Source organism: Nicotiana tabacum, chromosome 10 (assembly GCF_000715075.1).
Source record: "Nicotiana tabacum cultivar K326 chromosome 10, ASM71507v2, whole genome shotgun sequence".
Lineage (NCBI taxonomy): Eukaryota > Viridiplantae > Streptophyta > Magnoliopsida > Solanales > Solanaceae > Nicotiana > Nicotiana tabacum.
Window position 1 is genome coordinate 144,480,307 of NC_134089.1, and position 144,179 is coordinate 144,624,485.

The window sequence follows — 144,179 nt, forward strand, 5'->3', positions numbered from 1 at the left end:
TAGATAAATGCAGCAACATCAATACACTCAACACTCTACACTCAATACACTCAACACTCTACGCTCATTGGGGGTGTGTACAGACTCCGGAAGGGCTCCCAAAGCCCAAGCACTATGGTATAAATACCTGGACCTGCACGCACAACTCACACGCTACGCGGAAAACTCACGCGCTATGCGGATAACTCACGAGCTATGGTATTAATATCCTCACAACCAGACCCTCGGTCTTACTCAGTCATGTACCTCACTAGCCTCACCATCATCAACAAATAAGGGAACACGGCCCACATTAAGTATCACAACATATTAGCAAATAATAGAGGCTGAGGTAAACATATATAATAATTACTATGACTGAGTACAAATAATGTGAGCATTTAAAGCCTAAGCATGATCTTTAACATGAAGGTAGACAAGTTCAACAACAAATAACTACGTAAACATAGATGATGGCCATGAGGCCTCAGGGGATGGACCAAGTCTCCATCCTTCGAGGTATACACCCATACGCCCGTCACCTAGCGTGGGTATCACCTCCAAACAGTCACACGATATCAAATTCTCTAGGTTTATACCCTCAAAGCTAGAGTTAAAACAGTTACTTACCTCAACAACTTAAAATTCTACTCTGGGATGCCTTCGTCTCTGAACTCAGTCTCCAAAAGCTCCGAATCTAACCATAATCAGATTAATGCCATCATCTTGTGCTAAAGAATCGAATTCCACAATAAAAACTACATAAATATGCTAGAAATCCGAAATTGGCCAAAGTCTAGCCCCCAGGCCCACTTCTCAAATTCAATCAAAAATTGTAGAATAATAAACCTCGTCCTATCTCGAGTCTAACCATATAAAATTTATCAAAATCGGAGTCCGTTTGGTCCATCAAATCCTCACTTAAAACTCTCCAAAACTCAAACCCTAACTCCCTCAATTTCACTTTGAAATCATAAATCAAATCCCAAAAAACAAAGATGGCTTCATGAAATATAACAAAAACCGAGTAGAGAACACTTACCACAATCCCTTTGGTGAAAATCACCAAAATCCGAGCTCCCCGACTCAAAATATGACCGAATGAACAAATCCTTGTTTTATATATTTTCTGCCAGCTATTATGCCTCGTTTCTCATGCCAAACAATCCCGAAACTCGCTTTATATACCTCCAATGGATTCCTTGTAAACTTTTAGTCAAGTTAAGCTTTTGAATCACTCAATTTGACTTTATAATGAATGAGATATGTTAGTTTCAATATTTGCAAATAGTGCAGATTTTTAAATACGCCATCAGTGGCAATTTCGTAATTACTCTGAAAAAAAATATGGCAACCTAATTCATAGTAAAATGACCATAAAATCCTCATACGATGTCTAAATTTGACGATTCTTTTTGCTATGGGTCCGTAATTACGATACAGATCTAATGCTTCAATCAAAAAAGAAATCGGAGCTCATTTGTTCAATATGATATTATTTATGCTTGAAGAAACGGTGTCGGAACATAAGAAAAAATGAGCGCAACACAACCCTAACCTATCCGAAACTCACCCGACGCCCATGAGACCTCAACCAATAATTCCAGCAAGTCATATATCACTACTCGAACTTAGTTGAACATCCGTAACACCCAAAACAACATCAAAACACCAAATCAACCTCGAATTCAAGCCTAAAAATTTCGAAACTTTCAACTTTCACCAATTCAAGCCTAATTCTACCACGAACCCCCCAAATTATATTCCGGACACACTCCTAAGTCTAAAATCACCCAACGAAGCTAATCAAATCATAAAAATCCAAGTCCGAATTCATTTACTCATAAGTCAACTTCCGATTAACTTTTCTAACTTAGCTTTCTAACTAAGAGACTAAATGTTTATTTCACTCCAAAACTATTCCGAACCCAAACCTACCAACTCGATACAACTCAACACAACTGAACAATATATAAAGAAGCATAGATGGGGGAAATGGGACTATAACTCACAAAACGACAAGTCGGGTTGTTACAATTTCATTTGGACTAATAACTAAATTATTTGACTAATTAAATTCTATAATTTAATTATCAAATAGTAAAGTAATTAATACTTTAACAAAGATCAGAACACTCGTTAGTGTGCGACCCTATAAGTTCAATACTAAGCCGTTTGTAAATTAATTAGATCAATATACTAATCAAGGGTGGCGTCTAGCAACACTTCTTAACGACCTGATATAATGAAGTATGCAATTTACTCTTAAACCAGTAGAAGAATAATGTAGTAATTCCTTCTGTCCTTATAGCTCTGGATCACCCTAGGATATGGTTCAACTATCAAATCCTAATATGCGACCAACTATGTGTATGTTAAATATAATTGACCATTGAATGACATAAGAAACTCTTTTCTTTTTTTATTCAATTGCCCCGACAAGGTCTTAGTTTGGTCTTTTGTAATTCATGACAACATGGAGCTTAAACTCATTACCAAGAGTTGACAGATTCCTTCTTGATCAATCACTAATTCTACAAGCATTTAATCATACCCAACATCCTTTCAGGTGTCTGGTATCAAAGCACAATGAATAACTTGTCAATTACTATGACGATATCAGGTCAAAAGAAATTTTTACATCACATTCTTCAAGAGAATATCCTATTGACAGTTATGATAATTCTAACTATTAGGAATTATCCAATGAGTTGGTTCAATGATCATATCTCTATATGCATCATCTATCTATGTGATTTAGTTAATGAGATCAACTAATCTTTATCCAATAAAGACGATCACATAAATATTGATCTAACCGGATTACTAATGTCCAAATTAATAATCCTATGATCAAGAACAAATTTGGATTAAATTATAAGAAACTTCACTCTCATTATCATGATCTCCATCACAATGTCAAATCTCAAAATTTAATCAAGGACCTTATCACATTAATCAAACAATTAATAATAACTATGATAAGAATGCCATATATTTTTATATCAAATAACGTTCACAAAAATATGTTTAAATCATCAAATATGAGATTGGATCTAGGACATATCTACTATATCCATAATAGTGTAGTCCATGTGACTTGTGAGGGAAGGGTGATTGCAGTTCAGCCCACAAGAGTTTGCAGACACCACATTATATTTGTCGATAGATTATGTAACATAGTAGTGTTATGTACATGGATATCGTCGTTAATTATAATTATGTAAAATTGTTTTGCTTTATACTTAAATAAATGCTACTAGGTTATGAAATTTAGGACATGATAATTTACCGAGTTCGGGGTAGATAATTTATGCACATTAAATTTTTTATCCATAAATATAGGGTTTGAGCTACCATGTCGGCCATTGGGTAAGAGCATCTCCAACGCTACAACCATCCGAAGCAACAAAAACTCTCTCTAATGTAAACTCTCCAACATTTGCATCTTCATCTTCTATACCACCCAAACCACCTGATATCCACATTATTAAACCTCCACTAACCACCTCATCCATCATCTCAGATAACAATATGAATATTGACACAAATGATTTTGTATCAACTCCATCTTAATTTGTCCATAAACTATACCTCACTACACTAATTTCAAATAATATTACATCTTCATCGTCTACCCTAAATGATCCGCTAAACCTTCTTTTGGTGTTTACTGATGAAATAGAAGCACCCACAGACCCAAACATTTTCATCCCAGTATCTATTGAAGAAAAAATAGAATTTATAAACCATGGCAACATGCAGTTATTATAAAGTTGTATGGTCGAAAGATTAGGCATCAAGTACTTAGGCAAAAAATATATGCCTTATGGAAACCCACTGAAAATCTACCTCTTGTAGATTTGGGATCAGATTTTTTCCTTATTAAATTTCAAAAAGAGGAAAATAAGATTCATGCTTTTCAGGATGGACCTTGGTTTATATTAAATTATTTTCTTTTCGTTCGTCAATGGGAACTAAATATTATGGCTTCCGAAACAAAAATCACTTATTCTGCTATTTGGTTGCATTTACCTGAATTACCAACTAAATTTTATGATTTCCAGATACTTCAAAAACTGGGAAATAAAATTGGGAAATTATTAACTGTTGACACTTGTACCTCCTCAACAACAAGAAGAAGATACGCAAGATTATGTGTTGAAGTGCCGTTGAATCAACCATTACAGACACACATTTATATTGGAAATCATAAGCAAAATATCTTGTATGAAGGATTAAACTTGCTATGTATTAAGTGTGGTCAGATGGGGCATAATAAAAAAGTTTGTACTTGTCAAATCTAAGCAAGTAATCCTACTGATATCTCAACACTTAACCAAACTACCAATGCTAACCCTACTACTACTACCAGCACATTACTCACTGTTGAAGAATGAGAGACTGTTCAATTTCCCAATAAAGCAATCAGGAAAATGAACCACTACAAAGGAAATCAACTCCGAAAATGCCAGCTTCATTAGCTAATCCTACAAGACAATCAGGTATACATGTTGATGGTATAGACATGGTCACTACTCCTAACACTCTTCCTTTTACTAATTTATCTATTAATTATATTAACACTCCTATTAACCATAATATAAATTCTACAATATCACCAACACCTTCTTTTAATAATAATAAATTTGCTAAGCTATTTTCAAATGACTCCACTAGTGATAATTCCCTAACTAATCTACCAGGAAACAACATTTCAAACCCTATAATTTCCACTCAAGTACCACTAACTCACTCGGCCCAATTAGAAAATTATCAACCTCCAACACTTATCAAAACACATGCAAAAGGACACATTACCCCACCCCACATGCAAGACATACTACACTACTCAACTACACCTTACTCAACAACCCAAGAAACCTACTCCAATAAGCAAAAAACTATTTCGAATCTGCTTACCAATACACCATCAAGCTCTACAAACCCTACTATAACTCCCATGCAAATAGCTCATGATGATATTTCTACTTCCATTACTAAAACTCTATCTAATACACAACGTCCAAATCCATCAATCAAACCGCCCATATCTACCACTAAGATTGCTTCTTCTCTAGTTCATTGTTCAAATTCGGAACAAATTAATTCAATCAATCCTTCACCACTTCCTCTAAACTTAGAAGATGCTTTCACACAATGTCAATCACTTATGCAAACAACACAACAACCCAAACAGGCAGAACATTCATCGACTACAATACAATCAAACTCCGTACTCCCTTCCTCTCTCACATTTGATCATGGAGCCAAACACAATTATCTACACTGCTCAGACACTACAGGCACCACCACATCCAACATCTTGGCTCGAGACAGGACTTCAAAACCATGCTCTAACCTTCACAATGGAGGTCAACCACCAAGAGGTGACAATTCTAATCAACAATCTAAGGGATCTTACGCAAATAGTAGCGGAGGGAATGCAACTAGGGACAAATATATTTGCAAGATACCACTGGTCGATGATGCAAGCACCTTATCTTGCACAATATCACCCTCTACATATCCCAACACCATATTGGGATCCCACTCACCTTCACCCACATCTTCTTCAAATGCCATTCTATCCCACTCCAACTCTTGCCACACCTTGGATTCAACCATACATGGATCCACAACCACACATACCACTATTGGAACCACTAACACCTCCAAATCCAACTCTATCACCACTCCACCATCCCAATCCACTCGAATAAGACATGAATTTTCAGGCAGAACTCGAAGCAGCAGTCATTTACAATAGGGAAACACGTCCAATTCATACATGCTCGATGGAATCAAAGTATTTGTCCAGAAGGATAAATACTAAAGAAAAATATACATAAGGTGTCCTCCAAACCTAATGACAATATCCTTTCGACTAAGGCCCACAACAAATCCCGATGTGGGAAAGTATGCAATGCTTCTACTTCCTACATTACATCTACATCCAGGAGAAAGCAGAAGTAATATAAGGAACACAAGGTGCAGTCACATGCTCGATCCCATCAATAGCCATATGAATTTCATTATTTGGAATTGTAGAGGAGCTCAATCATCTAATTTTAGAAGAAACTTTAGTTCACTACTTGATTACAACCGGCCATCTTTGGTTGTTCTTTTAGAAACCCACTGTCAAAGCCACGAAACTTGAAGGAAGACTTCAATTTCACTGGTATGATTGAGGTAGCTGCTATAGGACAGTTTGGAGGAATCATCATCTTATGGCTTTCAAATGTTCTTAATGTTGAACTTGTGGCAACTAATGCACAAGAAATCCATTGTCACATTCAGGTGCACCCTTTTCCTTTTAAATTCTTATTTATTGCCATATATGCTAGTACTGATTTAGCAACTAGACATTCTTTATGGAAAAATATAATGTGTCTGTATGATAATTATAAAGGCCCTGTCACAACCCAAATTTTCCACACTCGGGAGTCGTGATGATGCCTACTAATGAAAGCTAGGCAACACAACTGTTTGAGCAAATTACCTTTTTTCTATTTTAATTCTTTAACAAGTGTGAAACAACAATTATAAACAACGGAAATTTAAAACAAGCGGAAGAAACAACTAACCCATTTAAATAGTTCCAACATGATTCTTAAACAAAATCTACCCAGAACTGGTGTCATGTTTCACATACAGTCTAGAATGGTACAAACAAGGTCTGAAAAATATATAATACACTGTTTCTGGAATATGTAAATGAAACAGGATGAAGGGATAAAGGGACACGCCAGGGCCTGCGGATGCCCGCAAGACTACCTCGGAATCTCCAACTGGACTGAAGGGAGCCACCCAAACTAAGGTCCGAATGTTGCTGCTCCGGGATCTGCACACAGTGCAGAGTGTAGTATCAGCACAACCGACCCCATGTGTTGGTAAGTTCCTAGCCTAACATCGGCGAAGTAGTGACGAAGCTAGGACCAGACTACCAAATAAATCTGTGCAGTTATATCATATAAAGCGGAAAATAAAACAGAAATATACAATTAAGGATGGGAGGGGGCATGCTGCGGGGAAATATCACTTATCAATAGTAACTCAGGAGAAGAGCATAAAGAACAATCTAAAATTTTTGGTAGAAGAATAAGGAAACTGTAACCAATCAATAACTACTTTTATTATTTATTGTTGCGGCGTGCAACAAGATCCAAATCATAAAAAAACACTGTTGCTGCATGCAACCCGATCCATATCATTTATCACTATTGTGGCGTGCAACCTGATCCAATTACAATATTGTTGCGGTGTGCAACCAAATCCAAATATAATATTGTTACGGCGTGCAACCCGATCCAAATATAATATTGTTGCGGTGTGCAACCCGATCCAAATATAATATTGTTGCAGCGTGCAACCCGATCCAAATATAATATTATTGCGGCGTGTAACCCGACCCCAATATACAATTCAACACCAATCACAAAAGGGTCCCGACAAGGGAACAATAAGGAAACAACACTATCCCGGCAAGGGAATTGACAATATAGGTAAATACGTCCCAGCAAGGGAGTTAGCTATAACCAAACTTGTTCCAACATTTAACTTCACAAAAGAAACCTTAACTAGCACCAATACTCAACTATAAGCAATTTCCACGAAATAATCATAATTGTTGCCCAACACAGAGAATCAACAACTTAGGCTTCTGTAGTACTTATTAAGAGCACAACGATTTCAATTTAAGGCTCATGGGCATGCATGCCACCAACGTATAGATACTCGTCACCATGCCTATACGTCGTACTCAACAAATAACACATAGTAAATAGGACACAACTCCTAATCCCTCAAGCTAAGGTTAGACCAAACACTTATCTCAAACTTCCACGGCCAACTCAAGCCTCAAACTGCGCTTTTCCTTTAGAATTCGCCTCCAAAAAACTAGTATCTAGTCCAAATTGATTTAACAACATCAACAAATGCTAAAGAATTCATACCGAATGCATAATTATAGGTTTTCTATCATTTTTCCCAAAAAGCCAAAAATCGACCCCGGGCCCGCTTGGTCAAAACATGAGGTTCGGACCAAAATCGGATCACCCATTCACCCACAAGCCCGAATATGTAATTAGTTTCGAAATCTGACCCCAAAACGAGTTCTAAATTCCAATTATTCAAAAAGCCCTAACTCTACCCAAGTTAGGCCTAGAAATCTAATGGGTATTAATGAAAATTGAAGAAAACGAGTTTAAAAATAGATACCTATGGTTTTATGGTGAAATCCCTCTTCAAAAATGGCCCAAGTTCGAGTTTAAGTGAAAGAGTTATGAAAATTTTGAAGAATCCCGTTGTTGCTACTGTTTTAAAAGACTGGGCAAAAATAGGCCATGCGATCGCGGCAAAGCCTATGCGATCGCATAGGTTTTCCCTCCCCTACCCATCACGTTCACATCACAACGGATGTGTTCGCATAGCGTTAAAACTACCCAGCCCCAGACCCATCTCCTATTTTATGCGTTCGCGACTAACCCGGTGCGTTCGCGTAGAGTAACTTTCCAAAGCTCCGTGTTCGCATGGTGCAAATTTGCTTCCTCCCAATTTGTGTTGTGTGTTCGCGTGGGTTACCACGCATTTGCATAGAGTAAATGCCTGGACACTAGAAGACCATAGACACACCAGATTTCGAAGTTGAAAAACACTCCGACGCCTATCTGAAACTCACCCGAGCCCTCAGGGCTCCAAACCAAACATGCACACCAACCTATAAACATCATATAGACTTACTCATATGATCAAATCGCCAAAATAACGTCAACAACTATGAATTTAGCATCAAAATCATGAAATCACTTAAGAACCTCAATTTTTCCAATTTTCTCAAATATGGTCCGATTCACGTCATTTCAAGTCCATTTCTTACCAAATTTCATAGACTCAACTTAAATCACATATAAGACCTGTACCGGGCTCCGAAACCAGAATACAGGCCCGATACAATAAAATTTTAAACACATTTCATTTCCAAAAACTCATAAATATAAATAATTTTCTTTAAAAATTTATTTCTCGGGCTTGGGACCTCGGAATTAGATTCCGAGCATACGCCCAAGTCCCATATTTTCCTACGGACCCTCAGGGATTGTCAAATCATGGGTACGGGTCTGTTTACCCAAAATATTGACCGAAATCAACCTAAATTCATTTTAAAGGCAAAATTCATCATTTTTCATAGATTTTTACATAATGGCTTTCTGGCTACGCGCCCGGACTATGCACACAAATCGAGGTGACACCGAAAGAGTTTTTAAGGCCTCAGAACATAGAATTTTATTTCTAAAACAAGTGATGACCTTTTGGGTCATCACATTCTCCACCTCTAAAACAACCGTTCGTCCTCGAACAGACATAAGAAGGAAGTACCTGAGTCAGGGAAAATATAGGGATAACGGCTCCGCATATTGGACTCGAACTCCCAGGTCGATGCCTTAGAAGGCTGACAACTCCACTGAACACGAACAGAAGGGAAACTCTTCGATATCAACTGACGAACCTGCCGGTCTAGAATAGCTACCGGCTCCTCCTCATAGGACAAGTCCTTGTCCAACTAGACAGTGCTGAAATCTAACACGTGGGATGGATTGCCGTGATACTTCCGAAGCATGGACATATGAAGCACTGGATGTACGGCTGATAAGCTCGGTGGAAACGCAAGTGTGTAAGCCACCTTTCCCACTCGATCAAGAATCTCAAACGAGCCAATGAACCTAGGGCTAAGATTTCCCTTCTTTCCAAATCTGATCACGCCCTTCATAGGTGATACCTGAAGCAATACCCGCTCACCGACCATGAATGCCAAATCACGAACCTTACATCGGCATAACTCTTTTGCCTGGACTGAGCTGTACGAGGCCTATCCTGTATGATCCTTACCTTGTCCAAGGCATCCTATACTAGATTTGTATCCAACAACCGAGCCTCTCCCGACTTAAACCATCCAACCGGCGATCGATACCGCCTACCATAGAAAGCCTCATAAGGAGCCATCTAGATACTCGACTGGTAGCTGTTGTTCTTGGAAAACTCTGCTAAAGGCAAAAACTGATCCCGCGAGCCTCCAAAGTCAATGACATAAGCTCGGAACATATCCTCCAAAATCTAAATGGACAACTCGGACTGCCCGTCCATCTGAGGATGAAACGCTGTTCTCAACTCAACCCGTGTGCCCAACTCTCGCTGAACTACACTCCAGCAATGTAAAGTAAACTGTGTACCTCGATCCGAAATGATAGACATGGGCACACCATGAAGACGAATAATCTCCCGGATATAGATCTTAGCTAACCTCTCAAAAGAATAGGAGACTGCCACAGGAATGAAATGTGCTGACTTGGTCAGCCTATCAACAATAACCTACACTACATCAAACTTCCTCTGAGTCTGTGGGAGTCCAACAACGAATTCCATAGTGATATGCTCCCACTTCCGCTTAGGAATCTCAATCTTCTGGAACAAACCACCGGGTCTTTGATGCTCGTACTTAACCTGCTGACAGTTCAAACACCGAGCTACATATGCAACGATATCCTTCTTCAATCTTCTCCACCAATAACGATAGACGGGATGCAATGATTCTTCTCCTCTAAAATCAACTCTCGAAGCCCATCCATATTTTGCACACAAACTCGACCCTGTAGCCTCAAAACTCCATCATCTCCTAAGGTAACCTGCTTGGCACCTCCGTGCTGCACCATGTCTCTAAGGACACAAAAATGAGGATCATCATACTACCAACCTCGGATACGCTCCAATAAAGAAGAACGAGCGACTGTGCAAGCTAACACCCGATTGGGCTCAGAAACATCCAACCTCATGAACTGATTAGCCAAAGCCTGAACATCCAAAGCAAGCGGTCTCTCACCGACCAGAATATAAGCAAGACTGACCGTACTGGCTGACTTCCTACACAAAGCATCGTCCACTAGATTGGCCTTCTCTAGATGATATAAGTTGGTGATATCATAGTCTTTCAACAGATCCAACCACCTTCTCTGCCTCAAATTTAGCTCCTTCTGCTTGAACAAGTACTGCAGACTCTTGTGAGCCGTGAACACCTCACATGCCACGTTATACAGATAATGCCTCCAAATCTTCAACGCATGAACAATGGCTGCTAACTCCAAATCATAAACCAGATAGTTCTTCTCATGAATCTTCAAATTCTGCGAAGCATAGGCAATGGCCTTGCCATCCTGCATCAACACCGCACCAAGTCCAATACGAAAGGCATCATAATAAACTGTATATGGCCCTGAACCTGTGGTAAAAACCAACACTAGTGCCGTAGTCAAAGCTGTCTTGAGCTTCTGAAAACTCACCTCACACTCGTCCGACCACCTGAACTGGGCACCCTTCTAGGTCAACTTGGTCATCGGGGCTGCAATAGTCAAAAAGCCCTCCACAAACCGACGATATAGCCTGCCAAACCTAAGAAACTCCGAATCTCTGTAGCTAATGCGGGTTTAGGCTAGTTCTCGACTGCCTCTATCTTCTTTGGATCAACCTAAATACCTCTGCTGATACAACATGACCCAGGAATGCAACTGAACTCAACCAGAACTCATGCTTCGAAAACTTAGCATACAACTTACTATCTCTCAAAGCCTGAAGAACCACTCTAAGATGCTGCTCATGCTCCTCCCGGCAACGCGAATAGATCAAAATATCATCAATGAAGACTATCACGAATGAATCCATGTAAGTCCTGAACACTTGGTTCATCAAATCCATAAAGGTTGCTGGGCATTTGTCAACCTGAATGACATCACTAAGAACTCATAATGTCCGTACCGAGTGCGGAAAGTTGTCTTAGTGACATCGAATGCCCTAATCCTCAACTGATGGTATCTAGATCTCAAGTCAATCTTCGAGAATACCTTGGCACCCTGAAGCTGATCAAACAAATCATCAATCCTCGGCAATGGATACTTATTCTTGATTGTAACTTTGTTCAACTATCGGTAATTAATACACATTCTCATCGATCCGTCCTTCTTTTTAACAAACAACACTGGTGCACCCCAAGGAGAGACACTAGGTCTAATGAAGCCTTTCTCAAGAAAGTCTTGAAACTGCTCCTTCAATTCTTTCAACTCAGGCGGGGCCATATGATACAGCAGAATAGAATTGGGTTAAGTTCCCGGAGCCAAATCAATACAGAAGTTAATATCCCTGTCGGGTGGCATACCCGGCAGGTCCGAAGGAAATTCCTCAGGAAACTCACGAATAACAGGCACAAAACCAATAGAAGGAAACTCGACATTAGGATCATGAACATATGCCAAATAGGCCAAACATCCCTTCTCGACCATATGCCGAGCCTTCATATATGAGATAACACTACGGGTAGAATGACCAGGAGTCCCTCTCCATTCTAAAAGAGGTAAACCCATCAAGGCTAAGGTCACAGTCTTGGCATGACAATCTAAGCTAGCATGGTAAGGTGATAACCAGTCCATCCATTATATGACATCAAAATCAACCATGTCCAAAAGTAACAAATCTACACGAGTCTCAAGACCCCCAATTGCAACTATACACGAACGATAGACTCGATCTACCACAATAGAATTACCCACCGGGGTAGACACATATACAGGAGCACTTAAAGAATCACTAGGCATGACCAGATATGATGAAAAATAAGATGACACATAGGAGTATGTAGACCCTAGATCAAATCAAACTGAAGCATCTCTACTACAAACCATAACAATACCTATGATAACTGCATCAGAAGATTCAACCTCAGGCCTGGACGGTATAGCATAACATCAGGGCTAGGCCCCACTACCCTGAACTACATCTCTGGGATGGCCTGCTGCTAGCTGGCCTCCACCTCTAGCGGCCTGACCTCTACCTCTAATACCTCTCATTCCTTCTCTAGCACCTCTACCTCCAACTTTAGCGCCTCTACCTCCACCTCTAGCTTGTTGTGGAACACTCGGTGCCTGAACTATAGCATGGGAACCCTGCTGCTACGATTGAATACCCACTAATCTCGGACAAGCCCTCCAGATATGACCATACTCACGACACTCAAAGCATCCACCTGAGAGTTGCGGCTGAGGAAACTAAGACTGACCCTAGCGACCTGAATGACCACCCCAAAAACTCTGGAGCGGTGGTGCACTGATAGGAGCTGGTGGTGCACTATAGGGCTGCTGATCAGAATACTGCATATGAGAACCACGTCCACCTGAAGCACCGTGAGAAACCTGAAGGGCTGATTGAAAAGGCCTAGGAGGATGGCCTCTACCATACAAATCCCTGCCTCCAGATGAGGCACCACTGAATCTACCTGAATGACGAGGCCTCTTGTCAGACCCCTGACCACCCCCTACGACAGAACCATCTCAACTCTCTTGGCCACATTGGCCGCCTCGTGAAAAGAAATCTCACTCCCCATCTCCTTAGCAATCTAAAGTCGAATAGGCTGAATGAGTCCCTCAATGAACCTCCTCACCCCCTCTCTCTCGGTGGGGAGTATGATAAGAGCATAACGGGCCAAGTCGATGAATCCGGTCTCATACTGAGTGACAGTTATAGAACCCTGCTAGAGATGCTCAAACTGCCTCCGATAGATCTCTGTCTGAGTGATAGGGAGAAACTTCTCCAAAAATAGTTGAGTAAACTGCTCCCAAGTCAAGGCTGGTGATCCGACTCGTTTAACCAAACAATATTTGGCAGATCCAGACAAGCGGAATATAGCAAAGTTGACCCCATTGGTCTCCAATATCCCCATGTTCTTGAGAACCTCATGACAGTTGTCTAGATAATCCTGGGATCCTCAGAAGATGAACCACTGAATGTAGTAGTGAAGAGCTTGGTGAACCTGTCCGACCTCCACAAAGCATCGGCAGACATAGCTGCTCTATCACCGGTCTGAGCTACCACACCCGGCTGAACTGCTCCAACTAGCTGAGATAGAGTCTGAAACTGGGGAGCCATCTGCTCTGGAGTGCGAGTAGCAGGAGTCTAGGCTCCTCCTCCAGCCTGAGAGACGGCTGGTGCTACAGGAAGCAAGCTTGTCCGGGTGACACTCTCCATAAGGCCCACTAGACTGACCAGAGTATCCTGGAGTACTGGGGTAGCAACAAACCCTTCTAGGACCTGAGTTGGGCCCACTAGAACTGTCTGGGCCGGAATCTCATCATCAAAGTCAACCTGAGGCTGCGCCGCTGGTGCTGCTGCTCTAGGCTGAGCTCTGCCCCTACCTCGGCCTCTAGCACGACCTCGGCCTCGCCCTTTGTTCCTTATGGGAGCTACTACTGGGGGCTCAGGCAGCTGATCGATGGATGAGGAAGTGCGTGTTCTCACCATCTGCGAAAGAACAAAGTAGAAATTCAATTAACATTGAGAAACCAAACACGATAGGAAAGAATAGATGTGAAGTTTTTCCTAACTTTGTAGCCCCTGGGGATAAATACAGACATCTCCGTACCTATCCTTCAGACTCTACTAAGCTTGTCTGTGAATTGTGAGACCCATGTAACCTAGAGCTCTGATACCAACTTCTCACGACCCAGATTTTCCACCCTAGAGAGTCTTGATGGCGCCAACTAATGAAAGCTAGGCAAGCCAACTGTTTGAGCAAATTACCTTTTCTCCCATTTTAATTCTTTAACAAGTGTGAAACAACAGTTATAAATAACGAAAATTTAAAATAAGCGGAAGAAACAACTAACCCATTTAAATAGTTCCAACATGATTCTTAAATAAAATCTACCCAAAACTGGTGTCACGCTTAACAGACTGTCTAGAATTACTACAAACAAGGTCTAAAAAATAAATAATACACTATTTTCTGGAATATGTAAATGAAACAGGATGAAGGGATAGATGGAGACGCCAGGGCCTGCGGACGCCTGCAGGACTACCTCGGAATCTCCAGCTAGACTGAAGGCAGCCACCCAAGCTAAGGTCCGAATGTTGCTGCTCCGGGATCCGCACACAGTGAAGAGTGTAGTATCAACACAACCGACCCTATATGCTGGTAAGTGCCTAGCCTAACCTCGACAAAGTAGTGACGAGACTAGGACCAGACTACCAAATAAACCTGTGCAGTTAAATCATATACAGCGGAAAATAAAATAGAAATATACAATTAAGGATGGGAGGGGGCATGTTGCGGGGAAATATCACTTATCAACAGTAACTCAGGAGAAGAGCATAAACAACAATCTAAAATTTGCCGCAGAATAATAAGGAAACTGTAACCAATCAATAACCACTTTTATCATTTATTATTGCGGCGCGCAATCCGATCCAAATCATAAAAAAATACTGTTGCAGCGTGCAACCCGATCCATATCATTTATCACTGTTGGGGCGTGGAAACCGATCAAATTATAATATTGTTGCGGCGTGCAACCCGATTCAAATATAATATTGTTGCGGCGTGTAACCCGATCCAAATATAATATTGTTTCGGCGTGCAACCTGATCCAAATATAATATTGTTGCGGCGTGCAACCCGATCCCAATATACAATTCAACCCCAATCACAAAAGAGTCCCGACAAGGGAACAATAAGGAAACAACACTATCCTGGCAAGGGAATCGATAATATAGGTAAATAAATCCCGGCAAGGGAGTCAGCTATAACCGAACTTGTTCCAACATTTAACTTCACAAAATAAAGCTCAACTAGAACCAATACTCAATCATAAGTAATTTCCACGAAATAATCATAATTCTTGCCCAACATAGAGAATCAACAACTTAAGCTTCCGTAGTACTTATTAAGAACACAACGATTTCAATTTAAGACTCACGGGCATGCATGACACCAATGTAGATACTCGTCACCATTCCTATACGTCGTACTCAATAAACACACATAGCAAATAGGACAACTCCTAATCCCTTAAGCTAAAGTTAGACCAAACACTTACCTCAAACTTCAACACCGCTTTTCCTTTAGAATTTGCCTCCAAACAACTCCTATCTAGTCCAAATTGATTTAACAATATCAATAAATACTAAAGAATTCATACCCAGTGCTTAATTATAGGTTTTCTATCTTTTTCCCAAAATTCAAAAATCGATTTTGGACCTGCTTGGTCAAAACAAGACGTTCGGACCAAAATCCGATCACCCATTCACCCACGATCCCGAATATGTAATTAGTTTTGGAATCCGACCCCAAAACGAGGTCCAAATTCCAATTATTCAAAAAGCCCTAACTCTACCCAAATTTTTAATTTTCTACCCTTAAGAAAATGATTTAGGCCTAGAAATCTAATGGGTGTTAATGAAAATTGAAGAAAACGAGTTTAAGAATACATACCTATGGTTTTGTGGTAAAATCCCTCTTGAAAAGTCGCCCAAGTTCGAGTTTAAGTGAAAGAGTTATGAAAATTTTGAAGAATCTCGTTCTTGCTACTGTTTTAAAAGACTGGGCAAAAATAGGTTATGCGAGCGTGACAAAGCCTATGTGATCGCATAGGTTTCCCCTCCCCCGCCCTTCGCGTTGGCATCACAAGGGATGCGTTCGCATAGAGTTAAAACTACCCAGACCCATCTCCTATTCTATACGTTTGTGACTGACCCGGTGCGTTCGCATAGAGTAACTTTCCAAAGCTCCGCGTTCGCACCCAGGTCTATGCGTTCGCATAGTACAAACCTGCTCCCTCCCAATTTGTGTTGTGCGTTCGCGTAGGTTACCATGCGTTCTCATAGAGTAAAAGCCTGGACACCAGAAGACAGCAGATACACCAGATTTCTAAATCCAAAAACACTCCGATGCCTATCCGAAACTCACTCGAGCCCTCGAGGCTCCAAACCAAACATGTACACCAACCTAAAAACATCATACGAACTTACTCGTACGATTAAATCGCCAAAATAACATCAACAACTATGAATTTCGCATCAAAATCATGAAATCACTTAAGAACCTCAATTTTTCCAATTTTCTCAAATACGGCCCGATTCACGTCATTTCAAGTCCGTTACTTACCACATTTCACCGACTCAACTTACATCACACATAAGACCTGTACTGGGCTCCGGTATCAGAATACGGGCCTGATACCATCAAATTTTAAACACATTTCATTTCCAAAAACTCATAAATATTCCAGAAAATAATTTTCTTTAAAAATTTATTTCTCGGGCTTGGGACCTCGGAATTTGATTCCGAGCATACGCCCAAGTCCCATATTTTCCTACGGACCCTCCAGGACCATCAAATCATGGGTCCTGATCCGTTTACCCAAAATATTGACCGAAATCAACTTAAATTTATTTTAAAGGCAAAATTCATCATTTTTCACAGATTTTCACATAATGGCTTTCCAGCTATGCGCTCGGACTGCGCATGCAAATCGAGGTGAGACCAAAAGAGGTTTTTAAGGCCTCAGAACACAGATTTTTATTTCTAAAATAAGTGATGACCTTTTGGGTCATCACAAGCCCATGGCTCATAAGGAGAGATTTTAATGATATAACATATGCCATTGACAAATTTGGAGGACTTCAAATTAATAATTCACGTTCGAACAAATTAATAGACTGTATAAATTATTGCCATCTAACTAATTTAGGTTATAAAGGAAGTCGTTATACCTGGACAAATAGCAGGCATAATAATTTTTAATATACTTGAACGTATTGATCGTATTATAGCCAATTATGATTGGCTAAATCAATACCCAGAGCCACTTGTGCTACACCTCCCACGTACCCATTCAGTTCATTGTCCCATTAAACTAGAACTACAATACTGCCCACTACCTCGTAAAAAGATTTTTAGATTTGAAACTATATGGACTACACACCCTTCCTTCCCGTCTATAGTTGAACACGCATGGACGGAAAACTTGCATTTATTACCATCTATAAATCAATTTACTGACCTAGTCCAAGAATGGAATAAATCAATTTTTGGTAATATTTTTAAAAGAAAAAATAAAATACTGGTTCGCTTAGGTGGCTTCAATCTTCTATCAATTATCCAACTAGCACCTTTTTGCATAATCTGGAATATACTTTAACAATGGAATATAATAAAATACTTAAACTTGAGGAGAACTTTTGAAAATTAAAGTCCCGTATTGATTGGTTAAATGATGGTGATGCAAATACAAAATTCTTCCATCTAATTGCTATAAATCGTAGGATACATAATCGAATAATTGCGATTCAAGATCAAGAGGGGAAACTGGATCACTGACCCTCATCACATTAAGGAGAATATTACAGAGTATTACCAAAATCTATTCACAACTCAAAAAACAGCTTCTTATTCAAAAAAAAAATATTTACAGCCTTTTAATGTCTTAACCCCAAATGATCAGTCCTTCCTAACAAAACCATTATAAGATTATGAAATTACAAATGCAATAAAATCCTTTAAACCTCTAAAGGCACCTGGACCAGATGGTCTTCACCCATTATTTTATCAAAAACATTGGGACATCATAGGTGACTCCGTTAAATATTTCTGTCATAAAGTTTTTCTTGACCATCAGATCGATCCTTCTATTAATACAACTTTCATTTGCCTAATTCCTAAAAATAATAATGCTTCAACAATATCACAATATAGACATATTAGTCTTTGTATTACTATGTACAAGATTATTACAAAAATAATTGTAAACATATTAAAACCTATTCTGGATCATATTATTCATCCCACACAATCTAGTTTTCAGAAAAACAAAAGAGCGGCTGATAATGCTCTAATTGTACAAGAAATCATTAACAAATTTTAAAAAATAAAGGGTAACAATTTAAATATGCTTCTCAAGCTGGATCTTGAAAAAGCCTTTGACAAATTAGAATGGTCTTTGATTTATAATACCTTAGTCACCTTAAATTTCCCTAAAAATATCACAAAATTAATTATGTCTTGCATTACAACTACTTCTATTTCAATTCTGATTAATGGCAATCCTACAAAATAAATAGAAATGTTGTTATTATAATGGGCGACCTTTATCACCTTTCAATTCTGTTTATTATATGCTTAGAAATGTTGTCAAGAAAAATAAATATAGCAGTTGATTATCAAGCATGGATACCAATTTCACTTGCTAAAAAAGGACCTCAACTATCTCATTTATTATTTATTGATGATATTATTCTCACATAAAAAATAACTACTACCACATGTCAATCCATTGTTAATACTATCGCTCATTTTACACATCACTCTGGCCAAACTATAAATTTTGAGAAATCAAAAATTTTCTTTTCAAAGAACTGCCCAACAAATACAAGACAGACTATTCTACAAATATTTCACATGAATGAAGGGAAAAGTTTTGGAAAATACTTAGGATTCCGTATCTTTATTAATAAACCTTCCAAAAGGGATTATCAATTCTTAATAGATAATTTCAAAAATAAATTGGAAGGTTGGAAAATAATGTTTTTATCAAAAGCAGGAAGGACTACTTTAATTAAGTCAACTTTAAACCACCTTCCAAATCACCTTATGTAATATATTAAAATCCCTAATTATATAATAACCTATCTCAATCGTTATCAATGCAATTTTCTCTGGGGAACAACACCACAGAAGAAAAAACTACATCTAATTAAGTGATCTGTAATTACACAGCCTTTAGACCAAAGGTCTTAGTAATACAAGATCTAAGTACTAAAATCCAAGCATTACATGCAAGTCTTGCATGGAGATTGTCACGACCCAATCCCGGACCCGGTCGTGATGGCGCCTCTCGTGAAGACAATGCCAGCCAATTAAACATAATTCACTTTTTAAGTAGTTAAACAGTAATAAACAGTCTAAGCATGAGTTAATAAACCAAAGTCTAAGTAAAAGATAGTATAATGTGCGGAATACAGCCCAAACACAGCCCGATACTGGGGTGTCACAAGTCATGAGCATCTATAAAACCTAATACAAGTCTGAAGAGTCTACAAAACTATTACAAATGTCTGATAAGAGATAGAAATGATAAAGAGGGAGAAACACGGGACTGCGGACGTCAAGCAGCTACCTCGGGGACTCCGATATCTGCCAGGAGCTCTCAACTTGCAGTAGCAGGATCTCCAACGCCTGAATCTGCACACGCAGTGTAGGGAGTAAAGTGAGTACTCTAACTCAGTGAGTAACAAATGTAAATAAAGACTGAAAGCAAGAAATCACGTAAGCACAAAGCATTCTATAATGAAGTAGTAAAATAATTAAAATAGTAAACCAGTGAAAGATAGGTAAAATTCTTTAACTCAACGTAGTTTCATGAAAAGCCTTTTTCAATAATTAAGCAAGTAATTGACAGTCAATTATGAAAAGTAAACACATAAAGGCTCGCCCCTCGGGCACAATATCAACAAATCCACCCCTCGGGCAACATCTTAGAACAGTACCTGTCCCTCAGGCAATCACATAGAACAGTACCAGCCGCTCGGGCTCAAACTCACATCAAATGGGTACCCGTGCTCACTGGGGATATACAAACTCCTGGAGGGGCCCCTTACGGCCCAGGTGCAATATCAAGCCACCTCGCGGCATCATCACTAGGCCCTCCACCTCATATCAATCAACCACCTCATGGCATACATATCTTTGGCCCTCGGCATCATAATCAGTATCAAATATTTCCTCACAACATAGGCCCATGGCCTTACTCAGTCAAAATCCTCACAAGCCACTCGGGCAGTAGTAAAACATGTTTCTCAGCCCAAAATATCATTTAAAAGATTATGTAAGTGTTAAAACAGAATAAGCATGGCTGAGTACAAAAAACATTGAAATATAATATGACTGAGTTCAACTATAAAGTTAAAAAAGTGAGGAAATACCACTAAAAATTCCTCGAAGGGTTCAAATAGTTGGCACGAAGCCCAAATATGGCATTCAACCCAAAAAATGATGATAGCAAATAGATTTCAGTCAAATATGCGGTAAAATCATCAATCGGGACGGACTAAGTCCCAATCCCCAATAGTGCACGATCCCACGCTCGTCATCAAGCATGTGTCTCACCTCAATATAGCACTACGATGTGCAATCCGGGGTTTCAAACCCTCAGAACATCACTTACAATTATTACTCACCTCGAATCGGCCTCCACTTGCAACGAATCTATCCAACATTAGAACAAGGACGTCAAAATATGCTAAGGGAACGAAGCCCAACCAAAAATAATCAAATTAACACACAAATCCCGAAATTACCAAAACCCGACCCCCTGGCCCACGTCTCGGAATTCAATAATTTTTACATCAATAGATTCCTTATCTCCTCACGAGTTTATACATATCAAAAGTTTAGAAATCCGACCCCAAGTGGTCCTACAAATCCTCAATTTAAGGCCTAAGTTCCCAAACCCTAGTTTCCCCAATTCTCACCCTAATTTCCATAATTTCTAGCTCTAATCCGTGAAATAATATCATAGGAATGAGTTTTAAGTCCAAATTCCTTACCTCAATGAAGTTCCCTTGAAATCCCTCTTTCAAATCGCCCAAAAAGCTCCAAAGTCAAGATAAAAATGGTGAAATAGCTCAAAATTCGCGAAGGCCACAATTTATATCTTCTGCCCGAGACATTTTCGCATCTACGGCTATATTTCCACTTCTGCGGTACCGCATTTACGGTTCTTCCTCTGCTTCTGCGAAAATCACTTATTCCCCTTAGTCCGCATCTACGATCCCCTACCCGCATCTGTGACATCGCAAATGCGGTTCTCTTAGCCGCTTCTGCGGTTTCCTGCTGCTCAAGCCATTTTCGCTTCTGCGAACAATCCCTCCGCTTATGCGGTGCCGCACCTGCGGTCCCCAATCTGCATGTGCGAAAATACCAGAAGTAGCAAATTCAGCAGCTGCAACAAAAATCCAAACTTCTCCGTTAACCATCTAAAATCACCCCGAGGCTCCCGGGACCTCAACCAAAAGCACAAACATATCCTAATACCTTATTTGAACTTGTACCAATCTTAAAAACACCTCAAACAACATTAAATCGACCAAAACACATCGGATTCAAGCAAACTTTCTAAAATCTTCCAAATTCCGCTTTTGATAAAAACCCCAACCAAACCACGTCCGAATGACCTAAAATTTTGCACACACATCCCAAATGACACCACGAAACTACTGCAACTCTCGAAATTCCATTACGACCCCTATATCAAAATCTCGCCTACCAACCGGAGGTTGCCAAAATATCAACTTCGCCAATTCAAGCATAAATCTACTACGAACCTCCAAAATTCATTCCGATCACGCTCCTAAGTCACAAATCATCTCTCGAAGATAACCGAAACACCAGAACTCATATCCAAGCCCTCTAACACATAAGTCAACACCCGATTGACTTTTCCAACTTAAACTTCCTTAAAAGAGACTAAGTGTCTCAAACCTTACCAAAATCATCCCGGATTCGATCCGACCAACCCGATACCACATAACACGGATTAACAAAGCAGAAAGAAGCAGAAATGGGGAGAAAGGAGCGGTAAATCATGAGACGACTGGCTTGCTCTTCAAATCCTCCCCAACTTAAACAAATGTTCGTCCACGAATCAAGAAATATATCTGAAGCCTCAAACATGTGAGGATATCTTCTTCGCATCTCCCGCTTGGTATCCCAGGTAGCCTCCTCCATAGGCCGACCTCTCCACTAAACTTTTACTGATGCTATATCCTTTGACCTCAACTTTCGAACCTGACGACCCAAAATAGCTACTGGCTCCACATCATCGGTCAAATCATCATCCAACTGAACCGTGTTGAAATCTAGAACATGAGACTGATCCCAATATACTTCTGGAGCATAGAAACATGAAATACCATATGCACGCTTGATAAGCTAGGTGGCAAAGCAAGCTCATATGCCACCTCCCCAATCCTTTGAAGCACCTTAAAAGGCCCAATGAACCACGGACTCAATTTCCCTTTCTTCCCAAATCTCATAACACCCTTCATGGGCGAAACCTTCAACAATACCTTTTCACCAACCATATAGGACACATCTCGATCCTTCCTGTCAGCATAACTCTTTTGCCTCGACTGCGCTGTATGAAGCCTCTCCTGAATCACCTTCACCTTTTCTAAGGCATCCTGCACCAAGTCTATCCCCAATAGCCTAGCCTCACCGGGCTTGAACCAACCAACTGAAGATTTACACCGCCTTCCATACAAAGCCTCATATGGAGCCATCTGGATACTCAACTGATAGTTGTTGTTATAAGCAAACTCTGCAAGTAGTAGAAACTGATCCCATGACCCTCCGAAATCAATGACACAAGCATGTAACATGTCCTCCAATATCTGAATAATGCACTCGGACTGCCCGTCCATTTGAGGGTGAATAGCTATGCTCAACTCACCCAAAGTACACAACTCTCGCTATACAGACCTCCAAAACTGCGATGTAAACTGAGTGCCCCTATCTGAAATGATGGAAACTAGGACACCATGAAAACGAACAATCTCCCGGATATAGATCTCTGCCAATCGCTCTGAAAAATAGGTAGTACACACAGGAATGAAGTGCACAGACTTGGTCAGCTGATCCACAATCACCCAAATAACATCGAACTTCCTCAAGGTCTGTGGATGTCAAACAACAATGTCTATAGTGATCCTCTCCCACTTCCACTCTGGAATATCCATCCGCTGAAGCAAGCCACCCAGTCTCTGATGCTCATATTTCACCTACTGACAATTGAGATACCGAGCTACAAATCCCACAATGTCTTTCTTTATTCTCCTCCACCAATAGTGCTGCCTCAAATCCTGATACATATTCACGGCACCCGGATGAATGGAATACCGCGAGCTATTGGCCTCTTCCAGAATCGACTCCCAAAGCCCATCCACATTGGGCATACAAATCCGGCCCTGCATCATCAACACCCCATCATCACCAATGGCCACATCTCTGGCATCGTCATGCTGAACTCTGTCCTTAAGGACAAGCAAATGCGGATCATCATATTGGCACTCTCTGATGCGATCATATAAGGAAGACCGAGAAACCACACAAGCCAACACCCGATTGGGCTCCAAAATATCTAATCTCACGAACCGATTAGCCAAGGCCTAAACATCAACTGCAAGAGGTGTCTCCTCAACTGGAATATATGCCAAACTCCCCAAACTCACCGCCTTTCGGCTCAAGGCATCGGCCACCACATTGGCCTTTCCCGGATGGTATAATATAGTGATATCATAATCCTTAAGCAACTCCAACCATCTCCGCTGCCTCAAATTAAGATCCTTCCATTTGAACAAGTGTTGGAGGCTACGATGATCAGTAATCATCTCACAAGACACACCATATAAGTAATGTCTCCAAATCTTTAACGCGTGAACTATGGCAGCCAATTCTAAATCATGAACGGGGTAGTTCTTGGGGCTTCAACTGATGAGAAGGATAAGCAATAACTCTACCCTCATGCATCAAAATACAACCAATGCCAACTCTCGAAGCATCGCAATACACGGTATATGAACCTGAAGATGATGGCAAAACTAACATTGGAGTTGTGGTCAAAGCTGTCTTAAGCTTCTGAAAGCTCTCCTCACACTCGTCCGACCATACAAATGAAGCACCCTTCTGAGTAAACTTGGTCAAGGGCAATGCGATAAATGAGAATCCATGAACAAACCGGCGATAATAGTCTGCCAAACCAAGAAAGTTGCGAATCTCCATGGCTGAGGACGGTCTGGGCCAACTCTGACCCGACTCTATCTTCTTCGGATCAACTTGAATACCCTCGCTGGGCACCATGTGCCCCAAAAAAGCCACTGAACCGAGCCAAAACTCACACTTGGATAATTTGGCATAAAGCTTCTCCTCTCTCAATCTCTACAACACAACTCTCAATTGTTTCGCATGCTCCTCCTGACTACGCGAATATACCAGAATATCATCAATGAAGACTATGACAAACGAGTCAAGATACGGCCGGAACATACTGTTCATCAAATGCATGAACGCTACTAGGGCATTGGTCAGCCCAAAAGACATCACCAAGAACTCATAATGACCATATCTGGTTCTGAAAGTTGTCTTAAGAATATCCGAGTCCCTAATCTTCAACTAGTGATAAACTGAATGGAGATCAATCTTGGAGAACACTCTCGCTCCCTGAAGCTGGTCGAATAAATCATCAATGCGAGGCAAATGATACTTGTTCTTAATTGTTACCTTGTTCAATTGCCTATAATCAATGCACATCCTCATAGTGTCATCTTTCTTCTTCACAAATAGAACCGGCGCACCCCAAAGTGACACACTAGGCCGAATGAACCCTTTATCAAGGAGTTCCTGAAGCTGCTCTTTTAACTCCTTCAACTCCGCTGGTGCCATACGATACGGCAGAATAGAAACGGGCTGAGTGCCCGGCACCTGGTCAATACCAAAATCAATATCCCTATCCGGTGGCATGCCCGACAGGTCTGCAGGAAACACATGAGGAAAATCCCTCACAACTGGAACAGGATCAATATTGGGAGTCTCAGCTCCGACATCCCTCACGAAGGCTAGATACGAAAGACAACCCTTCCCAACTAAATGCTGGGCTTTCAAGAATGAGATCACTCTGCACGGAACATAATCAGTCACATCTTGCCACTCAATCCGTGGCACACCCGGTATAGCCAGCGTGACTGTCTCAGCATGACCGTCCAGAATAGCACGACACGGAGATAGCCAATCCATGCCCAAAATGACATTGAAATCTACCTACACAATAATAAAAGATCCACACGGGGTCTCTAGACCTGCAATAGTCACCACACACGACCGGTACACACGGTCTATAATAATAGTATTGCCCACCGGGGTAGATACATGAACAGGTAAAGCAAGAAAATCATGGGGCGTACCCAAATAACGAGCAAAGTAGGATGACACATATGAAAAGGTGGAATCGGGATCAAATAATATAGAGGCATCTTTGTGGCAGGCTGAAACAATACCTGTAATAACAACATCTAAAGTAATAGCATCGGGTTGAAATGCATAGAAATGGGCCTGATCGCCACCTGATCAACCTCCCCCTCTGGGGCGATCCCTAGCTGACTGACCTCCACCCCTAGCTGGCTGGGTAGGTGGTGGTAAAGTAACTAGCATTGAAGTCGATGACTGATTCACCTGCACGCCTCAAACTGGAACCAACATAGCACATAACCGTGCAATCGACTAATTAATAGTGGACTCCCCCACTTGGCTCGAAGACATAGACCAAAACATACACAATAACTCATAATGCATATACTTTATTGCTGCCATAATACTATAGCGAGATTAAACTCAATCCTTTATAAGCTCGTGGAACACAGACCATCTGGTACTTTATATTTTCTGCAAATCTTACATTTACTCTCGTAGTAGTCAAGCCTACTCTCTTGAGCAACCCAAATTCAAGTTGTAAAACATATATTTCTCTGGTAACAGAGATCTTTTAATAAATGACACAAGGGATTACGCAAACTTTAGAACAATCCGCAGGAGATAACCCCTCCTGTCTTGCCTCAAACTAACATTTCTGTATACCTTCCACCATCATAAACATTACGCAGTCACTTAAGCTTCCTGAGTCTGAACTCAGACCGCAACATGAAATTTACTCCACTCCCAACTAGGAAACATGGAAAGATTCTTCACACACCCATAACTCGGGGCTATACCTCAAATCAAGACAAAAATCAAGTACCTAATAGTTCTTCTATCCTCCATCACACCCTTCTCGTCATTTCCAAATCATATGAATACACCTCGCAGTCACATCACAAATCGTGTAACTATCCAGTCATCACCTCCTTTAATAAGGACACAACAGAACATATGGATCCAGAAACACGCGCTCACGAAATCAACAGATCAGGGCTCAAGCTATAGGCAAAAATCCGGCCTCAAGTCATCCCGACTAGCCCAACATTAACACACAGAGATCACGTCTCGCCCCTTGATCGGGGAAATCACAAGACATCGACGCACAACGGATACTGAGCGCTCATTCGTGCATACGAACGCGTGGAAGGAATTCAAAGAGTTACATTTTAAGATGAATCAAGGACGCACGATGAGAATTCAAGAATGTGAAATTTTTCCTAAAGGTTTTGCAACCTCTCGAGGATAAATACAGAGGTCTCCGTACCAATCCGCGAGACTCTACTAAACCTGCTCATGACTCGTGAGACCTATGTAACATAGGCTTTGATACCAACCTATTGCGACCCAAATCCGGACCCGGTCGTGATGGCGTCTCTCGTGAAGACAAGGCCAGCCAATTAAACCTAATTCACTTTTAAAATAGTTAAACAATATAAAAGCAGTCTAGACATGATTTTAATGATAATAAGTAGCAGAAATACAACCCGACATAGCCCTAACCGGGGTGTCACAAGTCACGAGCATCTACTAGGGTATAAATACAACTAAAAGTCTGAAGTGTACAAATACAGACTAATGAAATGCAAAGAGAGAAGAGTAGTGCTGTGAACGCCGACAACTACCTTGCTAAGAAGTTAAACATTAATAAACAGTCTAAGCATGAGTTAATAAACCAAAGTCTAAGCAAAAGATAGTATAATGTGCAGAATACAGCCCAAACACAGCCCGATATCGAGGTGTCACAAGTAATGAGCATCTATAAAACCTAATACAAGTTTGAACAGTCTACAAACTATTATAAATGTCTCATAAGAGATAGAAATGATAAAGAGGGAGAAACGCGGGACTGCGGATGTAAAGCAGCTACCTCGTGGACTCCGATATCTGTTGGGAGCTCTCAACTCGCACTGGCAGGATCCGCAATGCCTGAATCTGCACACAGGGTGCAGGGAGTAAAGTGAGTACTCCAACTCAGTAAGTAACAAATGTAAATAAATACTGAAAGCAAGAAATCACGTAAAACACAAAGCATTCTATAATGAAGCAGTAAAACAATTAAAATAGTAAACCAGTGAAAGATAGGTAAAGTTCTTTAACTCAATGTAGTTTCGTGAAAAGCCTTTTTCAATTATTAAGCAAGTAATTGACAGTCAATTATGAAAAGTAAACACATAAAGGCTCACCCCTCGGGCACAATATCAATAGATCCGCCCCTCGGGCAATATCTGAGAACAGTACCAGCCCCTCGAGCAATCACATAGAATAGTACAAGCCCCTCGGGCTCAATCTCACATCACAACGGGTACCCACGCTCACTGGGGGTGTACAGACTCCTGGAGGGGGCCCTTACGGCCCAAAATCAATATCAAGCCACCTCGCGGCATCATCACTAGGCCCTCGGCCTCATATCAATCAAGCCACCTCATGGCATACATATCTCAGGTCCTCTGCCTCATAATCAGTATCAAATGTTTCCTCACAACATAGGCCCTCGGCCTTACTCAGTCAAAAATCCTCACAAGCCACTCGGGCAGTAGTAAAACATGTTTCTTAGCCCAAATTATCATTTAAAAGATCTTGTAAGTGTTAAAACAGAGTAAACGTGGCTGAGTACAAAATAAAACAGTGAATATAACATGACTGAGTTCAAGTATAAAGTCAAAATAGTGAGGAAATAGCAGTAAAAATCCCTCGAAGGGTTCAAATAGTTGGCATGAAGCCTAAATATAGCATTCAGACCAAATAATGATGATAGCAAATAGATTTTAGTCAAATACGCAGTAAAATCATCAATTGAGACGGATTAAGTCCCAATCCCCAATAGTGCACGACCCCATGCTCTTCATCAAGCGTGTGTCTCACCTCAATATAGCACTATGATGTGCAATCCGGGGTTTCAAACCCACAGAACATCATTTACAATTATTACTCACCTCGAACTGGTCAAATCTCTAGCTCGCGATGCCTTTGCCCCTCGAATCGGCCTCCACTCGCGTCGAATCTATCCAAAATCAGAACGAGGACGTTAAAATATGCTAAGGGAACGAAGTCCAAGCGAAAATAATCAAATTACCACACAAATCCCGGAATTACCAAAACCTGACCTCCGGGCCCACATCTCGGAATTTAATAATTTTTACATCAATAGATTCCTTATCTCCCCACGAGTTCATATATCATCAAAAGTTTAGAAATCTAACCCCAAATGGTCCTTCAAATCCTCAATTTAAGGCCTAAGTTCCTAAGCCCTAGTTTCCCCAATTCTCACCCTTAATTTCCATAATTTCTAGCTCTAATCCGTGAAATAATAGCATATGAACGAGTTTTAAGTCTAAATTCCTTACCTCAATCAAAAACCCTTGAAATCCCTCTTTCAAATCGCCTAAAAAGCTGCAACGCCGAGCTAAAAATGGTAAAATAACTCAAAATTCGCGAAGGCCACAATTTATACCTTCTGCCCAGACATTTTCGCATTTGCGGCTATATTTCCGCTTCTCCGGTACTGCATTTGCGCTTCTTCCTCAGCTTCTGCGGAAATCACTTATTCCCCTTAGTACACATCTGCGTTCCCGTACCCACATCTGCGACATCGCAGATGCGGTCCTCTTAGCCGCTTCTGTGGTTTCCTGCTCCTCAAGACATTTTCGCTTCTGCGATATCCAAACTTCTCCATTAACCATCTGAAATCACCCAGAGGCCCCCGGGACCTCAACCAAAAGTATAAACATATCCTAATACCTTATTTGAACTTGTACCAATCTTCAAAACACCTCAAACAACAATAAATCGACCAAAACACATCGGATTCAAGCCAAACTTTCTAAAATCTTTCAAATTACGCTTTTGATAAAAGCCCCAACCAAACCACGTCCGAATGACCTGAAATTTTGCACACACATCCCAAATGACATCATAAAACTACTGAAACTTTGGAATTCTATTTAGACCCCTATATCAAAATCTCGCCTACCAACAGGAAGTCGCCAAAATATCAACTTCGCCAATTCAAGTCTAAATCTACTACGAACCTCCAAAATTCATTCCGATCACGCTCCTAAGTTACAAATTATCTCCTGAAGCTAACCAAAACACCAGAACTCACATCCAAGCCCTCTAACACATAAGTCAATATCCAGTTGACTTTTCCAACTTAAACTTCCTTAAAAGAGACTAAGTATCTCAAACCTTACCAAAATCATTACGGATTCGATCCGATCAACCCAATACCACATAACACGGATTAAAAAAGCATAAAGAATCAGAAATGGAGAAAATGGAGCGGTAACTCATGAGACGACTGGCCGGGTCGTCACGGAGATTGTTTAAAAATCCACATCAGTTGTGGGCACAAGTGCTATTACATAATTATTTACGCCCACAAAATTTGATAAAAATAAAAGTTTCCTCCACTTGGCGTAATATTATGAAAGGATGTCGAATAGGGTATAAATGGAATCTTACAACGGGACAACATGTCAAGTTTTGGACTGATCCTTAGATCAACCATAATTACATAATTTGTAACTGCATACATGGACCTCTATCACAATATGAGGAAACAAAACTAGTTTCAAATTATTATTACAATCATAAATGACATTTAGACACATTACCATTCACGCTACCAACTCAACTACAATCCACAATCACAGACATTTATATGCCTATCGCGCCCACAACATATGATCAAATATATTGGGTTCTTACAGTAAATGGTATATTCCCTGTCAAATAAATGTACAATTCTCTAATAAATATCACAAATCCAACTACGCCAAATACAATATACTCCTATAAGTGGATTTGGAAACTTCACATCCCACCAAAAATTTCTTTTTTCTTATGGTTACTTTGTCACGACAGACTCCCAACGGCTGTGTATATTTACACGATTAGGTATCATCAATTCATCCATTTGTGCACAGTGTAATAGGGCCCCTTAAACAATAATCCATCTTTTTCAAGAATGTCCTAATGCAATTCTGCTTTGGACTGCCCTTAGGGTCTCTACTATAATTACTAATTCTTCTATATCTCAAAATGATAATATAAGTTCGTTATACCAACTTATATATACCCCTTTAATATCAACCCCTCACAAAATTCCTTCTACAATACTAATTCCTTTTGCATTACGGCAGCTTTGGATTATAAGAAATAAAAACACATTAGACCATCAAAAAACCACTCTAAATATACCTTTTATTGTACCTAAAGTTTATTTCATAACAAATCCTATATTAAAATATCATTCTCTGACACCCCATTACATAAAATGGCATCCACCAAACCATACAACTTACAAACTAAACATTGATGGGTCTTGCTCCTCTAATCAGCACAAAAATGGTATTGGTGGTGTTTTTCGTAATCACCAGGACAACTGGATTATAGGATTTGCAGGCAAAGCGAAAGAAGGAACAAGTGTTCAAACAGAACTTCTTGTACTCCTCATGGGGCTGAAAATTGTTGTACAATAGCATCTCAAACCAATCATCATTGAGATAGATGCGTATGCAATAACCGGTATGTTTAACTCACCTACAATGCAATACACTAATATTATTAATGATTGTAGGTTATTACTCCAACAGCTGGATAGTCCACCTCTATAAAACATCTATAGAGAGCAAAATTGTGTTGCAGATAGTTTAGCTAGATATGGAGCCATGCATGCACAAGAGCGATGCATACTTTTTGGGAGACCACCACCTTTTGATGTGCCTTCTTACCAACAGGATCGAAAGGGAACATTACAAAGAAGGCTATCTAAGACTGACTCTAGGACTTCGACACAATCACTCTCTATTTTAAATACTTTGTGTAATAGTAGTGTTTTACCTAGGACTGTACCAAGTATTAATAGTAGTGTTTTAGCTAGTTCTACCTCTAGTACTAGTAATGGTTCCCATACGGGAGACCTGGTTCCATGTTATAATCACTCTTTAATTTACTGTTTTAATACATCTTGCCGTTCTAGCCAAAAAAAAAGACCAAGACCATTCAGTAGTATATTTAGGCCATCTCCAACGCTGCTCCATTTTGCCAAAATGCAGTCAGTTTTTGGAGAAATTTGGCTCCAATGCTCCCCATTTTTGGCTGCAAAATGGGGGATGAATAGTGTTACTCCAAATTTGGAGTGATACTATTCATCTCATCCATTATTATTCATCCTTACTTTATTATTGTTTTTTTTATTTAACTTTTTTAATTTATTTCTTTATATATACCTAATTATATTTATGTAATATCTTTATAATATTAATTTTACAGCTTAACTTTGGCGTATAATTTTGATAAATTACTTTTCGTGCATTTATTATTTTTATGTTAAATTGTAAGTTAATTTTATTATAAGTTATAGTTGTATAAAAATATATATAATCATCTCAAAAAAAGAATGGTGCAAATATAAAATATTAGATATTTCTAAATTGAAAAGGGCGAATATAAAATATTATATGTTGCTAAAATTAAAAAGTAAAAATTGAAAATGCATTAAATTAAAATACATAAAAATTAAAACTACGGTAAATAGCATAATAACTTAGATGATTGGAAATGTCCACCTCCAACGATAGAAATAGTAGTAGATGAAAATCATCGATTTAAATAATTTTAGCTCGACACAAAATAATTAAAGACAATGATGCTCATTTTGCATTTCGTAATACATTAATAGATCATTTATTGGAGCATACTATAGGTGAAAGTTTATTATTTATGTAACATTTAATCTGAAATTTACCATAATATAATATATATTTAATTATCTTGTATCTCAATAATTTTAGTATTTCACTTTTATTTGAATTATCCGTCAATATATTTAATCTATAATATTTGCTTATGAATTATATTATTTAAAAATTTATGGTATAAAATAATTTTATATTAAATTATATGTGATGAATATGTAAAAAAGAAAAAAAGATAGAATTTCTTTAATAGAAATAAGAAAATAAAATTTGAATAAAAAATAATAATATAATATTGAAGAGAGAGAAGAATATAAAATGGAATATTCTTTTTTGGAGTAAAAAATGGAGTAATGGTTGGAGTAACTTTACTCCATTTTGGAGGAGAAAATGGAGGCAAGGGTTGGAGATGGCCTAACTACAAATAATTTAAATACTTAGATCCATTCTTTCAGGGGCCTCATTTTTACTAATAGTAGGTTTATAAATTAATTGTTTTCAAAAAATTAAGCATTTTAAATTTAAAAATTATATTTTTAATAAAATAAAAAGAATTTTTTATATATTTGAATAATTCAAAGCATATAAAAATATTTTTGATTTCCTATGTCACGACCCCAAAACCAACCCGGTCGTGATAGCGCCTATCGTGAAACTAGACCAGCCGACACAACCCCAAATCAACCAATATTCAAAATAAAGATGTTTTAAGCTGTTAATTTAAATAAAAATCAAATAACATGGGTTTAAATAACGAATGCGGAAAGAAACACAAGCCCGACATCGGGATGTCACAAGTTACGAGCATCTACTAAGGTCTAAATACAGCAAAGACTATCACAGTTTGGAAATATGCTAAAACAGCCTAAGAAAGATAAGAGGGAGAAAAGCAAGGCTGCGAACGCCATGCAACTACCTTGCTGACTCTGAAAGACCCGTTGGGTGAAGGATCAACGCTCACTATCACGATCCGCAACTCCTGGATCTGCACACAAGGTGCAGAGAGTAATCTGAGTACGCCAACTCAGTAAGTAATAAAAGTAAACAAAGACTGAGCAGTAAAAAATACATAATCCACGTCATAACACCACAGTAGATACAATATGTTTCCAAAACAGTATATAAGTCAAACCATTTCGTAAAAATCCAATTTCGTAAAAATCCAATTTCAGTAAAAATCCTTGAAAAATGTCTTCCTAACATTTTAACAGAGATTCAATGAAGATTAGGGTAAAAGATAAAAATCATAAATAGCTCCTCGAGCAAGACATGTATGATAAACCGCCCTTCGGGCATAACATCAATCAGAACCAGCCCCTCGGTCTACCTCATAGTCACTCGTAATCAGCCCCTAGGGCACGACATGAATCAAGAACAACCCCTCGGGCAATATCACATCATTCGCTCTGGGTACCCGCGTTCACTGGGGTGTATAGACTCCCGAGGGGCTCTTATAGCCCAAACACTATAACAAGCCATCTCATGGCATAAATCAGTCAGGCCCTTGGCGTCATAACAACAAGCCACCTCGTGGCATAAATCAATCAGGCCCTCGGCCTCATAATATCATAAATCAGTAACAACCTGTTGTGGTGTGCAATCTGATCCCATAATATCCTCACAATGCAGGCCCTCGGCCTTACTCAGTCAGAAACCTCTCAAGCCACTCGGGCTAGCAGTGAAAAGGGTGCTCCGCCTAAAATATTTTTTTTTAACAAACGGAGTAAATAAGACTGCGTTATGAAATTAGTAAAAGTATAGCATGATTGAGTACAAATATTAAATCAAAACAGTGAGGAGTACTAGTAAAAAGCCCTTAAGGGTCCAAACAGCTTGGCACGAGGCCCAAATATGGCATTCAGATCAAAATATTGTAATACTTTCCAAAGCATAATAGTATCAAATAAATTTCCAGTCAAATACGCGACTTAATAGCCGTACGGGATGGACCAAGTCACCATCCCCAATGGTGCACGCTCTCACGCTCGTCATCTAGTATGTGCATCATCTCAATTCTGACCTCGATATCAAGATTTCCACTGCCGACCGGAAACTCCAAATTTTTAATTTCGCCTATTAAAGCCTAATTCTACCACGGACCTCAGAATAACATTCCGAACGCGCCTCAAAGTCCAAAATCACCTAACGGAGCTAACCAAATCATAAAAATCAAAATGCGAGATCGAATACTAAAAAGTCAAAACTTGGTCAAACCTTTCAAATATAAAGCTTCAAGTTGAGAATCATTCTTCCATATCTGTTTTGATTGACCTGAAAACCAAAACCGACGATTTAAATAATTCATAATACATCATACAGGGATAGTCATGCCCGGGAACAGGCGAGCAAAGTGCAAATGATCAAAACGACCAATCGGGTCTTTAGATCCTCCCCCACTTAAACATACGTGCGTTCTCAAATGTGGCCAGAGTTGTTCCAAAAGCCATCAAATCGCCATGTATCCTCACTATGCACATATCCAGGGGTGATCCCACATCACCCTATTCCATATAGGCCCGACCGCAGAACATAACTGAAATTCCGCAATCCAACCAAACCCATAACCCTTCGAACCAAATCCCCACTTCCAAAATTATCTATAAGATCAGAATCTCACACCCATACAATGAATAAGTCCGAACAAGCTGTATCAAACCATATCTGTTTTATAGATGTGATCAAATGATGTACCACATAACTCAACCACTCGTAGCAATAACTTCTAATCACAACAGCTGCTCAAACAACCCAATACCAGTAATAAACCTCTTATCAAACAAGGCCTCATTCCAACACTTTCATGCTGCCAATAATGAATAAAACACGCAAAAAGTCATAACCATTACTCAGATCAACCAGTCATGGAGCTCCTTCTCCTCTGGCAAGAACCATAGTCAATTTCTAAGCTGAATCTCGATATTATCCTCCCCACATGCTGAAATTGAATCCGATAGTACTCATTCTAGATCCTAGTGACCTCATCTCATCCAACACGACTACTTTTGTGACATGACACATCAATACAATCTCAAGCCACAACCCGTGCACCAATAAGCAAAAGTCCAAATGTACTCAAATCATGAAAAATGACTCAAATGAGAGAGTAGTACCGCAAGCCCGCCAGTACCACCACAACACGATGCTAAGAACTCATCACACACCGTAGAACTAGAACACACAAATCTAACCCGGAGGATCATACCTCCACATAACTTCGCTGCAATGCGTGACCCTATCCAAACACTGGTCCACATGAGACACCTCAAGTCACCATGCTCAAACTCAACAACCACGCGCAATTTGATGTCTAGTACCAAAAGTGAATCACCATAACCACGGAGAAGCAAATGACGCAATGCCATACGGGCCCGAAAGAACATATCCAATGCGCAATAAATCATGCAACACCTAATTAACCATCTCACTCAATCTCCGCTATAATGCCCAATTAGAATCATATCATTTGTGCAAAAAATCAACGAATCACAACTCCTCCCAACACGGAAAGGTAACTCATAGATCACTCCAGAACACGAATAAGCTCAACAATAATCGAACGACACGTCCCTCAACAATACAAATTCAGAGTCAACAAACCGACTCAATGCAGAACACACATCCATATTGGCCTACCAATAAACCCCTTATCAAGAAGTTCCTAAATCTACTCCTTTCAACTCATTTAACTCCGCTGGTGCCATACGATACGGTGGAATAGAAATGGGCTGAGAGCCCGGCACCAAATCATTACTAAAGTCAATAACCCTGTCCGGCGGCATGCACGGTAGCAGGAAACACATCCGAAAAATCCCTCACCACCGGGACTAAATCAATTGTAGGAGTCTCTACTCTGACATCCCTCACGAAGGCCAAATAAGAAAGACCACCCTTTCCCAACCATCCGCTGGGCCTTCAAAAGTTAAATCACTCTACTGGAAACATAATTCGTCAAATCTCGCCACTCAATCTGTGGCACCCCCGGCATAGCCAACATCACCATCTTAGCATAACAGTCCAGAATAGTTCAACACGGAGAAAACCAATCCATACCTAATATCACATCAAAATCTACCATACCAACAATAAAAGATCCACTCGGGTCTCAAAACCCCCAATAGATAGATAACTCTCCGAAAGTTCACAATGACTAAATCATGGCACATACTAACATATGACTAGCTTTGCTCGCATCTTCACAGCCCACAACAACAAAATAACCTGTTTATGAGAACTCCCAATCTTGAAATCCATAAAGCATATGAATCACCATATCTTATCCCAACTCCACCGCCCGAATATCCAACACACCTCTAATACTCAATCATTCCACAAAGGATACTTCTAAAATTCTTCTGTGCCACCAAGCAAACTTGAATATTAGCAGTTGACCCAACAAGAGAGTGTCGCAATACCAATGAAGCACCCTTAACTCAAACACATTTCCCTTTCTGAAATGTATACCCTCATCAAGCCGCACCAATTAGTAATATCATTTACCCAGTCATCTGAAACTGTCCATGCTGTCTAAAAATTTACGACCTTCCTTTCAAAACTGAACCGTGATCTTACACTTGCAAATCTTGACCCCACACAACATACCTCATATACCATGCACGAAACCAAACCATCAGGACAGAATCCTTTTAACTCAACCAAGTTGCGCAGGTCACCAAAAGCCCAAAAGCATTGCCATGAAACAACTATAGAAACTCATTACCTCATAAGCACACAAGGAACTAATCATATCCCTTACCATGCAGATCCGACCTACTACCAAGCCATCCTATTTATCCAAGTTCCTTCTGAATTCCCTTCAAACCCTGACTCACCACGCGAGACCCAAGCATAAAACCACAACGTCTAAGGCGCATAAGCTACTGAATACTCTATTAAATATCCCTAAACGGACTATATTTCAAATACTTACCCTAAATAGACTTCCTGCGAATCTAAAGCCATAAACCTCCACCCTCCTTATACTGATATGTAGAATCCATAATGATGTAGAAATTCCACAAGTCTTGACACCATCCAATGAAAACCTCGATTTCTAGCCAATTACACATCTTGAAGATCCCCAATTTTTACTTATAAATCTTGAATTCATTAGAACCATTCGCGAGAGTCATCCACTCTACTCAAACCTCAATTAGACTGATCAAACGAACCAAATGACCTGTTCTCCATTAGCACTCTAACACCCTAGAAAGTAACCTCGCCTTAGTGCAACCAAATAAATTCCTGCTCCATGCACATTACATCCTTTACCAATAACAACTCAAGTCAAACCATGATTATTATACACCCATAAAGCATAACACAACCCCTATCCAAAATTTCCTTTACTCGAGTCATCCTCGATCACAAAATCTATAAGCCATAAATGATTCACCCGTACGCCTCCAACTAGAACTAACATAGCACATAACCGTGCAATCAACTGATCAATGGCAGACTCCCCCACTTGGCTCAAAGCCATAGATCAAAACACACAATAACTCACGATGCCCATACTCTATTACTGCCATAGTACTATAGTGAGATTAAACTCAATCCTTCATAAGCTCGTGCAACACAAACATCTAGTACTTCAAATCTTCTGCAAATCTCGCATTCACCCTTGTAACAGTCAAGCCCACTCTCTTAAGCGATCCAAATTCAAATTGCAACACATATATTTCACTGGTAAAAGAAGTCTTCCAACAAACAAAATAAGGATCACACAACTTCAGAACACTCCACAGGAGATAACCCATCTACTTTGCCTCAAACAAACATCTTTTTATACCCTTCCACCGTCATAAGCATCATGCAATCATTTAATCTTCCTGAGTCTGAACTCATATCCTAACAAGAAATCTACTTCACTGCCCAACTAAACAACATGGAGAGATACTTCAACACACCCATAACCTGGGGATATACATCAAATCAAGATGGAGATCAAGCACCCAATAGTTCTTTCTATCCTCAAGCAAACCATTCTCATTACATTCAAATCATTTGAACACATCTCGTAGTCACGTCATACTCATCACGTAGCCATCCATCCATCACTTCTACTAATAGGTACACTACGAAACATATAAACCCCAAAAGCACACGCTCACATAATAAACACCTCAGTGCTCTAGCTATAGGAAAATCCCAGCCCCAAGTCCTCCAGACTGGCCCAACATTAACATACAGAAATCACATCTTGCCCCTCGATCATAGAATCACAAACCGTCGATCCACAACTGATACCGAGCGCTCATGCGCATATACGAACACGTGGAGGAAATTTCAAGACTTACATTTAAGGCTGAATCAATGACGCACGAAGGAATTTCAAATGCTCTGATATCAAGATTTCCACTGCCGACCGAAAACTTCAAATTTTCAATTTTGCCAATTCAAGTCTAATTCTACCACGGACCTCCGAATAACATTCCGAACGCTCCCCCAAGTCCAAAAACACCCAACGGAGCTAAAAAATCATAAAAATCAAAATTCGGGATCGAATACTAATAAGTCAGAACTTGGTCAAACCTTTAAAATTTAAAGCTTCAAGTTGAGAATCATTCTTCCATATCTATTGCGATTAACTTGAAAACCAAAACCAACAATTTACATAGTCCTAATACATCATACAAGTCTAGTCATGCCCAGGAACTGATGAGCGATGTGCAAATGCTCAAAACGACCGGCTGGGTCATTACATCCTCCCCAACTTAAACATAGTCCTCTAACGTGCCTAGAGTTGTTTCAAAAGCCATCATATCGTGTATCCTCACTATGAACATACTCGGGGGTGATCCCACGTCACCCTATCCTATATAGGTCCGACAGTAGAATAAAACTGAAATTCCGCAATCTAACCAAGCCAATAACCCTTAGAACCAAATTTCCACTTCTGAAATTATCTAAAAGATCAGAGTCTCACACATATAAACTGAATAAGTCGGAACAAGCTGTATCAAACCATATCCGTACCCCATATGTAATCACATGATGTACTATATAACTCAACCACTTGTAGCGACAACTTCTAATCACAGCAGCTGCTCAAACAACACAATACCAGTAATAACCCTCTTATCAAACAAGGCCTCATTCCAACACTTTCGTACTGCCAATGATGAATAAAAAATGCAGAAAGTCATAACCATTCCTCAGAGCAACCAGTCATGGAGCTCCCTATCCTCCAGTAAGGACCATAGTAAATTTCTAAGCCGAATCTCGATATTATCCTTCCCACATGCTGAAATCGAATCCGATAGTACTTATTATAGATCCCAGTGACCTCATCTCATCCAACACGACTACTCTAGTGACATGACACACCAATACAATCTCAAGCCATAACCCGTGCACCAATAAGAAACAGTCCAAATGTACTCAAATCATGGAAAATGACTCAAATGAGAGAGCTGTACCGCAAACCCGCCAGTACCACCACAACACAATGCTAAGTACTCATCACACACTGTAAAACCAAAACACATGAATCTAACCCGGAGGATCATACCTCCCCATAACTTCACTGCAATGCGCGACCATATCCAAACACTGGTTCACACGAGACACCTCAAGTCACCATGCTCAAACTCAACAAACACGCGCAATTGGATATTTAGTACCAAAAGTGAATCACCATAAGAACGGAGAAGCAAATGAAGCAATGCCATACTGGCCCAAAAGAACATATCCAATGCGCAATAAATCATGCAACACCTAGTTACCCGTCTCACTCAATCTCCGCTATAATGCCCAATTAGAATCATATCATTTGTGCAAAAAATCAATGAATTACAACTCCTCCCAACACGGAAAGGTAACTCATAGATCACTCCATAACACGAATAAGCTCAATTACAATCGAACGACACATCCCGCAACTATAGAAATTCAGAGTCAACAAAGCCGACTCGATGCAAAACACACATCCATATTGGCCTACCAATGAACCCCTTATCAAGGAGTTCCTGAAGCTGCTCCTTCAACTCCGTCAGTGCCATATGATATGGTGGAATAGAAACAGGTTGAGTGCTCGGCACCAAATCAATACTGAAATCATTAACCCTGTCTAGCAGCATGCCTGGTGTCACGACCCCGGTTCGCCCTCCATGAACCATCGTGACAGCACCTAGTCTCTATGAATAGGTAATCCTAACAAATGCAAAAAAAATAACAAAACTTGCGGAAGAAATAATTAAAAGCCAAAATAACTAAATAAAATAGTATTTATAATGCCGCTCGGCATATTCAATACAACTTATCGAAAACTAAAACATTTCCCAAAACCCGGAATCTCATGAGGCCACATGCCTTGGAATGTCTACCAGTGTCTAACTCCAGAATATCTAACAAGGAAAAGAAAATACAAAAAGGCTAATACAATAGGGAGAGTAGAAAGGGACTCCTCGGTCTGTGGACGCGGCAGATATACCTTAAAGTCTCTAGAAAAGGCATGAGTACCTGGATCTGCACATGAAAAACATGCATAGAAAAGGCATGAGTACACCACAGCAATACTCAGTAAGTGTGAAGCCTAACCTCAGTCGGGTAGTGACGAGGAAGGTCAGGGCCCTACTGAGGTTAAATAAAATATAAAGTTCGACAGTGTAGAATAAATCAGTATAAATAAGTATAGTAGTAAAAGTAATACAAGATATAAAAGGGCAACAACAACAACTATTATATAGGCAAGGTAAATACAGAAAGAAATAAGGCTCAGTACCAAAATAGCAATCGGGGATCTCCCAGGATACCGTCCTGTAGTCCCAATTATACATATCCAATGGATCTCTCGGGATCCCGTCCCATAGTCCAACTGATAGTGTGTGGGGATCTACCGGAATCCCATTCCGTAGTCCTAAATGTAAATATCCAGTACTGGGGGAATCTACCGGGTGCAGTCCCGTAGTTCCATATAACTGTGTAGGGGGATCTACCGGAATCCCACATCCGTAGTCCCAAATAAACAAATAAGGGGGATCTAATGAAATCCCACATCCGTAGTCCCAAATATAAACAGACAAGGGGGAGCTATCGGAATCCCATATCTGTAGTCCCAAATGTAATTACACAACAGTATCACAAAAATATTCAGAAATGTCAATTTCATATCAAGGCAAACAAGTAATTCTAGCCTAACATGTTGCACGAAATTCAGGTAAAGTAGTTTGAGCAAATAAGGCAATGAAAACACTTAGACATGCTTTCCTAAGCTAACAATAGGCTTTAAATGCAGGTAATATAAACAGAAAAAGAAACATACTAGTAATTACTTAATAAAAATCGAATTTTCAACAATTAGCACAAATACACACTCGTCACCTCACGTACAAGGATTTTCAATTAACAGTAATACCAAATCCTAAGGGGAAGGCCCCCACACAAGGTTAGGCAAGCCACTTACCTCGAACCAGCTCAAATCAATCCAAAACCACACTCGTGCCATGAGTACTTGACTCCAAATGGCCTAGATCTATTCAATTCAATTTCATAATGTAAATAACACTTCGTGTAACCGATTCTACAAATAAATTCTAAGCTAATACGCAAAATTAGGTAAAATGACCAAAATGCCCCTTAGGCTCACGTCTCGGAATCAGGTAAAATTTACATTTCCAGAATCCCACGAGTTCAGTCATACCAAAAGTACCAAAATTAGACCTCAAAAGGTCTCTCAAATCATCACTCAAAGGTCTCTAATTAGTCAATCCCTAACCCCCAATTTATCATAGATTTTCCTTATTTTACATGCTTAAATTGATAAAAATCATTCCAATAACGAGTTTAGGGACCAAAGACCTTACCCCAATGAACTCCTCAGAAAACCCCTCTTGAAAAGTGCTCCCCAAACTTCTTCCCGTTTGAAAAGAGGTGAAAAATGGCTAAAATTCGCGAAGGCAAGTATTTATATGTTTTACCCAGCGATTTCCGCATCTGCGGTCCTGCTTTTGCGGACCAATGGTCGCATCTACGACAATCACTAACTCAGCCTGATTCCACATCTGCGACTCCTAATCCGCAGATGCGGTACCTCTCATGCGAAAATTCTACCGCTTCTGCGGCTCCAGCTGAACCTCCCCATTTCCGCTTCTGCGATGCCAAATTCTGCTTCTGCGGCTCCACACCTGCGGTCCCACACTCGCAGGTGCGGTTATGACAGAAAACCAACTGAAGCTACAACTCCAAACTCCAAAATCCTTCTGTCAACCATCTGAAATCATCCCGAGGCCCCCGGGACATCAACCAAAGGCACCAACAAGTCTAATACCACTGTGCAAACTTATACCAATCCTTAAAATACCTAAAACAATATCGAAACGATGAATCAACCACGGATTCAAGCCTAAAAATTTCAAAACGCTAAAAATACGTTTTCTATCAAAAAGTCTATCAAACCACGTCCGAATGACCTGAAATTTTGCAAACACGTCACATTCAACACTACGGAGCTACTGCAACTTCCGGAATTCCATTCCGACCCCCGGATCAAAATCTCACTATCAAACCAGAAACTTCAAAATTCAACCTTTCGGCATTTAAAGCCTAAATTAGCTACGGACCTCCAAAACACAATCTGATCACGCCCCTAAGCCCGAAATCACTCCACAAAGCTAACGGAACCATCGAAATTCCTTTCCGAGGCCGTCTTCACGTTGTTCTGATTATGGTCAAATTTCCAACACTTAAGCTCTCATTTAGGGACTAAGTGTCCCAAAACTATCTGAAACTCAAAACCGAACGTCCCGACAAATCAAAATAGCAAAAATAAACACGGCGAAAGCAGTTAATAGGGGATCGAGGCATAAATTCTTAAGATGACCGGCCGGGTCGTCAATCCTCCTACACTTAAACATTCGTTCATCCTCGAACGAGCATATAGACATACCTGAAATAGTGAAAAGATGAGGGTAATGGCTGCGCATATCCTGCTCGGTCTCCCAGGTCGCCTCCTTGACCGGCTGAACCAACAACTGAACCTTCACTGATACAATATTCTTTGACCTCAGCTTTCAAACCTGACTGCCCAGTATCGTCACTGGCTCCTCAACATAATATAGATCCTTGTCTAACTGGACTAAACTGAAATCCAACACGTGTGACGGATCACCATGATACCTCCGGAGCATAGAAACATGAAATAACTGATGGTCTTCTACCAAGCTAGGAGGTAAGGCAAGCTCATAAACAACCTCCCAAACACGCCTCAATAACTCAAATGGGCCAATAAACCTCGGACTCAACTTCCCCTTCTTCCCAAATCTCATAACGCCCTTCATAGGCAAAACCTGAAGCAGAACCCGCTCTGCAACCATATAGGAAACATCACGAACCTTTCGGTCCGCATAACTCTTCTATTTGGATTGAGATGTACGGAGTCTATCCTGAATCACCTTAACCTTCTCCAAAGCATCCTGAACCAAGTATGTGCCCAACAATCTAGCCTCACCCGACTCAAACCAACCCATGCCACCTCACATATAAAGCCTCATGAGGTGCCATCTGAATGCTAGACTGATAGCTGTTGTTGTAAGCAAACTCCGCCAATGATAAGAACTGATCCCAAGACTCTCCAAACTCAATCACACACATACAAAGCATATCCTCAAGAATATGAATAGAGCGCTCGAACTGTCCGTCCATCTGAGGGTGAAATATTGTACTCAACTCCACCCGTGTACCCAACTCATGCTGAACGGCCCTCCAATATGATGTGAACTGAGTACCTCTATCTGAAATGATGGAAACTGGAATACCATGCAGGCGAACAACCTCCCAGATATAAATCTCTACCAACCTCTCCAAAGAATAAGTAGTACACACAGGAATAAAGTGAGCGGACTTGGTCAACCGATCCACAATCACCCAAATAGCATCGAACTTTCTCAAAGTCCTTGGGAGACCAACTACAAAGTCCATGGTGATCCACTCCCACTTCCACTCCAGAATCTCTATCTGCTGAAGCAACCCATCCGGTCTCTGGTGCTCATACTTCACCTGCTCACAGTTAAGGCACCGAGCTACAAATCCAACTATATCCTTCTTCATCTACCTCCACCAGTAGTGCTGCCTCAAATCCTGATACATTTTCGTGGCACCCGGATGAATGGAATACCGCGAGCTATGGGCCTCCTCCAGAATCAACTCCCGAAGCCCATCAACATTGGGTACACAAATCCGACCCTACATCCTCAGTACACCGTCATCACCAATAGTCACATCTCTGGCATCACCGTGCTGAACCTTGTCCTTGAGGACAAAAAAATGAGGGTCATCATACTGACGCTCCCTGATACGATCAATTAAGAAAGACCGAGAAACCACACAAGCTAAAACCCGACTAGGCTCCGAAAGATCCAATCTCACAAACTGGGTGGCTAAGTGCTGAACATCCATTTTCATATGCATCTCCGATGCTGGTAAATAAGCCAAACTCCCCAAAATCTCTGCCCAGCGACTCAAAACATCGGCCACCACATTGGCTTTGCCCGGGTGATACAAAATAGTGATATCATAGTCCTTCAGCCACTCTAACCACCTCCTCTGGCACAAATTAAGATCCTTTTTCTTGAATATGTGTTGCAAGCTCCGATGATCAGTATAAATCTTACAGGGAATACCATACAAATAATGATGCCAGATCTTCAGGGCGTGAACAATGGCAGCTAACTCAAGGTCGTGGACTGGATAATTCTTCTCATGTATCTTTAAATGTCTGGACGCGTAGGCAATCACCCTACCGTCCTGCATTAACACCGCCCTGAGGCCAATCCTCGAAGCATCACAATAGACTGTATAAGACCCCGAACCTATAGGAAGTATAAAAAATGGAGCTGCAGTCAAAGATGTCTTGAGCTTCTGAAAGCTTACCTCACACTTTTCCGTCCACTGGAACGGAGCACCCTTCTAGGTCAGTCTGGTCATAGGGGCTGCAATCGATGAAAACCCCTCAACAAAACGGCGGTAGTAACACACCAAGCCAAGGAAACTGTGGATCTTTGTAGTTGAGGATGGTCTGGGCCAACTCTGTATGACCTCTACTTTCTTCGGATCCACCTGAATACCCTCCTCGATAACACGTGGCTTAAGAATGCCATGAAATCCAACCAAAATTCACATTTCGAGAACTTAGCATATAACTTCTTCTCTCTCAGAGTCTGAAGCACAGTCCTCAGGTGCTGCTCAAGATCATCCCGACTCCGGGAATACACAAGAATATCATCAATAAAGACAATGACGAACGAGTCAAGATACGACCGGAACACATTGTGCATCAAATGCATAGAGGCTGCTGGGGCATTAGTTAGCCCAAATGACATAACAAGGAACTCGTAATGACCATAACCAGTCCTGAAAGCAGTCTTTGGGATATCCGGCTCCCAAATCTTCAACTGATGGTAACCTGAGCGCAAGTCAATCTTAGAAAACAATTGTGCGCCCTGAAGCTAGTCAAACAGATCATCAATACGAGGCAAAGGATAGCGGTTCTTCACTGTAACTTTGTTCAACTAGCGATAATCGATACACATATGCATAGAACCATCCTTTTTCTTCACAAATGAGACAGGAGAACCCCAAGGTGATACACTGGGCCGAATAAAACCATTATCAAGCAATTCCTGTAACTGATCCTTTAACTCCTTCAACTACAGAGGAGCCATATGGTACGGAGGAATAGAAATGGGCTGAGTGCCCGACAACAAATCAATACCAAAATTAATATCTCTATCAGGTGGCATGCCCGAAAGATTAGCTGGAAACACATCGGGAAAATCCCGTACTACTGGGACTGAATCTACTGAAGGGATATCAATACTGACATCTCTCACATAAGCTAAATACGTGTCACACCCCTTCTCAACTATACACTGAGCTTTAAGAAAAGAAATAACTCTACTAGGAGTGTGATCTAAAGTACCCCTCCACTCAAGATGCGGTATACCTGGCATAGCCAGCATCACAGTTTTGGTGTGACAATCAAGAATAGCATAATGGGGCGACAACCAGTCCATGCCCAAGATAATATCAAAATCTACCATACTAAGCAACAATAAATCTGTTGTGGTCTAAAAACCACTAAGAACAACTAAACATTACCATTAAATGCGGTCCACAACAAGAGAATCTCCCACATGAGTAGAAACATAAACAGGGAAACTCAAAGAATCCCAAGGTACACCCAAATGCGGAGCAAAATAAGAAGACACATAAGAGTAAGTGGAGCCTAGATCTAATAGAACAGATGCATCTCTGTGACAAACTAGTATAATACATTTGATGATAGAATTGAAGGCAACAGCCTCGGTACAAGCAGGAAGGGCATAGTTTCTGGCCTGGCCTCCCCCTCTTGGGAGACCTCTACCTCCCCGACCTCCACCTCTAGCTGGCTGAGCAGGTGGAGTAGAAACGGGAGCTGTGATCATAGCCTGAGAACTCTACGGGGCACGCTGTGGCTGAGAAGTCTGCGGAGGTGCAACCCTCCCAAGTCAAGGGCAATCCTTCACCATATGGTGTGTGTCACCACACTCAAAACAAGCTCTAGGAGGATGTGGCAGTTGTGACTGGCTCGGGCCAGGTCTGCTAGACTGACCACTAAAAGCACCTTGCGCGGGAGGTGCGCTAGAAACCGGAGGCACATAATAAGGCTCCTGAGGCCTAGGAGGAGCTGGAATACCACTGGCTGCTAGAAGAGCTGAATGAACAGGGCAAATCATATAACCCCTAACATAATGACCTGCAGCTGGGGCATGGGCACCAGAATAATGGCCCGACTCTTGAGACCTCTTGGCCTCCCTCTCCTCTCTCTCCCTAGCATGCATACCCTCAATCCTCCCAGCAATGCTCACCACCTGTTGATAGGAAATATTCATCTCCAACTCACGAGCCATGCTAGACCTGATGTTTGGAATAAGGCCCTCAATAAACCAGAGAACCTTCTCGGGAACAGTAGAAACCAAGGCCGGTGCATGTGTAGCTAAACTAGTGTAACGGACATCATACTCTGAGATAGTCATAGCACCCTGGCGCAAATGCTCAAACTTTGCGCGCCATGTGTCCCTGAGGCTCTGAGGAACATACTCTCTCAGGAACAAATCTGAAAACTGAGTTCAAGTCAGTGAAGCAGCCTCATCCGGACTGTCTAACTCATAGGTGCGCCACCACTCATAGGCGGCTCCTCAAAGTTGGAAAGTAGTAAAGGAAATCCCGCTCGATCCTAATAAACCCATGGTATGGAGAATACGGTAACACTCATCTAGAAAACCCAGAGCATCATTCGATGCTAGACCACTGAATACAGGAGGCTTGTACTTTTTGAACCTCTCAAGCCTCAATTGCTCATCTTCGGAAGCCGCTTGCCTTGTCCTCGGGCTGATCTCGGACTACAGGCTATACAAGAATAATCTCAATGACCTGCTCAACATGCACTCGCTGCTCAGGAGTGCGGGCGGTGGGAGTCTGTGCTCCTCCCCCAGCCTGAGACGTGGTTGCAGCTAGGGAAAGCAACCCTGCCTGAGCCAAAGTGGTGTACATGTTCATGAACTGCGCAAGAGTCTCATGAAGAGCTAGAGTAGTAGTAGTAGGCGTATCAGGTGCCTGGACTCTGGCTAGAACTACTAGTGGTACCTCGGCGGCAGCTCGCACTAGTTCTTTGGCTGCACCACGTGCGTGTCCTCAGCCTCTACCCCAACCCCGACCTCTGATAGCTGCAGTAGGGGTGCGAGTGCCTGATCATCTCGAGTAGCGTGTGTCCTCACCATCTGTGAGATAATAGAAGATAGAAGTTTAGAATTTTGATGTCAAAATATCGCACGATAAGGAAATCAAATGAAGTGGAAATTTTCCTAACAGTTACATAGACTTTTGTAGATAAGTACAGACGTCTCCATACCGATCAGCGAGACTCTAATAAATTGTCTTGTGATCCATGACTCCTATGAACCTAGAGCTCTAATACCAACTTGTCACGACCCAAGTTCGCCCTCCGTGAACCATCGTGACGGCACCTAGTCATAATGACTAGGTAAGCCTAACAAATGCGGAAAATAAAAAAACTTGCGGAAGAAATAATTAAAAGCCAAAATAACCAAATGAAACAGTATTTAAAATGCCGCTCGGCATATACAATACATCTTCTCGAAAACTAACAACATTTTCCAAAACCCAGAATCTCATGAGACCCCAAGCCTTGGAATGTCTACCAGTGTCTAACTCCAAAATATCTAACAAGAAAAAGAAAATACAGAAGGACTAATACAATAGGGAGAGTAGAAAGGGACTCCTCGGTCTGCGGACGCAGCAGATATACCTTGAAGTCTTTGGAACAGTCCCCTTGCCTCAAGGGTGATAGGACTGTGTCAAAGTACCTGGATCTGCACATAAAAACATGAGCAGAAAGGGCATGAGTACACCACAGCAGTACTCAGTAAGCGCCAAACCTAACCTCGGTCGGGTAGTGACGAGGAAGATTAAGGCCCTACTAACGTTAAATAAAATATAAAGTTTGACAGTGTAGAACAGATCAGTATAAATAAGTACAATAGGAAAAGTAACACAAGATATAAAAAGGCAACAACAACTATTACAAAGGCAAGGTAAACATAGAAAGAAATAAGGCTCAACACCAAAATAGCAATCATGGATCTACCAGGATACCGTTCTGTAGTGCCAATTATACATATATAATGGATCTCCCGGGATCCCGTCCCATAGTCCAACTCATAGTGAGCGGGGATCTACCAGAATCTTGTTCTGTAGTCCCAAATGTAAATACCCAGTACTGGGGGAATCTACCAGGTGCAGTCTCGTAGTTACATATAACTGTGCAGGGGGATCTACCGGAATCCCACATCCGTAGTCCAAATAAACAAACAAGGGGGAGCTACCGGAATCCCACATCCATAGTCCCAAATGTAATTACACAGCAGCATCAGGAAAATATTTAGAAATGTCAATTTCATATCAAGGCAAACATGTAATTCTAGCCTAGCATGCTGCACGGAATTCAGATAAAGTAGTTTGAGAAATAAGGGAATTAAAACACTTAGACATGCTTTCCTAAGCTAACAAATAGCTTTAAATGTAGGTAATATATAGAGGAAAAGAAACATACTAGTAATTACTTAATGAAAATCGGATTTTCAACAATTAACTCGTCACCTCACGTACAAGGCTTTTCAATTAACAGTAATACCAAATCCTAAGGGGAAGGTCCCCCACACAAGGTTAGGCAAGCCACGTACCTAGAACTAGCTCAAAGAAAATCTATGCTAATACGCGAAATTAGTTAAAATGATCAAAACGCCCCTCGGGCCCACGTCTCGGAATCGGGTAAAATTTACATTTCTAGAATTCTCATAGCCTCACGAGTTCAGTCATATCAAAAGTACCAAAATCGGACCTCAAAGGGTCCCTCAAATCATAACTCAAAGGTCACTAATTAGTAAAGCCCTAACCCCCAATTTACCACTGATTTTCCATAATTTTTCATGCTTAAATTGATAAAAATCATTCCAATAACGAGTTTAGGGACCAAAGACCTTACCCCAATGAACTCCTCTAAAAACCCCTCTTGAAAAGTGCTCCCCAAGCTTCTTCGCGTTTGAAAAGAGGTGAAAAGAAGCTAAAATTCGCGAAGGCAAGTATTTATATGTTTTGCCTAGCGATTTACGCATCTGAGGACCTAGGACCGCATCTGAGGACCTGGGAGCGCATCTGCGGTCCCGCTTTTGTGGACCCATGGTCGCATCTGTGACAATCACTAACTCAGCCTGATTCAGTATCTTCGACTCCCTATCCGCAGATGCGGTACCGCTCCTGCGGAAATTCTACCGCTTCCGCGGCTCCTGATGAACCTCCCCATTTTCGCTTCTGCGATGCCAAATGCCGCTTCTGTAGCTCCGCACCTGCGGTCCCACACTCACAGGTGCAGTTATGACAGAAAACCAGCTGAAGATGCAACTCCAAACTCCAAAATCCTTCCGTCAACCATCCGAAATCATCCTGATGCCCCCCGGACCTCAACCAAAGGCACCAACAAGTCTAATACCACTGTCCAAACTTATACCAATCCATAAAACATCTAAAACAACATCAAAACGATGAATCAACCACGAATTCAAGCCTAAAAATTCCAAAACTCTATAAATATGCTTTCAATCAAAAAGTCTATCAAACCTCGTCCGAATAACCTGAAATTTTGCACACGCGTCACATTCAACACTATGTAGCTACTCCAACTTCCAAAATTCCATTCCGACCCTCGAAACAAAATCTCACTATCGAACCGAAAACTTCAAAATTCAACCTTTCGGCATTTCAAGCCTAAATTAGCTACGGACCTCCAAAACACAATCCGATCACGCCCCTAAGCCCGAAATCACCACACAGAGCTAACGGAACCATCAAAATTCCATTCTGAGACCATCTTCACACTATTCTGACTACGGTCAAACTTCCAACACTTAAGCTCTCAATTAGGGACTAAGTGACCCACAACTCTCCAAAACTCAAAACCGAACGTCCTGACAAATCAAAATAGAAAAAATAAATACGGGGAAAGTAGTTAATAGGGGATCGGGGCGTTAATTCATAAGATAACCGGCCGGGTCATCACACCTGGCAGCAGGAAACACATCCGAAAAACCCTCACTACCGAAACTGAATCAATGGTAGGAGTCTCTACTCTGACATCCCTCACGAAGGCCAAATAAGAAAGATAACCCTTTCCCAACCATCCGTTATTCCTTCAAAAGTGAAATCATTTTACTGGAAACATAATCCATCGAATCTCGCCACTCAATCCGTGGAACCCCCGACATAGCCAACGTCACCATCTTAACATAACAGTCCTAAATAGTTCGACACGGAGAAAACCAATCCATACCCAATATCACATCAATATCCACCATACAAGCAACAAAAGATCCACTTAGGTCTCCAAACCCCCAATAGATAGATAACTCTCCAAAAGTTCACAATGACTAAATCATGGCACATACTAACATTTGACTAGCTTTGCTCGCATCTTTACAGCCCACAACTACAATATAACATGTTTGTGAGAACTCCCAGTCTAAAAATCCATAAAGCACATGAGTCACCATATCTGATCCTAACTCCACTGCCCGAATATCCAACACACCTCTAATACTCGATCGTTCCATGAGGGATACTTTTAAAATCCTTTTGTGCCACCAAGCAAACTTGAATATCAGCAGTCGATCCTACAAGAGAGTCGCAATACCAATAAAGCACCCTTAACTCAAACACATTGCCCTTTCTGAAACGTATACCCTCATCAAGCCGCACTGATTAGTAATATCATTTACCCAGTCATCTGAAACTATCCATGCTGTCTAAAAATTTACGACCTTCCTTTCAAAACTGAACCACAATCTTACACTTGCAAATCTTGACCCCACACAACATACCATATACCATGCCATCCCACGATAAATGTAAGAACTTCATAATCTATTCCGAGCCATAACAACCACATACTCAACTAGCCAAGAACTTTCCATTTGATCCCATATCGAGGAAAATCAATGTACATCACATGCTCCTCATGCAAGTAGAATATATACATCTCTAACCATAGTAGAAACCACAAGGAGCTCTCCAAGTCCCATTTGCACAAAACCAAACCATTAGGACTGAATCCTTTTAACTCAACCAAGTTGCGCAGGTCACCAAAAATCCAAGAGCATTGCCATGAAACACCTGTAGAAATTCATTACCTCATAAGCACCGAAAGAACTAATCATATCCCTTACCATACCGATCCGACCTACTACCAAGTCGTCCTATTTATCTAAGTTCCTTTTGACTTCCCTTCAAATTAATACTTCCCTCGCCATAATACCGCAACCCTCAACCCAGACTCACCACATGAGACCCAAGAATAAAACCACACCGTCTAAGGCGCATAAGCCACAAAATACTCTATTAAATATCCCCAAAAGCACCACATTTTAAATACTTACCCTGAAGAGACACCCTACAAATCTAAAGCCATTAACTTCCAACCTCCTGATACTGATATGTAGAATCTATAATGATGTAGAAATGCCACAAGTCTTGACACCATCCAATGAAAACCTCGGTTTCTAGGAAATTACACATCCCGAGGATACCCAATTTTTACATATAAATCTTGAATTCATTAGAACCATTTTTGAGAGTCATCCCTTCTACTCAAACCTCAATTAGACTGATCAAACGAACCAAACGACCTGTGCTCCATTAGCACTCCAACACCCCAGAAAGTAACCCCACCTTAATGCAATCAAATAAATTCCTGCTCCATGCACATTATATCCTTCACCAATAACAACTCAAGTTATTCCATGATTCTTATACACCCACAAAGCATAACACAACCCCTATCCAAAATTTCCTTTACTCGAGTCATCCTCGATCACAACATCTGTAAGCCATAATTGATCCACCATATGCCTCAAACTGGAATCAACATAGCACATAACCGTGCAATCAACTGATCAATAGTAGACTCCCCCACTTGGATCAAAGCCATATATCAAAATACATAATAACTCATGATGCATATACTCTATTACTGCCATAGTACCATAGTGAGATTAAACTCAATCCTTCATAAGCTCGTGCAACACAAACCATCGAGTACTTCAAATCTTCTGCAAATCTCGCATTTACCCTTGTAACAGTCAAGCCCACTCTCTTAAGCGATCCAAATTCAAATTGCAACACATATATTTCACTAGTAAAAGAAGTCTTCCAACAAACAACATAAAGATCATATAACTTCAGAACACTCCGCAGGAGATAACCCACCTACTTTACCTCAAACTAACATCTCTTTATACCCTTCCACCGTCATAAACATCACACAATCACTTAATCTTCCTAAGTCTGAACTCATATCCCGACATGAAATCTACTTCACTCCCCAATGAAACAACATGGAGAGATCCTTCAACACACCCATAACCCGAGGCTATACAATAAATCAAGATGGAAATCAAGCACCTAATAGTTGTTTCTACCCTCAAGAAGAACCTTCTCATTACATTAAAATCATATGAACACATCTCGCAGCCACATCAAACTCATCACGTAGCCATCCAACCATCACTTCCACTAATAGGGACACTATCAAACGTATAAACCCCAAAAGCACGTGCTCACACAATAAACACCTCAGTGCTCAAGCTACATGCAAAGCCTGGCCCCAAGTCCTCCAGACTGGCCTAACATCAACACACAGAAATCACATCTCTTCCCTCGATCAGGGAATCACAAGCTGTCGATACACAACTGATACCGAGCGCTCATACGCGCATACAAATGCGTGGACGGAATTTCAAGAGTTACATTTAAGGCTGAATCAATGATGCACGATAAGAATTCAAGAATGTGGGATTTCCTAAAGGTTCTGTAGCCTCTCGAATATAAGTAAAGATGTCTCTGTACCTTTCTACGAGACTCTACTAAACCTGTTCATGACTCGTGAGACCTATGTAACCTAGGCTCTGATACCAACTTGTCATGACCCCAAAACCACCCCGATCATGATGGCACCTATCGTGAAACTAGGCCAGCCGACACAATCCCAAATCAACCAATATTCAAAATAAGGACGTTTTAAGCTGTTAATTTAAATAAAAATCCCATAAAATGCATTTAAATAACAAATGCAGAATGAAACTCAAGCCTGACATCGGGGTGTCACAAGTTATGAACATCTACTAAGGTCTAAATCAGCAAAGACTATCACAGTTTGGAAATATGCTAAGACAGTTTAAGGAAGATAAGAGGAAGAGGAGCAAGGCTGCGAATGCCATGCAGCTACCTTGCTAACTCCAAAAGACCCGCTGGGTGAAGGATCAACACTCACTATCACGATCTGCAACTCCTGGATTTGCACACAAGGTGCAGGGAGTAATGTGAGTACGTCAACTCAGTAAGTAATAAAAGTAAATAAAGACTAAACAGTAAGAAAACACATAATCCACGTCATATCACCACAGTAGGTATAGTATGTTTCTAAAATAGTATATAAGTCAAATCATTTCGTAAAAATCCAATTTCAGTAAAAATCCTTTGAAAAATGTCTTCCTAAAAGTTTAACAGAGATTCAATGAAGTTTAGAGTAAAAGATAAAAATCATAAATAGCCCCTCGAGCAAGACATGTATCATAAACCACCCCTCGGGCATAACATCAATCAGAACCAGCCCCTCGGGATACCTCACAGTCACGCGTAATCAACCCCTCGGGCACAACATGAATCAAGAATAGCACCTCAGAAAACATCACATCACTCACTCTGGGTACCCATGCTCACTGTATGTGTACATACTACGGAGAAACTCCTACAGCCCAAGCGCTATAACAAGCTATCTCGTGGCATATTTCAGTCAGGCCCTTGGCCTCATAAAAAACAAGCCACCTCGTGGCATAAATCAATCAGGCCCTCGACCTCACAATATCGTGAATCAGCAATAACCTGCTGCGCGCGTGCAGCACGATCCCATAATATCCTAATAATGAGGCCCTCGGCCTTACTCAGTCAGAAACCTCTCAAGCCACTCGGGCTAACAGTGAAAAGGGTGCTCAGCCCACAATATCATTTTATATAACAAATGGAGTAAATAAGACCGAGTTATGAAATCAATAAAACTATGGCATGACTGAGTACAAATATTAAATCAAAGCAGTGAGGAGTAGTAGTAAAAAGCCCCTAAGAGTCCAAACAGCTTGGCACAAGGCCCAAATATGGCATTCAGTCCACAACATAGGAATACTTTCCAAAGCATAATAGTATCAAATAAATTTCCAGTCAAATATGCAACTTAATAGTCGTAGGGGACGGACCAAGTCACAATCCCCAATGGTGTACACTCCCACGCTCGTCATCTAGCGTGTGTGTCACCTCAAGGTAGTGAAATAATGTGAAATCCGAGGCTTCATAACTTCAGGACAAGATTACAGTCATTACTTAGTTCAAACCAGCCAAAGCTCTAACCCGCAATGTCTTTGCCTCTCGACTCGGCCTCTAAATGCTCCGAATCTAACCAAAATCAGTATTACATTATAAATACACGCTAAAAGAATAAATCCCCTACGAAAATTATCAATTTAACTCAAAAATTCCGAAATTAACCAAACAAGACCCCCGGGCCCATGTCTTGAAATATGATAAAAATTACGACACTAGAATCCTTATTATCTCACGAGTCCATACATACCAAATTTACCAAAATCTGACCTCATTTGGTCACTGAAATTCTCAAAATCCACTCTCCAATTTCAAGCCCTAAATTTTCGAATTTCTAGTCCAACTTCTCAATTAGATAATGAATAAGATCATATATTTATGAAATTTAAACCATTATAGGTTAGAATCACTTACCCCAATACTGTTCCTTCAAATCCCTTGGAAAATCGCCTATCTCCCATTCCTTAAGACTAAAATCAAAAAATGAAGAACAAACCTCGAGCTGGGGTTTTATGTCCAGCAAAACCGCACCTGTGGTCCAATGCCCACTTCTGCGGCCTTGCACCTACAGAATTTCCCTCGCAAGTGCGAAACTCACTTAATGCACCATATCCGCATCTGCAGCCCCAACATCGCACCTGCGACCTTGCAGATGCGGCCTGTCCTTCGCATATGCGGTCCTCCAACCGCACCTGCGGCCACGCACTTGTGGTTCCCACTCCGCAGGTGCGGAAACATCAGAAGCAACAACATCAGCTGCATCCTCATCCAAACTCTCCGTTAATCATCCGAAATCATCCCGAGGCCCTCGGTACCTCAACCAATAATACCAACAAGTCATATATTAACACACGAACATAGTCAAACCTTGGAAATACTCAAAACAACATCAAAATACCAAATCACCCTCGTATTCGATCCTAAGAACTTCTAAATTTCCATATTCCATAAACGGGGCCGAAACCTACCAAACCTCGTCTGAATGACCTGAAATTTTGCACATACATCACAATTGACACAACGGACCCATTCCAACTTTCGGAATTCCATTTTGACCCCCGATATCAAGATTTCCACTACTGACCGGAAACTCCAAATTTTCAAATTCACCAATTCAAGCCTAATTCTACCACGGACCTCCGAATAACATTCCGATGCGCCCCAAGTAAAAAATCACCTAACAGAGCTAACCAAATCATAAAATTTAAAATTGAGATCAAATACTAAAAAGTCAAAACTTGGTTAAACTTTTCAAATTTAAAGCTTCAAGTTGAGAATCATTGTTCCAAATCTGTTCCAATTAACATGAAAATCAAAACCTGCGATTTACATAAGTCATAATATATCATACAGGACTAGTCATACCCGGGAACTGGTGAGCGAAGTGCAAATGCTCAAGACGATTGGTCAGGTCGTTACATGCCATTTAGCAGTTAAAATATTATGTTAACCTCGAGAGTCCTAAAAACATAATAGTCAATTGATATTAATGATTTAGACTTATTTTTCATATTAAAACTGTTAGAAAATAATATAATTAGAAGATAATACTCTAATCAATAATTCGATATATTTAATCATATAAGAGGACTTGATCCTTTTTCAAATATGTATATGATTATAGAATAATAATATTAACAACTTTTATACTAGTTGCATATACAGAAATACTTTTTAAAATTAAAATTGATAAAATCTAACCTAAGATCAATAATGTCTCAACATAAATCAAATGGATTATATATACATATTATTAATTGAAAATAATTATTAGAAGAAATTGATTATAAGCAAAATTATTACTTAACTTTAAATTTCAAAAATCAAGATAAATAAACTTCAAATAGAATTTTATACAAAGTTCTTGTTTAAACTTTTTTAAGGCCTCTAGTTAAAGTTTGGCTTTAGGCCACCAATTCTGTTGAGCCGCCTCTGTTGAGCTAAAGGTACTCGAGCCCCTCATTTGTATAGTAGCTTTGTCTCTGACTAGGAGTGGCATTTTGAGACCAAGCCCAACTAACCCACTCAACCAGCACAATAAATAATGGGTTGGGCAGGAAAGAATTTTATTGATGGGTCGTTCTGGGCTAAGCCCATTTCAACTGGTAAAAAATAATTAGCCCAACTTTAACCTGTTTAAGTGCCCAAACATGACCTGTTAAATTTTCGAAACCTAAAAATAATCAATACTAGTGATAGAAAAAGACAGACGCCCTCTCTCTCTCTCTCTCTCTCTGCCCTACATATATTCTCTCTCTCTCTCTCTTTCTCTCTCTCTCTCTCTCTCTGTTGAATATTCTGTACTTATCTTGTTCTTGTACTGCCTTTTTTTGTGACTTCCTTTTCTACGGCAAACTCCTTTTCTACGACGAACTCTTTGCTGGGAATTTTTCTGGATCTCAAATTTTGGACATCAAATAAGGTGAGTGTGCAACTTCTTTTCCCTTTTTGTTTTTAATTTAAATGGAAGCATTGGCAATAGTTTCATGGTGTGATTCTTGTATATCTGCGTGGGAGAGAAACAAAGAGGTAAATTTTTCAGATCGTGCTACAATTAGTGGTACATTATGCTTCTTTGATTACTTTGCCATTCTTTTTTCTTTTTGTTGGTTTCAATTTGATTCTCTTGTCATGCTTTTTTTTATTAAAAAAATTCTGGCACCGATTTTTTTTTTTTGAATTCAGGTTCTAAGATTTGTATACAGTCTAAGTAATTCCTGTCTATCCAAGCTACTATTATGTCAATAACTTTAGAAAATAGAAACCCTTGGCTGGATGAAAATCTGTAAAGCATATTCAAGAAGACGAAGTCAATAATGTTCGTTTTAAGTTTTTCAAAAGCCGAGCTTGCATAGTTGAGTTATATTGGGCATGAATCTATGATAATGAGATGCATTTACTCTTGAATTTTAACTAATTCTATGGTATTTAATCTACTGTAAGATCTCATTGTATAAGAAGATGTCGATGGAGAATGATGTTGTAGAGTTCAATGAAATAAGTGTTTTAAGTTTATCAAAACGACGTAGAACTACTTCTGTAATATGGGATTTCTATGAGGAGTTTTCATTGGATACGAATCCTGATAATAGACTTAGAGCTAAATGTAAGACATGCAAGATAATATTTTTGGCTGACTCAAAAGCTGAAACTACTAATTTAAAGAGACATCTAGCTGAGCACAATATTGAAGCATTAAAGCAAGGTACACCAACTGATCATAAAGAATATTGTAAAGTTGTAACCAAGGCTATATTTAGACATAACCTCCCATTTAATTATGGAGAATATGAAGGGTTAGAAAAGTGCATGCATTTTTTAATCCTACGGTTAAAACCATTTCAAGAAATGCCGCAAATGTTGATGTGCTATATCATGATAAAAAAGAGATGGTAAAGAATAAGCTTGAAGCTATTCCGAATAGAATCAGATTTGTAATGACCCGGTCGATCATTTCATGAGTTACCGCTCTGTTTCCCCTATTTCTGCTTCTTTATACATTGTTCAACTTTATTTCATTGTGTCGTGTGGGTTGATTTGGGTTCGGAGTGGTTTTGTAGAGGAATGAGACACTTAGTCTCTTTTAAGGAAGCTTAAGTTGGAAAGTCAACCAAATATTGACTTTTGTGTAGAAGGTCTTGGAATTGGATTCTGATGGTTTGGATAGCTCCATTATGTGATGTTTGGACTTAGGAGCATGTTCATAATGTATTTTTGAGGTCCGTGGTAGATTTAGGCTTGAATTGGCGAAATTAGAAATTTGGCGTTTTCTGGTTGGTAGTGGAAATTTTGATATCGGGATCGGATTGGAATTCCAAAAATTGGAGTAGGTCTATTGTGTCATTTATAACATGTGTGCAAGATTTCAGGTAATTCAGATGAGGTTTGGTAGGTTTTTGCATTGTTTGCAGAATTCGGAAGTTTGGAAATCCTTAGGTATGAATCCGATGGTGATTTGATGTTGTTTTGAGCGTTCCGAAGGTTGGAACAAGTTTGAATGATTTTATGGGATGTGTTGGCATGTTTGGTTGAGGTTTCAAGGGCCTCGGGATGATTTCATATGGTTTTCGAAAAAGTTTAAACTTGAGAAAATGCAGTTGTGCTGCTTCTGTCATATCCGCCCTTGCGGATTAGGGACCGCAAGTGCGAGCTTCGCAGGAGCGATCTAGAGGCGCAGGTGCATAGAGGAATCGCAGGTGTGGCTAGGTCCCCGTATCTGCGTGACTACAGGTTCGATTAGGCTATTGTAGAAGCGGAGTTTGGCTGGTTAATGAAAATCTGCAGAAGCGAAAATTTGTCCGCAGGTGCGGACCGCAGATATGACATTGGTACCACAGGTGCGATTTTGTTGGGCAGAAAGTATAAATAGAAGCCTTCGCGAAATTTGGTCATTTTTCCACCATCTGTGCTCGGACTTGACTCTTTTTGAGAGGAATTGAAGAGAGATTCAAAGGGTAACACTTGGAGGTAAGGTTTTTGAACTCAATACTCGATTCTATGGTGATTTTTAACTGAATAGACATGAAATTAGTGGGATTTAAGGGTTAAAATTGAAGACTAGGGCTTGAGTTTTGGAGATCTTTGAGTGGGGATTTGAGAGGCTATTTGAGGTCCGATTTCGATGTTTTTGGTATGTATGGACTCGTGGGAGGATAAGGATTCTAGTGATGTAATTTTTATTGGATTCTGAGACGTGGGTCTGAGGGTCGGGTTTGTCCAATTACGGTATTTTTGGGTTAATTTGATTATTTTTACTTAGGCTTTGTTCCTTTAGCGTGTATTAGTGTTATGATACTGATTTTGGTTAGATTCGGAGCAATCGGAGGCCGATTCGAGAGGCAAAGGCATCGGGGGCTAGAGTTTGGACCGATTTGAGGTAAGTAATGATTGTAAATGTTGTCCCGAGGGTATGAACCCCCGGATTTAACATCATTGTGCTACTTTGAGGTGACACATATGCTAGATGACGAGCGTGGGGGCATATACCGTTGGGAGATTGTGACTTGGTTCATCCCATACAACTATTAAGTCGCGTATTTAATTGAAAATTATTTGATACTATTGTGTTTTGGAAAGTATTACTATGTTTTGGGCTGAATTCCATATTTGGGTCTCGTGCCAACTGTTTGGACCCTTAGAGGCTTTTCACTACTGTTTTCCTCACTGTTTGGTTTATAATCTACACACAGTCCTGCTATGTTTTATTGATTTCATAACTCCATGTTATTTACTCTGTTTTGATTCTATAAACAATATTTTTGGTTGAGCACCCTGTTTTACTGTTAGCTCGAGTGGCTTGAGATATTTCTGACTGAGTGAGGCCCAGGGCCTGTATTGTGAGGATATTATGGGATCGGTCTGTGCGCCGAAGCATGTTGTACTGATTGTGATATATGAGAGGCCGAGGGCCTGATTTGTTATGCCACGAGATGGCTTGTGATAGCGCTTGGGCTATAGGATCCCCTCCGGAGTCCGAGCACCCCTAGTGAGCGCGAGTACCTAATGTTAGTGATGTGATGTTTCCCGAGGGGCTGTTGTGATTCATGTTGTTTCCCAAGGGGATGATTACGAGTGATTGTGAGGTAGCCCGAGGGGCTGGTTCGGTTGATATTTTTCCCGAGGGGCAGTTTATGGTACATGTTTTGCCCGAGGGGCTATTTACGTTTATATTATTTTTTACTCATTGTTTTCATCAGCTGTTTAAAATTATTGAAAGAAGTTTTGAAAAGAAAATTTTACTGAAATTGAGTTTGTTTTACGAGATAATTGGGTTATGTACTATTTTGGAAATGTATTGTAATTGATGTAGTGCTTTGACGTGGAATTATCTATTTTCTTACTGCTAAGCTTTCATTTTCTTTTATTACTTACTAAGTTGGTGTACTCACATTACTCTCTGCACCTTGTGTGCAGATTCAGGAGTTGCGGGCCGCGATAGTGAGTGCTGATCATTGTTCCAGCAGGTGTTCGGAGTTGGCAAGGTAGCTGCTTGGCGTTCGCAGCCCTACACTTCTCCTTCTTACCTTACTCAGTCTGTTCCTATTATTTAATTTCCGGACTATGGTAGTTTTCCTTTTACTTAGATAGATCTTGTAGTTGCTCGTGACTTGTGACACTCCGATGTTGGGCTTGTGTTACTTTTCCGCAGTGGTTATTTAGACTTATGTTATGAGATTTTGTTAATTAATAGTTGGCGAAATGGCTTCCTAGCCACTTAAACTTGTCGGGTTTTTTAAAGCCGATACATAAACTTATAACTTTCCCATTTGAATACTCGAACTCATTTTTTCCATAACTAATAAACACATCTGACCATTGACCATGTGCGCGTGTATTACACATACACATACGTGTCCATCCAGTCAGCAAATGACCAATGGATGTCTTACACGTAAGGGCGCGAAAAGTCAAGCAGCAACTCCTTCTCTTTGACTGCTTTAGCGTTCTTCTTCATCAACCATTTCAAGCTGCTTTTCATTATTTTGTTTCAGTGGTGGCTCAGCTTGATCCTTTTCCATGTTACTCTTTCGTTCCTCTTCCTTCTTTTTTCCAGCTTTTTTATTTCAAGGATTCAACAGTTAACAAGATAGTGCCCTAATTTCCTACAATGTTTGCAGAATTTGGTATGTTTGCGGACCTTCAATTTCAATCACCCGCTTATATAGAACAAAATTGTAATCTTCATCATTAGTGAAGCTGAGAAACACATTTAATTTATCATAAACTCCAATTTTTGCAGATCCCTTCAAAGGGAATATTTTAGAGAATCTTGACCTATAATTCGGGGTCGGTCTTCAGAAATCGACCAACAATTGTCCTCTTACATTGAGCCGCCATGATGACATAGTAGTCTCTTATTTTGAAGATCACTGCCGGCATGCCGTTGTGTGTCGTCTTTCTAGCTTGGAATTTCAAAGAGAATCCGAAGGCCCTCCTTATTGAAACTTAAAATCCCCCAGAATCTCTTCATCTATGCATAATGAAAACATGGAAGAAAACATTGCAGAATTAGGCCCTCATAGTTTCCCTACTTTGCACCATTTTCACGGTCTGAAAAATGAAAAAAAATTAAAATGGAGCTTCAAATTTTAAAAATGGAGGAAGGGGGTATTTTGTACTGTTGGGCGTTAGGAAGGGGGTTTTCACACTCCTGCGCGTCGTGTTCCTCACGCGGGCTGCTGATTAGGACCAACTGACGCCACATGGGTATGGTCAATGGTCAAATGTGTTTATTAGTTATGGAAAAAACGAGTTCGAGTGTTCAAATGGGAAAGTTATAAGTTTATGTATCGGCTTTAAAAAACCCGACAAGTTTAAGTGGCCAGGAAGCCATTTCGCCTTAATAGTTTAAAAATGATTTTTATGAAATACTGGTTGATTTGGGAATTGTGTTGGTTGGCCTAGTTTCACGATAGGCGCCATCATGATTGGGTTGGTTTTAGGGTCGTGACAAGTTGGTATCAGAGCCTAGGTTACATAGGTCACATGAGTCATGAGCAGGTTTAGTAGAGTCTCAAGGATCGGTACGGAGGCGTCTTTACTTATGCTTGGGAGGCTGCAGAACCTTTAGGAAAAACTTCACATTCTTGAATTCTCATCGTGCGAATCTATTGATTCTAGTAACTAAACTTCTATTATTATATTCTCTCATAGATTGTGCGGACATGTGCTACTGGTCAGGATGGACGACCACCAGTACCACTAGTTGGGGCCACTAGAGGCCAAGGATGCGGTCGAGGTCGTTGTAGGGGCAGGGGTGTAGCCTGCACAGTAGCTAGGGAAGCACCTGCAGATCCACTAGCCGCCCGATTTCAGGATCAGGTCCTAGTTGCGGATGCTCTAGCAGCACCAGCTCTAGCACCGGCTGTGCCTATTGTTATCCCAGGCCTTCAGGAGGCCCTGGCCCAAATTCTGTCAGTGTTCACTGGCCTGGCTCAGGCGGTCTCAGTTACTTCGACCGTAGCTACTTCTCAGGCCGCGGAAGCACTCAGACTCCTGTTGCTCGCACACCTGAGCAGGTCGTCCAGGGACTTCAGATACTAGGGGCACCTCCAACCCAGCCGGTTATAGCTGCTCAGGACTATGTAGCTCCTGTTATGCCAGAGGACAAGCAGCACAGATTAGAGAGGTTTGGTAGACTTCAGCCTCCATCATTTAGTAATACTGAGGGCGAGGATGCATAGGGCTTCTTGGATAAGTGTTAGAGGATGCTTCAGACCGCAGGTATTCTGGAGACAAGTGGGGTATCATTCACTACTTTCCAGTTTTTAGGGGCTACACTTAGTTGGTGGGAGGCTTATGAGAGGTGTAGGCTGGTTGGCACAGTGCCCCTTTTTGAGCAGCAGTTCTCCGTTCTCTTTCTGGAGAAGTTTGTACCCGAGTCTCGCCGAGAGGAGCTACGCAGGCAGTTTGAGCAGCTTCATCAGGGTGATAGGTCTGTTACACAGTATGAGATGCGGTTATTTGACTTGACTCGTCATACGATCTGGTTGGTTCCCACAGACCGGGAGATGATCAGGAGGTTTATAGATGGCCTCAGTTTTCAGCTTTGATTAGTCATGACCAGAGAGAGGGTATCTGGTGCTACCTTTGATGAGGTTATTGACATAGCTCAACAGATTGAGATGGTTCGTGGTCAGGAGAGGGTTGAGAGGGAGGCTAAGAGGCCTCATGGTCACGGAGGTGTCAGTTGTACTCCATATGGGGGTCATTTTCAGCACAGTAGAGGCCATCCATTCAGGCATTCTCGATCAGCTCGCCTAGGTTATCGTGGGGCATCATCGGGCCATGGTTCTCACAATTCCCATCAGGGCTATTTGCACTTAGTGCCCTTCCAGCCCAGAGTCCGTCTCATGCTCCATCAGTTCAGGGCTCTTCTATGCCAGGTTCTTCTGCTAGTCATCCTGGTGCTAGGGGTTCCCTTCAGTCCCCATCTCCAGCACTAGGGGTTGTTTTGAGTGTGGAGAGTTGGGGCACATGTGAAGATAGTGTCCTCGTCATCTTGGGGTTCGTCTCAGCAGAGGAGTCAACCATCAACTTCAGCACCAACTACTTCACCACCCAGCCAGCTAGCTAGGGGTGGAGGACAGTCGGCTAGGAGTCGACCCAGAGTGGGAGGTCGATTAGGTGGTGGTCAGGCCCATTTCTATGCACTCCTAGCTAGACCCGATGTTATTACTTCAGATGTTGTGATTATAGGTATTTTCTCAATTTTCCACAGAGATGCCTCTGTGTTATTTGATCCTGGTTCCACTTTTTATGTTTCATCGTATTTTTCTCGTTATTTGGATATTCCCCGTGAGTCTCTTGTTTCATCTGTTTAGGTATCTACTCCGGTGGGCAATACTGTTGTTGTAGACCGCATGTATCGGTCGTGTATGGTGACTATTGGGTGTTTGGAGACACGAGTGGACCTTTTATTGCTTTATATGGTTGATTTTGATGTGATATTGGGCATGGATTGGTTATCTCTATGTCGTGCTATTTTGGATTGTCATGCTAAGACAGTGGCGTTAGCTATGCCAGGTGTGCCACAGATTGAGTGGCGAGGTTCGACTGATTTTGTCCCCAATAGGGTGATCTCATTTTTGATGGCCCCGCGAATGGTTGGGAAGGGTTTTCTTTCTTACTTAGCTTTCATGAGATGTCAGTGCAGAGACTCCTACCATTGATTCAGTCCCGGTAGTGAGGAACTTTCTGGATGTGTTTTGTATAGACCTGTTGGGCATGCCACTAGATAGGGATATTGATTTTGGTATTGATTTGGTGTTGGGCACTCAGTCTATTTCTATTCCACCATATCATATGGCACCAGCGGAGTTGAAGGAGCAGCTTCAGGAACTCCTTGATAAGGTGTTTATTCAGCCTAGTATGTTATCGTGGGGTGCGCCTGTTCTATTCGTGAAGAAGAAGAAGGATGGCACTATGAGGATGTACATTGATTACATGCAGTTGAACAAGGTCACAATCAAGAACAAGTATCCTTTGCCTCGTATTGATGATTTATTTGACCAGCTTCAGGGGGCGAGGGTGTTTTCTAAGATTGATCTCAGGTCAGGGTATCACCAGTTGAATATCAGGGACTCGGATATTCTTAAGACAACTTTCAGGACCTGATATGGTCATTATGAGTTCCTTGTGATGTATTTTGGGCTGACCAATGCCCCAACAACGTTCATGCATTTGATGAACAACGTGTTTCGGCCTTATCTTGACTCGTTTGTCATTATATTCATTGATGATATTCTGGTATACTCGCGTAGTTAGGAGGAGCACGCAGAGTATTTGAGAGTGGTATTACAACGGTTGAGGGAGGAGAAGCTTTATGCAAAGTTCTCCAAGTGTGAGTTTTGGCTCAGTTTAGTGGCTTTCTTGGGGAACGTGGTGTCCAGCGAGGGTATTCATGTTGATCCGAAGAAGATAGAGGCGGTTCAGAGATGGCCTAAACCGTCCTCAGCCACAGAGATTCGCAACTTTCTTGGTTTGGCAGGCTATTATCGCCGGTTTGTTCAGAGATTTTAATCCATCGCATTGCCCTTGACCAAGTTGACTCAGAAGGGTGCTTCATTTGTAGGGTCGGATGAGTGTGAAGAGAGCATTTAGAAGCTTAAGAAAGCCTTGACCACAACTCCATTGTTAGTTTTGCCATCAGCTTCAGGTTCATATACAGTGTATTGTGATGCTTCGAGAGTTGGTATTGGGTGTGTGTTGATTTAGGATGGTAAAGTGATTTCTTATGCTTCTCTCCAGTTGAAGCCCCATGAGAAGAACTACCATGTTCATGATTTGGAGTTGGCTGCCATTGTTCACGCGTTGAAGATTTGGAGGCATTATCTATATGGTGTGCCTTGTAAGGTGTTTAGTGATCATCGTAGCCTCCAGCACTTGTTCAAGCATAAGGATCTCAATTTGAGGCAGCAGAGCTTGTTGGAGCTGCTAAAGGACTATTATATCACTATCTTATACCATCCGGGGAAAGCCAATGTAGTGGTCGATGCCTTGAGTAGAAAGGCGGTAAGTATGGGTAGTTTGGCATATATTCTTGTTAGGGAGGGACCTCTCGCAGTTGATGTTCAGGCCTTGGCCAATCTATTTGTGAGGTTGGATATTTCAGAGCCCATTCGGGTCTTAGTGTGTGTGGTTTCTCGGTCTTCGTTGTTTGATCGCATCAGAGAATGCCAGTATGATGATCCTCATTTGCTTTGTCCTTAAGGACAGAGTTCAGCACGATGATGCTAGAGATGTGACTATTGGTGATGATGGGGTATTGAGGATGTAGGGTCGGATATGTGTGCCAAATGTAGATGGGCTTCGGGAGTTGATTCTGGAGGAGGCCCATAGCTTGCAATATTACATCCATCTCCCGTTCCGTAAAGATGTATCAGGATTTGAGACAACATTACTGGTGGAGAAGAATGAAGAATGATATTGTGGGATTTGTAGCTCGGAGTCTCAATTGTCAGCAGGTGAAATATGAGCATTAGAGACTGGGCGGCTTGCTTCATCGGTTAGATATTCCAGAGTGGAAGTGGGAGTGGATCACCATGGATTTTGTAATTGTACTCCCACGGACTTTGAAGAAGTTCAACACTATTTGGGTGATTGTGGATCGGCTGACCAAGTCCGCGCACTTCATTCCTATGTGTACTACCTATTCTTTAGAGCAGTTAGCAGAAATTTATATCTGAGAGATTTTTCTCTTGCATGGTGTCCCAGTTTCCATCATTTCAGATAGAAGTACTCACTTCACTTTGCAGTTTTGGAGGTCCGTGCAGTGAGAGTTGGGTACTCAAGTTGAGTTGAGCATAGATTTTCATCCTCAGACGGACGGGAAATCCGAATGCACTATTCAGATATTGGAGGACATGTTGCGCGCTTGTGTCATTGATTTTGGGTGTTCATGGGATCAGTTTCTACGGCTTGAAGAGTTTGCATATAACAACAGTTATCAGTCGAGTATTCAGATGGCTCCATATGAGGCTTTATATGGGAGGCGGTGTAGATCGCCAGCTGGTTAGTTTGAGCCGGCAAGGCTAGGGTTTTGGGTACAGACTTGGTGTAGGATGCTTTGGACAAGGTGAAGGTGATTCAGGAGCGTCTTCGTACAACGCATTAAGACAAAAGAGTTATGCTGACGGGAAGGTTTGTGATGTGTCCTACATGGTTGGGGGAAGGTTATATTGAAGGTTTCACCCATGAAAGGTGTTATGAGATTTGGGAAGAAGGGTAAATTGAGTCCTCGATTCATTGGGCATTTTGAGGTGTTTCAGAGGATTGGGGAGGTGACGTATGAGCTGGCTTTGCCACCTAGCTTGTTGAGTATGCATCCGGTATTTCATGTTTCTATACTCCGGAAGTATATTGGCGATCAGTCTCATGTTTTGGACTTCAACACAGTTCAGTTAGATGGTGATTTGACTTAGGATGTGGAGCCAGTGGCTATTTTGGAGCGGCAGGTCCGAAAGTTGGTATCAAAGGATATAGCTTCAGAGAAAGTGCAGTGGAGAGACCGAGCCATGGAGGAGGCTACCTGGAGACCGAGCGGGAGATACAGAGTAGATATCCTCATCTATTTGAGGTTCCAGGTATGTTTCTTGACTCGTTCGAGGACGAACGTTTGTTTAAGAGGGGCAGGATGTAACGACCCGGCCGGTCATTTCATTAGTTACCGCTCTATTTCCTCTATTTCTGCTTTTTTATGTGTTGTTCAACTGTATTTTATCATGTCGTGTAGGTTGGTTTGGGTTCAGAGTGGTTTTGTAGAGGAATGAGACACTTAGTCTCTTTTAAGGAAGCTTAAGTTGGAAAAGTCAACCAGATATTGACTTTTGTGTAGAAGGTCTCGGAATTGGATTCTGATGGTTCGGATAGCTCCGTTAGGTGATTTTTGGACTTAGGAGCATGTTCAAATTTATTTTGGAGGTCCATGGTAGATTTAGGCTTGAATTGGCGAAATTAGAAATTTGGCATTTTCCGGTTGGCAGTGGAATTTTGATATCGGGGTCGGATTGGAATTCTTGAAATTGGAGTAGGTCTGTTGTGTCATTTTTGATGTGTGTACAAAATTTGAGGTAATTCAAATGAGGTATGGTAGGTTTTATCATCGTTTACGGAATTCAGAAGTTTGGAAATCCTTTGGCTTGAATCCGATGGTAATTTGATGTTATGATGTTTGTTTTGAGTGTTCCGAAGGTTGGAAGAAGTTTGAATGATGTTATGGGATGTGTTGGCATGTTTTGTTGAGGTCTCGAGGACCTCGGAATGATTTTGGATGGTTTTCGGAAAAGTTTAGACTTGAGGAAATGCAGCTGGCGTGCTGCTTCTGTCATATCCGCACCTCCGGATTGGGGACCGCAGGTGCGAGCTTTGCAGGAGCGGTCTTGAGGCGCAGGTGCACAGAGGAATCGCAAGGGTGGCTAGGTCTCCGTATCTACATGACTGTAGAAGTGGAGTTTGGCTGGTTAATGAAAATTCGCAGTAGCGGATTCGCAGGTGCGACATTGGTACCGCAGGTGCGGTTTTGCTGGGCAGAAAGTATAAATAGACTCCTTCGCAAAATTTGGTCATTTTTCCACCATTTGTGTTCGGACTTGGAGCTTTTTGAGAGGAATTGAAGAGGGATTCAAGGGGTAACACTTGGAGGTAAAGTTTTTGAACTCAATACTCGATTATATGGTTATTTGAGGGGCCATTTGAGATCCGATTTCGATGTTTTTGGTATGTATGGACTCGTGGGAGGATAAAGATTCTAGTGATGTGATTTTTATCAGATTCCAAGACATCAGCCCGGGGGTCGGGTTTTGCCAATTTCGGGATTTTTGAGTTAATTTGATTATTTTTGCTTGGGCTTTGTTCCTTTAGTGCGTATTAATGTTATGATTATTATTTTGGTTAGATTCAGAGCATTTGGAGGCCAATTCGAGAGGTAAAGGCATCACAGGCTACAGTTTGGACAAGTTTTGTTACACCCCAAGTTTTCATACGTGAGAGTACGTCGTAAGTCATTGATGTAAGCTCGGAAATGAGATTATATTTGGAAGAAAATAAAGTAAGTTAATCATCATGAATAACGAGTACCAAGAGGGTTGGAAATCTTAGAAGCTAAACCAATTAAAGAAAATAAGTTTCGTCAAAAGTCGACAAGTTTGGAATGTTATAACATGTACTTTGGGGTGAGACTAGGGTTCTTACATGATAAGGAGGTTATTCTATGAGTTATTTTAGTCGTATGATATTTATTTTCTACATTTTGAAGGCAAGCAAGTTGTGGAACAAGAGTTGGCAAAGGTCATCACAAGTTACATTCATAAATTTGCTGAAATTTAGGTCAAATGTATCTGAGCATTTCTCCAAATATACTTGGAATCATGGGGTTTTCTACCTACCAATTGAACATCTACGAGTCTAGTTTCTAACGCATTAAACCGTTCGTCAATACGACATCGGAGTAGAGAGAAATTCGTATTTTTGCGAGACCGCGCAAGCAGCTCCCAATGGGACCCACTTAGGCGGTGGTTGACCTACTTCAATTTATAAACGATTTGGACGCCTATTTTTGCTCATTTTTCAACTAATATTCGTCTCCAAACTTCTCCTAACCCTCACAAACATATACCACAAGGGTTTGAAGTGATTCCAAAGTGATTACACCAAATTTCAACATCAAAACTTAGTTCTAGTGAAGAACAACACCTCTTTGACGTTGTGTTGTCATTGAGGATTGTTGTGGGCTGTATTTGGATGAAATTCCAAGTTGTTGCTGCTGTCTAAGGTGAGTATAACAGCCTACTAATTGTTCTTAAGCTTGCTTGTATGTTGGTTAAGTTGTTAGGATGATAAACTACAAGATAATACTTGGATTAGCTTAAGTCACTTCTATGGTGTTGTATTGCTATTAAGGGTTGTTGTAAAATGAATATAACTTGGATTTTGACTTGAAGTTACTGTAGGAGGTATGTATATTGTGTTCTTGCTTGTGCCTAAGGTTATCTTGATATTGATTAAGTTAAATGGATGGGCTAGACCTGAACTAGTGAATAAAGTTGCTAGTTGGGGATAATTGAAGTTGTGGATTATTTTCGTTGTTATAAATATATGGTATAAGGCTGGAATCATTGATTAATGACTTCATTATCAAGTTAATGATACTTTTATGTTGAAGTAAGAAGTCTATAAGGATTGATAAGGGGTATACGGATTCTAATCGGAGCTTGCCGCTCGTCGTAATGTAGTTGTGACTTGTTGTTGTTATATGGTGTCTTGATATTGATAATTATGTATTGATGGATTGCTCTGGTCATTATTGTTTGTATATGGTATTGGAGGAGGCCCTTGTTACAAGGGAGATGCTGCCAAAATTTACGTAAACGAGCTACTAGCTTAAGTTATAGACTTAGCCTTTGCTCAGCACTGATTTTGAATCTCCTTATACTATGATAGATTGAGTTGACTTGTTTGAAGAGTTGCTTGGAAGTGATTAAGGACTCAACGGGTTTAAGGTATGTTAAGGCACTTTCTTCTTTCTTTTGGCATGATCTAAAATAAAATGAACATAAACGATACGCTATTTCATAATGACTCTAATCCTAGCAACTAAGGTTGTCCATGTTGTCCTTTCCTTATAAAATTATTCTAAACAAGTGTGTATGATCCTTAAATCCTACTAAGGTTCATATTGATGGTAAGGATGTCCATAATGTTCTTAAGTAACTCCAAAAGGTTTAGAATGTGATCCATGAGTTGAGCATGCATTATGTATATGTATCTATTTTACTCTACCGAGCCGCGCTATAGTCGGCCGGGTACGGCACATATTGTGCAACCACTGATCAGTTGGGTTTTACTGACCTCCACATGGCCGGGTACGATTCTACCGAACCTTATGATGGTCGGGTACGCTTTTACCGAGTCCTCTTTGAGGCCGGGTACGATATGATGATGATGATTCCCACAGAGGCGAATGTTTTTAAAAAATTTATGTATATATATGTGTTATGCATTTCATATCATAGCCCCTAGAGGCACTCAGATGTTATAGGTTGTATCTCCTCTATCTCTCTCTTTACATTACTGTTCTTGTTTATGCTTTCCTGCCTAACATACTCGGTACTTTATTTGTACTGACGTCCCTTTTGTCTGGGGACGCTGCGTTTCATTCCCGTAGGTCCCGATTGATAGGTTGACAGTCCTCCTAGTAGGCTATCAGCTCAGCGAAGGTGTTGGTGCACTCCACTTGCTCCGGAGTTGCCTATTTGGTCAGTATGCTTTGGATATGTATTGATTGGTATGGTGAGGCCCTATCCCGACCTTTATGATTTTATGTACTCTTAGAGGCTTGTAGATAGATGTCAGGTGTATGGATAATCATATGGCCTTGTCGGCCTATGTTTCGAGTTTACTAAGGGTCATGTCGGCCTTATAGGCCCGTATGTCACATATATTAGTTTGTATATCATGTTGGGTCTTCATATGTTGTGTATTCCCTTATGTTTTATTCTTGTTATCTCATGACGGGTTTTCTAGATCATTTACTCATGATAACATGTTAAGAAAGATATGTTACGTTGGTACTCGGTTGAGTAAGGCACCGAGTGCCCGTCGCGGCCCTTCGGTTTGAGTCGTGATAGGTTTGAGGTAAGTAATGATTGTATATATTGTCCTGAGGTTATGAAACCCCGGATTTTACATCGTTATGCTACTTTGAGGTGATGCAATGCTAGATGACGAGCGTGGGGGTGTGCACTATTGAGGGATTGTGATTTGGTCCGTCCGGTACAACTATTAAGGCGCGTATTTAATTGAAAATTGTATGATACTATTATGTTTTGGAAAGTATTACTATGTTTTGGGCTGAATGCCAAATGTTTGGACCCTTAGGGGCTTTTCACTATTGTTTTCCTTACTGTTTTGGTTTAATATCTACACATAGTCCTACTATGTTTTACTGATTTTATAACTCGGTGTTATTTACTCTGTTTTGATTCTATAACGATATTTTGCGATGAGCACCCTTATTTACTGTTAGCCCGAGTGGCTTGAGATATTTCTGACTGAGTGAGGCCAAGGGCCTGTGTTGTGTAGATATTATGGGATCGGGCTGCACGCCGTAGCATGTTGTACTGATTGTGATATATGAGAGGCCAAGGGCCTGATTTATGGTGCCACGAGATGGCCTGTGATAGCGCTTGGGCTGTAGGAGCCCCTCAAGAGTTTGAACACCCCCAGTGAGTGCGGTACCTAGTGTGAGTGATATTGATGTTGCCCGAGGGGCTGATTACGAGTGATTGTGAGGTAGCTCGAAGTGCTGGTTCGGTTGATATTTTGCCCGAGGGGTGTTTTATGGTACATGTTTTGCCCGAGCGGTGTTTTATGGTACATGTTTTTATCATTTCTATCATTTTTTACGTTGTTTACGTTTCTATCATTTTTTACTCACTGTTTTTATCACTTGTTTGAAATTATTGAAAGAAGTTTTGAGAAGAAAAGATTCACATTACTCCCTGCACCTTGTGTGAAGATCCAGGAGTTATTGGTCGCGATAGTAAGTGCTGATCATATTTCCAGCAGGTCTTCGGAGTTGGCAAGGTAGTTGTTTGGCGTTTGCAGCCCTGCACTTCTCCTTCTTACCTTACTCAAATTCCTAGTATTTTATTTTCGGACTATGGTAGTTTTCCTTGTACTTAGACAGATCTTGTAGTTGCTCGTGACTTATAACACCCCGATGTCGAACTTGTGTTACTTTTCCGCACTAGTTATTTATACTTATGTTATGAGATTTTGTTAATAAATAGTTTAAAATGACTTTTATGAAATACTGGGTGATTTGAGAATTGTGTCGGCTAGCCTAATTTCACGATAGGCGTCATCACGACCAGGTCGGTGTTAGGGTCGTGACAAGATTTATGGTCATCAATCACATCAAGTGGATATATTTGTGTTACTGCACAGTATGTTGATTTGGATTGAGTTTTAAAAAAGAGATTGAGTTTTAATCTTTCATCATGTGGCTCCTCCTTATAGTGGTGCAATTTTGGGTCCAAAGTTGATTAATCTGTTGAAAGAATGGGGAATTGAAAAAGCAATATTTTCTATAACTTTACATAATGCAAGGTATAATGATGGTGTTGTGGGTTGCTTGATTAAGCATTTTAAGCTAATGAATTCTTTGCTTTGTGACGGAGACTTTGTCCATATCAAGTGTGCAAATTATATTTTGAATTTGATTGTTAAAGCATGTTTGAAAATAATAGAGAGTGATATTTTTAATATTAGAGAAAGTATAAAATATATTAAATGTTCTGAGTCAAAGATTGTAAAATTTGTTGAGTGTATCAAGAATCTTGTTTTAAGTTGAGGGAAAAAGTGCGCCAAGATGTGTCTACAAGGTGGAACTATACATATTTGATGCTTGATAGGGCTTTTTCTTATCGTCGAGCATTTTATGACTTCAAGATACTTGACAAAGATTTTGCATGTTGCCCTTCAAATGAAGATTGGGCTAAAGCTGAAACAATTGCTAAATTTTTAATGTCTTTTTATAAAATCACTACATTGTTTCCTGGGAGCCATTATCCTACCGCCAATTTATATTTTTATAAAGTTTGAAAAATTCATATGTTGATAAGGGAAGAGACAGGTAGTGGGATCCTAATATCAAGGCGATGGCTATGGAAATAGAGAAGAAGTTTACAAAATATTGGCAAGACGACTACAGCCCAATTACTTCTATGGAAGTTGTCCTTGCTTATCGATATAAGTTAGAATTGGTAAAGATTTTCTTTTCAAAACTTTATCCTTTGACTTGCAATGAAAAAGTTAGGATTTTTGAAGATAATTTGCATCGGTTGTTTAAAGAATACATGACAATATCCGATGTTGGAATTGTTGGAAGTAGTAGTCATGAATGTTATGATGAAATAATGGACAAAATGGATGAATTTGACATGTTTTAAAGTCCGTCTAAGTATAGTTCAGAAAAGACACAGTTGGATTTATACTTGGAAGAGCCTGTATTAGTTCACAAAGGAAATGAAAATTTAGATGTACTTACATTTTGGAAAGATAATAGGACTAAATATCCTGAACTCTCACTAATGGCTCGTGGCCTGTTAAGTATACTTATCAATACAGTTCCATTTGAGTCAACTTTTATGTTGGTGTTCGAGTTAACGATAAATCCCAGAGTTCTATTCTACCGGAGAATGCAGAAGCTAAATTTTGTTCTAGAGATTGAATTTATGGGCTTCAAGGTACATTAAAATTATAATCGCGTGTGTTTTATTTTATGAACTTTCTTGTAGTTTGACAATGTCACGACCCAAAATCCATTAAGGGTCGTGATAGCGCCAAACACCGCTGTCAGACAAGCCAACCATCAATACTTAATTAAATTCACGTTTTGAAAATTTTGAAATCATGATTTTTCTTGAATTTAAGAGTAAAAGATGGACTTTACAGAATAAATAATAATGTTTTTAACAATTTCAATACTGAATAACCCATAATCATCCCAGAACCCGGTGTCACAAGTGCATGAGCAGTTTCTAAGAAATAATGTAAAACAATGACTGTCCGGAATACAAATTGGACAGAGAAGAAAATACAGTATAGTACTCTGAAGGAGACTCAGCTGGCTGCGGGTCGTCTCTAGAGGTGCAACTCACCTAAGTCTCCATATCAACCATGCTACTACGCTCAACTAGGCCACTAGACATATATGTGTCTGTGCAACAAAAATGCACATCAAGTGTAGTATGAGTACAAAAATAACGTGTACCAAGTAAGTATCCCGTCTAACCTCGAAGAAGTAGTGACGAGAGGTCGACTTCGACACGTACTAGTGGTCCAATAATAATGTATTAATAATGTGAATAATTATGGATTTATTAGAAACGGCAGTAAACTCAAGTAAATCAAGAAAACAAGTAAACAATCCTTTTTATATTAGGAAGTCTCCAAATTCATATTCCATTGTTTATCAATTAATCTCAGACCAAGGAGGCAATATCAGTTTTTTTAAATCTCAAGCAAGAATTACAAGCATGCGCAAATCATGCCGAAGTCATATGGCCCGATCCAATATAAATGTAAAATGTGCACTGCCGAGGGTCGAACGGCGCGAACCATAGATGCATCTATTACCCCGCTCACGAATCATACGTGCGACGCGGTCAAATATAAATAATAGAGTTACCCAGGTCATGAATTATACATGCGACGCAGGTACTTATAGATACACACTTTCAAACAGTCAATTAAGAATTCATCAGGAAACATTTATCCAAGCAAAAGCCAATTCTCTTTTAACGATTTAAGAAAATGAAGTTTAATCCCCTTTTTTAGAAAATCTTTTACTAATTCGATATGATTTAAGCAATATAAGTTGTCAATAAGATTACAAATAGTTTAGGTATAGCATGCTTTTGGGTCCTAGACTACCCGGACCTAAGCACAATAGTATCAGCGCACGGACTCTCGTCACCTCGTGCGTACGTATCCACCGCAAATAGAAGCACATAACCAATTATTTTACCTATGGGGACAATTCCCTCTTACAAGGTTAAAAAGGAGACTTACCTCGCTTCGAAGTTCCATAGCTGGCTCCCAAGCCTTTCAAACAACTCGACCGATGCCCAACGCTCCAAAACTCACTTTTGCTTTATTAACATTCACAAGCTTTTAATCCTCTTCTGACATCGTAACATTGAGTAAAATGCTCATACGCCACCAACAAATTGATATCTACAATTACAATCCCAATTACAATCAAAATATGACTCAAAAGTATTTATCAATATCCATCTATGGCTCACAAGTTGGCTACAAGCCTCCGGCTCAAATCGTCTAATAGGTTCACCCACTAGCACACTTAACTCTACTCTTTTCATTTAATACCCATTTGAAGTCATCAATGATACTTCATTAATTCTCCAACACCGCCAAATTACTATTCATCGTTTTCGTTAACCAACATTTCCAAAATATTCAATTTGGTGATTAATTAGTTGAACACCTCCAACTAAGCTAGAAAATGATTCCATAGGTTCATTGCATCCTTTAATTTCATTTCTAAGAACATTATTTATCTTTCCCTCATTTTCTCAAGAATACTATTCATGCTATGAATTAGGTATTATGAAATCAATTATCCGACCATAACAACTTGAAACAAATATTAGAATTACTCTCACCGACTCATACTAAATGAGCTTGAAGCATTAGAATAACCTTCTTGAAGTTTTCCTTAAAAATCCAATGTTTGGAAAATTTAGTGTTCTTGAACAACTTGGAAGATTTCTAGGGATTTCAAAGATTGAATGTTTTTAATACTAGTGTTAATAGGATGTTATTAATTTAAAATATCCAGAAAAACTCACCATGTATTCTTAAGTAGTCCCCAAGGTCGAATCCACCATGAAAGAACCAATCCCTAGCTCAAGTAAGCCCCCAAAAATGTTTGCTGCCCGACTGCCTTATATAGGCATAGGTGCTTCAGCGAGTTGTACCTCGCGCTGTGCAGGTTGTACCTCATATTACATGTTTTTCCCTGCTGGACACCTTTTACTAAAATGTCCAGAACTCCTTGTATCAATATAGAAATTATGTATGGTTTAAAGAATTAGAAACTACACTCGAAGATCTTTCATTTGATAGGCTGTCAACTATATAACTCCTTATAGATTTTGAGATATAAGCTTCCAAAGTTGGCTCCACGCATCAGAAACTTTTGGCAAAACTGTTTTACTAGCCTTTATTCAATCGATCATAACATTCTATACAAATATCTAAATAATGAATGATTTATCTTTCTAGAAACTAAAAAAGGAAGAGCTACAACTTTCATGTTTTACAAATTTTTATATTCCTTATAGATTACAAGATATGAGCTCTCAAAGTCAGCTCTGCGATTGCACCAATGCTGTCCAAAAACAGCTTCTGCAACAGAAAAATGCAGCAACTCTTATTGTCCGAAATCCATTCCGTTAACCATCCGAAATCCACCCGAGGCCCTCGGGACATTAAACAATTATACTAACATATCGCAAAATAGAATACGAACTTAATCGAGGATTCAAACCACGTCAAACAACGTTAAAACTATGAATCGCGCATCGAATCGAATTATGAGTTTTCAAATCTTCCAACTTTTATATTTTGCGCTGAAACATATCAAATCAATTCGGAATAACTTCAAATTTTGCACAAAAGTCACATTCAACATTACGGACCAACTCCAACTTTTGGAATCGAAATCCGACCCCGATATCAAAAAGTCCACTCTCAGTCAAACTTCTCAAAAACCTTCAAATTTCTAACATTTGCCAAATGACTCCAAAATAACCTACTGACCTCCAAATCCACTGCTGATCTCACTCCCAATACCAGAATCACCATACGGAGCTATTCCTAGACTTGGAATCCCCAACAAACATCGATAGTGTTGAAATGCACTGCAACCCAAATTTATGAAATTCTTCTAAAATGCTAATTTCCATAATAAGCGTTGAAATACTCCCAGTTTATACAAAACCCGATCCGAATATACGCCCAAGTCCGAAATCATCATACAAACCTGTTGGAACCTTCAAATCCTAATTCCAAGGTCGTTTACTCAAAAATCCAATCTTAATCAATTCTTTCAACTTAAAGTGTCCGAAATGAGAAATCACTTTCCAATTCAACTCCGAACTTCCCGAAATTCGATTCCGACCATGCGTACAAGTCATAATACTTGAAGTGAAGCTGCTCATGGCCTCAAACTGCTGAAAGATGTGCTAGAGCTCAAAACGCCTGGTCGGGTCATTACATTCTCTCCCACTTAAACATACGTTCGTCCTTGAACGTGCTGAGAACTGCAGTGAAGTTTCCGAAATCATTGTTTAACACCTCGTGCACCTACCTATGCTACCACAACTCAGTTGAGCACATTAGCTTGATCAAATTTGAAGATATCCTTTTTTATTTAGGCAAATGAGCCTTAGAGCCCAGTTTTGACATCCGAAATTCTCTACCGTGCATGCTTCCAATATATGAACACCGTATCAAACACTACACGAGGTACCATACTATAAATGCATGCCTTTGTTGAATTCTCACATTGCACCACATCATTCACAGAACCACAATAACATTATCTGATCATAATAGCCGAAATTCCACGAATCTGATGCTCCCAATGCATCTCATGACCTATATACCTCTTATCCCGACCTTTGCATGCCTGCCACGACGGAAGAGATGTGTAGGATTTCATAACCAACTACTGAGTCAAAAAATCCTCAAGTCTATACTCATGACAAGAACTATTACCTCAACCTGAACCAAATAATGATCTTTGCTCTTTAATACACTTCATATAACCCGATTGCACCGATCCTAGATCTAATAATCTCGTCTAACCTAGTACGAGCAGCTCAGGTAACAGTCATCGTAGACATGACCAAAAGTCTCATATAATGCCACAATGTGCCAATAAGCTACAAACTCGAACGCGATATATAAGGAAAACGAACTCTGGAAGGGACTACTCAACTCACGCTGCTAATATGGACTTTCCTCATAAAATGGAAAACAAAACAAACAAAAATTAGAATACAAAAAACTGTACTCAACATCATACTGTTGCGGCATGCAACCCGATCCAAATAACATGCCCGTGGCGGCGTGCCACCCGTTCCATACATAAAAATTCACATAAGGAGATACAAACCGAGCTAAATTCCTCATTACTTACAAAATACCGAATATCGGTCACAAGCACACTAAGTGCATAATACCATCCTTGGGGAAACTGATAGCACCTTAATCTACAAAACTCAAGCACAACTGAGGTGCGATATATAACTTGAGTCACAGGAGCCATCCTGCTCACATAACACCATCGTTACGTGGAACCTCACACATAAGAAATTTTTCAAACTGATTCACAAGTCACATGGCACCATATATTACTACATGAAATAGCCGACGGCGAAATAATAACCCATGTTCGAATACTCCTCCATAAAGAGTGCTATGCTGAAACGAACGCATTCGGCCTGATATAAATCCCATATTCATATTTGAGTCCACCCACAGACCTCAAGCCAATTCTGATCATCAGCACTAGGCTAATAACCTTCATGGGTCCATAATAACCTCTTTTTTCTCCAAACACAAGAACAACTATTGTAACCGGAGAAACCTCCACCGTTCATAGCCCAATAAACCGAGTGTCCTCCAGGCATAAATTCTCAAATTAATGATATTACCAAAATCTCCATACTTGGTTTCAACCTTTAATCAATTAAGTGACTACATGTCATACTTATACAATCTTCCTGTGGAACACGCTCCCACGACCTTCCGTACTAGGCAACAGATCTACCCATCCATACCACCAGCCATACTAATGTTGTAAAGAATAACAAGGATCCGCCAATCAGAACACAAAACCTCTTACACAGGACGCCGATATCAGGTGGCGCTAAAGACAATACCAGCTTACTCTAACATCTGAATCCTTTCCTGCTCATTCGAGCTCGTGACATTCTTGCCAACACCAAACCGCAACTTTGATCCTCAACTTCCGAATCCCATGTTGTTCACTGTACTTAATCATGCCAATACGCAAGAGTACAAGAATTTCATCTTAACTTCTGGACGACTGATATGGTAAACACTTTATCATATAATAACCTTTTACTTAACTCATTTCAAGAGAACCACATGCAACATGTGACTGAATTCTCATACCCGTAGAAATACCAACCTCAAGTAGTGGCCTAAACCACCATAACTCTTCCAAGATCTATCTGCATATACCAGACCATAATACTCAAAAGCCTCCAAATAAAATCAATTAACATGTATAACTTAACACGTTGAAGGAACTTATCACTACCATTATCACGCCAATTCAACTATTGCTAGTTACACTCATTCTGACACTTCCTCTATGAGTCCAAAGTTATTTTCTTCCTTTTTCTCCAATGTTACACTGCAAACCGAAGATAACAAAGAACATTCCAAGCCCCATTTTCATAACCTTCTACAACAAGCTCGATACTCAACCATACTTTGGACTCAAAATCCTTAAGTACCACACTTTACCCTTTGAATCCACTAGGACCGTGGCCGAGAGTCGCCCACTCTGATTTGGTCCCAAATATAATCGATGCCAAGGTTTTGCTAGCACCTGAACACTCTCTCAAAGAAGCACCCGGCTGAATCATTTTTATTGCAGATCACATCTACATGAAGCATAGATCTTGAGTCTTCCCAAATCCTGGACATAAATTGATAAGGCCAATTATAGTACACATTCTTCAAACCCTTTGCTCAAATCACCACTGATGTTCTCTTTACTTAATCGTAATAACCCATCAATACACTGATAACCATGAACCTCACAAATAGATAACCATGCAATCCAATCATATGCGGTAGGCCTCTCCCACTTAGCTTAAATCCACCACTGCATAACTCTGAAACCCACCAAGGTTCATCCTTCCTCTCTGACGTGACCCCGCACTATCGACCCGCCAAATTCCTCGAAATCTTCCAACGTTGTTGCACCGAGCACAATTACTACAAAATCGGTAATCCATCTTGAGCCCGTGCTCATTCACCAGTTGAATAAGGCCGTTCCCTCCCCATTTGACATCTACTAAAGGTGTGACAGTACCTTTAAATCCAAAGTCATGTTATATCCTTTTTCATATCAAGCAACACTTTTCTGTTATATCAAATCTCATGTTGTATAATAGCCAATATTTCAAATTAAGTCCGTAAACCCAGTCACCATCCACCATAAATCCCAAATCACTCTAAACTTTCCTCAAGGCATGTAGTCATCCTACCACAGAACCCACATGCTATTCTGCCCCAAAGGCAAATTGAAGAAAATCATAACACTGGTGAACTTAACGTATCAATAGGGACAATGACACCACATCACAGATGAAACTTCCACCACGCTCGAAAATACTAAGTCTCGTTACTCCATCAAACCAAACTTGAACATTTATAGCCCGATTGCCTCTCCTCCGTCGGGAAATAAAATTTTGAATCTTTGAATCTTGCATTGAGTAAACATCCTTCCAATTCATTCATTGCTTCAACGCATAGACAAACACGCTACCATTACACCCATATTGTGTGATAACGATGCACGAATTGTCATAACAATTAATTCCAAATCTCAAAACTTTAGGTAATACTAAAACTAAGCTGAAACGACAGAACGACCTTCCGCAAGGTGACAACAATAGCCCGATCAAATATGCAGGGAGGAACATCTCGCACCACATCTGTACTACCATTACATTTTCTCAATTCCCGATTTATAATAAGCGCTTCACATCGCATAAGATTGAGTAGGAAAGAAACAAAGGCATAAGCTTTAAAGGAATCAAACTGCACGATGAGGAATCATGAAGGAAAGTACTCCTAGTAGCCTTGTAGCCTCTCGAAGATAAGTACAGACATCTCCGTACCGATCCGCAAGACTCTACTAGACTCGCTCATGACTCGTGTGACCTAAGGGAACCTAGTGCTCTGATACCATGTTGTCACGACCCAAAATCCACTAAGGGTCATATGGCAACGGACATCGTTGTCAGGCAAGACAACCATCAATACTTAATTAAATTCTCATTTTGAAAATTTTGAAATCATGATTTTTCTTGAATTTAAGAGTAAAAGATGGACTTTACATAATAAATAATAATGTTTTTAACAATTTCAATACTGAATAACCCATAATCATCCCAGAACCTGGTGTCACAAGTGCATGAGCAGTTTCTAAGAAATAATGTAAAACAATGACTATCAGAAATACAAATTGGACAGAGAAGAAAATACAGTACAATACTCTCAAGGAGACTCTGCTGGCTGCGGGTCGTCTCGAGACACGCAGCTCACCTAAATCTCCATATCAACCATGATGTCGCGCCCAACTAGGCCACTAGACATACATGTGCCTATGCAACAAAAATGCACAGCAAGTGTAGTATGAGTACAATAATAATATGTACCAAGTAAGTATCCCGTCTAACCTCGAAGAAGTAGTGACGAGTGGTCGACTTCGACACTTACTAGTGGTCCAATAATAATGTATTAATAATGTGAATAATCATGGATTTATTAGAAACGGCAGTAAACTCAAGTAAATTAAGAAAACAAGTAAACAATCCTTTTTATATTAGGAAGTCTCCAAATTCATATTCCATTGTTTATCAATTTATCTCTGACTAGGGAGGCAATATCAATTTTTGTAAATCTCAAGCCAGAATTACAAGCATGCGCAAATCATGCCAAGGTCATACGGCCCGATCCAACATAAATGTAAAATGTGCACTGCCGAGGGTCTAACGACGCGAACCATAGATGTATCTATTACCCCGCTCGAGAATCATACGTGTGACGTGGTCAAATATAAATAATAGAGTTACCCCGCTCGCGAATCATACATGCGACGCAGGGACTTATAGATACACATTTTCAAACAGTCAATTAAGAATTCATCAGGAAACATTTAACCATGCAAAACCCAATTCTCTTTTAGCGATTTAAGAAAATGAAGTTTAATCCCCTTTTTTTAGAAATTCTTTTACTAATTCGATATGATTTAAGCAATTTAAGTTGTCAATAAGATTACAAATAATTCAGGTATAGCATGCTTTTGGGTCCTATACTACCCGGACTTAAGCATAATAATAGCTACGCACGGACTCTCGTCACCTCGTGTGTACGTAGCCCCCACAAATAGAAGCACATAACCAAGTATTTCACCTATGGGGACAATTCCCTCTTACAAGGTTATAAAGGAGACTTACCTCGCTTCGAAGTTCTATAGCTGGCTCTCAATCCTTCAAACAACTCGACCGATGCCCAACGCTCAAAAACTCACTTTTGCTTTAGTAACATTCACAGGCTTTTAATCCTCCTCCGAGACCGTAATATTGAGTAAAATGCTCATACGCCACTAACAAATTGATATCTACAATTACAATCCCAATTATAATCAAAATGTCACTCAAAAGTAATTATCAATATCCATCTATGGCTCACAAGTTGGCTACAAGCCTCCGGCTCAAGTCGTCGAATAGGTTCACTCACTAGCGCAACTCTACTCTTATCAGTTAATACCTATTTGAAGTCATCAATGATACTACATAAATTCTCCAACCGCCAAATTACTATTCATCAATTTCCTTAACCAACATTTCCATAACATTCAATTTGGTAATTACTTAGTTGAACACTTCCAACTAAGCTAGAAAATAATTCCATAGGTTCATTGCATCCTTTAATTTCATTTCTAAGAACACTATTTATCTTTCCCTCATTTTCTCAAGAACACTATTTATCCTATAAACAAGGGATTATGAAATCAATTATCCGACCATAACAACTTGAAACAAATATTAGAATTACTCTCAGCGACTCATACGAAATGAGCTTGAAGCATTATAATAACCTTCTTGAAGCTTTTCCTTAAAAATCCAATGTTTGAAAAATTTAGTGTTCTTGAACAACTTGGAAGATTTCTAGGGATTTCAAAGATTGAATGATGTTAATACTAGTGTTAATAGGATGTTATTAACTTAAAATATCCAGAAAAACTCACCTTGTATTCTTAAATAGTCCCCAAGGTCGAATCTACCATGAAAGAACCAATCCCTAGCTCAAGAAAGCCCTCAGAAATGGCCGCGGCCTGACTGCCTTATATAGGCACAGGTGCTTCAGCGAGTTGTACCTTGCACTATGCAGGTTGTACTTCATATTACAAGTTTTTCCCTGCTGGGCACCTTTTACTAAAATATCCAGAACTCCTTGTACCAATATAGAAATTATGTATGGTTCAAAGAATTAGTAACTAGTCTCGAAGATCTTTCATTTGATAGGCTGTCAACTATATAACACCTTATAGATTTTGAGATATAAGCTTCCAAAGTTGGCTCCACGCATCAGTAATTTCTGGTGAAACTGTTTTACCAGCCTTTATTCAATCGATCATAACTTTCTATACAAATATCTAAATAATGAATGGTATATATTTCTAGAAACTAGAATGCAAGATCTACAACTTTTATGTTTTATAAATTTTCAGATTCCTTATAGATTACAAGATATGAGCTCTTAAAGTCAGCTCTACGATTGCACCAATGCTGTCCAAAAACAGCTTCTGCAGCAGAAAAATGCATCAGCTCCTATTGTCCGAAATCCATTCCGTTAACCTTCTGAAATCTACCCAAGGCCCTCAGGACCATAACCAATTATACCAACATATTCCAAAATATAATACTAACTTAATCGAGGCTTCAAACCACGTCAAACAACGTCAAAACTACGAATCGCGCATTGAATCGAATTATGAGTTTTCAAATCTTCCAACTTTTATATTTTGCGCCGAAACATATCAAATCAATTCGGAATGACTTCAAATTTTGCACACAAGTCACATTCGACATTAGGAACCTACTCCAACTTCCGAAAATGAAATCTGACCCGATATCAAAAAGTCCACTCTCGGACAAACTTCTCAAAAACCTTCAAATTTCTAACTTTCGCCAAATGACTCCAAAACGACCTACAGACCTCCAAATCCACTTACTATCGCACTCCCAATACAAGAATCACTACACGTAGCTATTCGTAGACTTGGAATCCCCAACGAAAATCGATAGCATTGAAATGCACTTCAACCCAAATTTATGAAATTCTTCTAAAATGTTAACTTCCACAATAAGCGCTGAAACACTCGTGATTCATCCAAAACCTGATTCGAACATATGCCCAAGTTTGAAATCATCATACGAACTTGTTGGAATATTCAAATCCCGATTCCAAGGTTGTTTACTCAAAAATCAAATCTTAGTCAATTCCTTCAACTTAAAGCTTCCGAAATGAGAATTCACTTTCCAATTCAATTCCGAACTTCCCGGAATTCGATTTCGACCATGCGTACAAGTCATAATACTTGAAGTGAAGCTGCTCATGGCCTCAGCCAAACGACATGCTAGATCTCAAAACGACCGGTCGGATTGTTACAGATAATTTTTTAAATTTTCTTATTTTTAGCTTGTGATGATTCTGAAGAGCAGGATAATGCAAATAGATTGGAGAAAATTGCCGCTATACTTTCAAAAAGTTTGAATCTTGGTATTATTCAGGTTTTTTACTTGATTGTACATTAAATTTTTCATTTATGCACACCTTCCAAAATTATGATTTCACGTTTTACTTATGGTGTGTGATATACTTTGTTAGGATAATTTTGGTGCTAGAAAGAGAAGAAGAAAAGTTTGCTTCGAAGAAGATGTTGAATTGAATCTTTACTTATTAGTTGTCAGCTATGTAGTGAGAATGTGTAGTCTTTCTGTTAGTTTCATAGAAAATTCAGTTATAGTAGTTTGACTGATGTTTGGATAAAATCTTTCTGTTAGTTTCAAAGAAAGTGGAGTTCTTGTTCATTAGTGGTGGTGATCATCAATAAAATCAGTGGTTGATTAAGATAATAAATTGAGGTTGTTAAAGAATTGCTGATAGCTTGATCAATTAATGGTGCTAAATTTTGTTGGATTGAAGGTCAACGTTGTTAACCCGTAACACCAGGATAAGTTTTTCACTTCGAATTCCTACTTAGTACATTAGTCCCACAACTCATTCAGCTGTGTAACTCTTAAAACAGCAAAAATTCATTTCAAACTTTTGTCACTTGTTTAAATGGACATTTGTCAACACAACTTTTGTTCCATTGGGAATTGATGGGATAATTATCGAATGTTTAACATCAAATCTCAGCCTCTTTTGGGAATTCTTTGGGTGGGGGGAGGGGTAGGGGTAGGGGTAGGAGTAGGGTGGGGGATCAAAAAGGATATTTGCTTCTATAGAAGAAATTATTCCATAACAGTCATCTGTAATGGAAAAAACCTAGCAAGTTTCGTCTCATTTTCATAATTGATAATATTGTAAAAAATTTGGTCAAGTTGGACGGGTTGGGTTATAACTCATTGTTTAGCGCATATTAACTCATCCCATCTTGACATAAGCAAACTTTTGGTTGGGTTGGGCATTGACCCATTTATTAGTGCAGCCCATCTTGACCAACTTAAACTCAGCCCAAACAGTCCATTTGCCACCCCTACCTCTGATTAGACCCCTTAATTGGTTGCACCTTATTTAGTACTGTGCTCTTGTACACTATTCATATGGCACTTCTATTTGGATGTCATTCTGCGCCTTGAAAAAATAAACGTTGTGTAATTGAGCTGAAAAATAATTAATTTCAAAAAGCCAATTACCGGAGGGCCCTCTTTGTCACAATTCTTTACAAACAAAATACTTTAATTGAGTTTGATGCTTAACGTTTGAATCCTTAAAAAAAATTCTTTTGAGACGATATACATCTAGGAGAAATTTTATTTGGTGTGAAACCCAACTATTGTTAGTTTCACTAACTAACAAGTGTAGCGTGGGACCCATAACTTTTATGTTATTTTTTCTTTTACTTTCTCCTCTCCTCTTTGGAATCCTCTTGCTCTATTCCTTATTTTCATTTCACAAGGACTTGCTACCTCCCCGAGTTGTTGATTTTCCTGATGTAAGTCTTTAATCTATTAAGTTTGTTGATTTGATATATCTGATTATGATTTTATGTGATCAAATCAAATCAGATATGTTGATTTGTAATATCTGATTTTTTATCATATTGGATCAAATCAGATTAGCTAAGTTAGAAAAGTTTCAGATTATCAGGGATTAAATTAGATTAAATTAGAAATTTTCCTTTGTCTGGAATTAGGGGATTTTTTCTTTTTTTTATTGATTTGTTTTCTCTTATGAATTGTGTATTCGTTGAAAGAATAAAATATGTTATTCTGATACCAAAACTAATATAGTATTAGAGCAGTAGCCTCTTTCAACCTCTATCTTTTCATTATGTTCATGGCTAAAACAGCATTTACTAGGTAAAGAATCTCAGTGGCAACAACAGAAGCCTAGAGTTCTATTAGTGTGATCCCACCCAAGACAACCATGAATTAAAGAATTGATTCATCTAATTTATCCTTTCAACTAACATCTCATATGTTGAATGAAAAAAATTATCTGGAGTGGGCAAAATCTTTTCGATTAGCAATTGATGGCAGAGGAAAACTTGGGCACTTGACCGGTGAAATCAGAAAACCTGAAGCTGGATGTAACGATCTGATCAGTCATTTTGAGATTTATAGCCATGTTTCCCCATTTACTATTCATTTTGTATTTTACAGTTGTTATGTGTCTTGTCGGGTTAGTCGGTTCAGGTCCAAGGGGATTTCAGAATGATTTGAGATACTTAGACTTAGGGTTGGAAGCTTAAGTTAGAAAGGTTGACTAGATGTTAACTTATGTGTAAATGACTCCGGAATAGAGTTTTGATGGTTCTGTTAGCTTCGTTGGGTGATTTTGGACTTAGGAACGTGTCCAAATTGTGATTTAAAGGCCCATAGTGGAATTATGCTTGAAATGGCAAAAGTTGGACTTTTAGAAAGTTTGACCGGGAGTAAACTTTTTGATATCGATGTCGGATAGGAGTTCCGGAAGTTGGAGTAGGTCCGTGGTGTCATTTGTCACTTGTTTGCAAAATTTGAGGTCATTCAGACGCGATTTGATAGGTTTCAGCGTCATTTGTAGAAGTTGAAATTTCTTTATTTCAATAGGCTTGAATTAGGGTGTGATTCATGTTATTGACGTTATTTGAAGGCTTGACTAAGTTTGTATGATATTTTATGACCCTTTGGTATGTTTAGTTGAGGTCCCGAGGGCCCCAGGTCGATTCTGGATAGTGAATGGATCAAAAGTTGAAGTTGTGAGACCGTTGAAGTTAGAACTTTGAAGGTGTAACCGCACCTGCGGAGCTTTGATCACAGGTGCGGGCTGGGTTACACAGGTGTGGAGTTTAGAGGGGTGTGAGCAGGTGCAAAGGATTTTCCGCACCTGCGTGGCCATAGATGCGGCGATGGGAACGTAGACGCGGAAGTTGAGAAGGGAGCTGGTTCTGCAGAAGCGGATTGGTTGCTTGCAAAAGCGAGTCCGCAAGAGCGGAATGAGAGACCGTAGGAGCGGAAGGAGCCGTAGATGCGGTTGAGAGGTCGCTTCTGCGACGCCTTAGAACCGGTTAAGTTTTCGCAGAAATAGGAGTGCTTGGCAGAATGTTTAAATACAAGGGTTCGCGATTTTGGCTTCATTTTAATATTGTGAGCTCGGGTTTTTGGCGATTCTTGAGAAGATTTTAGAGGGGATTCTTAAGGTAAGTCCCTTGTGATTGTTTTTCATCAATAATCTTGTTTCCCCCTTTGATTTTCTCACCTTGTTGGTGTGCATTTAAGGTGTAAATTGGGGGTTTGAGGCTAGGGATTTGGAGAGTTTGATTTCCGTTTTTGGGTGACAATCTAATGTCGGATTTTGGTAAACTTGGCGTGGTTGGACTCGTGGTTGAATGGGCTTTCAGATTTTGTGACTTTTGAAGGATTTCAAGACGTGGGCCTGGGGCCGACTTTTGGCCGATTTTTGACTTTTGATTTATAACTTAGTATTTCCTTATGGAAATGATTTTTTAGCCCGTGTTGATTGTATCACATTGTTTGTGGCAAGATTTGAGGAATTTGGAGGCCGATTTGCGAGGCAAAGGTGTATTGGAGTAGAGATTTTCTCGGATTGAGGTAAGTTACACTTCTAAACTTGGTTCTGAGTGTTCGAAATCCCGAATTATGTGTTATATGATTGTTGTTGAGGTGAAGCATATGCCAAGTGACGGGCGGGCGGGCGTGCACTTTAAGAATGGTGACTTAGTCGATTCCATGGAACTGTATAGTGGATTTATCTTGTTGATCCATGTTTTCATCATGTGATAAATGAATTGAGCTGTCAATCATGCTAGAGATCATGTCTAGGCTATATGCTGATACTATCACGACCCAGATTTCCCACCCTCGGGAGTCGTGATGGCGCCTACTCGTGAAAGCTAGGCAAGCCAACTATTAAGGTTCTACACATTTTACATTCAACCCAACAGATATAAGCCAAAACTAAAGTTAAATAGATTATAAGTGCGGAAGAGTTATAGCATAATCAAATAAACCGATAGAAGTCTACCCATCTGGTGTCACAATATCATAAACATCTATGATTTTTACTACAACCATTGGTCTGGAAAGAAAAATACAATTGTTCTCAGAATAAAATAGACAGCAGAAAAACTAAAGCAGGGAAGGGGGACTCTAGGCTTTGCGGACGCCAGCAGATCTACCTTGGTCTCCCCTAGGCTGAAGGGAGCTACCTCAGCTACTCACCGGGTCCGGTACCGAAATCTACACAAAAGAGTAGAGAGTGTAGTATCAGTACAACCGACCCCATGTACTGAGTAAGTGTCGAGCCTAACCTCGGCGAAGTAATGACGGGGCTATGACACGACAATCATATATATACCTATGCAGTTAAATCATGTACAAATAGAAACATAGTAATTGAAATCAACATAATAAAGTGGAAAGGGGACATGCTGCGGGGGAACAACAGATTCCAACAATAACCCAGTAAAGAAGCATTAATAAGGGGCATAATGAACATCATACCTAAGTCAATCAAAGTAGTGAAACGGTAACACGTGTACGACATCACTCTTCATGCTTTTACTCTCATTCTCACCATATGAAACATCAAAAATGGCACGGCATCACCCTTCGTTCATTACCCCACATAATCATGGCACGACATCACCCTTCGTGCATTATACCTCACAATATCGGCACGACATCACCCTTCGTGTATTAACTCTCAAATCATGGCACAACATCACCCTTGTTCATTAACACTCATAATATCGTGCACAGAATCACCCTTAGTGCTTTACACTCTCTCATAATAACATGCACTACATCACCCTTTGTGCTTTACACTCTTCCTCACCTAAACAATAGAAAAAAATATGTCCCGGCAAGGAAATCAACAATAACATCCCGGCAAGGGATTCAACTATAACCAATCTCGTTTTCAACAATTACTTTACAAAAATGAAACTCAACTTCTGCCAATTCTCAACAATAATCAATTCCCAAGAAACTTTCATAAGCTTTGTTCAACATTAATAATCATCAATTTGAGCATGATCGATACATAATAGAGTCAAAATAATCATGATATAAGACTCACGGACATGTTTGACACCAACGTATATATACTCATTACCACACCTATACGTTGTACTTGATACAAACACATAGCAAATAGACCACAACTCATATTCCCTCAAGCTAAGGTTAGGCCAAACACTTACCTCGATTCCACGGATAAATTAAGCCTCAACTACCGCTTTACCCCTCGGTTCCACTTCCAATTCGCTTGTATCTAGTCACAATGTACTTAATAACGTTAATATATGATAAATAAACTAATTATAATGCATGAAAATAGGTTTCCCATTGTTTTTCCAAAAAGTCAAAAATTGACCCATGGCCCGCTGGGTCAAAACCCGAAGTTCAAACCAAAACTCGATCACTCATTCACTCATGAACTCAAATATGTAATTATTTTGAAATTGGACCTCAAATCGAGGTCCAAATCCCCAAAATTTTAAAATCCTAACTTCTACCCAAAAACACCCAATTTCCCATGAAAAACCCTTGATTTTGAAATGAAATCATTTAAAAGATGTTATAGATTGAAGAAAGTAAGTTAGAAATTACTTACTAATGGTTTGAAAAGGAATCTTTCTTTGGAAAATCCCCAAGAGAGTTTAGGGTTTGAATGAGTTTGAAAAATGGATGAAATCCCGTCAAAAATCTCATTTAGCAGGTCTTAGAAGTCGTAATTACAATGCGAACCCCTTTGGAATCATGTCATCTTCGCAATTGCGAAGGAAAACATCGCATTTGTGATGGGGAGGCTTCGCAATCCCCACCCAATGCTCACATTTGCGAAGAGGGCCTGCACAAGCTTGGTTCGCATTTGCAACACTGGGTCGCATTTCCCAAACCTGAGCACCTCACATTTGCGAGCCCTGATCTCGCAATTGCGAGATCAGAGGTCTGTTACACAGCTGTAACATACCACCAATTTTCCTAAGTCCAAATTCACTTTATGGCCTATCCAAAACTCACCCGAGCCCTCGGGGCTCCAAACCAATCATACACGCAAGTCTAAAACTATCATATGGACTTGCTCATGCGATCAAATCATTAAAATAACATCAAACTATGAATTAAACCTCAAATTCATGAAATCACTCAAGAACATTGAAATTTATATTTTCTCAATTATAGGTCCGTTTTATACCAAACCACTTCTAATTCTTACCAAATTTCATAGATTCAACTTAATTATTATGTTAAACTTGTACCGGGCTCTAAAACAAAGATACAGGCCCGATACCATCAAGAAAATGCATCAATTCACTTCCAAAAGCTTTTATATTTTTCAGCAAATAATTTTCTTTGAAAATTCTTTTCTCGGGATTGGGACCTCGAAATTCGATTTCGGGCATATTCCCAAGTCTCATATTTTACTACGGACCCTACGAGATCATTAAATCACAGGTCCGGATCCGTTTTCCAAGAATGTTGACCAAAGTCAACTTTATCCAATTTTAAAGGCCAGTTTCATTATTTTTCTTAAATTTCACATAAAAGCTTTTCGGAAACATGCCCGGACTGTGCACTACAATACGAGGTGAGACAAAAAGAGGTTTTCAAGGCCTCAGGATGTAGATTTGACAAATACTGTTGGGACCCATAATGGTTGTTTCTTGCCGTTGACTCATTAATTTCATTGAAATTTCGTACTCAGTCATATTCATTTATTACATATCATATATCACTATCCATTGATATTTATTGATACATCATATCATCATTTCGGGCTAGTTTCATGACATTGTGAGTCCGTGAGAGAGAGAGACTGGAGAGATTGATGACTGAGTGAGGCCGAGGGCCTAATTATAAGTGACATTTATGGGATCGGGCTACACGCCGCAATAGGTTTTACTGATTTATGATAGAGCTTGGGCTGAAGGAGCCCCTCCAAAGTCTGCACATAGCCCTAGTAAGCGCGGTTGATTTGTATTAAGTGATAGATCTTCCCTAGACATAGATCTTGTCTAAAGCATTTATACATAGGGATGGATCTTCACCACAGGCTGGATTGGCCCTACCCAGTACTGAGTGACTGATGGTTAGTTGATATATATATTTCGGGATGGATCTTCCCTGGGCCGAATTGGCCATATACAGTATTGAGTGACTAAGCATTCCAAGAGTGTGAGCACACGTGGCTTTCAACATGGTGCGTCACATACAGCATGTGCATTGGCATGTAGAAGTAGAGAAGTTATATTCTTCACATCATTCAGAATTGATCTATCTTGATGTATTGAGTTTAACTATTGAACTTAAAAGCATGTCTACGTGTCCTGCACTGTTATTTCTATATGGAACAGTACCGGTTGAGTTCGTCACTACTTTATGTCCAAAGGTTAGATTTGTTACTTATTGAGTTGGTGTACTCACGCTACACTCTGCACCTCGTGTACAGATCTAGGTGCTTTCGGTCACGGCGGCTGCTGAGTTGTGGATTCAAGATCATCAGAGATTATCGAGGTAGCTGCATGGCGTTCGCAGACCTTGACTCTCCCCCTATCTTCATTTATGTTTCAATCTTTATTCTCTAGAAGTTTTATTAGTTTATATCTCTGTATAGATACTCATATACTTGGTGACACCCCGGTTTTGGGAGAGATTTTGTATTGAGTTGCGAATTTTATTTTGTTTTTAAAATGTTTTCCTTAATTTTACTGCTTCCGTATTTTTCAAAGCTTTTGTTGTGTTGAAATGGTTGAGTAGTTCACTTGCCTAGTTCCATGATAGGCGTCATCACGGCAGTTTGGTTTTGGGTCGTGACACTGGATATTCAGAAATTAAGGCATGGAGGTCCGAGAACTCATTAGCGATCGCGTGGCTTCTAAACTTTATGGAACCAGCAATAGGTAAGCCATATTTATTTTTTCCCACTTCTAGGGATGTATGAGAGGTAGTTAAAGAAATCTATTCGGATGTTGAAAATGTTTCTCAAATTTTTGAATTAAAAATTAAGCTTTGGAATGCTAGACATGGAGAGAGAAAGATAAGTAACCATCTATTACAATGAAATGGTTTTATTATGGCAAGAGTTAGATCAATGCTACAATGATGAGTGAGAGTGTCCTATGGATAGTGTGAAAACAATGAAAAAAGAAGAAAATGAGAGAGTTTATCTATTTATAGCATGATTAAACTGATAATTTGATGAAGTAAGATCTCGGATTCTTGGAAAAAAACCTTTGCCTTCTTTGCGTGAGACTTTCTTAGAAAAAAGAAGAGAAGAAACCAGAAGGAATATCATGTTGAAATTATATCCTAATGAATTTAAAAGCAATAGATTCTTCTGCACTGGTTGTTGCAAAGGAGACGATGACAAGAAAAAAAACCTTGGTGTGATTTCTGTAAAAAGAACTTGCATACTCGAGAAACATGTTGGAGAATTCATGGGAAGCCTCCTAATTGGAAGAAAAAGGGAGTTGACAATCGTGGCAGCCATGCATTCCAAACAATCAGTTAAGAGCAGGGACAACAGTCTTCTTCCGAGGCGTCTTCATTCACTAAGGAGCAATTAGAGCTCTTGCACAAGCTTCTTCAGAATCAACTCCAAACCAGTAAACCAAGTCCTTCTAATCTCTCTTGGTCTTTTACCCAATCAGGTATTGCATCGTCTGTTTATCTGAGTACTAACTCAAATGGTGTGAACTTCTGGATCATAGATTCAGGAGCTAGTAACCATATGACAGGAAATCCCCATTTGTTCTCTAGTTACTCACCTTGTGCAGGGAACAAAAAGGCTTGAATTGCTGATGGATCTTTTTTAGCAGTTGCTGGAAAGGGAACTATCAAACTTACTCCTTCGTTGACCCTCTTTGATATCCTACATGTTTTAAATTTGACCTGCAATCTTGTGTTTGTTGTCAAATTAACCCAATCGCTCAATTGTCATGCAATATTTGACTCATTTTCTTATGAATTTCATAATAAGGTCTCAGGAAGGATGATTGGTAGTGCTAAAGAGTTCGGAGGTCTCTATTTCTTGGAGGATAGAAATAATTCAATAAACAAAAATTCTATTTGTTTGAACTTCATTTTAATTGAGAATAAGGTTATGCTTTGGCATTATAGACTTGGTCATCCTACTTTTTATTATTTAAAACTTTTTTTGCCCTTAATTATTCATGAATAAGATTCCTTCTATTTTCCGGTTTGAATTATGTGAAATGGCAAAACATCGACGTTCTAATTTTTCCTCTCATAAGTATCATTCCTCAAAATCATTTAAGCTTATCCATAGTGATGTTTGAGGATCGTCTAGGGTTTTGACAGATAGTGAAAAATGATGGTTTGTGAGTTTTATTGATGATCACACTAGGCTAAGCTAGGTTTATATTTAAAATCTAAAACAGAGATAAAAAATGTATTTGAGATTTTTTATGTTATGATTGAAACACAATTTCAAGAAAAAATCCAGATTTTTAGGAGTGACAATGGCCTGGGAGTATTTAATGAGCAATTAGAATTTTTTCTTCAAAATAAAGGAATAATCCATCAAAGTTCATGCCCTAATACACTCCAACAAAATGGGATTGCCGAGAGAAAAAATAGACATTTATTAGAAATAACTAGAGCCTTATTGTTTACTAGTAGAGCTCCACAATATTTATGGGGAGAATCTCTTTGACTTTCACTTATTTGATAAATAAGATGTCATCTAAAGCTCTTAGTTTTAGAATTTCCTTTAACCTATTCAAAGAGAAATTTACCACATCTAGGCTAACTGCTGATTTGCCATTAAAAATGTTTGGGTGTAGTGCTTTTGTTCACAACCATGATCATAATAGGAGAAAACTAGAACCTCGTGCAAGAAAGTGTGTTTTTATAGGTTATGCTCCAAATCAAAAATGAAATAAGTGTTATGATCCGAATACAAAAAAGATTATGGTTACTATGGATGTTACTTTTTTTGAATCCTAACCTTTTTTGGCACTCATCTTAAGGGAGAGAAGTTTGTAAAAGAAGGGTCGTTTTGCAATAATGAGGGAATGGGTCAAAATAAAAAAAAAAATTGAGTTACCTGATAAATATGGATGAGCTAAATATGGGTGATAATGATCTACGGAATATGAGGAATGAAAATGCTCTAGATAATAAAGGCTATGCTTCTAAACATGTAAAATCAAAGCATAATCTGATTAACAACAAAAACAGTGAACAAACAAAAGAGTTGTGCGTTTATACGAGGAGAAATCAGAATTTTGGAAAAGAGACCGAAAACTCTCAATATAGTTAGTCATCCACTCTACAAGATCAGAATGAAATTCCAGGTAATGATATTCCAGGTAGTACCTCGAATGAGTCTTTTCTGATACATCTCAGGTTCCCTCAGATCTTGATCTTCCTATAGCTAAAAGAAAAGGTGTGAGAAATGTCACTAAATACCTCATGTCAATCTTTGTGTCATATAAAAAATTGTCCCCATCCTATTCAACTTTTCTTTCTCAATTAAATGCTTTGGAGATACCAAAGAATACGCAGGTTGCTTTAAACGTTCTTGAATGGAGAGAGGCAATACTAGAGGAGATGAAAGCTCTAGAATAAAATAAAACTTGAAAAATCATGGATCTACTACGAGGAAATAAAATAGTGGGTAGTAAGTGGGTTTTCACAATCAAATTCAAGACAGATGGGTCACTGAAAAGATATAAGGCGTGTCTTATAGCCAAAGTGTTTACTCAAACCTATGAAATCAACTACCTTGAAATATTTGCTCCAGTAGCCAAACTGAATTCTATTAGAGTCCTCCTTACTGTTGCCGATAATCTTGATTGGCCCCTTCAACAGTTAGATATAAAGAATACATTTCTCAATGAAAAAACTTGAAGAGGAGGTCTATATGGACCCTCCTCCAGGCTTTGAAAACCGATTTGGGATAAAGGTTTGTAGACTTAAAAGGTCTCTCTATGGTCTAAAACAATCTCCTCGAGTTTAGTTTAAAAGATTTACTCAATTTGTTAAAGGGTTGGGTTACTTGTAAGGATAAGCAGATCACACAATGTTTATTCGGCTTCACTACAAGGAAAAATAACAATCCTTATAGTATATGTTGATGACATTATACTTACGGGAGATGACTCAATTGAGATGAAGAATCTAAAGGACCAGTTAGCATCACAATTCAAAATCAAAGACTTGGGACCCTTGAGGTATTTTCTTAGCATGGAAGTGGCTCGATCGAAGGAGGGAATAATGGTATCTCAAAGAAAATATGTGATGGATTTGTTGAAAGAAACAGGGATGAGCAGGTGCCGACCAGCAGAAACTCCTCTCGATCCAAAAAAAAAGCTCGGGAATAAAGAAGAAGATCTAATTGACAAAAGGTCAATATCAGAGATTGGTAGGAAAACTTATCTATCTATCGTACACTCGTCCTGACATAGCTTTTACAATAAGCGTAGTCAGTCAGTTTATGCATTTTCCTCAAAAAAATATTAGGAGGTTGTGTATCGAGTTTTGTGGTACTTGAAAAGCTTACAAGGAAAAGGATTATTATCAAGAAAAGTGATCAAAGGAACATTAAGGCATACACAGATGTTGATTGGGTAAGGTCATGTACTGACAGAAGATCTACTTTTGGGCATTCTACATTTATTTGGGAAAATTTTATGACATGGAGAAGTAAGAAACATAGTGTTGTTGCACGAAGTAGTGCTGAAGCAGAGTACAGATCTATGGCTCATAAAATCTATGAGATGATTTGGCTTAAGAAAATCATGGAGGAACTTAGGAGACCTATAGCTTTGCCAATAAAGCTATATTGTGACAATAAAGTTGCTATAAGCATTGCCACAATCCAGTTCAACATGATAGAATAAAACATATTGAGGTGGATAAGCATTTCATCAAGGAGAAGCTCGAAGAAGAAAGCGTGTGCTTGCCATTTGTGCCAACAAATCAGCAGACAACATATATTTTTACTACAGGGTTGTTTAAACCAAAATTTGAAAGTCTTGTAACCAAGTTAGGCATGCCAGGTATCTACATGCCAACTTGAGGGAGAGTGTTAATTTGTAATATCTGATTATGATTATATGTGATCAAATCAAATCATATATGTTGTTTGTAATATCTAATTATTGATCATATAGGATCAAATAAGATCAACTAAGTTAGAAAAGTTTCAGATTCTCGGGAATTAGATTAGATTAGAAATTCCTCTTTATCTGGATTTAGGGGATTTTTCCCGTTTTTTATTGATTTATTTTCTCGTTTAAATTGTGTATTCATTGAAAGAATAAAATATACTATTCCAATACTAAAATTACAAATTTTAAGCAACTTTTGTCGTGGTCTTAAAGTTTTGTTTGCAAGAAGGTGATGTCCTAACACATTCATGGTAGGCGCTGAGATGACAGTGCCAAATATAGAAGCAAGAAACTAACAAAGGAGAAAATTATATCACCATGTATACATGTGTGTATATCATATTGTATTACCAAAAAAAGTGTATATTATATTGTATATCGTGATATATATATATTTGTTACATTTGGCAATATAAGGTTAGATCGATGATGCAAAAGACTTTAGATGGTTGTTCTCTTTGATTGCGTCTACATAGATTATTATTTGGTATTAAGGAACCGTTTGTTACCAAAATTAGGATTATAATCGTTGTATAAATTTGATATTATTTTTATTTGATAATTAGTTATTAAGATTAGTTAAAACTGGTGTAAATTCTATACTAAAGTCTTGATATTATTTGTGCCGAATTGTATGTGGAATAATAATACTGTCATTAGTCGTATTTGAATATCGTTATTAAAATAGCAATATTATATCCTCGAAACCCTTTTTTGTTATCATTACTGAAATATCCATTGTTAACAATTTATCAAGTTTTGAATCTAACACATCTTTTAGGTTATACACAGTATATTTCATTTAATTCAGTGAACCAACCAAATCACTAATATTAAATTTTTAATAAAGCACGTGCATCTAAATATTTAGAGGTTTGAATAGCCATCTATTAGAAAGAGAGTAAAATGCCGACAAATAATATGTATAAGCCTATAAGGAGATTGTACCTCTTTTCCTGCTCGTCTTCTCTTTCTTCATCTCCTCAAAAGAAGCGAAGTCCAAGTTATTATTTAAAAATAGATATGGTTTTCTATTTACTTCTTTTGAAATAGATTTTTGGAAGGAAAACATCCTAAATCTATTCTTATATATGGCCTAAAGCACAAAGTCGCTCTGTTATTTAATGTGTCGAACTGGTTATTAGGGCATGGACTAAAAGCGCACCAATATAATATACAATTAAGATTATTAATGCTTTATGTGAAAGAACAGGGATGACTTTGAATTTAAGCTCAAAGATGAGGGATGATTTAAGAATGTAATCAAAGGACGCTGGCCATACAGGCGACCTACAATAAATAATACTAGTACTTCTGTTACTTAAATTCTTAAACATTGGGATCTTTGTGCTATTAATAAAACTTCTTTAAAGGGACTAAAAGCACACCAACATGATGGACAATTAAGACTATTAAAGCTCTATGTAAAAGAACAAGGATGAATTTGAATTTACGCCAAAAAATGAGGAATATTATGGTTTTTTAAAAAATTAATTATAGGTCGCTGAATCCAAATGCGGCTACCGCTAAATAATATTACTACCTTGTTAACTTCTTCAAAATTTGTCACGATTCGATCCGGTCGTGATGACGCCTATCGCGAAACTAGGCCAGCCGACACAACTCCCAAATCAACAATTTTTCAATAAAAGTTGTTTTTATACCATTTATAAACCAATAATCTCATAATGAAAATTTAAAAGAAAATTGCGGAATAATTACACAAGCCCGAAATTGGAATTTCCCTAGTCATGAGCATCCACCAAGATCTGAATACAACAAGAGTCTAAATATGTACTAAATACAGTAATGAAAATGAGGGAAAGGAAAGCAATGCTGCGAACGTCGTGCAACCACCTTGCTAACTCCGATGACTCCACTTCTAAGCAATCAACACCCACTACCGGGTTCCGAAATACCTGAATTTGCACGCGAGGTGCAGAGAGTAATGTGAGTACTCCACCCCAGTAAGCAATAAGAGTAAATAAAGACTGAGCAGTAGGAAACAGTGAATCCACATTTATGATAAACTTAATAAGCACAACAGGGTTTCAAATCAGGATACGAGTCAATCGTCTCACTTAAAATCCAGCTTTTGGTAAAGAATCATTTGAAAATACTTTCCAACAGTTTCAGTAGGGGTTCAATACCATTTATAATAAAAAAGATGAAAACCATAATCGGCCCCTCGGGCAAAACATAGTTCGTATACAGCCCCTCGGGCAAAACAGTAATCATAAACACCTCATAACATAAAAATCTCAGTGGATAACAAAGCCAAATCAGTGATCAAATTTGGAACATCTCATAAAAACTCCAGCTTAAATAAAAGTTGTTTAAAAGCATTTGTTCAACATTTTCAACAGAGACTCAGTATAAAGAGGAGTGGAAACAACAATTACATAAAAACAAGCCCTCGGTCAAAGCATCACTCATATATGTATACAGCCCCTCGGGCAAGCCTCTCAGTCACTCGAGACTCAACTCTTATCAATTAGCGCTCACACTCAGCACTCACACTCAATAAGTACTATATAGTAACCGTTGCGGCGTGCATCCCGATCCACATATCTCGTCGACAGTGCTCACTGGGGGTGTGCAGACTCTGGAGGGGCTCCTACAACCCAGACGCTATATCGCTGCGACGTGCAACCCAATCTAACATATTGTTGCGGCGTGTAGCCCGATTCATATTCATAAATATATATATATATATAGCTGCGGCATGCAGCCCGATCCATAAATATATAATCCTCACAACCAAGCCCTCGGCATCTCTTAGTCATTAACCTCACAATAAAACTCTTGGTCTATCTCAGTCATCAACCTCACAATCAGACCCTCGGTCTATCTCAGTCATCAATCTCATAATCGCTCGGGCCATCAGTAAATCAGGGAACTCAGCCCAAACAGTTTTCACATTTTAAGAAGTAAAGTGACAAAACCAGATTTAAACGATAACAGGTAAAACATGATCGAGGATATGCTTTCAAAACAAATAGAGTGAGGAAAAGTAGTGAAAATGCCCCTAAGGGTCTCAACAGGTCGGCACAAGGCCCCATACATGGCATACAACCCAAAATATAATATCAATCTCTAAAATATGGAATATCATAAGATTTCAAATCAAATACGCGACTTGACAATCGTACGAGACCGACCAAGTCACAATCCCCAACGGTTCATGACTCCACGCTCGTCATCTAGCGTGTGCGTCACCTCAAAATAGCACAACGATGTGAAATCCGAGGTTTCAAACCCTCAAGACAGCATTTACAATCATTACTTACCTTGATTCGGTCCAAACTCTAGTTCGCAATGCCTTTGCCCTCACGAATCAACCTCCGGATGCTCCAAATCTAGCCATAATCAGTAAATAACCATTAAAATATGCTAAGGGAACAAAGCCCATTCGAAAATATCCAATTTACATCAAAAAATCCGAAATTACTCAAACCCGGCCCCCGGGCCCACATCTTGGATTCCGATAAATTTTACATCAATATGTTACTTATCATCTCACGAGTATATACATACCAAGAACCTCAAAATCGGACCTCAATTGCCCCTTCAAATCCCCAATTTATACTTTCCAAAATCAAGCCCTAACTCCTCAATTTTAGGCTTAATTTCCATGATTAATTAGGTAGAATTTACACAAGAATCGAGTATTGAGTTCAGAAATCTTACCTCCAGGTGTTATCTCTTGAATCCCTCTTCAAATCCTCTCAAAAAGCTCCCAAAACAACCAAAAATGGTGGAAATGAACCCCAAAGTAGCGGACACGACGACTATTTAAACATTTTTCCTAGGCAAGAAATCCTTCTTCGTGAATGCGGTCAAAGCCTCGCATTCGCGAAGTACAAAATAACTTTGATCAGAATTTCATCTTCGCGATCGTGACCTGCCCATCGCGATTCTGATGCTTCCTCAGACTAAACCTTCGTAATCGCGTTACACCACTCGCTAACGCGATGAATAAAAATGCCTCAAGTACAGCTGACCAAATTACTCTACGCGAACGCGGTCCACGCTACACGAACGCGATGACCAAGCATCTAGGTTAAACTTTTCAAATTTCAAGCTTCAAACTGAGAACTGTTCTTCCAAATTCATTCTGGTTACCCTGAAAACAAAAACCAACTATTTAAATCAGTCATAATCTATCACACGGGGCAAATCATGCCCGAGAACTGATGAGCAAGGTGCAAAAGCTCAAAATGACTGGTCGGGTCGTTATATCCTCCCTTATTTAAACATGTGTTCGTCCTCGAACGTGCCTAGACTTGTTCCAAAAGCCAACCAATCGCTGAATAACCTTACTATGCACATACCTGGGGGTGATCCCACGTCATCCTATCTCGTATGGGTCTGATAACACAATGTAACTGAAATTTCATAGTCCAACCTAGCCCATCAACCTTAGAACCACATTTTCACTTCTGAAATCATCCACAAGATCAAAATCTCACATCTATACTCTCACTAAGCCCGAACAAGCTGTAACAACCCATACCCGCAACCTCGGTGCAATCAAATGATATACCACATAGCTCAAATGCTTGCAGCGATAATTTCTAATCACAGCAGCTACACACAAAAATCGAATATCGATAGGAAACCTCTTATCAACTAAAGTCTCATTCCAACACTTTCATATACTGCCAATGATAAATGAAACACGTAGTAAGCCATAACCGTTTTCTCATATCAACCATTCATGAAGCCACTTCTCCTTTGGCAAAGACCATAGCAAATTTCTGTGCCGAACCTCGATGTTATCCTTCCAACATGCTGAAATCAAATCTGTTAGCAGTCATTAAAGATCTCGACGATCTCATCTAATCCAACACAACTACTCTGCTGACATTGACACATCAATACAGACTAAATCCACGACTTGTGCAATCTATGCACCAATAAGCCACAATCCGAACTTAGTCAAATCATGAAAATGACTCAAATGAAAGAGCTGTATCGCAAGCTCACTAGTACCACCACAACATAAGGCTGAGAACCCGCCACACGTTGTAGAAACAAAACACATGAATCTAACCCACAGGATCATATCTCCACATAGCTTCGCTCCAATGCGCAACCTCATCCAAACACTGGTCCGCATGAAACACCTTAAGTCACTATACTCAAAATCGACAACCATGCGCAATTTGATGTCTAAAGCCAAGGTAATCATCATAACCACCGCGAAGCAATTACATAACACCACACAACTCGAAAGGACATAACCGATATGCCATCCACCGAGCAATACCCAGTACTCTTCCCGCTTGAATTCCACTGATAGGCCCAAATAACACTGCACCACATGTGCCTATAACAAACAAATCCTAACGGCTCGCAACACGAAATGGTAACTCATAGATCCCCCTGATTACTAATAGCTCAATGACAATCTAATCAACACATCCCTCACCAATGGCAACTCGAAGTCAACAAAGCCATCTTGATGTAAAACACACATCCATATAGGTCTACCAATGAACCACACATCAACTCTAGTCACACACAACAGATAAATAATCCTCCAAAGGTTCACAATGACTGAATCATAGCACAGACTATCATCTGACTAACTTACCCACATCTTTGCCGTCCACAACCATAAGCTAACCTGTATATAAGAACTTCTAGTCTCCAAATCCATAAAGTACACGAATTACCATATCTGATCCCAATTCCGCCGCTTGCATATATAACACACCTCTAGTACTCAATCATCTCATGAGAGGTACTCCTATAATTCTTCTGAGCCACCAAGCAAACTTGAATATCATCCGTCGATCAGACAAGATAGTGCCGCAATACCAATAAAGCATCTGTAACTCAAACACATTGCCCTTTGTGAAATGTTATACCCTCATCAAGCCACACTAATCAGTGATCTCATTTATCTAGTCACCTGAAGCTGCCCATGATATCTAATAATTTGTGACCTTCCATTCAAATCTGAACCGTGTCCTTACACATGCAAATCTCAATCCTACACAACATACTGCATAAACCGTACCATCCTAGGATAACCATGAGAACTTCATATCCTTTTCGGGCCACAAGAAGCTATGTACTCAATTAGCCAAGAACTTTCCATTGAACCCATCTAAAATAAAATCACTACACCTCCCACGCTCCTCATGCTAGTAGAAAACGTACACCTCTAAACTGTGGAAGAAAGCCATCAAGAACTCGTCGAATTTCATTTGTACAAAAATAAACCGTCAGGACTGAATCCTTCTAACTCAACCAAGCTACGCGGGCCACTAAAACCCAAGAGCATTGTTGTGAAACACCTGTATAAACTCATTACCTCATAAGCATCCAAAGAACTAATCATATCCTTACCACACTGATCCGGTCCACTACCAAGATATCCCATCTATCAGAGTTTCCTTCTAATCTACCGTCAGCTTGACACTTCTTCTTGGTACAACACCACAATTCCTCAACCCAGACTCCCCACACAAGACCCAAGCACATACCCACACCATCTAAGAATCATAAGCCGCTGAATACTCTCTTAAATATTCCCAAAAGCACCACATTCAAAATATTTTACTCTGAAGAGACTTCCTGCGAGTCTAAATCCGTTACCTTTAACTTCCTGATACTGATACATAGAATCCCATAATTGATATAGAAATGCCAAAAATCTTGACATCTTCCAATGAAAACTCAGTTTCTAGCCACACATACAACCTGAAAATACCCAATTGTTACATGTAAAATCTTGAACACATTAGAACCATTCTCGAGAGTCATCCACTCTACTCAAACCGCAATTAGCCTGATCAAAAGAACCAAACAACTTGTGCCTCATTAGCACTTCAGACATTGCAGAATGCAACCTCATCCCAATACACCCAAGCAACTTCCTGCTCTATGCACCGAGCATCCTTTACGAACAACAGCTCAAGACATTCCGTGATTCTCACACACCTATGAAGCATACTACAACCTTTGTCAAAAAATTTCTTTACTCGAGCCATCCTCGGTCTTAATCTCCATAGGCCATAACTAATTCACCAATATGCCTCAAACTGGAACCAACATAGCACATAACCGTGCAATCAACTAATCAATAGCAGACTCCCCACTTGGCTCGAAGCCATAGATCAAACCACACTCAATAACTCATAACGCATATACTCTATTGCTCCCATAATACCATAGTGAGATTAAACTCAACCCTTCATACGTTCGTGAAACATAAACCACCTGGTACTTTAAATCTTATACAAATCTTGCATTCACTCTCGTAACAGTTGAACCCCACTCTCTTAAGCGACCCAAATTTAAATTGCAACACATATATTACACTTGTAAATGAGATTTCCTAACAGACAACATAAGGATCATACAACCTCAGAACACTCCGTAGGAGATAACTCACATGTTTTGACTCCAACTAACATTTCTGTATACCTTCCACCATCATAAATATTACGCAGTTACTTAGTCTTCCTCAGTCTGAACTCATACCGCAACATGAAATTTACTTCACTCCCAACTAGGAAACATGAAAAGATTCTTCACACGCCCATAACTCACGGATATACCTCAAATTGAGATAAAAATCAAGTACCTAATATTTCTTGCTGCCCCAAAGCAGACCCTTCTCGCCTCATTCGATTCATATGAACACATCTCGCAGTCACTTCACCCTCATCACGCAGCTATCCAGTCATTACTTCCCTTAATAGGGATACCACAGAACATATAGATCCACAATGATGCGCTCATGCAATCAACAGCTCAAGGCTCAAGCTATAGGCAAAAATTCGGCCCCGTGTCTTCCAGACTAGCCCAACATCAACACACAGAGATCACATCTCGCCCCTCGATTAGGGAATCACAAGTCATCGATGCATATCTGATACTGAGCGCTCATGCGCTCATACGAATGCATGGAAGGAATTCAAAGAGTTACTTTTCAAGCTGAATCAAGGACGCACGATAAGAATTCAATAATGTGAAGTTTTTCATAAAGGTTCTACAGCCTCCCGAGGATAAATACAGATGTCTTCATACTGATCCGTGAGACTCGACTAAACTTGCTCATGACTCATGAGACCTATGTAACCTAGGCTCTGATACCATTTTGTTACGACCCAAAAACCGACCCGGTCATGATGGCGCCTATCGTGAAACTAGGCCAACCGACACAACTCCCGAATCAACCATTTTCCAATAAAATTTGTTTTTATACCATTTATAAACCAATAATCTCATAATAAAAATTTTAAAAAAAAGTGCAGAATAATTACACAAGCCCAACATCGGGGTGTCACAAGTCATGAGCATCAACCACGGTCTGAATACAACAAGAGTCTAAATATGTACTAAATACAGTAATGAAAATGAGGGGAAGGAAAACAATGTTGCGAATGTCTTGCAGCCACCTTGCTAACTCCGATGACTCCGCCTCTAAGCAATCAACACCCGCTACCGGGTTTCGAAATACCTGAATCTGCACACGAGGTGCAGGGAGTAATGTGAGTACTCCAACCTAGTAAGTAATAAGAGTAAATAAAGACTGAGTAGTAGGAAATGATGAATCCACATTTATGATAAACTCAATAAGCACAATAGGCTTTCAAATCAGGATACAAGTCAATCGTCTCATTTAAAATCCGGCTTTTGGTAAAAAATCATTTGAAAATGCTTTCCAACAGTTTCAGAAGGGGTTCAATACCATTTATAATAAAAGAGATGAAAACCATAATCGGCCCCTTGGGCAAAACATAGTTCCTATACAACCCCTCGGGCAAAATAAGAATCATAAACACCTCATAACATAAAAATCTCAGTGGAAATAACAAAGCCAAATCAGTGATAGAATTCCGAACATCTCATAAAAACTCCAGCTTAAATGAATGTTGTTTAAAAGCATTTGTTCAACATTTTCAATAGAGGCTCAGCATAAAGAGGAGTGGAAACAACAATTACATAAAAACAAGCCCCTCGGGTAAAGCATCACTCATATATGTATACAGCCCCTCGGGCAAGCCTCTCAGTCACTCGAGACTCAAATCTCATCAATCAGCGCTCACACTCAATAAGTACCATATAGTAATTGTTGCGGCGTGCACCCCGATCCATATATCGTTGCGGCGTGCAGTCCTATGCATATATCTCGTCGACAGCGCTCACTAGGGGTGTGCAGACTCCAGAGGGGCTCCTATAGCCCAAGCTCTATATCACTGCGCCGTGCAGACCGATCCATATATATATTGCTGTGGCGTGCAGCCTGATCCATAAATATATAATCCTCACAACCAGGCCTTCGGCCTCTCTCAGTCATTAACCTCACAATCAGACTCTCGGTCTATCTCAGTCATCAACCTCACAATCAGACACTCGATCTATCTCAGTCATCAACCTCACAATTACTCAGGCCATTAGTAAATTAGGGAACTCAGCCCAAACAGTTTTTCACATTTTAAGAAGTAAAGTGACAAAACCAAATTTAAACAATAACAGGTAAAACATGACTGAGGGTATGCTTTGAAAACAAATAGAGAGAGGAAAAGTAGTGAAAATGCCCCTAAGGGTCTCAATAGGTCGGCACAAGGCCCCAAACATGGCATACAACCCAAAATATAGTATCAATCTCTAAAATATGGAATATTATAAGATTTTAAATCAAATACGTGACTTGACAGTCGTACGGGACGGACCAAGTTATATTCCCCAATGGTGCACGACTCCATGCTCATCATCTAGCGGGTGCGTCACCTCAAAATAGCACAACGATATAAAATTCGGGGTTTTAAACCCTCAGGACAGCATTTACAATCATTACTTATCTCGATCCGGTCCAAACTCTAGCCCGCGATGCCTTTGCCATCACGAATCGAACTCCGAATGCTCCAAATCTAGCCATAATCAGTACATAACCATTAAAATATGCTAAAAGAACAAAGCCCATTCGAAAATATCCAATTTACATCAAAAATCTCGAAATTGCTCAAACCCGGCCACCGGGCCCACGTCTCGAATTTCGATAAATTTTACATCAATAGGTTCCTTATCCTCTCACGGTCTATACTTACCACGAGCCTCAAAATCGGACCTCAATTTTCCCTTCAAATCCCCAATTTACACTTTTCAAATTCAAGCCCTAACTCCACAATTTTAGGCTTAATTTCCATGATTAATTAGATAGAATTCACACAAGAATCGAGTATTGAGTTCAAAAATCTTTCCTGCAGGTGTTATCTCTTGAATCACTCTTCAAATCCTCTCAAAAAGCTCCACAAACGACCAAAAATAGTGGAAATAAACCCCAAAATTGCGGACGAACGACTATTTAAACATTCTGCCCAGGCATGAAATCCTTCTTCGCGAACGCGGTCAAAGCCTCGCGTTCGCGAAGCACAAAATAACTTTGACCAGAATTTCCTCTTCGCGATCGCGACCTACCCATCGCGAACGTGATGCTTCCTCAGACTAAACCTTCGCGATCGCGTTACACCACTCACGAACGCGATGAATAAAAATGCCTCAAGTCCAGCTGACAAATTACTTTACGCGAACGCGGTCCATTCTACGCGAACGCGATGACCAAACATCCAGCCCTTCGTGAATGCGTAGCCTTCCTCGCGAATGCGAAGGCTTAACTCCCAGCCTTCACCAACTAACCCTTCACGAATGCGAGGGCCTACTCGCGAATGCGAAGGCCATTTCTCTACAACACTTATCAGCAAATTTTCTGCAATTCCAAAAAAGATGCAATGGTTCGATTGACCACCCGAAACTCACCTGAGCCACTCGGGACCTCAACCAAACATGCCGACATATCCCATAACCTCATTCAAACCTGTTCCAACCTTCAAAATGCTCAAAGCAATATCAAAATACCAAAATCACATCGGATTCAAGCCTAAGAATTCCAAGAACTTCCAAATTACGCTTTTAATCAAAAACCCAACCAAACCACGTCCAAATGACTTTAAATTTTGTAAACGCATCAAAAATTACACAACAGAGCTACTGCAACTTTCGGAATTCCATTCCAATCCCTATATCAAAATCTCACCTATCAACTAGAAAACGCTAAAATCTCAATTTTGCCAATTCAAGCCTAAACCTTCCACAGAATTCCAAAATGCATTCTGATCATGCTTCTAAGTCCCATATAACCTAATGGAGCTAACCAAATCATAAGAATTCTGATCCGGGATCATATACAAACAAGTCAAATCTTGGTCAAACTTTTCAAATTTCAAGCTTCAAACTGAGAACTATTCTTCCAAATTCATTCTGATTACCCTGAAAACCAAAACCATCGATTTACATAAGTCATAATCCATCACATGGGGCAAATCATGCCTAAGAACTGACGAGCAAGGTGCAAAAGTTCAAAATGACCGGTCGGGTCGTTACAAAATTGAGGATGTAACGACCTGGCCGGTCGTTTTGATAATTTAAAGTCCTATTTAGTGTCATAAGGTCTCGATCAGCTTCATATTATGTGTTATGACTCACTTGTATTGTCAACTTCGGTTTCCGGATGATTCAGAGTCAATGTGGAAGAAGAATTTCTGTTTTAGAAGCTTAAGCGGTAAAAGTTGACTGGAATTTGACTTTTGAGTAAACAACTCCGGAATGGGGTTTTGATGGTTCCAATATCTTTTTATGGTGATTTTGGACTTTGGCGTGCATCCAGATATGGATTTGGAGGTCAGTATGGTAATTTGAAGTATTTCAGTAAAAATTGTAAAGTTGAAGTTTTGGAAGGTTTAGAGGTTTGACCGAGAGTTGACTTTGGTGATATTGGGATTGGAATGTGATTCCAAGAGTTGTATTAGCTCCGTTATATCATTTGGAACTTGCATGCAAAATTTGACGTCATTCCAGGTTGGATTGATATGTTTCGGCACGAGTTTTGGAAGTTGGAAGATTTGAAAGTTCATAAGTTTGGTTCTTGGTGTGATCCGTAGTTTCGACGTTGAGACCTTGAGCGGGTCCATGTTGGGTTATGAAATCTCTTGGTATGTTCGAACAGGGTCCCGGGGACCATGGGCATATTTCGGATGGGCAACGAGCCATTTTCTCTTATTTTGGATGGCTGTTCTGATATCTAGTGTCACGTTCTATGCGATCGTGTAGGTGAAGCCTCAATCGCGAAGGCCGTTTGTTGGACTGAACATTTTCTGTTCACCATGAAAATGGTAACAACAGTTAAATTTGGTTTTGTGGTTCTAAAAATACATGATCTATTTTTATGCTAGTTGTTAGACAATAGATGCTAAGTAAAAGATTAAAGAGCGAGATTATAGCTTAGAGACGATGTAATAATCGAACCGAATGGCTAGAGGTCGGGGCCTCGAGCTACCATATATGAGGCCTCGAGGTCGAGTCTGGAAGCCGGCTTAGGGCAATCAAGGGAGGACTAACAGTTATGAGAGATAAAATGATGGCTCTTTATGATTAATGATAAGCAATAAATGAGGAACAATAAATAGAACACAATAAATGGAAGCAATGAGATCAAGAAGATATGTTAGAGAGCAGAGAGAATGTTCTTGTATATTCAATATAGAGTATCAGCCCCCTATAAAATGACAAGGATCCTCTTTATATATGAGGGAGAACCCCAACATAGTACTAGTGCATTTATTACAAATTAAGATAGCTGGTACAACTACCTAGCAATCTGGTGTAGACTGGTACTATTCTTGCAGGTGATACCAGTTCGGACCACATGCATAGGGAACTTCCCGCTTACCCTCGATAACTACTGACTCACGCTGCGTCCCCGGATCTTCGGGGCCTTTTTTGAGACTAAGGGAGAGACGCAATGATCGTAAAATCAGGCCTCCCGATTTTGCCTGTATAGAGATAGTCCCCGTATTTCTTAGAATAAAATGATAAGAAATGACCTCGACTTTCTGCCCTTCTGGTACTTCCATAACGACGGAAGTCACATCTTGCCAAATGATTTACACGATAAACCAAGGTGGAAAAAGGTTGCGTACACACAACCTTTAAAAGCCTTCGTACTGATTACAGTGGCTGGCTGTCTTTTTGCATCCTTCAACATGCCTGTTGGGCCTCTATAAATACCTCTCCTCTCGTTCTTTATTGTTCACTTTACCACCAAGCCCTCAAAATTGTTCCTTCTACTTTCACTTTTATTCTTTCTTTGAAACGCAATTTTCTTTTCTCCTCTGACATCTTTTAAGAATGGCAAAAACTTCTGCCTCTGCTTCTTAGGAGAATGTAACCCTCTCATCTTTGCTTTCATCTAAAGCCAAGGCAATAGCGCCTCCTTGCGTTGGGGAATGCGTTCCAGGATCTTTTGCAACGACTTCTGATTTCAAGGTTGAGAGACCTTCTTTGAAGTCGGGGCATCGTGAGCCTGTGTATCAATATATTAGCTCAATAACAGACGTCGAAAGGGTGAGGACTGATTGTCGCTGGGGGAATGCGGTGCTCATAGAGGTCCCTTCCCAGGAGGAGGATATAACGACATACAAAGTCGATTTTCTCAGTGTGTATACTTACCCATTTACCCTTGGGCCGATGGGGCCATCCTTTCCTCCGATAGACCCCGTGATTCTCGACTTCTGCCAGCAGTATCGAGTGACCCTCGGCCAAATTCACCCTTCGTTCTGGCGCATTGTCTACAAGATCAGGTATTATGTGAACATTATTGGGGAGATGTCCTTCACCTTTTATAACCTGGTCAGCATGTACAACCCCCGTCTCTTTCGTGGGGGCCTGATTAAGTTCCACTGCTGAGCTTCAAGGGCCCTTTTTGCTTACATCGACAAAGTTGGGAACGGAGGGTGGATGAGCCGTTTAGTTAGGACTTCGAACTTGATCCCGGTTGAAAGGATATCGTTCCCCGAAAGGTAGAACATGGAACGTAAGTAGATATGCTATCTAGCCTCTCCTTGCTTCTTTTTATGTACATCTTTCCACGCGCTAATTTCTTCTGATGATGCAGCAGTAGCGGTTTATCCTAGCACAGTTACGGACCTCTCGGGCTGGGTCAGCCGGCTGGACTCGATTTTCCCATACACCGAGCGAGTGTAGCGTGATATATCCCGAGATCGATGGGAAGCCAAAGATCAAGGTGAGCCTTTACTCCTACTGCAGTCGTACCTTTTAATCAGAATTGCTACTAATAGCGTCCATACTCCCTATGCTTACCCCTTGCATCCGTGTAGGTCTGGGGGAGGTCCACTTGATGAAGGGAACATTGACTGGTGAAGAGGATACCTCGAGACCCAACGAAGGGAAGAAAAGACAAAGGGAACCATCGAATGAACCTTTGGAATCCAAGAAGACCAAGGCAGAAGAAACTAAGGCCAACCTAGCAGCCTTAACCCCAGAAACAGCGGGAGAGTGCCTGAGGAGGCCAAATTAAAATTGACTCGAGCCGTGGAGCATGCTCGGTTAGAATCTTGGAGGCGGACTCTCGAGGATATACACACGGGGGGTATCGATGTGTTTGCCGAGATTGAGAGGGTAAAGACCCTAGAAAAGAAAGCAACTGCCCTGTTTGCTTATAGAGGTGTGTCGGGTAGTGTGTTAGGAGATGATGAGAATGAAGGCATATTCCCCAGAGGGAAAGAGTCTGTTGAAGATCCTGGGGCTGTAGCTGGAACCGTTGGGGCACAACCTACGGCAGAGCCGTCAAAGATGTAGGCTCGATGATAGATTAGGGTTCGATTTGGTTTCTTCCTTGTAAAGGTTTTTAAAGGCCTTGTAAACATACTTCTATGAGTAATACACATAAAAGGTTTTTCATTTTTTATCACTTCTCTTCTCCTTTGCCTCTTGGGAATAATGCGTGATATTTTTTGATAATCGATCCGAGACCTTAGACCTAGGGTTAGACCCATGGGTTTTTGCTACTACTGAGCAACTCGTAACGGTGGAACGTGCGGGTCCTGGTCCCTTTCTTGAGACCTCGACGTGGTTTACCGAACCTTAGGTCTATAAGCCGGCCCTGGCTCTTATATGTTGGCTCGGTGCGACCTTCGATTTTAGTGCTAGAGATAGTGGCTCTTACGCGTTAGATCGGTGTGACCTTCGATTTAGTGCTGGCGACAGTGGCTCTTACGATTTTTCTCTTAGGCATATTTAGTTAACTGTTTTGGGTTCATTCTATGGGTCGGGTGTCAACTCAAGCTCATTTGACCCTCAAGTTTTTGAATTTCAAGCTGGCCCTTAGGCTCTTACGCATTGGGTCGGTATGACCTTTTGTATGGGCTGGCGATAGTGGCTCTTATACATTGGGTCGGTACGACCATTTGTATGGGCTGGTGACAGTGGATCTTACGCATTGGGTTGGTATGACCTTTTGTATGGGCCTGCGATAGTGGCTCTTACGCATTGGGTCTATACGACCTCTTATATGAGATTTATTTTTCCCTCGTTATGGATTTTTTTAGATTGTGCTTGCCTCACTCTTTGATGGTTCGATAGAAACCTCAATTGTAAGTCATTACATGGCGATGATAGAGCACCTCAGGAGGTTTGGCTTGGTGGCTGAGTATCTCGAAGCCTTATAATTTGGAGCTGACATGGTCGAAGCTATTTTGCATATGTCGAGGGTAGCCTATTTAACCGGTTCTTTTCGAAGTTTATTCAAAGTAATTAAAGGCCTGTGATTTTATAGCGATGGTCAGGGTTCCCCGAGTCACGTTAGTTTGGCTGGTACAGCCTTGTGACCGTAGTCATTATGTTTGGCCGGAGCCTTTCAATCCCCGAGTGAAGTAGTTTTGGCATCTATATCGAGGGTACGCCTTTTTAGGGGTCTTACAAGATCCATATATAGCCTTAACTTTAAGATTGGGATTATGTCTTTAGTAAGGTCTTACAAATGTTACATGCCTTTGAGGTCTTACAGTTTTGTTTACTTGGTACAAGTATGGTTCATGCCTTGATTGAGGTCTTACAGATATTGTTGTTGCTCACTTGGTACAAGTGTGGTTCATGTCTTGTTTGAGGTCTTACAGATATTGTTGTTGCCTTATATAGGTCTTATGAGACCGAGGCTGCCCGCATGTGGTCTTATGGCCTGGGGTTTTGATAAGTCGATAGGGATGGCGGTTGGCGGCAATCCCTAAGTCATTGAATGTTTCTTGGCTAGGGAGCCATTACTTGTAAATTTGGTATTGCCTCATTGAGGGCTTACGATTTTGGAGTTTTCGACCCGTAGGTCATGTGGTCTTGAGTTTTCGATGTCAGTCCCCAAGTGTTCGCGACATTTTTTGCTCTGAGGCCATTTTGTGATCTTGATGTTGTCTCGTTTAGGGCTTGCGAGTTTGAAGCTCTGACCCGGGGGTCATACGGCTTTGAGTTTTTGACGCCAGTCCCCGAGTCTTCAGGATGTTTTTGGCTCTGGGGCCATTTTGTGATCTTGATGTTGCCTCGTTGAGGGCTTATGAGTTTGAAGCTTCGACCCGAGGGTCATACGACTTCAAGTTGTTGATTCCAGTCCCTGAGTGTTCGGGATATTTTTGGAACTAGGGCCATTTTTGCAAAAATACCGAGCTTCTTTGAAATGCAAAATGCTTTGATGGACAGTATTCTTCGATTACTTGGTATAAGTATATATGTTTTCACTGTTAGGGGCTCAGTTATTATTATACGGACACGGTTCGTTCGACCGTTTGGCCCAGTACATTATTTTCCTATCGAGACCACATTCAACACTTCTTGGCTTTTCCGATGAGGTGACCTTTCGAGGGGATGCCCCCCATTATTCGAGGTTGACTGCAAAAGAAGCCTTGGATACCTGTTGAGTTTTCCTTAGGTAGCATATATATGTTGCCTCGTTAAAAACCTTGCCGGTAAAACCCTTCTAAGGAAAACATTCGGTCGAAGGAAAAGAACACAACACATGCTTTTAAGAACCCGAGGTCCTCGAGCTCGAGGGTGTTTCAGAATCTTCCATCGGACAATATTAATATTGTTTCAGCATTGATATGTTCCAATTGCTTGGAAGTTGTTCGCCTTCCATGTTACCAAGCTTGTAGGACCCTTTGCCAATTATTCCGAGAATGCGGTACGGTCCTTCCTAATTTTGGCCTAGCTCTCCTTCATTAGGGTTTCGGGTGTTAAGGGTGACTTACCTTAGGACCAATTCCCCGACTCGGAGATGTCGGAGGTTTGTTCTCCTGTTATAATACCTTTCGATCCTTTGCTTTTGGGCGGCCATTCGGACTAGTGAGGCTTCTTGCTTTTCATCCAATAGTTCGAGGGTTGTAGTCATGGCCTCGTTGTTCGAGCTCTCAGTACTGTGCCAGAATCTGGCACTTAGCTCTCCGACCTCCACTAGTATCAAAGCCTTGGCACCATACACTTTAGAGAAAGGTGTTTCCCCTGTGCTTGATTTTGGAGTTGTTCGGTATTCCCATAGCACTTCAGGCAATATTTCTCTCCACTTTCCCTTAGCGCTTTCCAACTTCTTTTTTATGTTTTGGATGATGGTTTTTTTTGTAGACTCGGCCTGACCATTTGCACACGGGGGGTAGGGCGTCGACGGGATTCTTTTGATTTTGTGATCCTCGAGGAACTGTGTTACTTTGCTTCCGATGAACTGCCTCCTATTATCGCATGTTATCTCGGAAGGAATCCCGAATCGGCACATAATGTGGTCCCAGATGAAGTCAACGACTTCTTTTTCTCTTATCTTTTCGAAGGCCTGCGCTTCTACCCATTTTGAGAAATAGTCAGTCATAAATAAGATAAATTTAGCCTTACTTGGTGTCGTTGGTAGAGATCCGACGATGTCCATTACCATTACCCATTTCATGAACGGCCATGGCGATAAGAACAAATGTAGTTGTTCGCCGGGTTGGTGAATCATAACGGCAAATATCTGTCATTTGTCGCACTTTCGGACGAATTCCTTGGTGTCTTTTTCCATGGTGTCCCAGTAGTAGCCTTCCCTGATCACCTTTTGGACTAAGGAATCGGCGCCGAAGTGGTTTCCGCAGGTACCCTCGTGATTTTCTCGGAGTACATAATCTGTGTCTCCCGGCCCCAGACAAACTGCTAGGTGGCCATCGAAAGTTCTTCTGTACAGAGTGCCATTTTCGTCGAGCGAGAACTGGGCTGCTTTGGTTCACAGGGTCCTCCTTTGGATCCGTGGGTAGTTTCCCATCTTTCAAATAGTCAATATATTTATTTCTCCAATCCCATGCTAGGCTGGTAGAATTAATATCGGCATGACCTTCCTCGACCACTGATTTGGATAGCTGAACAACAGCCTCGGGGAGCAGGTCGTCTTCTCCAACAGATGATCCCAGGTTTGCAAGGGCATCGGCCTCGCTGTTCTGCTCCCGAGATTTGTGGACCAAGGTCCATTCTTTGAAACGGCGTAATGTGACTTGGATTTTGTCCAAGTATCTTTGCATCTTGTCTTCTCGGACCTCGAAGTTCCCATTTACCTGATTTACTACCAGGAGTGAATTGCATTTTGCTTCGACGATCTCAGCTCCCAAGCTTTTGGCCAATTCCAGACCTGTAATCATAGCCTCATACTCGGCTTCATTGTTAGTCAATCTTGCAGTTTTTATAGATTGCCTGATTATGCCACCTGTAGGCGGCTTCAGGACTATACCGAGTGTAGATCCTCTCGCATTTGTGCCGCCGTTAGTAAATAGGGTCCACACCCTGGAAGATGTGCCCGTTTTTAGTAAAAGTTCCTTTTCTACCTTGGGCACGAGGGAGGGCGAGAAGTCGGCCACGATGTTTGCCAAAATTTGGGATTTGATAGCCGTTCGGGGTTGATACTTGATATCATACCCCCCGAGTTCGATGGAAAATTTGGCCAATCGGCCTGATAGTTCGGGCTTATGCAATATGCTTCAGATAGGGTACATTGTTAAAACGCAAATACGGTAGCATTGAAAATAAGGTTTCAATTTTCTCGATGCATTTATTACCGCGAGAGCTAATTTTTCTAGGTATAGATACCTAGTTTCGACATCCCCTAGGGTCCGACTTACATAATAAATAGGGAATTCCGTACCTTGCTCTTCTCGAACTAGCACACCGCTGAACGCTATCTCAGATACAGCCAGGTATAAATACAGTGTTTCATCCTCTTTTGGTATGTGGAGCAAAGGCGGAATAGTCAGATATTGCTTCAATTCCTCCAAGGCGTGTTGGCATTCTGGAGTCCATTCGAAGTTTTTTTTCTTTTTGAGTAAAGAGAAGAAATGATGACTCCTGTCTGATGACCTTGATATGAATTTGCCCAGAGCAGCTATCTGCCCTGTCAGCTGTTGCATGGCCTTTACATTATTTATCACCGTGATTTCTTTGATGGCCTTGATTTTGTCGGGGTTGATCTCGATCCCCCTGTTTGACACCATGAAACCTAAGAATTTGTCCGAACCTACTTCGAAGGCATATTTCTCGGGATTGAGCTTCATGTTGTAACTTCTGAGGATGTTGAATGTTTCCTGCAAATGAGTCAAATGGTGCTCTGCGCGCAAGGGCTTAACTAGAATTTCATCAATATAAACTTCCATGGAATTGCCTATTTGATGCTCAAACATTGTATTAACTAGACGGTGGTACGTAGCCCCTACGTTTTTCAGCCCAAAGGGCATTACATTGTAACAATAGGTACCATACTTCGTGATGAACGAAGCCTTTTCCCTATTCCCGAGGTTCATCTAAATTTGATTATAGCCCGAGTAGGCGTCGAGAAAAGTGAGGGTCTCATGACCAGCCATGGCATCGATCAGACGATTGATGTTAGGCAATGGGAACGAATCCTTGGGGCATGCCTAATTTAAGTCTTTATAATCAACGCACATTATTAACTTATTTCCCCTTTTGGGCACTTCCACTACACTGGCCAGCCATTCGAATTACTTTACCTCTCTAATGGACCCTATTTTAAGGAGTTTTGTTACCTCCTCCTTGATGAATGCATGTTTGACTTTGGACCGGGGTCTTCTTTTTTTCTTATTGGTTTGAATCTGGGTCGACACTTAGTCGATAGGTGGTTATTTCCGGCGGGATCCTGTCATATCTAAGTGGGACCAAGCAAAACAGTCGATATTATTAATAAGGAATTGAATGAGTTTTTTTTGAGTTCGGGGGTTAATCCCGTTCCTAGGTATACCTTCCAATCAGGGAGATGTTCGATCAAAATATCTTGCTCCAGCTTTTCAATTGTTGATTTCGTTGCATCCGACTCTTCGGGGGCAACAAAAGTTCGAGGAGCGAGGAAATCTTCTTCATCGCCCTCGAGGGTTTGTACGCTTCCCAACTCATCTGAGGTAGACTGTATAGGATTCAACGCCTCCTGGTAAACCGCAGACATTTCTTTTGCCACATGTTGTTCTCCATATATGGTTGTTATACCATCCTTTGTTGGAAACTTCATCATCTGGTGTAGAGTTGAAGGCACTACCCTCATGTTCTGTATCCACGGCCTGCCAAGCAATGAGTTGTATCTCATGTCACCGTCAATGACATGGAACTTGGTGTTCTGAACTGTACTGGACACGTTGACCGAGAGGGCGATCTCCCCTTTCGTTACTTCGCCGGCCATGTTAAAGACGTGGAGGACCCTGGAGGTGGGTACGATATGATCGAGCAACCCAAGTTGTTCTACTACCTTTGACCTGATTACGTTGGCTGAGCTACCTGGATCCACGAGCACGTGTTTAATTGAAATGTTAATTGAAAGAAATAAAATTACTAGTGCATCGTTATGTGGTTGCATCAAGGTCTCGAAATCCTCCTCACTGAATGCAAGGGTGTCTTCGGTCATGCGGTTCCGGATTGTCCCTTCTATTTGCAGCGAATATTTTTATCAGTTTGATCGCAGGTCCTTGGGGAATGTTGGTCCCCCCGATGATCATATGAACGACATGCTGAGGAATCTCTCTTTTTGCCCAGGTTGGTTTTTTCGAGTTTCCCACTGAATCTCTCGGTGTGCTCTCTTGTTAATATGAGGACCAACATTAACGTATTGGGCATTACATGAGGTCATGCCCTCGGGAATCGGTTCTGGTGCACTCTCAGGGTTTTGCGGTGGCACATCCATACCTGGAATAACCATACCGCCCTTTCCATAGTCTTTGAGGCTAATATTTTCAGGTATATTTACTGGTTTAGGCATCTTGACCTCAAATCAAAGATCTTGGACAAGAAAAAGTGTGAAAGGTAACTTGCGTTATGTAGTTAAACCAGCAAGAAAATAATCACTATTATTTTTAGCCCCATGGTGGGCGCCAAACTGTTTACCATGAAAATGGTAACAACAATTAAATTTGGTTTTGTGGTTCTAAAAATACGTGATCTATTTTGATACTAGTTGTTAGACAATGGATGCTAAGTAATAGATTAAAGAGCAAGATTATAGCTTAGAGACGATGTGATAATTGACCCGAACGGCTGGAGGTCGGGGCCTCGAGCTACCATATATTAGGCCTCGAGGTCGAGTCTGGAGGCCAGCCAAGGGAAATCGAGGGAGGACTAACAGTTATGAGAGCTAAAATGATTGCTCTTTATGATGAATGATAAGCAATAAATGATGAACAATAAATAGAACACAATGAATTTAAGCAAGAAATGGAAGCAATGAGATCAAGAGGATATGTTAGAGAGTAGAGAGAAGGTTCTTGTATATTCAATATAGAGTATCAACCCTTTATAATATGCCAAGGATCCCCTTTATATATGAGGGAGAACCAAACATAGTACTAATACATTTATTACAAAGTAAGATAGCTGGCATAGCTACCTAGCAATCTGGTACAGACTGGTACTATTCTTGTAGGTGACGCCAGTTCGGACCACATGCCTATGGAACTTCCCACTTACCCTCGATAACCACTGAATCACGCTAAGTCGAGGTCGAATGTGAAAAGCCTTCAAAGTCGAAGCCTCGAGATGCATCCTCGGATCTTCGGGGCCTTTTTTGAGGCTAAGGGAGAGATGCAATGATCATAAAATTGGGCCTCCCGATTTCGCCCGTATACATTTTCCTTCTTTATATTCTCATAGGCCAATCTGTTGTCGTGGAAGTGTGCCTTTTTCTTCTCCGCATTCGTATCCACCTATACGCGATCGCGTAGTGTTTTTTTGGGCAGCATAATTTCTTGTACGCGATCGCATTAGTTCTACTGCAATCGGGTTGTTCAAATACCTGGGCATAATATAAAAGTACTATATTCTGAGGGTTAGCAGTTTTTATCATTTTTGGTGTTGTGGAGCTTGGATTTGAGCGATTCTTCGTGGGGTTTTCAACCAAATCAATGGAGTTAGTGTTCTTCACTCGGAATTTATCGTATTTCATGATTATATCTTTATTTTTATCATTAAATTAGTGTTTTAAGTTGAGGAACAATGGAAAGTTTTGAAGAAATCTTTAAAAATGTAAATTGATGATTTGAGGGATTAATTAGTATCGGAATCTGATAATTTTTATATGGTTGAACTCGTATCGGAATGGATATTCGGGTTTTGTTAATTTTATTAGGTTTCAATGTGAGGGCCTGAGGGTTGACTTTTGGATGGACTTATTAGTTTTTATAAAGATTGAAGCTTTATTATCCAGAGTAGTTTTATTTATGTTTTGAAGTTATTTTGGCTAGATTTGAGGTGTCCGAAGGGTATTTCACTCGAGAAGTTCATTTTAGAGTAATGATCTATCTTCTATGAGGTAAGTATCTTGCCTAACGTTTTGTGGGGGAACTACCCTAGAGGATTTGAGTCTTTGGTGTTAATTGTGTCATGTGAAATCCGCGTACGCGAGGTGACGAGTACATGCTCGGGCTTATTTGTAGAAAGTTGACCTTTTAACACTCTTAGGTCCTTATGTTCATTAGATATGAAGTTTCTTTATTATGATTAAGTTTCCTTTTTACTAGTTTCACCTCCACGTGTTTTAATTGGAATTAATTGCTTCATGTTCCACTCTTATTGCTTATTTGACTCTTGTGTGCCTTAACTGAAGTTGTTGCCTCTTCAATTGTCATGCTATACTTTCCTAATTACTTATCCTTAATTGAAATTATTGTTATCTCTTCTGTAATTGTCTATCCTTCATTGAGGTTATGATTATCTTTTCTGTTGCTTATCCTTAATTGCAATTGTTGTATCTCTTTTGTGATTGCTCAACCTAAATGAAGTTGGTTATCCTTTATCATAGTTGCCTTATCCTTATTTGGAATCATTGACTCATGTTATCTCACTTGTTGTCAAATTGTACTTTTGTAGAATCGTTTTTACATATTATTTCTCACTTGTTGAGATATTCTTATTGTGACTAGTATTCTCTATTGTGTTTATTCTTTGTGAGCTTGTTCTATCGTTTCCTTGTGTTTGAAAGCTCTTGCGTTGATTTACTTATCGTATTCTTGTGTATTGTTGTTATTGTTGCTGTTATACTAAGTTTGTTGAGCCGATGGCTATGTGCAGTTGTGGTATCGAAACTGTTTAGAGGATGTGTTGTGGAATATAGGAACATGTTGTGAAGGTCATTCTATTGCGTTGTTGTGTTTTTGGCAGGTGATATGGTTTGGGGGATTTGTTCGGGTGTTTGCACGAGGTTTCTACCATGCTATTATTACTATTGATGTTGCACATGCGGTGTGACAAGGCGGGCTATATCTATGTGTTTGCGCATGTGACGAGACAAGGTGGAAACGTTACTATGTGTGTGTGGCAAGACAAGGTGGCCTTTACTTTATTATTGCGCACGTGGCGAGACAAGGTGGGCTATGTTAGGGATTGATTTGTGATGGCCTGGGGCATTGTTGTTGTAATATTTATGTAGTGGCGTGCCTAACCTGTGTGGCTAATTAATTATGAAAATTGTGGAGAAAATAGGCACGTGCCGTTCATTTTCTCTACTTTTACTAGTTGGCCTGAATTGTGATAGAACACTCGCACAAGCATACACGTAGTTAATCATCCCTATCGGTTTAAGAAGATGGATCCTAATGTTATTGATCATTCATACATACCCTCGTTTACTTGCCTTCGATGTGAGAATGGCTCTATTGGCACATGAGTCATCCGTGAAGTTATAGGTTTTAACGATGGCACAAGATGCAAAATTTTTAGGGTTCACGAATTGCGACCCGTGAATTGTCACTATTTTGGAGGTATAATACCTCGTGGATATTATCGGATAAACCTGGTGTGAAAATGGTTATTCTTGTCGAGTTGCTACTTGTCTTTCCTTTATTCATTTTTCACCGAATTTTAACTGTGTTCAACTTACTCTACTATGATATTACTTGTTGTGTTCTGCTGCTAATTGTTGCACTATATCTTATTGCAAGCACCATATTATTGTTGTCATTATGCATAGTTTGTAGAGATATACTACTTGGTTAGTTCTCCACTTTACCTGTCCAGGTTATCTAGTCCAGTAGGTGTCTTGAATGTCCCTCGTCACTACTCCACTGAGGTTAGTCTTGAAACTTATTGGGTACCGTTGTGGTGTACTCATACTATGCTTTTGCATATTTTTATGCAGATCCAGGTATTTGGAGTTAGTTAATTGTATTTTAGTTTTTCTAGCAAACTCAGTAGAGCTTATGACTTGTACTATTGATTTTGGAATTTGTAAATTTGTATAGAGATTTCTCTTTCATATTTGTCAGTCATTAGTGAAATATGGTTATTATTTCAGTAAATGCTAGGCTTACCTAGTCCCTAAGACTAGGTGCCATCACGACATTCTACAGAGGAAAATTTGGGTCGTGACAAGTTGGTATGAGAGTTGTTCATAGGTGCTACGAGTCATAAGAGAGTTTAGTAGTCTTTCGGATTTGTACGGAGACGTCTGTACTTATCTTCGATAGGTTACAGAACCATTAGGATAGTTTCCCTTCTTTTATTCCTATGGTGCGAGTTTAATGGTCTCAGAGTTTGAGCTTTTATCATTCTATTCTCTCATAGATGGTGAGGACATGAGTTGTAGTTACTGACGACAGTGCCTCGGAGTAGGTGTCTCTAGGGTCAGAGGCAAAGGCCGAAGAGGCACGTGTCGCAGCTAGGACCATAGCGCAGTTGAGGAGCTGCCAGTAGCTCCGCTTGGGGGACAGGTACTGGAGGTGCCTCCTATTACCCCCAAACTTCAGGAGACTTTAGCATAGTTCTTGAGCATATTTGGTATATTGGCTCCGACTGAGTTGATTCCGGTTGCACCAGCTACTTCACAAATCAGGGGAGGGACTCCGACTCCCGCTGCCCGTACTCTAGAGCAGCGAGTTCTCGTTGGTCAGGTTCCATGTGTCATGGCGACACAATGTGTGGTTCCAATTCAGCTCGTAGTTAAGATAGCAGGATCTGAGGAAGAACAACTTAGACTTGCAAGGTTCAAGAAGTATGACCCTCCTACTTTCAGTGGTTTGGCCTCAGAGGATGCACAGGGCTTTCTAGAGAAGTGCTACTACATTCTCCAAACTATGGCTATTGTGGAGACGAGTGGGGTTGCTTTTACTGTGTTCCAGCTTAAGGGAGCCGCATATCAGTGGTGGCAAGCATATGAGTTGGGTACCCTAGTCGATGAAGCTTCACTTTCATGGGCTCAATTTTCATAGAGTTTTTTCCTCAGTTCCTTTAGGATGCATAGCGTGCAGAGTTTGAGCAGCTGTGCTAGGGCAGTATGTTAGTGTCAGACTATGCTGTTAGATTCTGTGATTTGTCTAGACATGCATCTGTTTTGGTCGCTACAGTTAGAGAGTGAGTCCATAGGTTCATTGAAGGGCTCAAGCATGATATTCGGTTCAGCATAGCTCGGGAGTTGGAGTCAGATGTTTCATTTTAGCAGGTGGTAGAGATCGCTCGTCGATTAGAGGGAACGTGGGACTAGGAGAGAGATTACGGGTGGGGCCAGGAGAGAAAAGACATGTGGTGTCAGGAGAGAGAGGATATGGAGACTAAGAGGCCTTGCAGACTGGACAGATCTACTGGTCCTTATTTTGCAAGCAAGGTATGACATAGTAGAGATTTTGTGGGTCAGCCAATTTAGTTTGCACTTTAGGTTTCGCACGGTGTTTCAGGTGCTCATGGGTCTTAGAGCACCCGTACCACATAGTTTTCACATCCACGTCAATAGAGAGGTTGCTTTGAGTGTGGAGATACTAGCCACTTGGTGAGAGATTGTTTCACACTCCAGACAGATGTGTCACAGTAGGGTATTTAGGTTATTATGATTAGAGATGTTGTTATGGCCATATGTGTGATGTGTTACGTTGTATGGTTGTACTTGGTGGATGTAAGCATAAGTTGTTGCAGCAAGTGCGGATGTAGGAATCGGGTCTTTCAAAGAGGAATAAGTGGTGAAAGTTTCAGTTCTAAGGCTTATTGGTATTGGGGGAAAGGATAAATTGCAGTTGAGATGGTGTCGTCGAGCTTATGCAGATCGGGGTAATGTGGGATCACCCACGGGTGTATGTAGGATGAATGCATTCAGCGATTTGATGACTTCTGATGATTCTTGGCACGTTCGAGGACAAACATTTATTTAAGAGGGGGGGATGTAATGAGTCGGCCGATCGTTTTGAGAATTTAATGTCCCGTTTGGTGGCATAAGGTCTCGAACAGCTTCTTATTATGTCTCACGTGTGTTGTCGATTTCGGTTTCTGGCTGATTTGGAGTCAATTTGGGAAAAGAATTTCTATTTTAGAAACCTGAACGGTAGAAGTTGAGCAGAATTTGACTTTTGTATTAACGACTCTGAAATGGGGTTTTGATGGTTCCAATAGCTTCTTATGGTGGATTTTATACTTAAGCTTGCGTTCGCATTTGGATTTGGAGGTCCGTAGGGTAATTTGAAGCATTTCGGTAAAAATTGAAAAGTTGAAGTTTTGGAATGTTGAGAGGTTTGACCGAGAGTTAACTTTTGTGATATCTGAAAGTTCATAAGTTTGATTCTTGACACGATCCATAGTTTCGACGTTGATTGATGTGATTTGAGACCTCGAGCAGGTCTGTGTTGGGTTACGAAACCTCTTGGTATGTTCGAACAGGGCCCCGAGGGCCTCGGGCATATTTCGGTTAGGCTACGGGTCATTTCTCTTGTTTTGGATTGCTGTTTTTATATCTGATGTCCCTTCTATGGGATCGTGTAGGTGAAGCCGCGATCGCGAAGCCGTTTGGTGGACTGACCATTTTCCTTCTTTGTGTTCGCATAGGCCGGTCCACGATTGCAGAAGTGTGCCTTTTTCTTCTCCCGTTTGCATCCACCTGTACGTGATCGCGTAGTGCTTTTCTGGGCAGCATAATTTCTTATACGCGATCGCGATGTGCAAATACCTGGGCAGAATATAAAAGTACTCTATTCCGAGGATTAGCCCTTTTTATCATTTTTGGAGTTTTGAAGCTCGGTTTTGAGTGATTCTTCGTGGGTTTTTCAAGCAAATCAGTGGGGTAAGTGTTCTTCACCCGGAATTTATCATATTTCATGATTCTATCTTTATTTTTATCACTAAATTAGAGTTTTGAGTTGACGAAAATGGGGATTATTTAAGAAATCTTTCAAAATGTAAATTGATGATTTGAGGGATGAATTGGTATCGGAATTTGATAATTTTTGTATGGTTGAACTCGTATCGGGATAGGTGTATGGTTTTATGAATTATATCGGATTTCGAGGTGAGGGCCCGGGGGTTGACTTTTGGGTCGTGTTCTTAGTTTAGATAAAGATTGAAGCTTTATTATTTGGAATAGTTTCTTATGAGTTTTATTTATGTTTTGAAGTTATTTTGGCTAGATTTGAGCTGTCTAGAGGGTATTTCATTCGAGAAGTTCATTTTAGAGTAACGATCTATCTTCTTTGAGGTAAGCATCTCGCTTAACTTTGTGTGGAGGAACTACCCTATAAGATTTGAGTCTTTGGTGCTAATTGTGCCATGTGAAGTCCGCGTATGCGAGGTGACGATTATGTGCTCGGTCTTGTTTGTGGAAAGTTGACCTTTTAGGGCTCTTTGGTCCTTATGTTAATTAGATATGAAGTTGTTTTATTATGATTAAGTTCCCCATTTACTAGTTTCACCTCTACATGTTTTAATTGGAATTAATTGCTTCACGTTCCACTCTTATTGCTTATTTGAATCTCGTGTGCCTTAACAAAAGTTGTTGCCTTTTCAATTGCCATGCTATCCTTTCCTAATTGTTTATCCTTAATTAAAATTATTATTATCTCTTCTGTAATTGTCTATCCTTCATTGAGGTTATGATTATCTTTTATGTTGCTTATCCTTAATTGTAATTGTTGTATCTCATTCATGATTGCTCAACCCAAAATGAAGTTAGTTATCTTTTATCATAGTTGCCTCATTCTTATTTGGAATCATTGACTCATGTTATCTCACTTGTTGTCAAATTGTACTTTTGTGGAATCGTTTTTACATATTATTTCTCACTTGTTGAGCTATTCTTATTATGACTAGTATTCTCTATTGTGTTTATTCTTTGTGAGCTTGTTCTACCGTTTCCTTGTGTTCAAAAGCTCTGGAGTTGATTTAGTTGTCATATTGTTGTTGTTGTTGTTGTTGTTATTGTACTCAGTTTGTTGAGCCGAGGGCTATGTGCAGTTGTGGTATCGAAACTGTTTAGAGAAAGTGTTGTGGAATATGGGCACATGTTTTGAAGGTTATTCTATTGTGTTGTTGTATTTTTGGCACGTGATATGGTTGGAAATTTTTGTTCGGGTGTTGGCGTGAGGTTTTTGTCGTGCTATTGTTACTATTAATGTTACACATCAGCGTGACAAGGCATGCTATATATGTGTGTTAGCGCATGTGGCGAGACAAGATGGGAACATTATTTTGTGTGTGTGACGAGAAAAGGCGACCTTTATTTTATTATTGCGCACGTGTCGAGACAAGGTGGGCTGTGTCGGGGATTGATTTGTGATGACTTGTGATGGCCTAGGGGCATTGTTGTTGTAATATTTATTTAGTGGCATGCCTAACCTATGTGGGTTTTAACTTGTGCAAATTGTGGAAATCGTTCTTACGTGCCGTTCATTTTCTCTACTTTTACTAGTTAGCCTGAACTATGATAGAACACTTGCACAAGCATACATGTAGTTAATCACCCATATCAGTTTAAGAAGACGGATCCTGATATTATTGATCACTCATATATACCCTCATTTACTTGCCTTCTTTGTGAGAATGACTTTATTGGCACGTGAGTCGTCCATGTAGTTATTGGTTGTAGACACAAGATTCCAACTGTTTAGGGTTCACGAATTGGGACCCATGAATTGTGACTATTTTGGAGGTTCAATACCTCATGGAGATTATCGAGTAAACCTAGTGTGAAAGCGGTTATTCTTGTCGACTTGGTTCATGTCTTTCCTTTATTTGCTTTTCACCGGATTTTAACTGTGTTCAGCTTACTCTACTGTATTATTACTCGTTATGTTCCTCTGCTAATTATTGCTTCTATATCTTATTGCAAGCACCGTTTTATTGTTGTCATTATGCTTAGTTTGTAGAGATATTGTACTTTAGTTCTCCATTTATACTTGTCCAGGTTATCTAGTCCAGTAGGTGTCTTGACTTTCCCTCGTCACTACTCCACTGAGGTTAGTTTTGATACTTACTGGGTACCGCTGTGGTGTACTCATACTACGCTTCTGCACATTTTTGTGTAGATCCAGGTATTTGGATTCAGTCGATCGCTAGCTAGCTGTATGGATCTTGCTGTGGAGACTCAAGGTAACCCTGATGCTATGTTCGCAGGGTTCGGAGTCACCTTCTAATATTGTACTTGCACTATTTTATCTCTATTTCGAAACAGTTGTATTGTAGGTTTTGTAGCAAACTCAGTAGTGCTTATGACTTGTACTATCGGTTTTATGATTTTTAAATTTGTATAGAGATTTCTATTTTGTATTTGTAAGTCGTTAGTTAAATATGGTTATTATTTCAGTAAAAGTTAGGCTTACCTAGTCCCTAAGACTATGTGTCATCACGACATCCTAAGGAGGAAAATTTGGATCGTGACAGGGGTCGTTTTGCTATTTATAAAACTTGTGGGGATTATATTTTCCCTCTTTATTTTTTGCACAGTAGTGCATTTTTTCCTCTGCTGCCGTATCTCCTCCACCGCCACGGCGCCACTGTATTTATTCTACCGCTGTAAGCTTCGCCGCTGTATAAATTAATCTAATTAAGTACATTCTATTTTCTAAGTTATTTATTAAATTAGAAAATTCATTGCAGTGTAATTATTGGATTAAAGAAAAACTTCAATTAAACTTTTTTAATTGAAAAATCTAGTATTAAATGGCGCATAGGTTGCGGAGACATGAAGAAGCAAATGGGTGGTGAATCAAATATTTAAGTCAGTATTTGAACTTGTGACGCGTGCCTATCACAGATGTGTTGTTTGAGGCAAGCTAAGATTTGAAGTTTAACCGTTCAAGATTTTAGTTATACTAGTTGTGCAATTTTAGTTATACCACTTGTGCAATATTTCATGGGATAAGTTATACCACTTTTTTTATACGAGATAGCTAATCCTACTATTTTAGTACGAACGATCCCCTAAATAATTGGTACTTATAATCGAACGTAAGATAAAATAATTTCGCATTTTATCTGGAATTTTAATACCAAAATAATCCCGGGATTAATCTATGGTTGAAGACATTATATATTGCTCCTCTTTGTGGAAAATAGTGTCCAGGCTAATTGTTTTTAATGATATCATTCATTTTAAAAAGAATTCATTCAGTTTAATACGCAATAATTTAATGCCTTGTGTCCACTGCACTGATAAAGCATTTTATCCGTTAGTTCAAACGGAATAACATGGTATTGTTTATTTGAAAAATGACATGCAAGTATGTTTTATTCACTTGTGGATGTAGAATTTATGTTTGTTTCTGTATTTATCTTTGAAATCAAATTCAAATTCTTTTCTTATGGCTAAAAGTAGGAAATCTTCTTGATTATTGAAACTCATATCAAATTCTTATCTACAAACCTTGCTCTGCTGTTACCATGAAAAAGGAAGCATTTCAAAGAAGAATGGTCTGTGATCATCTAAGCATAACAAAGAATGCAAAGTGAGGAATGCAATTATTCAAGTTTAAGTATAATTTATTCAAATAATGAAATTAAGTTATCATAAAACAATGTCAGGTAATTAACCTTGAGAAAACAATGATCATACAGAGCCTGTTAAGGCCATCAAAGAATCGCGACAACTATCTCTTACTGCTCAATATGTTCACGTGAATCCTGCTTATACAAATAGAGGTTAAGCTTATTATGATGACAATATTGTAGCCATTATAAATTAGGGAAAATCTCAAAATTACATAAATCATAATTTCTGCATATCTGAGAACAATCTCAAAAGAGCCTGCTTATTCCCCTTCAGCATATTCTATTTTGGCCATAGAATGAGTAACTTTAGAGGCAATATTAAAAATTAATCCTTAAGTTATGAGTCACTAGCAAGCTGATTTTGATACGTTTTAGTAAATACAAAAGCGACTTATTCAAAATGATTTTTCTAAAGATTACTGATTGCAAAATGTTCTACTCTCAAGAAAATTGGCAAGAAAATGTTTAAAAGCGTTTTATATTAAAAACTCAGAGTTCCATCGGAGTCGATAACTTAGATGTTCTTTGATCTCTGTTGTCACATAGACAGGGGAAGAGGCAACACTATTAATTATATAGCTAGTTTTCTTTTGCAAATCTCTGTTCTCTCGGTCTCTTCTGATATAAAGGATTTTGATAATTTTGAGTAATTTTTTATAGTGGAGTACATTAATATTTTGGCAAAGCAGAAGAGGCTAAAATGATCAGCTGTCTGAGCTCAGAAGCTCTTTGTTGCTAATGGGTCATAATCATAAGCTTCTACTACCTTAACAAATCTACCTTTAACTCTTCTTCTGGTATCTGCCCTTGCACTATGCGAAGCATATCTTATTTGCTTACCAAACCTGAGTAACAAAGGATGAGCAATAACATTAACATGTCAATCAAATGGAAAGTCATAATTTACATGAAATAACACTTCTTGTCAAAATAATGATTCATCTAATTAAGACTGAGGTACATGCATGCTATGACTAAACAGTAGGAACTATTTACCTTCTGGCTTTCTTGTTGATGGGTTTTCAATGTCTTAGCCTTATGTTTTGATTATCTAACAAATTTACTGTCAAGAACCAGATAGGGAACCTAACGCATTTGGTTATATTGCTAATCAACGGACTCCAGCTAATGTGAACTGCTGCAACTGTAGAAGATAGAGAACCAACACAGGGACCTGATCCCTTGTGTTTCCCTACTGCTTTGACAGTAGTACGAAAGTCAACTGTGTACAGCTGAAAAATGACTTCCACAAAAATAGTGCACACAATGCAGCACGGTTCTGTAGTCATTTGTCCTTTGACCAACTTACATCATTCAAGTGATGTCATCAAAGGTGTATTAACAAGAGCATTACAACAAAACATCACTTGAACACTTGAGAATTCACTTCAAACATCCAAGTCTTCTGAGAGTCGTGCATTCAATTCTCAAGTGCATCAAGAACAAAGTTTAACGCTACTACGGGCCAATTCCTAAATCTAGTATTTTATTGTCCTTAGTTGAGTTGTAACTTTATAATTGCTCTTCATTGTAATTCCTAATTTGCTTAGCTAGAAGCGTCACTTAGGAACCCCTTTATAAAACCATTAACCCTTTGTGTTTGTGTCGTGACTAGAATTAGTCATGAGCTAAGGTCTTTGTAATAGGTGTATTGCAAAGTGGCTGGTAATAGGTGTATTACGAGTTAGTGAGGGATTAAGAGTTTAATTCCTAGATTCCATAGGTTGTAATCTAAAAGTTGCTCATAGTGAAGTTGAAATCCTACCAGTATAGGTCGTGGTTTTTTATCCCCTTGAGCAGGGATTTTTTCACATAAAACTCTCTGTCTTATTTACTTACTATTTCATTAACATTCTTAGTGTAAACTCATAGAGGACCTGATACTCTATAGTTTGGTGGACTCATATAAACTATCAATTGGTATCAGAGTGGGTTCCTCCTATCAGGCTAACAACTAGGAAGGATCTTTATGGCTGCTCCACCAAATTTTGAAGAAGGTCAATCTACGTATAGACCACCCAGGTTCAATGGGCAATACTATGCGTGGTGGAAAACACGAATGCATGATTTTATCATTGCTGAAAATTCTTAGTTGTGGGTGTGAGCACGTGATTTTTGCCTTACGAAAAACTACTCCAAAATAAATAAAAAAAATAAATTAAATTTCTTTACTGTGCAATTTTTGAATTTGCGTGATGTTTGTTAAATATTGTCTTATATCCGTAAATGTTTACTTTGTCATAACAAAATGAAAATAAAAATAAAAATATATGTTGCATGCATATCTAGGATTTGATTATGCATTTAATAATTGATTCAAAAATAAAATCACAAAAATATGTGTCTGTTCTAGTTTTAATATTTCAAGGTGTGATTAATGTGTTGTCTATATATTAATAGGTAATTTATCTTTGTAAGGGTAATTTTATTTTTATAATTTTAATTAGGAATTTAATTAGAAAATGAAAGAATGGGAAATGATAGAAACGGACCTGGGCCAAGAATTTTTAAACAAAAATCAGGCCCAAATACTCAAAGGACCCGGTCCATGTCAACCAGTCCCATTCAGGACTCAAATGACGTCACTTCTGGATTTTTAATCTGGGCCGTTGATTCATTGCAATCAAACGGTCCAGTTCAGCCCCAGCATAAATGAAACGACGACGTTTAGGGCAACTAGATCTGAACCGTTCATCCATCTTGATCCCACGGTCTTAAAAACTCACCCAAACCCGATCCGTTTCAACCCCGGGTTGACCCCTTTCCCCAACTTAAATCAAACGATGTCGTTTGGATAAGTGGATTGATCTCATCCGTGCATCTTAATTGATCCAACGGATGAGATCAATCCACCCCACCCCTATATAAGCCCAAACCCCTACCCCGGCCCCCTAACTTAACACCCCCCCTCTCCACTGTTCATCATCATCTTCCGAAACCCACCCCTAACCCTAGCCGCCCTAGGATCCCATCGCCTGAAACCCGACGGCAACAACGCCGCCGGTCACCAAAATAACACCCCAGAACCCCCTGAACACCCTCTATCCGAATATGTTAGCCTCTTGGCTCGAATCTTCCTGAAGGTTCTCGAATCTTCATTTGAAGATTCGAGCCAAACTCAGATCTAAACCTAACAGCCCCAAATCGACACCATAGCTTCCCTTAACCACCCTAGGTATGGATTTGTTGTTTGTTTGGTTCGAATCCCCTTAGAACTCTTCGAATCTTCTTTTGAAGGTTCGAACCAAACAAGGACTTACCCAGATTTGTTCTAAACTGACACCAAATGACCCCTAGGCTTCCCTCACCCTTGTGTCGTATTTGGTTCCCCTCGAATCTGACCAGAAATGGTTAAATCCCAAATCGAACCTTCAGGAACCCTAGAAATACCAGACTTTTGGATTCTGCCCAAATTAAATAAAGATTGAGGTTTAATCGACCTTAGTCGAAGTATTTTTCAGTGGAAAATACTTCGAGTAAGGTCTGTTTGATTTCAAACAAAGTCCGAATCCAAGTGGAGTTCTAATTTGAATAATTTGAAGGTTCAGAGGTATTTTTCTATTTCTTTTGTGTATTCTACGTGTATTTTTGTTTGTTTTAATAGCCTGTTAATTTTTCATATTTTTGTTTGATTCAATTCTGTCATTTGTGTCTCATACCCGTCTATATGCTCAAAATATGAAACTGTTTCTGTTGGTTGTGATTATTTACAATGTGAGTAATCGACTCGATTAAGTTCGTCGATTAGTTATATTATGAATTCTCATTTATAATAATGCTGATTGAAACAGTCTATTTCTATTGTTTTAGACTGATTATGGACAAATGTTGTAAATAATCAACTGATTAATACTCGTCAATTAAATCATGTTTGTTTGCAAATCAGTAAATTCAAATGAATGTTGTGTATATATTGTTTTCTGAACAGGGAATTGTCAGTATATTGACAATGCTCCTGTGTGTGTTTGATCTTGGTTCAATGTTGAAGTCCAGTCTGAATTGTTATAATAATTTCATTGGTATGTTGTTATGATGTTAGTTCTGAATTCAAGTTTACAAAGGTTGGGTAAATACAATTGTATTAGGAGGTTAATCATTAGGAATTGGTTGTAGCTGCTAGACAAGTTTAGATTCAGATAACTTGTTAAAATTTGAGACAGTAATACCAGTAGAAAACAGTAAATCTAGGACATTTTGGGACAGAACAGTAAGGGTAATATGATAGCATAATGGGCTGAAAAGTGGAAAGTTAGTGGCTATTATTTAAAGTGATAATGTGAAACAAAGGGTAATGGGGCTGCTTAAAATCAGGATAGGATCATTTAAAGTATTAAAAGTAGTTTGTAATGGAACTTTCTGATTTTAAAAGAAGAAAGGGGTCCAAGAAGCACTAGAAGGGTATAGGACAGCCCTGTATAAATAGAGGGAGCTGGACAGGGATTAAGGAAGAAGAAAAAAATCAGATTTTAAGAGGAGAGTTCAGAAGAAAAAATAGGAAGAGATTGAGAGATTTGAGGATCAGATTTTAAAGCAGATTTTAAGAGAGAATTTAAGAAAAATACACCTAGAGTGAGATAAAAGAAAAAATCAAGCAGAAAATCAGATTCCTCTTGGAATCTGAAGAGGAAGAAGAAACAGAAAAGAAACCAAAAGAGAGTATTCGCACACACACACACACACACACAGTGAAGCTGAAACAAAAAAATAGAAAAGAAAAGAAAAATCCGAAACCTTGTTGTTCTTTTGGAATCTGTCCGGGTCTGTGTATTGATACTATTTGGTTTTAAAATCTGAAATTCTTTAAGAAGCTTTGCTCTTGTGAATCTGGGTTTCTCGGGTCTTATTATTGCTCAAATCTGTGGAAATACTGATATTCTGCCAGTATTTTGTTACTGCTGCAACTGCTGAAAACTTACTTCTTCTACCTTCATTTCCAGGTACTTATCTTCTAAATTCTATGTTGGAAAGAGATTCAGCATGACAAATCAATGAAGTTTTGATTTGCAGTTTTATTTTTCCATTTATCTAAGTTTGTTATTATAAATTTCAGTTTTTGTTTCATGTTGTTTCATATAGAAGTATGTTTGACATGTTAATTATCAGTTGATCATTCTCTTTTGAAATTCATATAAGTGTTGTAATAATATTACCTATTCCAGAATTTCATTAAAGCATAGTTACGGTTGAATTGTTAAGATAGGGAATATGGCATGAAGTTGGCTATTAATTAAGTCTTACGACATTGTTAGACAGGTATAAAGTATTCTGGGAATATCAAGAAAATGCGTGGTTAGTGTATTTCGATTGTTTGGTTGTAGATTAAGGCTAGATGATGATTGGTTGCATTTTATTCATATAGGGCGTAATAATGATTATGGTTAACATCAATAGTCGGAAGTTGCATTAGTATCCTCCGCTATGTTTGCAAACGTCAAAAATAGGGCGAATAATGTTGGATGCAATATCACTTTATTAAGTCAATTAGGTAGATTTGTTCTTCTTCTTAAAATAACAAATAGCCTAGGAATGTTATAATGTGAAAGTTAGTAACAAGGGTTCACATAAATTGAGAATCCAATCGGTTTGATTATATATATATCTTACATTTAATCATAAGCATAATTAATTAAAATAATTTCGCCTATTAGATTAAAAACGAGTATATGAGAATAAGTTGAGATGTACATACACAGATTGCAACACTTTAAATCAATGGTAAGTAAAAAATAGAATTTGCACTAAATAAAAAATAATGAAAATTCTTGGAAAATATTTCTTCCCTTTATGAATCATTTTTTTTAGTTTCATATGCAATTCACTCTTTGGTAGATATATAATGTTGTATTTGCCGAAAATAGTGTTAATCATATTTTTATTCTTTTCTTTGAATTTGAATAGTCTGGATAAATATAATTTATACGCGGGAATTATAATCGACGGGCAACATTTAATAAATTGTGAATTCTTTTCAAGAGTTCAAGGGTATCTTAAATGGATATTTCTCATGATATAATAAACAATTTGGGGAAAGTCCATAATATTATTAACAAAGATTTTGCGCAATCAGGGATGCGTTCGCGCACCCTGATTATATTTTTAAAAGCAAAAATTCGGATTATGCGTACGCGCAATTTCGAGCGAATATTTAATAAAAAAAAACGAATTTCTTTGGAAAGTATTAAATTTATTTCATAAAACCCGAGATGTGCGGTTCACTATTTAAGAAAGACGAATATTCTTGATTCGACACAATTTCGAAAAATCATTGTTTTTTAATAAATATATTATCAAGATTATCGTGTACACGTGTGCGTGACACAATTCCGCATTTTTTTTATTTATAACACGAATATACGTACACGTGATTCGATTCAAAGAAGGGCCCTTAATCACAAGCAGTATAAATAAAAGCGGTAGTAAAAATCATGCAATAAGGACGCATTTAGTAAAAGTCAAGATAATTAAGCCAATAGTAAAAACAGTTGAGCGACCGTGCTAGAACCACGGAATTCGGAAATGCCTAACACCTTCTTCCGGATTAACAGAATTCCTTACTCAGGATTTCTGGTTCGCAAAATAATAAACAGAGTCATATTCTCCTCGATTCAGGGATTAAAAATTGGTGACTTGGGACGCCTTAAAATTCCCAGGTGGCGACTCTGAAATAATTAAATAAATCCCGTTTCGACTGTCCTTCAATTGGAGAAAACTCCCCACTCGCCCCGCGGGCGCGGTAAAAAGGAGGTGCGACAGCTCTGGCGACTCTGCTGGGGATTTGAGTACTGTAACCCAGAACCACTGGTTCAGGGCTTTAAGAATTCGAGCTTAAAATAACTGCGATAATTGGCTTCATTTACTATATGATTTTCAACTGTTTATATGCTTAACATGCTAAATATTTTTTTACCGCTTTAATATTATTTGAATTGTGAATATATACAACTGCTACGAAAACCCCCTTCTTTCTGAGTCTTCTAAATTTATGGTGCACACGTGCGCGTGGCCCACCTTTCTGTTAAAGTCATACCAAATAAGACGAAGTTGGGACAAGTAACTAGGCCGGGTAGACTTTCGTGCTCCCGGTACGTTGCCCCCGCTTCGGCTCAAACTGTCCGTTTGGGTAAGCCAGGTTTAGAACAATCAACCTCAGGTTTTTCACTTAGAATAACTCAGCCATGTACCGGATCCCTAGTAGGAACGTATATTTGCATCATGTACATTTGGCCTTGGAGACTCAACACAGGGGTTGGGTCTGTCTAGGACAGGTGAACCCGAAATAAAAAGACCATCATGATGCATCCTACTTGCTACTTGTGCATTCATTTGCCTCGAACATGCTTGTTGACCAGCTTAAATGAAATCATGGTGAGAAGAGAGGAATAAAATGGGTTGTTTTAAAAATTTCAAAAAAAAGTCAAAAAAAAAAAAGTTTTAAATCTTGAAATAAAGGTATTTAATAAATAAAAAAAATTTGAAAATGATTTTTTTAGTGTATATTTTCAAAATGAGTCTTGACTTTATTAAATTAAATTTCAGATACAAAATGAGCACCACGCAAAACCCCCCATCCACGAATACAGAAGAGTTTCTATTTCAGCTTCAAATGTGGTGGTATGATTTAGGCGAAGCTGGTCAAAAATGGGTCGTCAAGCATTTGGGAAATCTCACGGACATTATGAAAGTTAAATCCCGTGATGATCTGATTGCGGCGTTAGTAACTTTTTGGGACCCTGTTCACAATGTCTTTCGTTTCTCTGACTTCGAGCTTACTCCTACATTAGAGGAGATAGCTGGATATGCTGGTTTTGACGGAAGTCTAAGAAATCAAAGCCTGATATTCACAAAGGCTCCTTCGGTACATCGATTCTTCGGTCTTCTGAACATCAGCAGTCAAATCAGGAAAAGCAATGTCATCAATGGATGTTGTTCCTTCAACTTTTGTATTCAAGGTTCGGAAAGTCAGATGTGTTCGAAATTCATGAGAAAGGCCTTACTAACAAGCAAAACAAAGACACTTGGCAGATTCACCGTCGCTTTGCCTTCATGGTGGCTTTTCTAGGAATCATGATCTTCCCAAACAAAGAGCTAACAATTGATATTCGCACCACGAAAGTTGTGCAAATCCTCACCACCAAAGAAAATCACACCCTTGTCCCCATCATTCTATCAGACATTTATCGGGCTTTGACTTTATGTAAATCAGGAGCAAAAGTCTTCGAAGGATGCAAAATTTTGTTGCAAATGTGGGTGATTGAACATCTCCAACAACAGCCCAAGATCATACAGTATGGGCCAAACAATGATAATTGCATTGAGAGTTATGAGGAAAGAATAAAAAATTATCAGGCTCCAGAAGGAATAGAAGCATGGGTATCTCATCTAAGGGCTTTAACGGCAAATCAAATTGAATGGACTTTGGGATGGCTCCCGATGAGGGAAGTAATACACATGTCAACCTCAAATAGTTATCTGCTACTATTGGGATTGAGAAGCATCCGGCCGTATGCGCCACTAAGAGTCCTAAGATAACTAGGGAGATATCAAGTAGTTCCTGATGATGAAGATTTGAGTATGCAAGTAATCGAATTACACCCAGAAGCCACTATTCCCGAGGCTCTACTTCAGCAGATGTGGAATGGATGTCGATACTTGAAAAGTGATACTCAAGTCCCAGACACTACAAAGGGTGAGATAAATCCTGGATATGCAAGGTGGTTTGAAAAACGGTCTCGCGTGGATGATGTACCAGAGCCTGAGCTAAGAAGGCCAACAAAAAGACCCCATGTTCAAAACTTCAATGATAAAATCCAAGAGCGGTTGATCTGGGGGGAAAAGGAAAAAGGGTACAAAACAACCATCCATGCCCTAAAAGAAAATCTGAGAAGCCTCAGTTTGGAGAAAGATTTGCAAGCACAAGAAGCCGAAGGCGAGAAGAAGAGTCTAGCTTGTGAGAATGAAAATCTTCATGCTCGATTCCAAAAAATGAAAAGAGTTTCTGAAACACCAAAGAGGAGCTGGAAGGATCAAAAAACCATCGCCAATCTTTTTGAAAAAATGCAAGATTATGATTCCATTCTTGCGGAAAACGAAAGGGCGTTGAGCAAAGCAAAAGAAAGGATCCAACAATTAAACGAAGAGGCCAGATCTAATAAGGAACGCCAAGTAAGGCAATCCGAAGAAGACAGGGCACAATTCAAGAAGGAAAAAGACCATTGGATACGATCAGAAGATCAGCTTCGTGCACAACTAGAAGAGGCAAGAAGATGCAACAGAGAACATCAACAAGCAGACATCGACAGGTAAAGAGCGCGTGCAAGATTAGAGCAGGCCAGACTCCGAGCTCTATTAGAATCAGCTCTAGATCGTGAAAACCGTGTCAGAGATATAGCCACCACTCGTCAGCAGCAATTGCAGAACCAAGACCAACGTCTCCAGGATTTCAGGGCACAAATCCACGACTTGGCGGTCTACACCTCTCAAAGTTATGTAAATTGCCAAGGAATGGATTATGAAAGGTTTACAGAGCATGCACCCATTTTTGCTCGTCATCTAGCAATGGAGTTGGAAAGGATGTATCGTACGCTGGGAGGCCATCCAGGTCAAGCCCCACATTGAGCAGATAATCCAATAATTGACAACAAAAGTGGAAAGTGGGGCATGTTGTGAGATGTTAAGAGTTGTATCTTGTATTTTTATTTAAGTATGTGTGTTTCAAATCATTTTCTTAAAGTTTTCAAATGTAATTCCATCTTTTTATAATGAATAAAAGTGATTGCCTTTAGTCCGAACTACGCAAGGTCTGATTCATGCGGGGGCATGATACGTAGGCAATCTCTATAGGATTCGACCACCACAATAAAAGATATATATAATAAATAAAAGTGAATAAAAATTTCAAGAAAGCTGGGACGACACAAGCAGCCGAGCAAATGCATAATAGAAAGGGATTATTTGTCTAGGAGCATTGCATCTCAACGTGTGATTATATATGTGTTAAACTCTCAAAACTAACAAGTTTGTTCATTTCCAGAATTCAAGCAGTTAGTTTCTCTAAAGAGTATACTGGCATATTATCATTACCACACAAGATCAAAAGGACCAATACCTGAAAGTATGTATATCCCAGATGTTGACACAGGTATGGAGCTAGAGGAGATGGATGTCGGGAAAATGAAAGAAGAGATGTTTAAACTTAAGCAGCAAATGGCTGAGATGTACCAAGCCTGGTCTACAGGACAGTTACCCCCATCTTACCCAAATAACCCTGCTCCATCAATGACCCAAACTCAGGATAATATTACCACTGAATTATCCCCAAATTTCCCCATTTACCAGCACTACCGAGGCACCACCTCTCAGACACCGCAGTCTCCACCTCCGAAACCAGTTCCATATTTTCCTCCACCTATGACTCCTGTTTTCGTAGCACCTCCCCCTGCTACATTCCACAAATCTCCTAGTGAGCCTACATTCCAGGCCCAGGACAACCAATATTACCCCCGGAGCCCACCCTCAAAGCCTCCGAAATCCATTCAACTGCTCCTCGTTTTGATCTCCCAACCGAAATTGACAAGCCAGCCAAAAATGCTGAATAAGAAGAGATGTTCAGGAAGGTCAAGAGTCTAGAACAATCGTTCAGAGACATGAGAGGATTAGGTGGGCAAGTCAGTGTAGCATACAAAGATTTGTGCTTATTCCCCAATGTACAATTACCAGTTGGCTTCAAGATTCCCAAATTTGACCTGTACAACGGGCACGGCGACCCAGTAGCCCACTTAAGGGGTTTCTGTAGCAAGATGCGAGGAGCTGGGGGGAAATGATGAATTATTGATGGCTTACTTCAGTCAAAGTTTAAGCGGATCAGCTTTGGAGTGGTATACACGCCAGGACCATGGGAGATGGTATACCTGGGATGACCTAGCACAGGCATTCGCATACCATTTCCAATACAATCTGGAAATCATCCCAGATCGACTATCTTTGACAAAATTTGAGAAGAAACACAATGAAAGTTTCAGAGAGTACGGTTTTCGGTGGAGAGAACAGGCAGCAAGAGTGGATCCTCCTATGAAGGAGAGTGAAATGGTAGACTACTTCCTCCAAGCCTTGGAACCAGCTTACTATGCCCACTTGGTTTCAGCGGTAGGTAAATCATTCAACGAAGTAGTAAAAATGGGAGGTATGGTGGAAGAAGGCCTCAAGACAAATAAATCATGAGCTATTCAGCGATTAAGGCGACTACTCAAGCCATTCAAGGCGGGGTAGGAGGAATCGGAAGAAAGAAGAGGGAGGAAGCAGCGGTAGTTGATTCAGGAATTTGGTCAGGACCCAGAGGTTCACCGCCTTACTATAATCAACAACGACCTCGCCAATCAACTTACCACCACGATTCATCCCAACATTACTATCACCCTTTGGAGCCTCATTTTTCCATTAACCATGCTCAAGCATACAATCAGCCACATGTTCATGCCAATTGGCGTGCTCCTGCCATACCAAGTACTTACCCACGAGCCTATCCCGAACCAGGTTTCAGGCCTAGGCCAGCATTCAGGGGAGAAAGGGAACAGAAAAAGAAAACTTACACTCCATTGGGAGAGTCTTACACTAGTCTGTTCCACAGGCTGAGACAGCTAGACATGCTAAGACCAATACAATCCAAGCTACCCAATCCTCCGCCAATGAATCTGGATTACACAATTAGCTGTGAATATTGCTCCGGTGCACCAGGCCATGATACGGAGAAATGATGGCATTTGAAAAATGCAATACAAAAGCTGATTGATACTAATAAAATCGAGGTTCAAACCCCCGAAGCTCCCAATATCAATAGAAATCCAATGCCAGCCCATCAAGAGGCCAATATGATAGAAATCATACAAGCTGATGGGGAGACAAAGAAGCCGTCACAAACTGTCATGATGATCAAGTCTCATGAAGCCAAGCCAGATAAGCAGTTAACAGAGGAGAAGCCAGTACCTAAGCAGAACAGAAGTGGTGATGAACCATCTACAATAGTCGAGGAGGGATCATCGAGCAAAGTTGCCACAAAATAAGAAAGGCTGAAAGTGATAGTACCAGGGGTTGCTAATAAACCCATTGTATTCGTGGAAGGAGCCCGTACAGATCGGGTTATTATCACACCTGTAACCCAGCTGCCAGTCATCAACAACAAAGCCATCACATGGAACTGTGAACGGGTGACTGTAATGTACAAGGGAAAAGAAGTTAAGGAAGAAGTGTGTGAGGTGCAAGGCTTGACTCGTTCGGGAAGATGTTTTACGCCCGAAGAGTTAAGAAAAACTAAAAATAATCTAACACCAATAAAGAGAGCTGTGACGGAAGAAGAGGCGGAAGAGTTTTTAAGAAAAATGAAACTCCATGATTATTTTGTTGTGGATCAATTGAAGAAGACGCCCGCTCAAATTTCATTGTTGTCATTGCTGATCCATTCAGAGGAGCACCGTCTGGCTTTGATGAAAATCCTGAATGAAGCTCATGTTCCTGAAAAAATCTCTGTAAATCATTTGGGAAGAATAGCCAACAGAATCTTTGAGACAAACAGAATTACATTTGCTGATGATGAATTACCTGTTGAAGGTACAGAGCATAACAGAGCTCTTTACCTCACCGTGAAATGTGGAAACTCCGTAGTAACCCGGGTATTGGTTGACAATGGGTCAAGTGCAAATATCTGCCCTCTTTCCACTTTAAGCAAATTAAAAATTAAAGAGGAGAGGATCCAGAAAAATAGTATCTGCGTACGGGGGTTTGACGGTGGAAATAGAGATTCATTTGGCGACATAGTGTTGGAACTAACAATAGGGCCAGTTGAATTCACAATGGAATTTCAAGTGTTGGACATAACTGTTTCTTACAACTTGTTGTTGGGTCGACCATGGATCCATGCTGCTAAAGCAGTCCCGTCAACACTACATCAGGCTGTCAAGTTTGAATGGGATCATCAAGAAATAGTTGTGCATGGGTAAGAAAGTTTAAATGCTCACAGCAATACCATTGTACCGGTCGAAGGAATAGAAAATGACCAGGGACCATGGGTATACCAAGTGTCCGACACAGTGACGGTAGATAAAATTCCAGAGGGGAAATACCTTCCGAATCCAAAAATATCCTCTGCATCAGTCATGATAGCTTATGAAATGTTAAAAAATGGTTTCATACCCGGCAAAGGTCTGGGCTCATCTTTGCAAGGAATTATACAACCAGTATCTCTCCCCGAGAATTGGGGAACATTCGGTTTGGGGTTCATACCCACTGTCAATGACGTGATAAAGGCCAGAAAGTTGAAACACAAGGCATGGGTTATTCCAAAACCAGTCCCACATCTGTCAAAGTCTTTTGTCAAGACCGGTGCTAAAAATCGCCCGATAACAACAATTCCTAAATCCCGGGTCAATCCTGAGGAGGAATTAATTGAAAGATTCGAGAAATCGTTTAATGATGTGAATATGTTGGAAAGCGGAGAAGGGTGTAGCAACGTAGAAGTTCAATTCGTTGGGCCAGAAACAAAGCTTAATAATAGGAAAGCCACTCCTCTCCCAATTCGAAAGGAGTCTTGGTAGTTTATTTTGATTTTCTTTCAGTTTGTTTGGGTTACTTCAGGGTTGTAATCCCAAAGCTTATCTTACAGTTTGTTTGAAGTGTGCAAACCTTGTTATCTTTCATCATCCAATAAAAAGCAGTTTCCTTTTTATTATCATTCCTGATAGTTTTTTTTTCTTTTTCTTCTTTTTTCTGTACAGTTCTTTTTACGCTGGCTCTAGTGATATGGCATGCATGAGGAATCCTCAGCCCAGTCTTAAAAATCAATCTGGTTCCGAAGTAATAATTCAAGAAATATATTGTGATTATGAATCAGAATATGATGAAGATGAGGTTTTTGAAGAGATTAGTAAAGAGTTAATTCACTTTGAGGAAAAAATCAAACCTAACTTGAGTGATACCGAGGACATCAATATAGGGGACACGAGTAATGTCCGGGAAACTAAAATAAGTGTCCATCTCGAACCAAAGATCCGAGAGGAGTTAATTAAAGCACTCATAGAATTCAAAGATGTTTTTGCATGGTCGTATGACGACATGCCGGGCCTGAGCACTGATTTAGTGGTTCACAAATTGCCCACCGATCCAACGGTGCCTCCTGTCAAGCAAAGGCTGAGAAAATTCAAGCCTGATATGAGTGTGAGAATTAAGGAAGAAATCACCAAACAATTGGAAGCAAAGGTCATTCGAGTCACTCGATATCCTGTTTGGTTAGCTAATATCGTTCCTGTGCCAAAGAAAGACGGCAAAATTAGAGTATGCGTCGACTACCGCAATCTCAACAAAGCCAGTCCGAAGGATAATTTCCCATTACCCAATATCCATATTTTGATCGATAATTGTGCCAAGCATGATATAGGATCTTTCGTGGATTGTTATGCTGGGTATCATCAAATTCTAATGGATGAAGAAGATGCAGAAAAGACGGCATTCATCACACCATGGGGAACTTATTGCTACCGGGTAATGCCATTCGGTCTGAAGAACGCCGGAGCAACCTATATGAGAGCAATGACCACAGTGTTTCATGATATGATACACAAGGAAATTGAGGTATACGTGGACGATGTGATCATAAAATCAAAGCATCAGGCCGACCACGTTGGGGATTTGAGGAAATTTTTCTTAAGACTTCGCAGGTACAACCTCAAGCTTAACCCTGCCAAATGCGCATTTGGAGTTCCATCTGGAAAATTGCTGGGATTCATAGTCAGTCGACGAGATATCGAGCGACCCATCAAAAATCAAAGCCATCCAAGAATTACCACCTCCAAAGAACAAAACTGAAGTAATGAGTTTGTTGGGAAGGTTAAATTACATCAGCAGGTTTATTGCTCAGCTCACAACAACCTGTGAGCCAATTTTCAAATTGTTGAAAAAGGATGCTGCGGTCAAATGGACCGATGAGTGTCAAGAAATGTTCGATAAGATAAAAGGGTACTTGTCAAACCCACCCGTGTTGGTCCCGCCAGAGCCAGGAAGACCTTTGATTCTTTACTTGACAGTTTTGGAAAATTCATTTGGTTGTGTATTGGGGCAACATGACCTCACCGACAGAAAAGAACAGGCCATCTACTACCTTAGCAAGAAATTCACAGCCTATGAGGTTAAGTACACTCATCTGGAAAAGACATGTTGCGCCCTAACATGGGTAGATCAGAAGTTGAAACACTATTTGTCGTCCTACACTACTTACCTCATTTCTCGTCTGGATCCATTGAAATATATTTTTCAAAAGCCTATGCCAATGGGAAGACTTGCAAAGTGGCAGATATTGCTCACAGAATTTGAC